This window comes from Eleutherodactylus coqui, chromosome 4, assembly GCF_035609145.1.
Source record: "Eleutherodactylus coqui strain aEleCoq1 chromosome 4, aEleCoq1.hap1, whole genome shotgun sequence".
Lineage (NCBI taxonomy): Eukaryota > Metazoa > Chordata > Amphibia > Anura > Eleutherodactylidae > Eleutherodactylus > Eleutherodactylus coqui.
In genome coordinates, this window is record NC_089840.1 from 60,489,584 (window position 1) to 60,610,494 (window position 120,911).

At 44.7% G+C, this 120,911-nt stretch overlaps 1 protein-coding gene and 1 long non-coding RNA gene across 2 annotated transcripts in view; both read right to left on the minus strand.

Annotated features, from left to right (window-relative positions):
* Positions 1-168, minus strand: part of LOC136625405 (uncharacterized) — a 2,807-nt gene extending 2,639 nt beyond the window's left edge. Inside the window, exon 1 of the long non-coding RNA XR_010792546.1 lies at positions 114-168. This is a non-coding gene — a long non-coding RNA (uncharacterized lncRNA). The remainder of the gene's footprint in view (positions 1-113) is intronic.
* Positions 169-42,357: 42,189 nt separating this feature from the next.
* On the minus strand, positions 42,358-114,048 carry FLOT2 (flotillin 2). The gene is made up of 11 exons (XM_066599562.1): positions 113,885-114,048; positions 82,592-82,673; positions 67,120-67,210; positions 56,574-56,697; positions 54,851-54,969; positions 53,634-53,747; positions 53,416-53,535; positions 51,240-51,454; positions 50,617-50,800; positions 48,367-48,516; positions 42,358-43,135 (listed from the first exon to the last, which is right to left on the minus strand). The coding sequence occupies exons 1-11, from the start codon at positions 113,931-113,933 to the stop codon at positions 43,097-43,099; spliced, it is 1,287 nt and encodes a 428-aa protein (XP_066455659.1). The 5' UTR covers positions 113,934-114,048; the 3' UTR covers positions 42,358-43,096.
* Between the last annotated feature and the right edge of the window lie 6,863 nt (positions 114,049-120,911).

A 120,911-nucleotide genomic window follows, 5' to 3' on the forward strand; every position in this document is an offset into this window, starting at 1 on the left:
CTACAGCTATATGTCATGCAGTACTGACTATACAGTAGATATAAAATAACAGACTGTGGCCCATATAATATACAATGTATCACACTTCCCCCTGGTTGTTACTATTATCTTACCTCAACAGGTTGCAGCCACGGTGTGGGGTTCATCATCTTGCATCAACCAGTGAAGGGACAGAACTACTGGTGCCTGGGCCACACATTTATAAAGACCTAAACTCATTAGCATATTAACTAGCGCTGCTTCGTTAGAACCTCCCCTTCTAGCAGTGTCAGCATTAAGTGATAAGAAATGTGCATACAGCAGGAGTCGGGGCTAGTATGTGGTGATATAGCTGTTTTTGAGTGTGATAAGGGAAGGGTATCTTAAAAACATTTATTAAGGTTCATCATATATAGCCGTGTGGCATGTGCCAGCTTTAGGGCTCATTCACACGAGTGTAGATACGCTACATACTACCTGCGCAATATGCTGTAAATAGAACCCATTGATTTCAATGGGTTTATTCACTTGAGTGTATTATGCACCGTAGAAACCCATTGAAGTCAATGGGCACAAATACGCAGTGTGATTTATTTTTTTTGCGCACTTTTTTTAACGCGTGTAAATACATTGCATACTTACGTGAGTTAAAACCCCGCCGATAGGCAAAAAACCCGCAAGGCAATAGCATATTTCACCACTTGAATACTCTGTGTATTCATGAACCGAAATACACATACTCCCATGTGAATGCACCCTAAAGCCGGCATCACCTGAGCATGCGCGTATTTGTGCTTGCATGAGTGTCGCGGTTTTCACTAAATTATGCTTGTTTTGCTCATGCATCGGCGGTTTTTACTGTACTTTTTCCATGCGCAAGGGCATGTTAATTTGCACTCAGAAAAAAAAATGTACCGACTGAAATAGCGAGTGAGTTCCAGATGTGTTCTTTTTCCTGTGCAATTACGCAGTGTTTTACGCATCTCCGAGTGTATTTTGCACGCATTTGTGCATCCCCATTGACTTCTATGGGGACTCTTGGCGCACAAAAGCGCAGGAAAATAGAGCGTGCTGCGTTTTAGTTTTGCATGGCCGAAATGTGCAGGAAAATACGTACATGTGACACAGGCCCTAGGCCGCTTTCACAAGGCTGAGAAAGTTGTGCGGGATTTGTGCGTTTCGAGATGCAATAAGAACCCCACTCTTTGGGGGAAAAAAACCATCTTTTTTATTTTAAATTTTTATAAATATTTTTCATTACAGTTCAACAAAAATAAATAAATAATACAGAAAAAAACATCTTGGGAAAATACAATGATACTCTTCAAAAGCTTTTCATTTGCAGACATAACTTGCATTGTCCCTTTTGGAAAGTACAATATTATATTAAAAATATTGAACTCTTGTACTAATTCCGTATTATGGTTTACTCGTCACTTTCAATCCCCCCATGAACCACACACTTTTTTGAATGGGGTCATACATATGAGCAATTTGATATTTTTTTTCCCTGCTGCACAGGAAAAAATTGTGGCATATCCTATCTTTGGGCGTTCTCTCGCATTGCCTATTGTTTTCAATGGGGCCAGCACAGCATTGCACGGCGTGCGAGGTGCACGTGTAAGTGAGTGCAATGCAAGGTTCCCCATTGAAAACAATCGGAAGGACTCTGCGATCCTCTTTGGCAATTAAAAGTGACAGCGGAGGAACGCTACTACCCTGAAGTGATGCAAGGCACTTTTAACACAAAACCGCCTCCTTTCCGCGGGCATATTGCACATTGGTGAGCGCGCTATCGGGCCCAGTTTCCAAGTCTGATACCGCACTCGCCCACGTGAAATTAGCCTAAGGCCTCCTGTCCACGGGAGATATTCCATTGCAATATCTGCTGCGATAATCCGCACATGGGTAACGCAATGAACGCTTTCCATAGGATAACTATGGAAAGTGCAGTCTGATGTACGCGAGCGTAAAATCGCCACAATTTTCCGCTTGCGCATAAAAATCGTGGTGTGCCGTGATTAACCTATCATTAATGATAGGTTCATCGCGGAAAATCGCAATGACTTTAATGTTATCTGGTGAGGGAAATCCGCTGCAGGAAAACGCTATGCCCATGGACAGCCGGCCTAAGTCATAGACCTGAAATTGCGTGCTCCTATATATATTGTTAAACACGGTATTACAAGACGGGTTTGTTTGGACTTTCACTAACCTTTTTGTAAACTACACAATTTTTTGTGACACATTCCCACCGGTTCTGCACACATGCGGACTGCATATTAATCCACTGCACAGTTTTGGATGTGTCTGTTTGCTGGGCATCCCATTACAGATGAGCAGTTCTCTCTGGCAATCTGCTTGGCATGACCTTCAGTCCCAACAATTCATGTAGATGTTACTTTGACATGTCCACCTACCAAAACTTTTTCGGACTCTCTTCATGGTTACGGTAATCTTTAATGTGTTTGGCATCTCTCAGTGAGATAAAGCCGTCTGCCACACTGAAAAAACATTGTTCACAACTGTTTTTAAGGGGTTCTCCTGTAATTGACTGCACAGGCAACTTCATAAGCATAAACTTGCAAACATAAATACTGCAGCCGGGACCCACCATCGCACTGATCTAACCACCCCTATGGCGTGATACATTGAGCAAGGGATTGGACCCAATGACTTTGCAGGTCTCTTCTAATTCTATGGTCACACAAGAACCTCTGTCGTTTCCTCCCCGTGATGATGGGCCGACATAGTCTCACGTGATAAAGACCTGCGTCTTCCCCCATATTTGCCGGGTCGTCAACCTTCATGTCACTGCATAGGGTAGAGATTGACAGCTCATTGTGTCATGTGATCACTGATGATCCAGTAGTAATGGGGTTGGGGGTGCGGGAGAAGTACAAGTGAGCTCTGCTCCTGCAAGGTGGTGGTGTACTTGTTTAATCTGAAAAGTGTCGTCCCCTTGAGATTGTGGCCATAGTGCCTGTGCAACCCTGATTGTCAGCCTGCTGGATGGAACGCAATCAGCATTAGACAGACACTCAAGGGAGAAGGGGGAAACGGTATGAATTACAGCTGCCATCTCTTCTTCTACAACGTCTTTCTGCTGCCGCTACACGCCTGATCCCGTTTTCTGAATGGGATGGAGAGACAGAAATGTTTGTGGGAGAAAATGGCAGCGTTGTGGGAGTAAGGAAGAGGATTTGGGGGCTCTAGGTCTGTCAGCGCATACTAAAAGACTATGTCCTGCCTCTATCCTAAATGTTCGGCGGTTGCATCGAAGGCACAATGGGCAGTTGTAAGTGCTCTAAAAAAAGGGATATCAGAGTTGCAGCATGCATGGGGATGTTGATACACATCATCCAAGTGGTATGCAAGAATTATTTTATTTTTTTAGCTCCCCGGATAACCCTTTTAAATAGAAATGACAAAGTGTTTGATGTGTTGATTGGTCCCGATGTTCCCCAGATTTCAGTCCGATCGAGCATCTGTGGGATGTGCTGGAAAAAAACAACTGGGATCCCTGGAGGCCCAAACTCACAATTCACAGAACTTAAAGGATCTGCTGCTAACTTCTTGGTTCCGGATACCGCTGGACACCCTCAGAGGTCTTGTGGAGTCCATGACTTGACTAGTCAGAGCTGCTTTGGTGGCACACAATATTAAATTTAATGCTATGGTTGATCGATTTATATACATATAGATACTAACGAATGGATATTCACTTGCACAATATATGCTTGCATCTGTTTGGAAAGAAAAAAAATAAACTTCCATCACATGAGTGCCATCTGTATCTCTTAAACAAAAATGCATACGTCATTAAAAAAAATGTACTTTGGGCTAGGACACATTAATAGGAGCGTGTTATGGACAAGTGTCCCTTCTGACTATGGGACTACTGATCAAACTCACAGCATGATAAGGATCCATGAGCCTGTGAGTTCAGGTCAACAGACCCATGTTCTGGCCAGATTCTCATCTGTAATACACTTGTGTGAATGCAGATTTAGGCCTGGTCAAAAAGCAAAGCCATAGTCGTATGCGAAATCCATGGGTGATGGATCTAAAGGGCTTCTGGCAGGACTTCCCGTTGACTTTGGTTTCCATCAACATTTTCAGAAATTGTGCCATAAAAAGTGTTGGAGCCATTGAACAGAACATCTAAGGCAAATGTGAACCTGGCCTAATAAATGTTGTACTCTCCAGTGTCTACCAACCCAGATTGCGGGGCCAACAGCTCTATACACATGGCTCTCTGGACCGCCCTGTATTATAGGTGCTATATGAAGAAATATTATTTAATGCCATAAAGATACCTACACACTTTGATCTTTGGGAAAGTCTTTTCTGATGACACAGGCCTGGATCTGATCCCATCATTTGCTCTAAATATACAACGCCTTCATACAGCAGTAATAAGGTTATGTGCACAAAGCCTAAGACTGGTGTGTAATCCTAGTACAGAGGGCATCTAGACCCCAGATGCACAACTCTTTCTGTTTTTTCTTTTATTTCAAGCTGAGGGCTACGCTGCCATACTGAACCATTGCCAAGGGCTCCAATAAAACGTGAGGCAATATTACCATTGGAGACATTATGGCATATCAAAGGTATAGCTCTATTCACATTTGTGTTAGTGGCTCCATTCAGAGCCTACAGCGCAGATCCACCATGAAATGCTGGACAAAAAAGTTATGCATGGAGAACATGTGCAGGAACCAAACGATCCCATTGTAGTTAATGGGGTCCATTTGGCACAGTTTGGTTCCGTTATGAGACAGATCCGTTCGTCCGGGGGATTCCGGTTTCCTGCTCCCATAGCGGAAAATTGAATCACTAGCACAGATGTGAATTTAGTCTAAGCAGCACCAGACAGACAAGCATTGGTGGCCACACAGAATGTATTCGCGGCTGCATGTAGCCACTAGTTAGCAGGATGTGCACCCCTGATCTACACCAAGTCTGTGAATATGGAAGACCTACGAAACTACTGCTATAATACAGAAAGAATTTAAATGAAATATGTCAGTATTAGGGTGCCTTTCCACTAGCGTTTTTTTTAACGCTGGGATATTGCTGCATTTTTTTCACGCGATTGTCAATGGGACTTTCTAATGTTAAAAACGCATTGCACGAAAATTGCAAGTTTGTGCTGTGCGATTTTTGTAATAGTAATAATTCTTTGTTTGATGCCACATTGGTGGAGAATACCTCCCTACAAGGCTGTATTGATCACTAGACCCTGAAGGTCCCATGCCTAGCGCGGTCCACTAAGGGGGGCAGCAGCTGCTACCAAAAAAAACTTATACCCTCTCTTTCTTATTTTTAATAGCCCTCTCCTCAAGCTTTTTGTTGAACTCCCTGCTAAGAGCAGCATCTTTTCCAAGGGGTGTTTGATGGCAGTTGGCACTAATTACCGACTCCTGTTCTGAAGGAGGTCTGCACAGTCATGCAAACCCTGTGGTTTTCTTGGTCTGGGGAGATGCTCTATGTCAGGCTGTCACTGGCAATTGGTTAGAAATGAGTGAGCATGACAATTACACACATATATAAATTGGACTTGTTTGGTTGCATATTCAGACTAAGGGCCCTATAACACGGGCTGATAAATCATTTCGATTCCTGCATCCAGAGGGAATCTGAACGATTATAGTTCAGTGTAAAGGCACACCCCAACTGAACGACAAACAAGGATGTATGCGCTTCTTGTCTGCTGTTCAGTTGCTGCAGGCAAACAACTGAACAACGGATCGGCCAGTGTAAACAGTAACTCACTTATGAGTGACTGCCTGCTTACTATGAATGGAGACAGGCAGGCCGGAGTGATCCCCACCCTACTCCACCTCCATTCACTAGTGATACTCGTTCCTGTGTAAAAGCACAAAAACGATTATCGCTAGGCCGCCTTGTTGGGTATCTTTGCCCAACAGGTTAACCCGTATAGAAAGGCCCTTAGTGTCTAGGGTAGGCTGAGCAGTAAATACAGCCCTGCCTCCATGATATAACATTGGATAGACTATGGTATGGTTCCATTTCTTAAGAAATCTGTAAAAAAAAAAAATCTGAGTACCCCCATATAAAAATCAGATGCACAGGCAATATAATAAAGACAATACAGCCATGTGCATGAGCCTAAAACTGAGGTCACTTTTTCAAAAAATCACACAAAGTTTGTGCGGCATGTCCTATCTTTGGGCATTCCCTCGGAACGCATCGCCTATTATTTTCAATGGGACAGAAAATCGTGTCACACGGCATTCAATGCAAGGTTCCCATTGAGAATTGTAACCTTACTGAAATGAGGGTGCATCTGCTGGTACATCGCATGAGCGCATGTGTAGGAAGCCCCACTCAGATGAAAGAACCAATGTAGCCTGTGAAGTTATAAATATTTGCATCATTTGCAGGTATCGGGGAGGTTTTATACACTGTCTTCCTGGCGTCTACAGTCTTCCAGGTCTGATGTAAGTCCTACAGAAGTGGCAGTTGCTTCATTGTGACGAGTGACACTTGTCTATCTTGGGATAGTGCGGCCTATGATCACATACGCTGGGTGGGTCCGCTCATCACACCTACTCAGCAGCATTAGATTAGAGGATCTTGCTGATGTTTCTGAGACTTATCAGTTTTCACCAGCGTGATGCTACTTTGAACACTCCTTACCAGGCGGTACGAACATGTTGTGGCCCCTGAGATAACGGATGGAGCGGCTACAGAACACATCATGGGGACAAAAATACGTATTTTTAGACAGAGCATAAGTGCCATGTTATATATACTTTATTTATGTGTATATATTGTATACATATGTGTAAAGAAGCAGCACAAAACTGAAAAACATGGAGGGAGCTCGCCTTAAGGCTGGGTTCACATGTATTGTAATTGCCGCGGAATTTCCGTGCAGACTTTCTGCACAGAAATTCCGCCTGCGGCTTTTTTTATCCTGGGATAAAGCAGCAAAGTGGACGAGATTCAGGAAAAATCTTATCCACACGCTGCGGCCGATCTGTTGCGGCCAAGCCGCACTGAAATTGACATGCGCGTCTTTGAATTCCACGCAGCATTCTTTCCACATTTCCGTGGCGGCCTCTCTATAGGGAGAGATGGCCACAGCGGAATGCAGGCGGCGAAGCCGCTCTAAAATCCATGGCGAAAGACAGTAGGTTTTGAAACTGCATTTCTCCCACGGAAATCTCGCAGCATTTCCGTGCGGTCATTCCGCAAGATTTCCGTGGGATTTCGGTCCTTTGCGACCCCAGCCTTAGGGTCGCCAAGGATCGTGAACAACTAAACGGCTAACAACAACAATATTGTATATATGTACATGTGTGTATGTATGTATGTGTGTGTATATATATACACTACCGTTCAAAAGTTTGGGGTCACATTGAAATGTCCTTATTTTTGAAGGAAAAGCACTGTACTTTTCAATGAAGATAACTTTAAACTAGTCCTAACTTTAAACAAATGCACTCTATACATTGCTAATGTGGTAAATGACTATTCTAGCTGCAAATGCCTGTTTTTTTGTGCAAAATCTACAAAGGTGAATAGAGGCCCATTTCCAGCAACTATCACTCCAGTGTTCTAATGGTACAATGTGTTTGCTCATTGGCTCAGAAGGCTAATTGATGATTAGAAAACCCTTGTGCAATCATGTTCACACATCTGAAAACAGTCTAGCTCGTTACAGAAGCTACAAAACTGACCTTCCTGTGAGCAGATTGAGTTTCTGGAGCATCACATTTGTGGGGTCAATTAAACGCTGAAAATGGCCAGAAAAAGAGAACTTTCATCTGAAACTCGACAGTCTATTCTTGTTCTTAGAAATGAAGGCTATTCCATGCGAGAAATTGCTAAGAAATTGAAGATTTCCTACAACGGTGTGTACTACTCCCTTCAGAGGACAGCACAAACAGGCTCTAACCAGAGTAGAAAAAGAAGTGGGAGGCCGCGTTGCACAACTAAGCAAGAAGATAAGCACATTAGAGTCTCTAGTTTGAGAAACAGACGCCTCACAGGTACCCAACTGGCATCTTCATTAAATAGTACCCGCAAAACACCAGTGTCAACATCTACAGTGAAGAGGCGGCTGCGGGATTTTGGGCTTCAGGGCAGAGTGGCAAAGAAAAAGCCATATCTGACACTGGCCAATAAAAGAAAAAGATTAAGATGGGCAAAAGAACACAGACATTGGACAGAGGAAGACTGGAAAAAAGTGTTGTGGACGGATGAATCCAAGTTTGAGGTGTTTGGATCACAAAGAAGAATGTTTGTGAGACGCAGAACAAATGAAAAGATGCTGGAAGAATGCCTGACGCCATCTGTTAAGCATGGTGGAGGTAATGTCATGGTCTGGGGTTGCTTTGGTGCTGGTAAGGTGGGAGATTTGTACAGGGTAAAAGGGATTCTGAATAAGGAAGGCTATCACTCCATTTTGCAACGCCATGCCATACCCAGTGGACAGCGCTTGCTTGGAACCAATTTCATCCTACAACAGGACAATGACCCTAAACACACCTCCAAATTGTGCAAGAACTATTTGCAGCAGAAGCAGGCAGCTGGTATTCTACCGGTAATGGAGTGGCCAGCGCAATCACCAGATCTGAACCCCATTGAGCTGTTGTGGGAGCAGCTTGACCGTATGGTACGCCAGAAGTGCCCATCCAACCAATCCAACTTGTGGGAGATGCTTCTAGAAGCGTGGGGTGCAATTTCTGCGCACTCCCCATTGACTTTTATGGGGACCCATGGTGCACAAATATGCAGAAAAACAGAACGTTTTATTTTTTGCGCAACTGAAATGTGCCCAAAATATGGAAATGTGAATGAAGCTGTTGAAATCAATGGGTCCTATTCTCTGCGTATTGCACCTGCAAATATTCCCATGTGCAGTTTGGCTTATTGTCTTAAAGTACCTTTACATTGGACAACTATCGGGCACATAAGCGCCTGACAGTTGTCCCACCAACTATCACTCCTGCGCCTTCACACATGAGCGATAGTCGTACAGTGAATGGAGGTGGAGCGAGACTGAGATCTCTTCCGGCCATCCGCCTCCATTCACAGTGAACAGGCAGTCATTCATAGATGAGCCGCTGCCTGTTTACACTGAGCGATAGTTTCTTGCTTTTTAGGTGAGTGAAAAACCCCTTTCTGATAAGTGAATGATTCCTCGCTCAGTGTGCTGTCGTGTTCATGGGCCGACTAATAACAGAAATTGCTATTTCCAGCAATTATTTGGGAGAAAGGTACTACTAGAGAAAATGTTCAAAACAACTGCTGGCAGCGGCTAGCATTTCTGGGGTCCTCTTTCACAGGCTGCTTGGATTTGTCTCTCCAGTTTGCCAACATCATGAGGTGCTTCTGGGTATCCATTGTAGATTGCTGTCTTAAGCAAGGGTGTACATACCATAAACGTCCATGTGACGTCTATGGGGCTCTTAGAGAGAGGGGCCCCAGCTCTGATTGCACCATGTCTTTTGGTACTGAGTAGAGAGAACATATGCAGGACCTTCCTCCAAAAAGGAACTACATTGGCAAACAAGGACATGGCAAAATCCTGTCCTGGGTGGCAAAATTGGACATTCTATTGGGGGGGCTCATTAACTCTATGAACGCCACTGTCCTTTACGTGACCAGACAGGAAGAAATCCAGAAGGGTCAAGTCTGGAGAACATGGTGGCCAAGGATCATGGCTGTGGCTTCAATCCGAGCTGTGAGCTACTGACACACATCTGCTGGGGAATGAAGTGTTTTTCTGCCCATTGATCAGCATCATAATCTCCTGTAGAGGAGATGCAATATTCAAAACAACTTTGCAGATAGTCTTAGCCCTTCAATGCTCACAATTGGTCATCAATATCAGAACAGTGGGGATCTTTTGCTCAGGATTCCCACCAATCAGCTGATTGAAAAGGCCGCAGCACTCAGTACTGCGGCCTCTTCTTATGTCTATTCTATTCATTGACTTTGAATCTAATGATATTCTGTTTATTGGTCTCTAGACCGCCGGCCCCCGAATCTTTAGAGACAAGCGGGGAGATACTCGGCTAAGGCACTACTCGCTCAAGTAATGTGCCTTAGCGAGTATACTCGCTCATCTCTATTGGTCACGTGATCTAATAGTGTTTCAAGCTCGACAGGTGTTTCCCATTGATTTTAATGGGAAACATCACATTGAACTCGCATGCATATCGCATGGTATGTGAGTTCCTTGCGATGTCTTTAAGGTCCCATTGAAAACAATGGCAATGCGTTCCGAGGAATCCGAAAAAATAGGACACGCAACATTCTTTTACACTCATGTATTATTGCATTCAAAAGAACGGAGTTCATATTCACGTGAGTTTTGCGCTCGTGTGCATGTAGCCTTATGCGACAAAAATCCCAGCGTACACTTAGCTTTAGGGCTTATTCAGATGAGGGTAGGCGCAACTCCGCTCGCCGGAACGGAGTTGCGCCTGAACGAGAGAAATCCCTTCCCCTTTGCCAGCTTTTTAAAATCGGCACCAGAGCACACGATCTTTCCCATACGTGCTATTCCCTATGTGCAGGAAACATAGCGCAGGTCCTATCTTTTCTCAGTGGCGCTGCTGAGATATGGTCATATCTTCCATACCAAATAATAATAAACTTTATTTGTATAGCGCCAACATATTCTGCAGCGCTTACATAGAGAGGGGGAATACAGAAAGACAAAAGTACAAACATTACAGAACCACGGTTACATAGTAATCAATTGATGGAAACAATAGGGGTGAGGGTCCTGCTCCAACGAGCTTACATACTACGAATAGTGGGCTGATACAGAAGATAAAGGGGCTGGAGATGTGCACGGTATGGCGAGGTGGAGAGTGAGCGATGTTATACACATAGACAATGGTCAGACATTTAGCCGTGTGACGGCAGAATCGGTATGACTGCAGGAGCGGTTTATGATGGCTAGCAGGGATTGCAGTCAGTAGGTCAGGGAGCATGTTATCAGGTGGCGTACAGAGGGGTTTGTTTAGGGAATGCGGTATGCCTCGCTGAAGAGGTGCGTTTTTAGAGCACGCCTGAAGTTCTCCGAGTCCTGGATTGCTCGGGTAGCCTTTGGTAGTGCGTTCCAGAGGATCGGTGCTGCTCTGGAGACGTCTTGGAGGCGGGAATGAGAAGTTCGAATTAACGGGGCGCTCAGTTTGGTTTCGTTAGCAGAGCGGAGAGCCCGGGCTGGTTGATGGATTGAGATGAGGGAGGCGATATAGGGGGGCGCTGCGCTGTGGAGGGCTTTGTGGATGAAGGTAGCGAGTTTAAATTGAATTCTGTATTTAACGGGCAGCCAGTGCAGTGACTGGCACAGGGCAGAGGCGTCCGAGTAGCGGCTGGACAGGAAGATGAGCCTGGCTGCCGCATTCAGGACGGATTGGAGAGGGTAGACTCTGGTGCAGGGGAGGCCGATCAGCAGCGAATTGCAATAATCGAGCCGGGAGTGGATGAGGGCAACAGTGAGCGTTTTTAACGTGTCCACGGTGAGAAAAGAGCGGATTCTTGCGATGTTCTTGAGGTGCAGCTGACATGTTCAGGGAAGAGATTGGATGTAGGGGGTAAAAGAGAGATCAGAATCAAATATGACCCCAAGGCAGCGGGCATGTTGTCTAGGTAGCACCACACACTGAGATGGAGATGTCAGGATGAGGTCGGTTAGTGGAGGGTGGAAATACCAGTAAGTCAGTTTTAGAGAGGTTTAGTTTTAGGTAGAGAGAGAACATGGTGTTAGAGACAGCAGACAGACAGTTGGTGATGTTTTGGAGGAAAGGTGCAGAGATGTCACTGGAAGAGGTGTATAGCTGGGTGTCGTTAGCACACAGGTGGTATTGGAGGCCAAATCTCCAATAGATAGAGAAAAGGAGGGGGCCGAGGACCGAGCCCTGGGGGACCCCAACAGCAAGGGGAAGAGGAGGGGAGGTAGAGCCAGCAAAGGAGACACTGAAAGAGCGGTCAGATAGGTAGGAGGAGAACCAGGAGAGGGCAGTGTCCTTTAGGCCAATGGAGCGTAGCATACTGAGGAGGAGCTTGTGGTCAACAGTGTCAAATGCTGCGGAGAGGTCGAGGAGGATCAGTAGGGAGTAATCGCCCCTCGATTTGGCTGTCAGTAGGTCATTGGATACCCTTGTAAGGGCAGTTTCTGTTGAGTGTTGAGGTCGAAAGCCAGACTGTAGGGGGTCTAGGAGAGAGTGCTCTGATAGGTAGCTTACAAGGCGGGAGTAAACCAGGCGTTCTAGTAGTTTGGAGATGAAGGGGAGGTTTGAGATGGGTCGGTAGTTGGCAGCATCAGTTGCGTCCAGAGTCGGCTTCTTTAGCAGTGGGGATATGATGGCGTGTTTGAAAGAAGAGGGAAAGATGCCAGAGGTCAGAGAGAGGTTGAATATAGTGGTGAGATGGGAGATGACCACTGGGGAGAAGGAACGGAGGAGGTGAGAGGGGAGGGGGTGGCTAGCGCAGGTGGTGGGGTGAGCAGAGAAGAGCAATTTGGAGACTTCTTCCTCTGTCGCTGGTCTGAGTACAGACAGTGAGCAGGAGCTAAATGCAGTGCTGACCAGACTAGGGTCAGGGCTAGTCTGGGATTGGGAAGTTATTTCCTGACGGATGTCATCAATTTTCTTTTTGAAGTAAGCAGCCAGCTCTTCGGCACTGAGATCCGTCACCGGGGGCTGCAGTTTAGGGCTGAGAAGGGAGTGAAAAGTATCAAAGAGCCGTTTAGGGTTGTGCGATAGTGAGGAGACTAGAGAGGTGAAATAGACTTGTTTGGCATGGTGGAGGGCGAGGTTGTAGGTTCTGAGCATGAATTTGTAGTGGAGGAAGTCTGCGGACGTTTGCAATTTCCTCCACAGCTGTTCCGCACTTCTAGAGCACCGCCGGATGAAGCGCGTTTGAGGCGTGAGCCAGGGTTGCCGCGTTCTACATCGGATGGCTCGGGTCCTGGGGGGCGCCGCTTCATCCAGGGCATGTTTGAGAGCGGTGTTGTAGTGAGCAGCAGCCAGGTTGGGGCAGGCGAGGAGAGAGATGGGGGACAGAGAGGACTGTAGGGATTCAGCAAAGTTCTGGGTGTGAATGGCCTTCCTGTAGGTACTGTAGGTAGGTGGGTCTGGAGAGATGTTAGGGAGCGTGACTGAGAAAAAGAGGAGGTTATGATCCGAGAGCGGGAGAGGGGAGTTAGTAAAGTTGGCAGCAGAGCAGAGCCGGAGGAAGACCAGATCAAGAGTATTGCCATCCCTGTGAGTGGGAGAGGCTGTGAGTTGAGAGAGACCAAGGGAGGAGGTGAGCGAAAGAAGCTGAGAGGCAGATGGGGAGTTGGGGTCATTAGTGGGGATGTTAAAATCACCTAAGATGAGGATTGGAATTTTACAGGATAGGAAGTGGGGGAGCCAGGCGGCAAAGTGGTCCAAAAACAGGCGAGCAGCACCTGGGGGGCGATCGATAACTGCTACTCGCATGGACAGCGGGCGGAAAAGTCGTAGCATATGTACCTCAAATCTCCCAGAGAAGCACCGCATGGTCTTTAGGTCTTCTTGTGTCTACCAGAAGGTTTCCACAAGGAGAACCTGTACCCCTCCCGTGTAAGACTGATGACACAAAGACAATCTTGGCTTTATTTTACAAAGTCTTCAAGATCTTTTTCAGAGACAAACCTCAGAATTATGACCTGAGCATAATGATGTCATTGTTTTGTTCCTTCATGTGTTCCAATATCCCTCATTTGGGGTGAGGGGGCTGATAGACACATTAGATAAATAAATTAGTTAATTGAATAAATTAATAAAAGTACCACAATACTGATCCCTCATCTGTAAAGATAAGGCACAAAGTCCTATAAAAATATAACCCAAGATGTACATAATGGGTTTGGAAATACAGATAGGAGTGAAGAAATGCTGGAGATCAGCTAAACTTCTCCAGAAGCCAACTTGCCTTTTTATTTTTTCTTTAAATGACTTCTAAAACTGTAATAGACATTCCAGAATGTAGTCTCCTTAAGGCAATCCCTGCCCATATGCCCTACCAGGATATATGGATGTGGCGTATAAGGCGACGGGGCGTATAAGACGACCCCCCAACTTTCACCTTATACGCCGGTATTACAGTGGAGAAAAAAAAAATCAGTACTCACCTCCCCCGGCGGTCTGTCGCGCTCCGGCAGGATGTCGCTCGCTCCTCATCTCCGGCGCAGCATTGCTTTCTGAATGCGGGGCTTGAAATCCCTGCATCCAGAAAGCTAATACACACGCCGTCAGCCAGTTACATCCATTCAATGACATCATTGAATGGCTGTGATTGGCTAAAACACACGTGGCTTCAGCCAATCACACTATTCAATGACATAATTGAATGGGTGTGATTGCTAACACACGTGCGCCTTCAGCCAATCACAGCCATTCAATGATGTCATTGAATAGTGTGATTGGCTGAAGCCACATGTGTTTTAGCCAATCACAGCCATTCAATGCTGTCATTGAATGGCTGTAACTGGCTGACGGCGTGTGTATTAGCTTTCTGGAAGCGGGGATTTCAAGCCCCGCATTCAGAAAGCAATGCTGCGCCGGGGACGAGGAGCGAGCGACATCCTGCCGGAGCGCGACAGAACGCCGGGGGAGGTGAGTAATGATTTTTTTTTTACACTTTTTTTTTTTGTATTACCGGCGCATAAGACGACCCCCGACTGCAGAGCAGATTTTTCGAGGTTCAAAAGTCGTCTTATACGCCGGTATATACGGTAATTGAAGGGGGAGAAAACTCAAGCTGTTCTTGTTTAGTTGGACATTCGTTCATTTCCCCCTGCAGGAAAAAAAAAGCCTGGCTGATCGCAATTCATGCTAGCAACTGTTTCGCTCCTGTCAAACCAACCTGATCAGCTTCTACGAAGAGGTAAGTTCTAGACTGGTCAGGGGAGAGTCACTGGATCTTGTGTATCTGGACTTTTCCAAAGTGTTTGATCCTGTGCCGCATAAATGGTTGGTATATAAGATGGGAATACTTGTACTGGGGGAGAAGATGTATAAGTGGGTAAGTAACAGATCAGTGATAGAAAGCAGAGGGGAGTTATAAATGGTACATACTCTGATTGGTCCACTATTACTAGTGGGGTATTACAGGGGGTAGCACTGTGTCCTATTCTTTATAATATATTTATTAATGACCTGGTAGAAGGATTGCCCAGTAAAATAGCAATATTTGTAGATAACACAAAACTATGTAAAGTAACACGAGAGGACAGAATGCAGTTACAAGAGATCTGGATAAGTTGGGGGCAGAAAAGTGGCAAATGAGGTTTAACACTGATAAATGTAAGGTACTGCACATGGGCAGGGAAATACATGTCCCCATTGCACACTAAATGGGAAACCACTGGGGAATACTAACAGGGAAAAGGACTTGGGGATTTTAGTTAACTGTAAGCGTAACTGGAGCAACCAGTGTCAGGCAGCTGCTGCCAAGGCAAATAGGATCATGGAGTGCATCAAAAGAAGTCACTGGTCAGAGCACACATGGAATATTGTGGACAGTTTTGGGTACTAGTGCTTAAGAAGGACATATCAGAGCTTGAGCGGGTACTAAGGCGGGCAACTAAAATAATGAAAGGAATGGGCGGACTACAATACCCAGAGAGGGCATCAAAATTGGGGTCATTGAGTTTAGAGAAAAGACATCTGAGGGATGACCTAGTAACTATGTATAAATCTATCAGGTGACAATACAGAGATCTCTCCCCTCATCTATCTATATCCACTCTTTGGTGATAAAACCACAATGCTGGCTGCGGCACTCACACGGGTCGGATGAGAGTTGTCACTCAGAGCTCCACTCCAACTCGCTGTCCCACCCGCATCTAAGCAGCAGGGCCAGATAATGCCCACAGCCCTCACTGACCTCTTCCATGGGCCTCTGCAGTCTGCTGAATGGCAACTGCATTCACTGACGCAGCAGCCACTGCGCAGGCCTTTTACACGGGCCACTTTAAATCATCCACTGCGGTTGCAGCTGCAGCAGGAATTTGCATTGACCCTCTTGCTTGGTCCATGGCGTTTGGGGTCTCCTGGCTTGGCACACTGGAGGGTCAACTCTTCATGTGGTCACACATGCAGCTGACTACTCCCTCTTAACTGCGCCACATGACTTTGCTCTCAAATAGTGCCCGTCTCAGTGGTATATCAAGGCCCCTCCTGCCAGTCTATGTGACTGCTGTTAGTGACGTGTCACCAGGAGAAGCAGACACCTCTCTTACTACTGGGACAGATCTTCATGGTGGCGACGTACTGGTCACATCACTGCCTGCATCATGAACGGAGGTGACTGTCCTCCAAGATGCTGGAGTGGTCGCATCACAGCCGGCGAAGGGTGTTCATCCTCCTTCATCACTCACAGGAATTGGAGCTTCAGTGCAGGGTTGTGAATGGCTTGGTCTGAGTGGCTTGGTCTTTTTATTATTCAATGGAGAAATGAGAGTGCTCCTCCACCACCTGAAATATTCCCATCCTGTGACCCCATTGTGGTTGCGGAGATGGTGAAATATTATGGTCTTATCATGCAAGGTATAGATGTAGCAGAACTAAATTTGTCCCTCTCACTTTTGTGCCTCACGATAACGTTGCGAGTTACTTTTAAGTCAGTGGATTTACCTACAGTGATGTGAAAAACCACAAAGTGATAACACTGCACAGTGCCAAATACAAACTCACCTCTCCTGCATCTGTAAAGCAGCATTAAAGCAACCCTCCGGTCTTGACGAAACAAAGATGGTCCTCTGCTTCTCTGGCTACCTGCTGCACACTGCACTAGTATGCATCATTAGTCTAAGACCCTACACCTACTTGAGTTGACCAGTGTTGACCGTATGAGTAGTGCCGGCCAGTCAGATCAGCATGTAGTGTCTTAGACCACCAATACATACTATACCCAGTGGGCATCAGGTAGTCAAAAAAGTGATGCGGCCATCTTTGTTTCTCCAAGACCGGAGGGTCACTTTAAACTGTATTTAGCAGTACACAAAGTTCTGTAGTTTGGGTGTGTTTGAGCTCACATCTGTGAGGGAAGGCAAACTGTGATAAGGGACAGGCCTTTATATCACTGTGATCCGGACTGGAGACGTGCTTATCAGTCTCCAGATGACGGGACCAGAGCTGCAAAACACATGATACAGCAGATGGGATTATTCGAGGCCAATGTCAGTTGTACAGTAAAAGTACATCATATGATCCCTCTATAGTAGGGGAGTCAATCTCATGGCCTGTGGGTCGAATAGCATTTCTCTTCTTCCACCTTTGCACGGTACGACTGCTCCTTGAGTCACGGACAGAGGTTATGGTAGACTCTATGGTCTCTGTTCGTCACTCAAGGACTAGTTGTACCGTGCAAAGCTGGAAGAAGAGAAATGCTATTTGGTTGAGTTTGACTCGTGTGCTCTATAGTGAGAGCACATCAAAAAACAATATTGACTACATAGATTTTTTTCCTAATTATTTCTAGTACCCCATTCCAAAATTACCATCATTGTACACAATCCCAGACCGTGTGCATAAAATCTAGACCATTTATGTTGGAGAGTCTAAGTTTATGTAATACCAATGTTAAACAACTTTAACCCCTTCCCGCTCCAGGACGTACATTTATGTCCTGGAGCGTTGGAGTATGTATGCAGAGAGGTCGTGCGGGTGCCAGCTGTTTACTACAGCTGACACCTGTGGGCAATAGCCGCGATTGTCCGTTCGTGGCTATTAACCCTTTAAATGCCGCTGTCAATTCTGACAGCGGCATTTAAAGCCCCCCCCGGTGAGATCGGGGGAGCCGTGCAAGTGTCATGGCTGCCAGGGGCCTTCTGAAAAGCCCCAGGGCTGCCTTGAGAGACTGCCTATCAAGTCATCCCCGTGGGGTGGCTTGATAGGCTGCCTGTCAGAAGGCAGTATGACGTAATGCTATAGCATTACGTCATACTACAGGAGTGATCCAAGTATCGCATACTGTAGTCCCCCAGGGGGACTTCAAAGTAAAGTGAAAAAAAGAGCAATAAAGTTTTTTTGCCATATCTATAATTAAAAAGTCTAAGTAATAAAATAAAAATATGTATTTGGTATCGCCGCGTCCATAAAAGTCTGATCTATCAAAGTAGCACATTATTTACCCCGCATGGTGAACGTCGTCCGAAAAAAAAAAAAAAGAACACCAAGAATGCACTTTCAGTCACCCGGTCTTCTAGAAAAAACCGCAATAAAAAGCGAGTAAAAAGTCATGCATATTCCGAATTAGTACTAACGGAAACTACAGGGCATCTTGCAAAAAATGAGCCATCGCTAAACTACGTCAACGGAAAAATAAAAAGGTCATTGCGCACACAAGATGACCGCAGAAAATAATTGAAAAAAATTAAATGTCTTTGAAAAAAAAGAAAAATAGTAGTATAGTAAAAAAAAAAAACTATACAAGTTTGGTATCGTAGCAATCATACTGACCCATAGAATAAAGTTATCATGTTGTTTTTGTTGCAGTTTATGCGCCGTTGAAACAAGATGCACCGAAAGATGGCGGAATGTCGTTTTTTTTTTCCATTTTACTCCACTTAGAATTTTTAAAAAGTTTTCCAGTACATTATATGGTATATTAAATAGCACCATTAAAAACTACAACATGTCCCGCAAAAAACAAGCCCTCATACAGCGACCTCGATTGATAAATAAAGTAGTTATGATTTTTTTAAGGGGGGGAGGAAACAACGAAAATAGGGGAAAAAAAGGGGGCGGGTCATGAAGGGGTTAATAGAGTACGATAGACTCCATGCACTAAATACAATGCGATATTCGTTGACTTTCACAGATTCATCATTGGAATCATACACAACTCTGCGGCCCATTTACCTTTACCAATATAGCCTAAATCTTTTTCCCATTTATCTTTGGGTATTGCTGTAAGTAGTAAGAAAGCATCAGTCTATGTAAATGGGATATTACACCCCTCGTAGCACCAGAATACCCAAGAAAATTCACCCAAGGGTGCTGGACTATACAGAACTTGTATATTGGGTATTGTTAATGGGCTTGACGGGCACACTCCTTTGGAAATTCAGAGAGCATTGAATTAGGCGCGGAAGTTGCTTACTGCCCGTTGGATGTATCCCCCCCCCCTCCCCCCCCTCAGCCAGTAGGAGATTATGTTTCAAAAATAATAGAGGTTATATTTTTGGAATGGGGGATATATAAAAACAGAGGCGGTTTGACTAAATTTGAGGACGACGGTCTGATATGCATAATGAACAGTTCGCATCGAGGGCAGGTTGCAATGAGGTATTGTAGAAAAGCTGATAGAATTTAGGGCCCCTTCACAAAATTTGTGCGCACAAAACTCAGAGAATAGAACCCCATTGAAATGGGTTCGTTCTCACTTCACTTTTTTGCACGTGCAGGAAAAACACAGCATGCTCTACTTTCGTGTGCATTTGCGCACTAAAGGTGCCCCCAGAAGTCTATAAGAGGTGCACAATTGCGGGCCTGTTCTGTTCCCAAGTGAACTGGCCCTGTGAGTGCAAAAAGTTCAGTAATATGAGCCAAAACACACGCAAAAATGCATTGTTCATGGGGCAAATGACTGGGGCTTAGGGGAGCAATTTTGCACATATGCTCGTGTGTAGGTGTCCTCAGAGAGGGCGATGGAGAGAAGGTGGAGAAGAGTAAGGCTGGGCTCGCCAAAGTGGATAGGAATTGTGTATTCCGTAAGTGAAAGAAAAATCGCAGAATGCTCTATTTTACCACGGAATCCGCGCGGACGGCCTCCATTGATGTCCATGGAGGCATCCAACCCGCAGCCCATCCACAATTAAGATTGCATATGGGCTGCAGGTACCCACATTATCGCTAAGCAACAGCTTCAGAAGTACAAACAAACAAAAAGAAAACCTGTACTGTGCATGACCGCCTGCGAGCCTCCGCGGTCATCAGCACTACAGTTAAGATGGGGTCATTGGCCGGGCTCACAGCTGGAATCCCCTACGGGCCTCCTAAATGTGGAATCCGATCAATGAGCCTGACCTTAGGTGTGTTTTTGTTTTTTGGTATTTTTTAATTTTAACTTTTTGGGGGGGGGGGGGGGCGAAAGGGGGGAATATAATTTGCTTATAATTTATAATTATGATTAATTGCATTGTTGTTCCATGCGTACTTGCCGAGTGCTGACAATCCTCATACAATCCTCGCCCATCTTGGCGAGTATGCAAGCGTAATACTCGCCAGGATAGTGCATGCCATGATATGTTTTGCATGCGTATTTCACGTAGTGTGTGAGAGGCACAATAAAAGTCAATGTGAGATCGATACTGCAGTAGCATACGCTCGTGCGAGAGAGCCCTTAGGACCCATGTCCACAGCCGTGACAGAATATCGCTAGCAATATTCCGGCGCGGGGGAGCAGGGGGGAGAGCTGACAGATAGGCTCACTGCAGAGAATCGCGGCAAATCGCGGTCATGCTGCAATTTGAATCCCGTGAGCGGAGAATCGCTATGATTCTCCGCTGGCGGACGTCGGGGCTGCGGTTTCCATAGTAAGTCTATGGAAAGCGTTCACAGCGTTACCCGCAGCCGGATTATTGCCACGGATAACACAATGAACTATCGCCCGTGGACAGGCAGCCTTTGGCTAACTTCACACAATCAAGTGCGATATAAGGGTGAGAAACTCGCCCGATGTTGCGCTCCCCAGAGTGCGTTTTTTTCCCCCCTCGGATGCGGGGCGTTTTTGTGTGAAAAAGGCCTTGCATCACTTCAGGGAAGTAGTGATCCTCTGTCCTGGCTGACAGCCACGCCGGAGGATCGGCAAGTGTTTCTTATTTCAATGTACCTCAATCCCAGTTTCATACAGGCGAGCGCAATGTCCCTGTGGGGAGGGAGCGATCCTTAGGGGCGGCAAGTGTTTCCCATTGTTTGCAATGGGAAACCTTGCATCGTGCTGCACTCACGTACACCTCACACACCGTGTGATGCGGCAAAAAATGTAAAAAATATAAATCGCTCATGCATATGGTTCCATTCTGCCATGTAAGGTTTTCCATTTATGAGGCATAATGTAATCCAATTGCCGTTGTATTGTATTTTTGGGAAATATGCCTATACAATTAAACCTGTAGGTTTTCCATTAGCCTTGCTTAATAAGGCTGCCTGTCCACGGGCGCTAGTCATAGCATGATCCGTAGCGATTATAGATGAGCGAGCATACTCGCTAAAGGCAATGCTCGAGCGAGCATTGCCTTTAGCGAGTATCTCCCCCGCTCGAGACTGCAGGTTCATGTGCCAGCAGCGGGCACGGAGCTGCGGGGGAGAGCGGGGCGGAACGGAGGGGAGATCTCTCTCTCCCTCTCTCCCCCCCGCTCCCTCCAGCTGACAGCCGCTACTCACCGCTCCCCCGCGCCTGCACCCGAACCTGCAGTCTCGAGCGGGGGAGATACTCGCTAAAGGCAATGCTTTTAGCGAGTATACTCGCTCATCTCTAGTAGCAATAAATTGCCCATGGATCACGCTATGAAAAGCTTTCCATAGGCTAACTATGGAGAGCACTGCCCAACGTCCACGAACGGAGAATGATAGCGATTCACCGCTCGCGTGATTAAAATCGCAGCATGCTGCAATTCTCCGCAGTGAGCTTATCAATTAGATAGGCTCATCGCTGAGACCTTGTAGTCCTCCCCCTTCCTCCCCCGCAGCGGAATAGCGCTAGCGTATTCTGTCCCAGCCGTGGACAGGCAGCCTTAAAAGAACGAAAGTGATTGCACAACTATTTTGCAATCACTGTTGCACACTGTGCGCTGACTGAACACTATAAGGGTAGGTTTATGTAACATATAGGGTATGCTTCCACATGGCGTAAACACTGTGGATCATCCACCAGTAAGTTGTAATTAATGAACTGTGTTTTTACAAGTCATTGGTTGGACAAAATAAAAGAATCAAAATCATAAAACAAAAATACATATTTTGTATAGCTGCGTCTGTAAAAGTCCGATCTATTGAAGTAGTGCATTATTTACCCCGCACAGTGAACGTCGTCTGAAAAAAAAATTAAGAACGCCAGAAATGCGCCTTTTTGGTCATTCTGTCTTCAAGAAAAAATGCAATAAAAAGTGATCAAAATGTCGTATGCATTCCAAAATGGTACAATCGCAAACTACAGGACGTTCCACAAGAAATGAGCCCCCACACAACTATGTGGACAAAAATGCGCAGAAGATGGCAGCAGAAAATAATTTTAAAAAATGAAATGTCTTTTGAAAGAAAATAAAAGTAGTACAGCAAAAAAAACTACATAAGTTTGGTATCGTAGTAATCATACTGACCCATAGAATAAAGTTATCATGTCATTTTTGTTGCAGTTTGTGGGCCGTAGAAACAAGACGCACCGAAAGATGGTGGAATGACGTTTTTTTTTCCATTTTACTCCACTTAGAACTTTTGAAAAGTAATGCATATTCATTTCCTGCAGATCCGAGCTCGCCCATACTCCTCGTTGGACTGCAGTGTCAGAGTGAGCTTTGTCTTCAGAGCTTGCACATGCACAGTTTGAGTTCTGAAGCAGTGTCCTATGTACATATTGTCCCCCCCACCTCCTTCAACTATTCTTCTGCCATGTATCTGTCTTTTGGTAGCCTCTGACTCCCCTTTCAGTAAGGCTGTCTTTTTCTTGCTCCCTTGAAGCAGTGGGCCTGGCCCGAAGCTAGGCAGCCCACAGCCCTGCTCGCCACATTATGGTGCCCACTGTGTATTCCCGTACTATAGCACTTCTTGCCACTCAGTGGTGCTATCAGATTAAGCTTCCTGTCAGCACCACTTACTCACATAATCTGGTGGTTGCAGCTCGATTCTTCATCTGTGTCTCCATCACAGTCGCAGATCTGAGGACACAGAGAAGTTGGGCTCGGATGCTGTCGGGTTATGTGACTGAGGGATGCAGCGATGGCAGGGAGTTTGAATTCCTCTCACCACCGTTTCACAAAGTAATAAACAGAATGTGAGGGCTATACTACCCATGCAACACCCCTGAGCACTTGACTACTGTGTAGAGCTGGGAGGGATAAGTGTTGGCTTGTCACGGCGGCACTTACCAGGCTCTGGTCCCTGAGGAATATCACATAGCCAAGGCCAAAGAGGGACTGCAGGCCACCTTCGACACCCCCTGCATAGGGAATGCCAATAAACGGGTTGATGGGGGTAGCAGTAGTTATCACTCGTGGCACCACCCTTCCCACACACCGGTATGCTATGCGGCAAAGAAATAACACAGAGACTTGTGTATAGTATCTTGGGTCCCTAGGAACGGTTAGGGCCCGGTATAACTTTACTTGAAGAAATTAACTTTCACAAACAGATATTCAAGGCAATACAGCTACAATTCTCTTAAGTGAAAACAGACTAGAGCTCAGAGGTCGGAGAGGATACACAGGATGAAACTGGTCCTACAGTCCACGTTATCTGTATGGCACCACTCTTTGGACTGGGAGCACTCCAGGGGAGGAAGGGGGGTAGGGGTCACTCCACAGACACTCCAGTAGACAATTATTTACATGAAGGCTTAAACAATAACACCCCACACAGCAGGCGCATGGGTGTGTCTCAGTAGCGTACCTCTGTGCAGTGATCCTGACTCTGGACAGCCGCACAGGAAAAGCCTGTAGTGTGAATTGGTACCTGTACGGCGGTTTCCTCTATACAGAATTATTGGGAATGGTTCTCTCTCTAGGATCTTAGGACTCAATCCATTCCAGACTCCAATCACTACGGGATATCTCTTCTCTTACTCCATCTTCACCTACATAGAAGCTAAAAATGCTTCCATGAGGCTCTGTGTTAGCACTTTCTCAATAGAGAAGATGGAAGACAGACCCTTTTTCCCGCTCTCAGGCACCCACATTTATACCTTCTGACTCACCACATGACATGACAAACTGATACATTTACATGCATGCAATGATTTTATTAGAGTCAACCTCTCAAGCACCGCAGCTGTGCAACACACACTGGATATGACAAGACAAGCTTTGCACAGTGCATCTACACAGGACAAACATGTATGCCATTTATGGGGCAGACCAGGATGGTGTTTTGAGCCACTACACCCAGAGAGGTTATCAAAATTGGGATTATTTAGTTTAGATAAAAGACTGCTGAGGGGTGAACTAATACTTATGTATAAATATATTATGGGACAATACAGTGATCTTTCCCAGGATCTGTTTATGCCCAGGACTGTGACAAGCGCCCTCTACATCTAGAGGAAAGAAGGTTTCTACACCGACATAGAAGGGGGTTCTTTACTGTAAGAGCAGTGAGACTATGGAACTCTCTGCCTGAGGACGTGGTGATGACAAACTCACTAAAAGAGTTCAAGAGGGGCCTGGATGCCTTTCCTAAGCATTACAATACTATGTTATAATCATTAATAACTTCAGAAGGGTTAGTGATCCAGGGATTATTCTGATTGCCAGATTGGAGTCAGGAAGGAATTTTTTTCCCCTTCAATGGGAAAAATTGGCTTCTACCTCATTGGAGTTTTTTTTGCCTTCCTCTGGATCAACATTGGGGAAGGGTTAATAGGCTAAACTTGATGAACATCCAGTGTCTTTTTTTGGCTTTACATACTATGTTACATAGCCTGACAGCATCAGAGCCCAACTCCTACTTTGTATCTTGAGAGCTCAGACCGCACTGGATGCACAGATGAGGAGTCGCGCTGCGATGCCACAAGGATATATGAGTGAGCAGCAGTGACAGGAGATGCAGAAGCGCTATAGTATGAGGAGGTTGGGGACATAGCAGACACCATCACCTGTTGATCCATCTATGAAAGCGCGGACGCAGTGAAAGGAGCGTATAACTCCGATGGAGAGCGCAGCCATGCGTGCGCCAGATTTATAGCGTTCCTGCTGGTGATGGATTTAGCAGGGCAGCTGTCTTGAAGGGAGATGAATGGGGATATTTGGCTTACATTAGCATACCGCAGACTACTTATAACAGACTGATAATAGAGGACTACTTATGAGCGAACGTCACGGAGGCACAATGGGGTGCAGACTAAGTAGACACATACAGAACACCAATTCTTAGGGCTGTTTTAGATGGAACGAATCTAGTTTAAAAAAGCGTTGGATCATGCAAATTGGAATGAATCGTTCTGTTTAAATAGTGCCAACGATTGAATGAAGAATAAGAATTCATTCATTTCTTGTTCACCGTTCATTTTATGTAGGCATAAAAATAATGCTTTGCTGGTACAGTGAATTTGAATGAACTATCTGCAAACACAATTACAAAAGAATGCAAATGATTTATGTGCCAGTAGAAACAGGATTCACGAGCGAGCGAACTCTGGCATCATTTGCTCATTCACTTAGGAAAACAATTTATCGCTGCATGTAAAAAGAGCCTTATGTTCTATTTAGGCCGGCTTCACACAGCCGTCACGGCGCCCCCCCCAGAGACCCCAATACTTACCTCAGGATCTGGCGTCCTACGTCCCGTATGATGCTTCGGTGCGCATGCGCAATAGAGCGCGTGACGTGCCGGCCGCGTCATATGACACGCCAACAGCGTCACATGACGCGCCGGCTGCGTCATATGACGCGGCTGGCAGTAGGCGGAGAAGCGGTTTCATGCTATCTTCCGCTGTGCTACAGCGGAAGATAGTGTGACGGACGGCTTCCATTGACTGCAATGGAAGCCGTCCGCGCGTACACCCGCGGCAAATAGAGCATGCCACGGGTGAGGACGGGTGATTTTATGGTGCGGAATTCCGCGGTGGAATTCCCCACCGTAAGCATTGTGCTATTAGGTTCAATAGAACCTAATAGCTGCGGGCAACGCAGCGAATACGCGGAAATCCGTCCGTGGGAAGGAGCCCTTAGACTGGATGACAGTTGGCTAAAAGACTACATGAGCGCTGGTGTCATCGCTAGATTGTTAGCGCTCATGCAGAGCGTTTAGACAGGTAGAGCTCAGTGCTTCATATTCTATAAGCATTTACACCCAGTGAGAAGTCAGCGGGCCAGAAATGATTTTCATACTGGTTGAAAGTAACCAGCCAGCAAACTATAAACAAATATTGCATAAGGCATAATGGTTGTGCATTTAGACGCGACTATTATCGCACAAGTCCGTTCATTTGAACACATTTTGCACAATAATTGTCCTGTGTAAACGGACCTTTATTCACAGTCATTGGCTCTTTTGGTTACTTATCGCACCTACTTACCTTTTTGTAAAAACAATCAAAAATGTAGGTGACAGAGTCTCTTTAAGCAGTTATCCTGATGAGCCGTTACAAAATGACAAAGGTTGTCTTAATTAACCAGGATTTGTGTTCATGTCTTAGGAGAAAATGTCACTAACACTGACTGCCACCTACTGGTGCTTTGTATGTATTTTTAAAGTAAACTTCCCACAACTAACTTAGACCAAGTTAGAAGGAACCTGTCATCAAATATAAGCACCATAAACTAAGTTATGGTGCTTGCAGTTTAGGTGATGTGGAGTCTACTGACTTCAACAGGGGACACTGCAGGATGGAGGGACCGGGTAAGTATGAGACAGCTCCCTGGACTCCACGTCACCTAAACTATAAGCACCATAACTTAAGGCCCATTTATATACAAACGATTGAAAATTTTAGCGATCTTTTTGCATAAGGTCTTAATGGCCATTAACACTTTATCATCTTCGTTTGCATGTAAAAGGGCCTCCAGGAACGGTTTGCAGAGCCCAGCCTGTGCTTAATCACACACCCAGCTGTGCACACAGCTGCATTGTACTGATTGCGGCTGCCTGCGAGTTACAATGTAATCTTCCGGCTCCCATGGCGAGCACAGCATGCGGTCTATTGAGAGACACTTTAGCTCTCTGTGGCTAAACAATGGATTTTAAGTTCACCTTAAAATCATCATTAAAGGGGTTGTTCCGCGCCGAAACGGTTTTTTTTTTTTTCAATAGCCCCCCCACCGTTCGGCGCGAGACAAACCCGATGCAGGGGTTAAAAAAGAAAACCGGATAGTGCTTACCTGAATCCCCGCGCTCTGGTGACTTCTTACTTACCTGGTGAAGATGGCCGCCGGGATCTTCACCCTCGGTGGACCGCAGGTCTTCTGTGCGGTCCATTGCCGATTCCAGCCTCCTGATTGGCTGGAATCGGCATGTGACGGGGCGGAGCTACGAGCGGCCCCATTCAGAAAAGAAGAAGACCGGACTGCGCAAGCGCGTCTAATCGGGCGATTAGACGCTGAAAATTAGACGGCACCATGGAGACGAGGACGCTAGCAACGGAACAGGTAAGTGAATAACTTCTGTATGGCTCATAATTAATGCACAATGTACATTACAAAGTGCATTATTATGGCCATACAGAAGTGTATAGACCCACTTGCTTTCGCGGGACAACCCCTTTAAGATGGAAAGTGCACGATGTCGCCGTTTACATGTATGATTATCGCTCATTTTTAGTTGCTTGAATTAATTTTGAACAATAATCATTATGTGTAAATGGCCTTTAGTTTATGGTGCTTATACTTGATGACAGGTTCCCTTTATAACCGGCCTTTTCCAGTTCTAGGTCAATGAAACGTAATCTGTATTTAAAGGGCCACTCCAGTGAACTTTTTTTTCATTCATTATGTAGCTAGATCCCCAATATATATAAGTGAGCTAGTATTACCTTGGTTAGTTAATTCTTTCTACCTGAAAACTTCTTCCCTGGTAGGTCACATGATCTCATTGTAGAGATGGGTCATTGAGGAATGAGCCAGCTCCTTTACATGAATGACAGGAGGGGGAAATTAATTTTTTTTTAAATGGCTTGAATATTAAGTTGAGTGGTTGTTCAGGCTGTTCTGTCCTATAATCTGACTGTAGAGATAACAGGAGAACAAGGAGCAGACAGGCATCCATGCCCATTCTCTTCATAGGAGAGTGTATGAGCCATAACATTACGGGAAAGGGGAGGGGCTGCTATTTTGCCCATCTCTCAAATGTATGAGAGTTGGGCAGATCAACCTGTAATGAAGAGCCATTCAGGAGATGAAAGAGCTGGCCCTTTTTGGTGAGCTGAGCCACATGATCTGGCATGACTTCCCATCACCTTCTCATTGTGACTGCCTGGGAATTACTTGTCTCTCAGTTCTCTCCAGGAGTCACTCATCAGAACTTCCTCTATAATAAAACTGCATGGCTCTTACCACACAGGCTCTTAACAGGGGGAGGGGGGGAATATGTGATTTTTTTCTGACGACATTCACCAAGCGGGTCATACAATGCATTATTTTGATATATTGGACTTTTATGGATGCAGCAATGCCATTTTTTTTATTTAGATTTTTTATTATAAATACAGGGAAAGGTTTTACAAAAAAAATTACCTTTTATTTTTTAAATAAATAAAACTTTTTAAAACTGATTTTTTTACATTTCCTTTTACTCCCCATAGGACTAAATGGTTTAATCATTCCAGTAGTATGATGTAACACAACAGTATTACATTATAGCACAATCAAATAGGCAATCTATCGAGCCGCCACCATAGGTAATCTGCAATGGCTTTCAGAAGGCCCTGGCTGCTATGGCAATCACACAGAAAACAGTGATCTCATTGCGGGGGGCCGTCTGAGACCCTTGACCATCAATCATGGCATGTAAATGCCGCTGTCAGAATTGAAGGCAGCATTAAAGGGTAAGAAACAGCCGCCACCCACATCGTATGGAGCAGAATCAAACCCTGATCCCCCTCCATACAAACCCCAAACATCCATGACATAACCGTACATCATGGAGCTTTAAGGGTTAAATAAAGTTTTACGACTTTATACCTTAGGTTTCAATTTGTCACAATTATCAAGTTATTTGTTAATTGTAAATGAATGAGAACACTTGTTTATTTTCAGAGTCAGCAACTTTGTACATAACTAGTCCTGCTCTCAGGCGAGATGTGAATTGCATCAATCTAAGGGATGCTCTGTAAGCTAAATCCATCTACAGCGGCTGTACTAGTCTGACTGCTCATTTGCTAAAAATGTTTCATGCTGCAGTGTAACTCCCCAAGCATTATCCAGATTAGGGATCCCGAACCTTCTCTGCTCCAAGTGCCACATTGTCACATTGAAAAAACATTAATATGCATAGCCTCGTAGCCCTATAACAGTGCCGTGTGCTGTCCATGAGTTAACATGGGCAGCACACAGAACTGCAATCATCACATAAGCAGCTAGAGGCAGTACCATCTCTGTCTGCAGGGAAGAAAAGGTCATTACGTTCTGTAGTTTATATTGATCTAATACTACAGACTATAATTATAGAATATGCAGTAACTGTGATGATCGTGTCGGTGCCTCGCTCTGAAGAGCATGTGTGGTAACTAATTCCTATGCGATGATATTACATAGACTGACTGTAAAACAGACTATTTTGAGAACTTACTATATAAGTAATTCTCACGTGGTCAGAATAAGATCACATGACCGCCTGAGGAGAAGGACTCCAGGAGTTTAAAAGAAAGGAATAACTAACAGCGGTAATATTATCCAACTTGTATATAATGAATGAAACCCACCTTCACCCCTACAGTGGCCCCTTCACTAAAACGAAAGTAAGAGAACTCAAAAGTGTCCTACATTGCACCCAAACCCCTCTGTCTTAAGTTCTGTAAATGTCCCCTTCTTGGAACTAATTGCCATAAATATGACAAGATGAATCACGTGACATAGATCCACTGCACCAGACTGGTTTGGATTAGGATTAAATCCAGAGGTAGCACTTGAGGAACACCGGGGTTACCCTTTAACTCCACCAATCCGGCTGTGTTGCGGGGACCCCAGGCAGTTACTCTGGAAGTGATCCCAGTAATGTGGTAGCTGATGTTACTATAGACCAAGGTGTGGTACCGGAGTGTAATATAGGAGCATAGTCATACAGTCCAGGTAACGGCCGGTAACACAACTTCAGACCAAGGAACGAGCTAGAGGTTGTATAATACAAAACAGGTTCAGCACAGTAAAGCAGACCAGAAGTCAGGGCAGGCACCAGCATAGACCATATAATAAGCTGGGGTCAGAAGCAGAGACTGGTATGTAGTCAGGAACCAGAGAATCAAGACAAACTAAAGTAGCACCTTAAGCGAGTCGTGCTGGCCCTTTAAGAGAGTGGCTAGGTGTGTGCACACCTTCCAGGCTACTGTTGGTGTTTGAGCAGATGCTGGCACCAAGTGTCTATGAAAGGCGAAAACAGTATGTGGGATGTGGCCACAAGGAGGGGGTAAGTCATTGGCTGCAAACAGTTGCAAGTAGAGTCTACAACAAAATGTCAACTATTATTAGTGTCAAAGTAACCCAAGCAGCCATATTCCACAATTGAGTAGAAAGGCTTCCAAAAATAAAGGGAAGCAGCATAACAGCCAAGAGGAGACCAAGTCCCTACATACAGTGCCTACGGAAAGTCTTCCACTATGTTTTACAATTTGTAATGTTGTGGCCTCTCTGGTCTGATGAAACCAAGATTGAACTTTTTGGCCTCAATTCCAAAGGCCCTTTTACATGCAACAATTATCGCTCAAAATTTGTTCAAACGGCCAAAAATGAGCAATAATTGTTATATGTAAATACAGGCATCGTGCACCTATCACTTGAACAATGATTTTAAGATGAACTTAAAATGCATCGTTCAGGCACTGAGAGATAAAGGAAACACATTTATCTCTCAATAAACCACATGATGTTCTCCCTAAGGAATGTTTACACTAGCCGGGAAAGAACCAAGTAATCTTTTGGCAGCCGCAAGCAGAACAATGCAGCTGTTTGCACAGCTGTGCATGTGTTTAAACACAGAATAGGCTCTGCAAAAAGCTCCTGGAGGCCCTCTTACATGCAAATGAAGATGATACAGTGTTAATGGCCATTAACACTTTATGCAAATAGATCGCTAAATCTTTCAAATCATTTAAAAGATTATCTTTGCATGTAAAAGGGCCTTAAAGGCCCATTTACGCGGAAAGATGATCGCTCAAAATTCGTTCAAAAGATAACTTGGACAGTTTTGAGCGATCATTTTGCATAAACTACTAAGCAGCTACGTAGTAGCTTATTAACTTGTAAATGAAGCCTTTTGCTGAATGCAGATAACAGCTGGAGGTCTGTTATCTGCATTCAGCTCCATTGTTCTCAAGCAGGATAGCAGCTGAAAGACTATCAGCGCTATCCCGCGGAAAACGCAGCGTGCATGATTTTCAACCCGGCTTGAAGTCAGCGATAAACGAATATTGCACGAAAAGTGCATGATGGGCGTGCATTTAGACACAAGGATCATTGCTCAAAAGATGGCTTCTGAGCGAATTTTAAGCAATAATCGTTGTGTCTAAAAACAGGCTTAAAGTGTTATGTCTGGAGGAATCCAGGCACTGCTCATCACCTGCCCAATACCATCCCTACAGTGAAGCCTAGCGATGGCAGCATCGTGCTGCGAGAGTGTGACTGGGACAGGCAGACTGGTCAGGGTTGACTGGCAAGGGACCTCAGAATAGGCAGAAGGTTTACCGTCCAACTAAACAATGACCCTAAGTGCACAGCAAGACAACACATGTGTGGTTTGGGAACAACTCTGTGAATGTCCTTGAGTGGCCCAGCCAGAGCCTTGACTTGACTTGACTTGAACCCCATTGAACATTTCTTGAGAGACCTGAAAATGGCTGATCACAGGATGCCAGGTTGGATGGTGACCATCTGAGTATCTTCAGAGAAGAATGTAAGAAAATCCCCACATGCAGGTGTGCAAACCTTGTGGCATCATATCCAAGAAGACTGGAGGCTATAATCACTGCCAAAAGGTCCCTTAACTAAGTATTGAGTACAGGGTGAATACTTTTGTCAATGCAAAAGGTTAGGTTTACATTTTTTTAAAATTTACAAAAAGATTAAAAAATTCTGTTTTCACCTTTTCATGGGGTACTGAGTGCAGAATGATGGGGGAAAGGCTTGAATTTTTTAAAGCCTTTAAGGACCATGCACGGTAAATATATGGGGCTTACTCCTGGCCTTTATTCCCAGCCAATAACAGAAGTATGGCTCAGGATTAAAGCAGGTCCTGTTCTCGGCTGTCAGACACAGCTGAGGACCCGATGAAGACTGTATAAGTGATTTTTAACCACTTATCATTTCCATGCTACATGGTGCTCAACAAGCGCTATGTACCAAAGAGTGAAAGTGGAAGACTTATTACTTCCACTACGCAACCTGACGATCACGTCATGCCAGGTGCCCCCTGTTATAGCAGAGCTGTAGAGTCCTAGCAGACCCTGATCAGCTCTGTTAGTGACTATTGTCAGTACAGTGGAATGTTTTCCCTGTAACTGGGGTAACCTATGGATGCACCAGCTACAGTGGAAGAGTATGCAATTTAAAGGGAAAAAAAACAAAAAACACAATTTAAATGACCCCCAGAGGGCTTCTATGATGTCATAGGGGCATAGCCGGCAAAAAAAAAAAAGTTACAAAAATAAGTAAGAAAAGAAAATCTAAAATTACAGAATAAAGTAAAAAATATATACATGAAAAAAAGAAAACGACCCGCCGCCGACGCCAACCAAAACAGTCGCCATATGAGCCATGTAATCCGAAACTGTCCATATATCAAAAATGTCCGAAACAAAATGAAGAACCCATGCCCATACTTCAATTTTAACGTAAATATACAAATTTAAAAAAATAAAGTATAAAACAACCTTTACGTTTTACCCCAAATAAAAAACCGAAAGAAGAAAAAAAAAGAATGGAAAAATTGATTTAAAATGTCACGGAAAAAAAAAACAAAAAACGCAGCCAAAACAATTCTGATAGCTTGAAATTAGAAAAAAAAATTAGCCAGTAAAACTAACACATGGGTAAAATCCCTAAAAACACTTGTGCGAATTTAACCTCTTAAAGACCAATGGCCACAACATAGCAAAACGGAAAAAAAAAAAAAAGGGCAAAGGTCTGAAGACTTTCCAGACCCATTGGAATATGTTCTACATGTTGTACACATAGCTGTCCACGAACATGTCTGCGATATACACACACACACACACACACACACACACACTCTGATGAGCCATAACATTACTATTGTGTAGCTCCCTCTTGTGTTGACTTGACCTGTCAGGTCATGGACTCAAGACCTCTCTAGCCGGTCTGTGGCATCTGGCACCAAGACATTAGAAGCAGATCCTTTAAACAGAATTGCTTCATCAGGGTCCTCATATTCCCTCTGCTAAAAAAACAAAAAAACAAAAAAAACAACCCTTGACCCGACCAATGCTGACAACTACCGAACCATCTAAAACCTCCCCTGCATCTCCAAATGACTAGAACACGTGGTCTATTCCCGCCTCACACGCTTTCTCTCTGACAACACTCTCCTCAAGGCCCTTCTGTCTGGTTTCTGACCCATACACCCCACCGAAACCGCCATCACAAATGTATCAAATGGCCTGACATCGGCAAAGTCGAGAGGCGACTACTCCTTACTAATCCTACTTGACCTCTCCGCTGCATTTGACGCTGTTGACCACAATCTCCTCCTCAGTATGCTTCGCTCAATCGGCCTAAAGGACCCCGCTCTTTCCTGATTCTCCTCTTACCTTTCTGTTGGCTCTTTCAGCGTCTCTTTCACTGGCTCTATCTCCTCTCCACTTTCTCTGGCGGAGTCCCCCAGGGCTCGGTTCTTGGTCCCCTTCTCTTCTCTATCTACACAGCCCCAATTGGACAAATCATCTGCAAATTCGGCCTCCAATACCATCTCTATGCGGACGACACCCAGTTATACACCTCTTACAATGACATCTCTGAACCATTCCTCCAAAATATCACTGACTATCTGTCTGCTGTCCAATACTGTGTCCTCCCTTTTTCTCAAGCTTAACCATTCTAAAGCTGGCCTTCTCGTCTTACCACCACCCAGCCGACCTCCCCCAACATCTCCACATCAGTAGCTGGCACCATAACCCCCAGATAGCACGCCCGCTGACTTGAGGAGTGGGGGTGGGGGGGAGGGGGTGGGAGGGGTGTCACAATGGACTCGGACCTCTCCTTCAACCCCCATATCCAATCCCTGGTCCAAACATGTTACATGCACCTCAGAAATATTGCTAAAATCCTTCTGTTCCTCACCACGGACACGCTAAAGACACTCATCACTCTCATCCACTCCCGACTCGACAACTGCAACTCGCTGTTCATTAGCCTTCCCTGCACCAGACTCTCCCCTCTCTAATTCATATTAAACACTGCAGCTAGGCTCATTTTCCTATTTAGCCGTTTCTCAGATGCCTCTGCACTATGCCAATCCCTGCATTGGCTACCATCTGCTGCAGTACTAAATTTAAACTCTTCACCCTCACCCACAAAGTTCTCCGTGGCATCGCGCCACAATACATCGCTTCCCTCCTATCCGTACATCACCCAGCCCACATACTCCGACTAAACACCCCTCTAATACGAACCTCACATGCTTGTCTCCAAGACTTTACCAGAGCAGCACCCATCCTCTGGAACGCTCTACCCCAAAGCATCCAGATGCGCCTTAAAAACACACTTCTTCATTGAGGCATACAGTACCAAATCTCCTTACCCAGTCTTCCCACCCCTCCCTATGGCTCCACACACCTTCCACCCTGCCTATCGTACACAGCCTCTACCCCTGCACCTCCTTACCAACCCTGTTTGCCTCCTAATAACCGATTTCCAGATGTAATTCCCATATTGCCAGTGTTCCCCCATGCCTCATCTCCTCCCCCTCCTTGTAACTCCTGTATCACCCCCACCCCATTTGTTTCAAACAGATTGTATATCGCATGTAAAGGTTGTATTGTCTGTGTTCTCCCATGCATGAAAGCGCTGCAGAATAAGTTGGCGCTATACATATAATTATTATATTCATGAGCTTCATGCTCATCCTGCCCTTCTCCAGATGACAGACAGCTTTCTTTATATACTGTGCATAGGGAGAATGCTGCCAATCAGCAGTGGGTGGAGCCACAGCTTATGAATATCGAGGACTACATAGTGTGTACCCAATGGAGGGGACGACATCCTTGGTGCATGCTACAAAAGGTAAAACTACTAAAATCAAGAAGAACCAAAAATAGTAAGCAAACCATCAACGGAATCAGAAAGACCATCACGAAGCTCTTGCCAGAATCCATTTAAGCTGTCAAGTGGAGCCTTTATGAACTGGTCTCATTTTTCCAGCACTTCCCACAGTTGCTCAATTGGATCGAAATCTGGGGAATTTGGAGACAAATCTACACCATGATCTGTTACGTTCCTGAACAGTTTCTGTAGTGTGGTAGGGGGCATCATCCAGCTGAAAGAAGTCACTGACATTGGTAATACCGATTCTATAAAAGGTGCACTTGGTTTACAGATGAGCCTCGTGTGGTGCAGAGTGTAAGCTCTCGAAGGTTGCAAGTTCGATTCCCACATGCGTCAGGTAGCCGGCTCAAGGTTGACTCAGCCTTCCATCCTTCCGAGGTCGGTAAAATGAGAACCCAGCTTGGTGGGGGGTAATTAAGTAATAATTACCTGAAAGCGCTGCGTAATAAGTTGGCGCAATACAAATATCAAGATTGATTGATTGTAGATAGGCAGTGTCAATGTTACATGCACATGAATGACAGAATTCAGTTCTCTCTTGCAGACAATTGCCCACAGCATCACATTGTCTCCACCAGTTTACTCTTCCCCCCCCCCCCCATAATAGATCCTGGTGTTATTGTTTCTCCCGGTAAGTGATGCACAGGCACTTGGCTGTTCACAGGATGTAAAAGAAAACATGCTTCATCAAATCAGGCCGCCCACTTCCATTGCTCCATGGTTCAGTTGTGATGCTCAAGTGCTCATTGCAGGTGACCCGTCTGTAGCTACACAGCCCCATATGCAGTAAGCAGTGAAGCCCTGTGTTCTGTCTACTTTCCATCATACAATAACAGTAGCACAGTGCACATGACCACAAAGTCGAACAGACTTGCAATCTTAATCAAGATACTAACGACCACCGGTCTGTGAGTTACATGTGATCAGTCACCGAGGCCATGAGCTCCATAATAATGACATCATCACAGGTGCTAAAACATGCAGAGCCTGACAACAGCCACATGCTCACAGGACCAGTGATGTCAGTCATGTGATCAGTCACGTGTGTGACGTGCAAGTAGCAGAGCTGTGAGACGTGAGTGTAGCAAAGCTGTGTGTGATGTGCTATTGCGCCACCAGAAACACTGGTACTGGTGTCTTCCTAGGGCTCACTACCCTGGTCAAACAACAACCAATTACAGATTGCAGACTTTGCTGAAAAAGAATCTGCACTGTAGTAGCTCTTCTGTGATACTGGACCATACAGACTAGTCTTCACTCCACGTGCACATCAATAAAACTTGGGTGCCCATAACCCTGGTACCGGTTCACTAGTTGTGCTTTGTTGGACCATGTTTGGTAGGTACTAACTAGAGATGAGCGAACCTACTCGTTTCGAGTAATTACTCGATCGAGCACCACGATTTTCGAGTACTTCCGTACTCGGGTGAAAAGATTCGGGGGGTGCCGGTGTGGCGGAGCGGGGGGTAGCAGCGGGGAACAGGGGGGAGCCCTCTCTCTCTCCCCCTCTCCTCCCCACTGCAAACCCCCACTCACCCACGGCGCCCCCCGAATCTTTTCGCCCGAGTACGGAAGTACTCGAAAATCGCGGCGCTCGGGCGAAAAAGGGGCGTGGTGAGTACGCTCGCTCATCTCTAGTACTAACCACTACATACTGGGAACACCCCTAAAGGCCTGCTGGTTTGGAGATGCTCTTGCCCAGTGGTCTAGCCATCACAATTTGGCCCTCGTCAATGTCACACATATCCTTACACTTACCCATTCGTCCTGCTTGCAGCACTTGAACTGTAAGAAACTGTTCGTTTGCTGCATATCTTCTTCCTTGACATGTGCCAATGGTATCAACATAACCAGTTATTCATTTTACCTGTCAGTTGGTATTCAGTCCCATATATATTATATACACACACACACACACACAAATAATAACTGACCTGGACATAAAATGGACGTTCAGTAGCATAGGATTTTATTATATAGATATGAAAACACTTGCAAACTCACAGAAACAATATCAAGATCCATATGATGTATGCTGCACATACATTACACATGCAGATAATAATGTGGATAACTTAACAGTCATTAGATATCCGCTTTCTTATTATACAAAGGGATCACATATTTCTGACAGGTCAAGACCCTATCCCTGAGGTCTCTGGACAAATCTAGACACTTCCTCCTCCTCTCACGCTTCCAGCCTGGATAATGTCCATGTAGCATCTCTCTTTATGTATAACGTAATATGATGGGGCTTTACAGTTTTGCAGGGCAGCTCGTTACATTGGTATACATTTATGAAAACTAGGTCATTGGGATAAAATTGGAATGATGGTGATCACAGCAGCCAATGAAATGTGAGCTTTTATCTGTCCACCCACAAGAAAGAGAGTCTAATTGGTTGATAAACTTTTTCCTGTACAAAGTTTAATAAATGTCACTCTACTAGACCACAAATGGTCGGAATTATACTCCGATTATAGTTTACGGCATTTGCTATTTACACTAAAATATATCGATCGAGAACTGGACCAGAACATAATATGCTGAAATGGTGTTAAGGCACAGCAGAACGCTCATGAAATGCAGGAAAGACATTTTTATGGGTAAACTACAGATTGCTTCGTTTAGATGAATTAAAGAGTACTATGTGTCGAAATGGGTATTCTCTGGGATGAGCCAATGTTCCTGAGAATAGTCTACCAAAAACCTTGCGGTATCTCCTTCTAGACGGGACGGGCTGCACTATTAATACTACATAGTCCACAAAACAACTCGTTTCCAAGGCTGTGCAGGCAACAGGTTTGTTAAAGCGTTACTCTACACTTGAAAAGGTCAGGGGTTTAGGACACCGAGATATGGAGGGTTGGTTGTTAACTCACACTTGAGATCTGATGCCCAAAGGAAATTGGCTTTCCATAGCAAGAAAAATCGCAGGTTGTTTCCACTAATTTCCCCCCAAAACTATCAAAAAAACTAAGAAACACATCAAGTAGTCACCCTGCTTCCTTATATCTCCCCCTCATACTGGAGACAAAAACATTGTAGAGTAGCAGAATTAAAGTGGTATTCTGGGCATTTACTATTGATGACCTATCATGAGGATAGGATGAAAATTTATTGGCAGGGGTCCACTGCTCAAGATCCCCGCCGATCAGCTGATCCTCCAGCCGGTTGTCGGCGTCGGAAGTGTAATGGATGGCATTGATCCCACTGATTTCAATGGAAGTGAAGCCCATCTATCCCCATAACACTATAGGATGTAAGTTTGCGTTCTAGTTGGGGGGCACTTAAAGCAACAGGACGTAAAAAACTTACGTCCTGTAGATGGTGCTGGGAGTTGGCTGTGACTGACAGCTGGTCTCCAGCTGCAACAGCAGGGATCGATGAGAACATCGATCCCCGCTCTTAACGCTTAAATGCCGCGATCAATGTACACTGCTGCATGTAAAGGATGGACAGAAGGAACACGCTCCCTCTGTGACGTCACTGTAATCGTTAAGAGCCAGTGTGTTATCATGGCAGCTAGACACTGATGTCTGTGCCTGCCATGGTCTATGATAACTATTGGGAGTGATAAGGCACTGCAGTACAGAAGTACTGCAATGTATCATCATAGCAATCAGAACTTTTAATAAATAGTACAAGTCGCTTTGAGTCCTTAAGAGGTTATTACACTTCCAGCCCCAACTACCAATGTGGATGTCTGGCCCCACTTCACTGACAGCAGGTCAGAGGATCAGCTGATAGGTGGGGGAGCCTGAGTGGTGAACCCCTGCTGATCAACTACTAATGACCTATGCTGCTTTAAAGGGGGTGTTAATAATTTTTTTTTTTTTAAACCAAGGTAGTTAATACTTACTGATTCACCACAGCTCCCATTGTGGCGCTTGCTGAGTTACCCACTTGTCTCTACTAACTGCTGCCTCACAAAACAGAGATCACTGGCTATAGTAGGTCACCATTGCAGCCAGTGATTGGTTGCAGTGTCATATCTGTGTTGAGCGGGAGCAGAAACTACACCAGTTGGGCAAATGTTAGAGCAACCCAAGGATCAGGTAGGTATTACTACGGTCATTAAATTTTGTATAAGCGGCAAAATAAAGCCATGAATTTGAAGCATTTTTCATAGTGGGTTTTTTCTTTTGGCTTTTCTTCCCTGTATATTACATTTGCAACATGCATTTTTCCTGGCATTCTGTAACTGCAATACATAGAACCCTATCAGAAAATGCCAGAAAATAAAAAAATAAATGCCATACTCAAGAGTGCGCTAGATTTTCAAAAAAGCGGCAAAAAGCAAAACAAAAAAAACACTTTGTATCACACAAATGATGTAATACTTCTAGCCATGTGACCCATCAGAAAATAAAATGTATCCACTTTTTGATAAATGTAGGGATTCTTCTAGAATTCTAAGTGAACGATTTTGATTTCCACAAGGATCAATTCTAAATAAGAGTTATTGGAGTGGTTACACATACGATATCCAACATAAGATAAATAGATTCTGATATAGGAAATATATATATTTTCTTCTTCATGTATATAAACGTAATAAAACCATATGAACGTCAATGAAAATATGGAGACCTGAACAATAACTATACAATAACCACAAGCAACATGTAACAAAACAAACATGGTGACAACTGAAAATGATGTCTAGCATTTTTTGATTCTTTTTTGAAGAACTACTAAAATATTCGGGGTTATTAGTTATGGAAACTCGCTGCCGTTTCGAGTCTGATAATTATTTCCAGCGCTAAGCAGGGAAATTGCTTCCTCCCCCCCCCTCCTTCCCTCCGTGAGTCTATCTCATCATGGTGGTGTCTGGTGTTCAGGTGCAGTTCCATTCACTTGGCTGGGTTGTAGAAGTAGACATAGCTTAAAGACATAGCCTTAATTCTAAACAACCCCTTTAAAAGACTCGGTTCTTACTTTATGCAAACCCTTTGTTTTTAGCATTTCAACCATCTATGTCACTATTACCATAACTGGTGAAAGGACCCTTACCAACCAATCACCGGTCCTCAGCGGAGTTATGATGTGCAATCAAGGCTGTTGACCAAGTTGATGAAAGTGTGATTCAATACAATACGGTTCGTGTGACCATTATGGCACCACCTCCCTTTGCTCCAATTAAACGACCATGGAGGTCGCGGTGCAGTGGTTGACCCCTTCTAGGTGGGCACTCATGAATACAGTCCGTTAAGATACTGTACATGTTTGCCACTTCTGCTAACATACAAAAACACAACATTTAACAATAAAAACCTAAAAATGAACTAAAATGTGATTAAACCACTCACTGTCCCTTTAAAAGGGAAAGGTATGTGACTTTGGTGTCCTTAGTATTTACAAGAGACCTAATGAGAAGGTCCCACCTCTAATGGTGCATTGTGACCCGATTCTACCTACATCATTACCGATGCGGTAGGCAATGGCAGTCTTCATCTAATGCGGAGATACGGATCAGGAGAACCTGATCTCAGTGCTAAGGACTGGTTCTCTTAAAGCGGTCCTTAGCAGATAGAATGAGAACTTTTTTTTTTTTTTAAAGCCAAACAGACTATAGCGCTGCTTACATGCTGATGAGACATTTCTAGTGTCAGTGGAAATGGTCATAGCATTTCTATGCCATAGTATTTTTGGTTTGTACACAAAGAGCGTTGCAGGCACAGCTCTCGAGCTTCAGGTTTAGCATATATGTTACAGCATTGATAGATTGAACACACCAGGGGTTAAAATATCACAGTTTTAACAAAAGAATTCACATATTTCCCAGATCAGCTAGTGCACAGAATATAGTATACAAAGAGGCGTGCAACAAGACGGACGTGAAATGGTGGGATCTAGAGATCAAAAGCATTAAAGAGGACCTGTCAAAGAATTTACTACTGATGACCTATCCTCAGGGTAGGCCACAAATAATTGATCGTGGGGATCGCCGCCACTTGGGATCCCTGCTGATCAGGTGATCCTCCAAGCAGCTGACAGCTGAGCTGGACATCCATATTGGGGTCGGAGCCAGAAGCGTAATATAAGATTTCAATGAGAGCGATGCTTTTATTACAATTCTGACTCCAACCCCAATGCAGACATCTGGCTGGCCTGCACTGACAGCGGCAGGAGGATCGGCTAATTGTGAGGATCACAAGTGGCAGACCCCCACCGATCATCAATGGATGACGTATCCTAAGGAAAGGTCATCAATAGTAAATTCCCAGAAAATCCCTTTATAGGTGTATTCGCATCTTGACTTTCATGGCAGATTCACAGGATAGGCTATAGAAGTCGGACCCACCTCTGACTTGAGTTATGGCCCAGCTGTATGCAGTGGCTGGCACTTGTGGAAACAGCCGAAGAGGCTGCACTACGCCATTTCCTATAGAAGGCAATGGGAGTTAGGCAAACAGCGGAGCACAAAGAGCTATGCAGTTTCTGTAACTTAAGAGCTGTAGAAACAGCATAGCACACTCCCTATAACTTCTATGGAAGTTTGGGCTACGCTGTTTCCATAACTCCCATATAAAAGTCCATGGGAGTTACGTAAACAGTGTTTTACAGTGAGCTATGCCATTTCCGCAGCTCCCAAGTTACGGAAACGGCATAGCATGTTTTTTTAACATATAACTTTTAATAACTTCTATGGGAGTTACGGAAACAGCCCAATTGTGTTCAGCTGTTTCGGTCCACTGCGGCCATGTTTGGCCCAAATTAAGAACAACCCGTTAACTAGTGTATTTATGATAAGATGTAGGTACTCTTATGAGCTCAAAAGTAATATAAAACTTTGTACATCACAAACAAAGGCAGATGAAGTTATACATCTCAGTTGTGGTTGGTGCACTGAGTCTCTTCACGAGACAGAAGAAGAAAAAAAAAGTTAATATAATTAATGGCAACTGCTGAGACTTGTGTAATAAGACCACATGGGGAACAGTAATACTCATTAAGGTATTTTCACATCTTAAGAAGTACTAGGGTGGGCAACTGCGATGACAATAGGATTATATCAACCATGTAGTAAATACCGCTCTACCACTTATAGCATCATGGTAATAATGGCCATGTACACTTGCCAGATTAGAGTAAATTAGGTGACATACAACAGGGATACGGGCGGCAGCTTTCCATTTCAGATGTGGAAATTGTGTTAAAAATGCACTGATCCTAAAAAAAAAAAAAAAAAAAAAAAAAAAAAAAAAAAATCAAAAAAAAAAATCCAACAATGGACAGATGGAATTACACTTACAAAGTCGACCCTTAGAATGGCACAAGCACGGGGACAGGGGGCGCATGCACTGTGTAAATGGATGTGAATGGACCGACGTTCCATGCATTTCTCTTAACTATGAAAACCATTACAAGACGATTGGTGTCAGCCCGTACAACTGAAAGACACTTACACACATCTGCATAGCTTCTTTTTGTGATGCTAAGAGGGTTGGAATTGAGGCCAGGCATATTCAATGTGATTACAGCGGCAGGAGCCATGGATCAGTGCTGTGTATGTGTGTGTGGCCGAAGTCCCTACCATAAAAAAAGCAGCATTTTGGCAGCAAGGACAGGATGCACCAGAGGGTGAGGAGTCTGAAGGCACAGACGGCAGCGACTCCAGCTATACCTGAACCCTGCCTAGCAAACAGATTGTATAGTAGAAACAAAGGAAAATCACCACAACACATTAAAATGATTCAGCTAAAAAAAAAATATATATATATAACCTTTTGACAAAAACAACAAGAAAAAAAACAAAAAAAAAAAAAAAACACAAAAACTAAAAAACAACTTAAAATGATATGACAACTTGTGGTTCTGGTCCTGAAACGTAAGGCACCAGATGTTTACAAATGTAACCAAAAATTGTCTTTTCTGTATAAAACAGAGTCCCGAAGAATTGAAGGCATTTGCTCAAGTGAATGAAGGGCAGGCTGCTCGCACTCTCTCCTAGCCCAAGACACCCGTGGCTTTCTGGATCAGTGGGATCTGCGGGATGGAAAAAAAAAATATATATATATAAAAAGTTGTAAGTATGGAACAATGTGATACAAATCAGATCAACGGCACATGGATTATAAAGGAGCGACACGGTCACAGTGCATGTTTATGATACGTACATCTCTGAACACGGATTGTGTGTTGTATTAAGAAAATGTGTCCCAAAAGTCTTTGACTGAGGTGTCCTACACTGGCCTAAGGCCTCATGTCCACGGGCAAAAGAAGAATTAAAATCCGCAGCGGATTTTAACTCTTCTCCTGCCCGCGGATCCGCACCCCATAGGGATGCATTGACCACCCGCGGGTAGATAAATACCTGCGGATGGTCAATAAAAGTGATTTTAAAAAAATGGAGCATGAAAAAATCTGGACCACGCTTTATTTTCATGCGGGTCTCCCACGGGCTTTTATTGAAGCCTATGGAAGCCGTCCGGATCCGCGGGAGACAAAAAAAAAAAAAAAAAAAAAAAAAGGATTTTACTCACCCGCTCCGGTTCTTCCCTTCGCCGCGGCACCCTCTTCTCTCCGTCGCGGCCGGATCTTTTTTCTTCGGGCCGGCGCATGCGCGGGGCACGTCACCGACGTGCCCTGCGCATCCGCCGGGCCGAAGAAAGAAGATCCGGCCGCGACGCAGAGCAGATGACGCCGCGGCGAAAAGAAGATCCGGAGCGGGCGAGAGGTAAGTTTATTCTTATTTATTCTCATTTTCAGCGCTCATGTCCGCGGGGCAGGAGGGACCCACTCCGGATTCGCCATGGAGAATCCGGAGCGGGCCTGATTTTCCCCGTGGACATGAGGCCTAAGAGTACACTGGCGTTTCTGTGGCAAATGTATGACGAGGCTCAATCCTCTGCTTTCCGGGATTAATGTCTTGATGATCTATCTTCAGGATAGGTCATCGATAGTTGATCGGTGGTTGTTAAAGGGGTTGTCTCGCGGCAGCAAGTGGGGTTATACACTTCTGTATGGCCATATTAATGCACATCGTGCATTAAATATGAGCCATACAGAAGTTATACACTTACCTGCTCCGTTGCTGGCGTCCTCGTCTCCATGGTGCCGTCTAACGCTGTCTTCTCCTTCCATTTAGACGCGCTTGCGCTGTGTGGTCTTCTGCTGTGTTCAATGGAGCCACTCCGGCGTGCTCGCATGCGCAGAAGACCTCGGCGGCGTGAGCACGCCGGAGCGGCTCCATTGAACACAGCAGAAGACCGCACAGCGCAAGCGCGTATAAATGGAAGGAGAAGACAGCGTTAGACGGCACCATGGAGACGAGGACGCCAGCAACGGAGCAGGTAAGTGTATAACTTCTGTATGGCTCATATTTAATGCACGATGTATATTACAAAGTGCATTAATATGGCCATACGGAAGTGTATAACCCCACTTGCTCCCGCGAGACAACCCCTTTAAGCGCTCACGAGCCTTGCTGATCAGCTGACTGAAGTGACCGCAGAGCTTGGGTGAGCACTGCTGTCGCAGACTGCTTGTCGCTAGAGATGAGTGAGCATACTCAGTAAGGCGATTTACTCGAGAGAGCATTGCCTTTTTCGAGTAACTGCTGGCTTGTCCCTGAAGATTCGGGGGAGCCGCGGGGAGCAGCACGGGGTTGGGGTTGGGGGGGGGGGGGGGGAGAGAGAGAGAGAGAGAGAGATCTGTCTCCCTCCCGATCCCCTCCACAACACCCCGCTCACCCCCCCGAATATTCAGGGACGAGCCAGCAGTTACTCGAAAAAGGCGATGCTCTCTCGACTAAATCACCTTACTGAGTATGCTCGCTCATCTCTAGTGACAAGCAGCCTGCAGCCACCCCTCCCCTGACACACACACTTTTTCCCAAAGAAATTTTGGGAAAAAAAGGCCTAATATAAAAGAACAAGAAGCTGCAATTGTGCAATTTGGATGCGTGCTCTCACTCCCCCCTCGGACGAGTAGGCAGATACTCGAGAAGAGCGATGCTCCTTTGAGTATCTGCCTTAACCGAGCGTACTTGCTCATGTCTACATATAAGATATAATGAATATGCCCCAACCTAATCCTTATTCAGGTGAGAAGACAAGTGAGAGAGCAGATAAGAAATGGAAACTGCTTTTAAAGTGAACGCCTAGGTCTGTTTTACGGTCAAAATTCTGTACCGATTAATTTCCTTATACATCTTTACAGCAGTACAACGGCAGTAGAGCTGCCTTCAGTCCGTGAGGAAGCATGGCCGCTGTCTTGAGGTCATTCTTTCTGTGGCTCCCTATATTAAATGACTTGCACAATCCTGTAATCTGCACCTCAAAAACACCCAAGAATCAGTCTTTTTCTCACTGAGGTAACAAAAAGTCTTATTGCTGCCATGACCCATTCTGAACTTGAATACTGAAATCGCTCTTTCCCTTACTGAACTCTTCCCCTGCAATCCATCCTGAATTAGGACAGAAGGATACGCCTGGCTGCTTCACACTACACCGATGCCTCCCCCTGTTACAGTCACTGCACGCCTGTCCTCCAGCACCAGACCACCACTGATCTGATATTATGGACCTATCCTGAGAATAGGTCATTGATATCTTCATCTTGAAAAAAACCTTTACATTTTCTGGTTGGCATACGTTTCCATTCTTATATGAGAACCTCCTATAGATGTTTCTGACTAGTGATTTGCTGTTTGAAACATGGGGTCTTTACAAATTTCTGGAGAGCACTGTATCACTCTCATCCATAAAACTCTCCACAAAGCTGCACTGCTCTATATCTCTTCCCTCTTCTCTGTCTACTGCCCTAACATTGTTCTCCTCACGATCTTAGATGAAGTTCCTCCATAATGCAAACCTCCCACTCCAGTCTCCAGATCTTATCCTAAGCTGCACTAGTTCTCTAAAATGCGCTACCCTAATCAGATTAATCACTAATACCCACCGTATTAAGCATGCCCTAAAAATCACATCTCTTTAGGCAAGTCTATGATATCCTCTAATCGAACTCTTCTTCATTTACCTCCATTGCACATCATCCTCAGAACCCAATCCCTTCTTCTATTGGTATCCTCCGTACTACCTAGACTTCATATTGGTAAATACACTGGCAGGGCCCTCACTTGTAAAGTTACTTTATTACTCTGTAATATCTGATTTTGTCTGTTCATGTACTGCAGAATATATTGGCGCTATATAAAGAGGATGATTATTTTTAGTGGCAATTGCAGACATGTGTATCTTGTAATTAGGGGTTCTGTACCATAAAAATGGAGCTCGTCATGTTATGAAGACATATTAAAGGCAATCTTTCCCCATGTTTTTGCAGCCCTCACTGAGAGGATCATAAGGTAGTGTCTGTCATACCGATTACAGTGATGTATCTGCTATGTGTAGCTTTGGAGAAAATGACATTTTACTAGTAGCATCTAGACCCAGACCTAGTCCTGGGTATTCATGAGCTGCAGGCTATCTACACCCACCCCGTCCTCCAGCCAATGATCCCTAGCTCTCTCTCTATGCATAGTAATAGGCAGACAGCAGTCAATGGCTGGAGTGCAGGATGAGGGTAGATGGACTGCAGCTCATGAATGTACAGGACTATTTCAAGTAGTCCTCTATGCATGTGCTGCTACTGATAAAATGCAAGTTTCTCCAAAATGACTGCATAGATCCTCACAGCAGACGTATCACTGTAGTCAATGTGATGGTCACTACCTTGTGCTGCCATCAGAGAGGGGCTTAAAAAGATGGTGACAGTCTCTTTAAGAAATAAACCAGCACAAAGTTTTGGACCCATCTACATATCAAGATACTGTTCATGGATGGATATTTACCATAGGGAAACAGAAAATCAGAACATTCATGTCAATTAAATACTGCATGACTAGTAGAGGTTCAGTTCTGTTAAAAAGGCCACAAAGCCAAAGCAATATGTACTGTGGCATGCAAGGTAAGGGGCAGAGCTGCATGCACTTAGAAGATCCCACCACTGGAAACCCAGTAATATCACACACTTTATGCAGCGACAAAATCTAGAGTCCAATCAATACCAAAATGAGTTTAGATTATAGAACCATTGAATGCAATTCACTTTAGTATGTGACATGAAAAACCTTGTATGTAGCATGACTTTCACTAGGTTTCCAAGACTCATTGACTGGTGGTGGTTTGCAAAATGTCTTTAATCACTTGTGAAGAGCTAAGGCCCTTTTACACACAATGATGATTGTTCAAAAGCCATCTTTTGAGTGATAATCGTTGTGCGTAAATGTGTGCCCAACGTGCACTTACCATGCGCTTTTCGTCCATCGCTGACTTCAGATCAGTGAAAATCCATCAGAACTGATAAAAAGGGACCCCACACTGAGTTCCACCAGGGCAGAGCTGATAACATTCTTTCAGCAGCTGTCCCGCTGGAGAACAATAGTGATGTATTTAGAGAACAGACCACCCGCTGTTCTCTAAATACATGCAAATGAAGCTACATAGCTACTAATGGGCTGATTAGCCCATTAGCAGTGAATGCAAAATGATCGCTCAAACTGTCAGTTTCTGACGAACTTTGGGCGATCATCTGTGTGTGTAAATGGACCTCAACTCTGAGGCCTATTCCCATTTGAAAGTGCTGCGGAATAAGTTGGCGCTATACAAATAAAGATTATTATTTGTGTCAGGGCTCCGGGTGATTTCCGTTATTAGACTCTGTCCTGAATAATCAAAATCCAGAAGCTGAACGATACTGAAAGGACCCCGCCCGCTGACTATAATGGGGGTCTGTCCGGCGCCAGGCATGTCGACCAGAATTTTACCAAACAATGCAACGCTGCACGATTTTGTCTGAGATTTTCTACTAATATCAGCGAACGCCATGTAAATAGAGATGAGCGAGCGCACTCGCTAAGGCAAACTACTCGAGCGAGTAGTGCCTTATGAGAGTACCTGCCCGCTCGTCTCAAAAGAGTCGGGTGCCGGCGGGGGAGAGCGGTGAGTTGTGGGAGTGAGCAGGGGGGGGGCGGGGGGGGGGGGGGGGAGAGTGAGAGAGAGTTCTCCCCCCCCCCGTTCCTCCCGACTCTCCCCCGCCACTCCCCACCGGCACCCAAATCTTTTGAGACGAGCGGGCAGGTACTCGCATAAGGCACTACTCGCTCAAGTAGTTTGCCTTAGCGAGTACACTCTCATCTCTACATGTAAATGACTGCATTGTTCGCACAATACATTATTTTGTGATATTTTCTTATTAGACTGCAGCACACTCACCTTTGTCAGATCTACTCCAGTGAGAGCTTGAACCGAAGCAGGAACTTCAGCCAACAGGCGATTCATTTCATTAGTTATTTTACTGTTCTCTCCGCTGAGAATGACAATTTCATCCACTTTGGCCAATGGAGCAGAAACTTTGGCAGCAATCTGTGGAGAGTGAGGACACAGGTTAAGAGAGTAATTATCATCAACAGCACAAAATAAGGCATGGCCAGAAGGAATGACTAGAATTCCAGAAACTAGTGGTGAAAAAAAGTGAGGGGTGCAAGAACTGGGCTTCCATGTATATTCTTGCACTAAGAGGTTCAGCTTTGTTCAGAGCTGGCCAACTCTAAGATGTTGCTTCTGATCTGATGGAGCAATAAGAGGGACACAGCGCTCAGAGTCCAGGTGTCTTTTAGTGATCCCATTATGTTCTCACTCCCACTGATGAATGCTTCCGAGACCTCCATAGGTTTCTCAAAACACAGCTTCACACTTTTACCTCTTCCCGCCCCATGACATACTGTATATACCCGGGTATAATCCGAGTTTTTCAGTACATTTTTTTGTGCTGAAAAATCAGTGAAGGGTTAAAAAAAAAAACCCCTCCATGTTCACCTCCCAGCCGGCATCTGTGTCCCCTTTGGTAGTGCGGCAAGCTGTTGGAATCTTCCCCGCTGCCCCCTCTGCACAGCTCTGTCATTCCCCACCGTCAGAGCTGCGATAGGCTGTGAATGATCGAGCGCCGGCTGTGATTGGCCAGCGCTCGATCCAATCACAGCGCTTCCTTCCACAGCACTGACGGGGGATTTGAAAGCCGAGCAGGGAGATGACAGCGGGGTGAATTCTAAAGCAGCAGCTTTCAAATCCCCCGTCATCAGCGCTGTAAATGATCGAGCGCCGCTGCTTTAGAATTCTCCCCGCTGTCATCTCCCTGCTCAACTTTAAAATCCCCCGCTGTCAGCACTGTGAGTGATCAAGCGCCGCTGCTTTAGAATTCTCCCCGCTCTGCTTTCAAATCCCCCACCATCAGCGCTGTGATCGAGTGCCGCTGCTTTAGAATTCTCCCCACTGTCATCTCCCTGCTCAACTTTAAAATCCCCCGCTGTCAGCACTGTGAGTGATCAAGCGCCGCTGCTTTAGAATTCTCCGTGCTCGGCTTTTAAATCCCCCGCCGTCAGCACTGTGAATGATCGAGCGCCGCTGCTTTAGAATTCTCCCCGCTGTCATCTCCCTGCTCGGCTTTCAAATCCCCTGCAGTCAGCGCTGTGATTGGATCGAGCGTCGGCCAATCACAGCCGGCACTCGATCATTCACAGCCTATCACAGTGCTGATGGCGGGGAATGACAGAGCTGAGCAGAGACGACAGCGGGAAGGATTCTAGCAGCTTGTCGCACCGCCGCCGGGGACACAGACGCAGGCTGGGAGGGGAGTATGGAGTTTTTTTTTTTACCCAGCATATACTCGAGTATAGCTTGGCTTATACTTGAATTAATAAGTTTTACCAGTTTTTTGTGGTAAAACTTATTGACTCGGCTTATACTCAAGTATATATGGTACATGTACATGCTACGTGGGAAGGGGGTTCATGCAAACTGCTGTATTTTCACAACATATGGAAGTGGCACAATTTCAGGAGCTGAGTCGACGCCATTCACAGTGGAAGCTAGCTAGCTATGACTGACAGCTGGCGTCCAGTTGCAATGTGGGGATCGGTAATTACACTGATCCCAACCATTAACCCCTAATGTGCACTATCAATGTTGATCACGGTATGTACAGAAATTTACGGTATGTACAGAAATCACAGAGTGAGGAAGTTCCCTCTGAAGTCATCGACCCTCCACCATCAAATCATGGAGGGCCGATGGGCTGACATGGCAACTGGAGGCCTAACATTGGCCTACAGGTCTGTGATAGCGATTATCGTTAAAGAATATAGATAATACACTTCAGTACAGAAGTACTGCATTGTATTATCTAAGTGATCATAACATTGCAGGTTCAAGTCCCTTATAGAGACATAAAAAAAAAAAAAAAATGTAGAATAAATTCATGTAAAACGAAAAACCCCTTTGGCACACATTTCCCTTTTTTTAAAAATAAAAATATATAAATTGAACACACTTTTTATGCTTCATACAAATGCTATAGAATATTATATATTATATATATATATATATATATATATATATATATATACGGAAAAGGAGCACATATAATTTTATCCACCGACTGGAGTACCCCTTTAAGTGACTGCTTACCTCCGGCAGACACTCCAGCACAAGCGCCATTTTAGCTGCCTCTCCATAATGCTGGTAGGCACCCGCTTTCAGCTTCATCCTTTCCGCTTCAGCTTTTCCAATAGCTTCGATAACAGATGCTTCAGCTTCTCCAACTTTACGGATTTTCTCAGCCTCTGCTTGAGCAATTAACACTTGCTTCACCCTACAGAAATCAAACATAAGGAAGTGCCAGGCTGATCCTAACCAGCAGAGTCTTTGCATGGCATGCTAAAACAGACAGAAAGTCACATTTAATAAAGACAAATACTTTTCAGATAAAAGCTGGCTGATCATTGGAGGTCGGGCTCCAGTAGTGCCCGGGCATCAGCTGGAAAGCCGTGACTGTTGAAGAATAAATGTTGTATCATATGCTGGCCAATCAAATGACCGGATGTCCATGTAACGTATGGATTTGCTTGGTCAGCCAGGGTGGAGAACTGCCAGCATAAGATTCATACGCTACAATAGGGAATATAGGAAGAGTTGTAGTGATGAGACGACCTTTTTAAGTGCTTCTCTGGGGACTATAAATGTGTTTCTGTTTGCTATAATGTTAGGAATACACAGAAAGCCAATACTGTAGATGCAAAGTATACACTCACTTCTCTCCTTCAGCGATCTGCTGCATCCTGTAGGCCTCGGCTTCTGCTGGTCTCCTCACTGTAGCAATCAGCTCCTTGTCTGTACGCACAATTTCCTTCTCCTCGATATCAATCTGTTTCTTCCGTTGCACGACTTCAATCTCAATTTCTTCCTGACGAATCTTCTGCTGTTCTTTAGCTGCCTGCAACTCGTAGGCCAACTGAGCTTCTGCTTTCTACAGAGCAAGGAGATGAAGGCGCAGGTTACAGCACAGACTATAGGGGCGTAACTATAGGGGATGCTAATGCACCCGGGCCCAGGAGCTTTAGGGGGCCCATAAGGCCTCTCCTCTCCATATAGGGAGCCCAGTACTATGAATAAAGCATCATACGTGTAGAATACATATGTATATTATATAACACACACGTATGTATATAGTACCCATGATTTATATACCAATATTGACTCAATAATCAATTATTTCTTTCTTTCCACAATTCAGTTACCCCCTTTAATCAGGAATTATGTACACAATCTGGCAGGAGAATCCAACCATAAGGTTATCCATAAGCTATACAAATTTTTAAACATAGATACAAAAAAGTGTTAAAACTAGTGGAAGTGCTTACCCACCCTCAGCCCAAGCGTCCCAACACTGCAGCCCTGCAGTCTTGGGGAGGGGGGTGGGGGTGGGGTTGGTTAAGTGGTTTCCGCAGCTAAACAAAGACCATAAGGCGCTGTGGCCAAGTACCACTACTGTTTTCACACATTCAGATCCAGTTAAAAAAAAAAAAAAAATCTGTATAACATCCGGACAACCCCTTTACGGACTGGCGTATTTAGGGCCTAAAAGACTGAATTTTTAAAACATTTTTTCCTATCTTCATTTGAGTTATAACAGCTATTTTTACCAATGAAAAAGGTGTTTTTTTCTTTCTCGGGTGTACTTGTCATTCTTGCTGGCACTACTGTAGGGTTCATATAATTTACTGGTTGAAATTTACAAGAGTAAGGCCGGCTGCACACGGCCGTGACGGGCTCCGCCGCGGAATTCCGTGGCAGAGCCCATCACGGCGCCCCCCAGAGACCTCCAAACCTGCGGATCCGGCGTCCTCGCTCCCGCAGCTTCATGTGACACGCCGGCCACGTCACATGACACGCCCACCGCGTCACCTGACGCGGTGGCGGTAGGCGGGGAAGCGGTTTCACGCTATCTTCCGCTGTGCTACAGCGGAAGATAGCGTGACAGATGGGCTTCCATTGACTGCAATGGAAGCCGTCCGCACGTACACCCGCGGCAAATAGAGCATGCCACGGGTGAGGACGGGTGAATTCACGGTGCTGAATTCCGCACCGTGAGCCCTGAGCTATCAGGTTCAATAGAACCTAATAGCTGCGGGCAACGCAGAGGATTTCCGCCGCGAATTAGGCGGCGGAAATCCATCCGTGGGAGGGAGCCCTAACAAGATGGACCTAAAATAAATATAATCCCTCTGTAATTGCATCTTTTTTTTGCATGACAAGCAATATAAAATATCTTTTGTTATCTTTACTCCATCTTCTCTTCTGCAATTAACGAGATACCACACTTAAACAGTTTTTTCCTGAATAAAAATATATATTTCTACTGAAAAAACAAAAAAAAAACCAACCCCCCCCCCCCTTAAAAAAAAAAATCAATTTTTGTGTCATTAGGCTCCGAGGCCTACAACTTAAATTGTTTTTGTTGACACCATTTTGGGTTACATAAAACTCATTGTGTCACGCCATACTGATGCGGTTTAAATAGGGTTTTATATTTTTTTCTCTACAAGTTGTTACGATTGTGGCAATACCATATTTTTAATATATACACATTTTCTACCCTTTTCTTATGATTTTTATACAATTGCTCTTTTTTTTTTATATATATATATTTTTTTTTCAATTAGGGCTTCTTTTATTAATCAAATTTTAATAATCGTAGTTTGTGGTCCCCTATTGGGACCCCAAAAAGTTATGATCATTAGATTGCTTCTATAACATGTTTTTAAAACACTTCGCATCCCAAAGTCCTATCGCCCGTCAGTGTAACACTGCCTCTGCCATGGCCTAATAAGCTTTCACCTGTAGGAACCCCTTGCCCAAACACTTTACATTTCATGGTTGCCATTGCAGGATGTAAGGGGTTACACTGCTGCTCTCCTCCTATCCCACCTTGGTGTTCACTTCCTGGCTGAAGGCCGCCTTCTGCAGCTCAAAGGCCCGTTTTGAATCTGCCATTTTAGTGTCGGAGACGTATTTGACATCCAGCATTTCTCTCTTGCACATAGCTTCCTGTTAGGCAAATGAAACAACAAATTAAATTACTCGGTGGGACCTGAAAGCTACATATAGTATTCTAAGCACTTCAAATCCTCTGGTGGATTACGTACCCTAATGCCTGCATCTCGTTCTGCTTCAGCAACGCCGATATCAGCATCTCTCTGAACAGCAGCTGTCTGAGTCTTACCCAGCGAGCTTAAATACTCGACCTTGTCGTACACATCCTGCAGGAACAAAAATATGCATTATGGAAATCACACGGAAACGTAACGCCAGTGCAAGTCAAGAGGAAGGACAACCTTGGTTTCAAAGACTCAAAATTGACAAGATTTCTGAAGGTGACAAGTCTTCTTCAGCGCCATTTATTATGATACTGAATCAAGAACAAAGCAGGCCCGATTCGATTAATCGTCATTTTACACAATTCTAACTTTCCACCAATAGTTCTACAACTACTTTTAAAAAATAAAAAAAAGTTAATCATCTATATATCTTTTTTTCCATATATTGTTATTACATCAAAAAGCAGAGAGACAAAAAAAAATGGAGAGTCTAGTTTTCGGCTAAATTGCATAGCCCTACTATGGCCCATTTAACCCTTTCCAATCCAATCTCGGGCCTGCCCCGACAGCATCATTTTCCTCCACAGCTCCGATGTCGGGACAGGCCCGACACTGCAGTGCAGGAGTGCATCTGCACCCGATCGTCAGACAGATCGGGTGCAGACACACTCCTGCACTGGTCCTCATTGAGGACCCCCGAGGAGAAGGCAGAAAGGGTTTTTAACCCTTTCTGCCTTCTCATTTACACATTACATAGCGCTATGTAATGCATAGAGATTCCGGCCGGCGATCATGTGACCGCTGGTGTTACCTGACCCCCATCGGTCACATGAACGCCGAGCCGGGAGCCTGCACCGTGGGAGGACCTGCTTACCTGACCTGTGTCTTGCGCATGCTCCTCCTGCCTCCCGGCCCGGCCATCATGTGACCCGCCAGGTGCCACCTGACCCTAGCGGTCACATGATCGCCGAGCCGGGAGGTAAAAAGGAGAATGCGGAAGACGCCGGTCAGGTAAGCAGGTCCCTCCCTGCACCCTCCTGAACTCTGTCAGTTCAGGCGGGTGCAGGGAAAAATGTATTTTTTCTCATCCATTCTCCCCAGCTCCAATTTATTTGGAGCTGGGGAGAATGGGTGAGAAAAAATAAATGGATTGGAAAGGGTTAATAGCAGTCACTTTTTGTGTCAGATAAGTTCAAGGAAGGGTAATTGATAGATTGCATTTACACATTTATAGACACAAAAATCACTTCTTCTGAAACACTTACCTTAATGGTAAAGCTTAGAATTTCAATACCCATGCGGCCAACATCAGGAGCTGCGACTTCACGAACCAGCTTTGCAAACTGATCCCTGTCCTGATAAATTTGCTCTACTGTTAGTGTACCTGAATGAGAGGTCAATTACAGGGATCAATTATGTATTTTAGGACACCTATTCGCAATCACATCACATAGAAATATCAGCACAAAAATTAGTCTACATCGTTTCCATAAGAAGTAAAGAGGTTGTCCAGTTGTGAAGTATTGCTGGTTCATCTTCAGGACCAATAGTAGGTCAATTGGGGTCTATCATATGGGAACTCTGCCGATCAACTGTTCTCTGGGCTAATGCAATCATGCACGGAACTGAAGGAAGCAGTCAGCTCCCTTCCCACTAAAGTGGCCTAGCTTGGTATTGTAGGCCAAGTTCCCACTGAAATGAATGGGAACTTTGCCTGTAATACCAAGCCGGCCATTGCAGTGGGAACGGAGCCGACTACTTCCTGCAAATATCAGCTCAGTGCACCGGCCAAGAGAACAGTTAATAGGCATGGGGTCCCTGTTGGTTGTCCCCACCGATCTATGACGGATGACCTATCCAGAGGACAGGACATCAATATTTTACAACCGAGCAGCCTCTAACTCCATTTCTTGGTTAGGTGACAGTAGTGATCCATGCAGATTCCTTTGGTTTTAGGATGCCTTAGGTGGGGTTCACGCGAAGTGGAATTGCCACTGAATTTACAGTAGCAACAAAGTGGACGAGATTTTGAAAATCTCATCCATAAACTGCGGAAATAATCCACATAAAACCTGTGTGGAAACGGACTTGTGGCGCAGAATTCAAATCTGCGGAATGTCAATTTTATCATAGTCTCCACTGGGAAATTTACCCCCTCTTTCGCGAGGAAACCCGCACCAGATGGTGCGGATTAGGAGGTAGGCTTTCCATGGCCGATTTGCAGTAGAATACCCACAGGGGATATTCCGCTGGAAATAAGCCCCAGGTGGACCCAGTCTAGTAGAGCCAGCCACATGATGCAATTTGCTGCAAATCCATATCAATTTTGCATCAGATTAGCCCCATTGAATAAGGCTAATCATCATCAGTTACCCATGTTTCAAGAGGTCGTCTGGGAATTTGGGCATTTTTTATACCGATGAGCTATCCTCATGAATGAAAGTTCCAAAAAGTCAATCGGTGGCCAAACACATTAGATAAAAGTAGGTCGATCGTTGACCAGTCGAGTGGATGACTGGTGAATGATTGTTTTGCAGACGCAACCATTTGCATTTTAGTTAATATTGGCTGTTAGCCACCCATACATGCTCAAGACATTGGCCGAAGGACAAAGTCTTCCTGGGAACATTCTTGAGAAAGATCTTTTGGGAGAACTGAAGTGCTTTTGTCCAATCAGACAAAAATTTCAAACATGGCCGACTACTTGAATTCGTTCATTTACATCAACTTTGGTCTAATGCTTTTGGGGACCCAATAGCAATTTGGGTCCATCCACGCAGGGTGATGCATGAGGTAGCTGCATCACTAGGACAGCAAAATAATCATATGTGAATACATGCTTTTCTACGGCCCTGTGTCACAGGGTTCCTTATTTCTTGCAGTGTAACACCCGGCTGCCGCATGTAAAGATTGTCAAAAACGGACCATAGATGTAAAATGCATAAATAATTATTTGGATCATTTAACCAGTTGCAACAAATCATTTACCAAGAATAGATCGCAAATGGCCTTCCAGGGTTTGTAGTACAACATTCTTAATATCACGGACATTTTTTCCAAGAAACTGCTCACAAGCCACAGCTAAAAGTGCATTCTCAGTCATGATTTTCACCTAAAATAAAGAAAAAGAATTATATATACGGTACACAAGCAAAAAAAAACAAAAAAAAAAACGAAAACACAACAAAAAAACCATATCAAGTAAAGAAAGTAGCATTGACATATAACCCTCTCTGAAGCATCATGTGGGCCAATACAAATGAATGGAATGGTGGTCATGCATGTACACTGCAACTCTAATATTAAAGGGGTAGTTCCGGACTTTAACTATTAATGACCTATCCTCTGGATAGGTCATCAATAGTTGATTGGTGGGAGCTTGCTACTCGGGATCTATGACGATCAGCTGATCATGTGGCCTACTGTCAATGCAGTGGGACTGATGTAGTCATCGGTGGTCATGTCCGGAAGTGTAATAGGCAGCTTCACTCCCATTGAAAATCAATGGGAGCAATGCCTGCTATTACACTTCCGGCTCTGAGCTTATTACACTTCAAGCCCTGACCACTCATCACTACATCTGGCCTACTGCACTCATTAGCAGGGAATCCCAAGCGGCAGATCTCAATCGATCACTTATTGATTACCTATCCTGCGGACAGGTCATCTGTAGTAGAAATACCCCTTCAATTTCAATGGGACTGCCATTGTACAAGTGCTTGGCTATGCTAGCAGTCCCATTGAAATGAGTGTAGAGGTAGTGGGCATGAGTGAACACCGTTGCATTTATTTGGGGACACCGAATACTGCCACTCTCGTGATCAGTGTGGGTCCCAGCAGTCATATCCTCTATCCGCAGGATAGGGAATAAGTATCCCAGCGGTGAGGGCAAATCAATTTGGTGAGACAACCCCTCTAAATGTTTAGGCTATGTACCAAATTGTGGGTTTTTTTTTCTTTACAGAGACATGCTAAAAATGTGTACATAACCTTACATGCAAGAGTACAGAAAGACGAAAACCATATGCAAAGCATCCAAACAAGGAATAAATGTATAATACACAATATATCGTTAATGTATAGACAGATATCTATAGGTGCACACAAACTAGAGTAATCACGGGACATGTAATTCAGGATATTAACGACAACGAATACATTAGACAACAATCCTAGGAAAAAAGACAGTTACGCTTAAAATTTACTAACGGACACTTTATATGGATTGTAGCAGACATCTGTACTCCATGCAGAGTAGAACAAAGAATCATCATTGATCAAATCATCACTTTCACATCATAGTAAGGCTTCATGCACATGAATAGGTTACTTACATTTTTAACTGACATCACTAATGGGCTTTAAACCGGCACATACAGCTTTTTAAGGCGGTGGCTTGGCTGACTGACAGCCAGGCTCCTGCTCCAACTGCCAGAATGGGGAAACCTCAGATCTTGGCAGTTTAATCTCTTATATGCCATAAATCAACAGCAACCGCAGCATATAAACAGATGACAGAGGGAAGGGGCTCCTTCTGTCACCTATCGGCACACCGCAGTTAGATTGCAAGGTACCAACAGGCTCCCGAGGTAACTGGAAGCCCGACAAAAGGCCTCTATGTCTACCATGTAACTCAGCCTATTAAATCCGATCTCCGGCAGAGCTTAACAGGCTGCTGCCATAAACTTAGTAGAATGCACTACGTAAGAAACAGTGTACTATCCTAGCGATCGAACGATCGCATCTTCCAAGTCCCTTTGAAGGACTGAAAAAGGGGAAGAAAAAAAAAGGAATAAGACTCAGCGGTAATCCGGTTTTCTGGAAGTCTCCACGACAGTGCCACCTGAGACTGGTTTTCCTGTCCTATCAGAAGGCGGCAGAGGTTTAACCCCTTAAGGACATGGCCTATTTTGGCGTTGAGGACCAAACGATTTTTGGTAGATTTTCATCTCCATTTTTCAAAAGCCATAACTTTTATTTTTCTGTCGACGGGCCGTATAAGGGCTTGTTTTTTGTGTGGCGAACTGTAGTTTTTTTATTGGTGACATTTTTTTAGTACATAGATTATATTGTAAAACTTTTATTATTATTTTTTTTTTAGGATTGCAGGGAGAGAAAACGCATCAATTCTGCCATATATATTTTTTAAAGCGGTAATTATGCAGCATAAATCACACACTACATTTTTTCTGCAGGCCGCTACGGTTACGATACCAAAATGCTTATATTTTAGTTTTTTCCACTTTTCTGCAATAAAAAAAAAAACAACTTTTGTTTTAAAATTTTTTTTTTCTAAAATCGCTGCATTCAAAGTCCTATAACTTTTATTTTTCTGTGGACAGAACTCTGTGAGGGCTTATTTTTTTGCGAGACGAGCTGTAGGTTTTATTGGCACCATTTTGGGGTACATAAGTTTGTTTTTTTTTTAAATCACTTTTATTGCGTTTTTTGGGAGGAAAAAAAATGCTAAAAACTAGCATTTTGCCTCAGTTTTTTTTAGCGTTTTTTAAAACGCTTTTTACCGTGCAGGATAAAAAGCGTGTTTAATTTATTGTATGCGTCGTTACGGCCACAACGATACCAAATATGTGGGATTTTTTTATGCCAATACAATAAAAAGCATTAAAAAAAGGGGGTTTTAACTTTTTTTTTTTCCCTTTCACATTTTTTTTTTTCTTTCACATTTCTATTTTTTGTACGTTATTTTGACCTTTTTTTTTTTTAACACCATTTTTCTCCCTCTGGGGGACTTACACTGTAGCACCGTGGATCGCTATGATAAGGCTTTGCAGGACTTCTCTCTTATTACAGCGATAACAGGCAATGGCAATACAGGACGCCGGTATCTGGTGTCCTGTTGCCATGGTAACCAGCCGGGCTCTCTTGCAACTGAAGAATTGAATACATTTTTGTCCCGCCTCCCCTGAGCTGAAGAACTGTCCTAACATGAAGTCAGTGAAAACTATGTTCTTGGTCATTTTTTGGTATCACAAAAAGGAGGCAATTACTATATCCTGAGATCCTTGGGAAGAAGATACTAAGTTGGGCAAGAACATGGAGTCTAATTTGAATACAGCTTTATTCTCAGTGATCCTACAGAATGGCTGCTGAATTGATAAGGCCTGAAGCTCGCTTACCCTTAGTGCTCCGATTATGGCCACTAAAATAAAAGTTTTTAGTGCCAACGTCCTAATTGGGATAGAATCTAAAGGTTCAAGGAGACAAAAACTAAGGCTTTAAGTCTGTTTCACACGGGCCACAAAATCACGAGATTTTGTAGCGGCATCGCTACAATAACGCATGTATGTGAAGCTTATGGTTCACAATGGGTTCTTTCAGGCTACAAAACATCTCTAATGTAAAAGAACCCGTTGGAAGCCATGGGCTTCACATACATGCGTTTTGTAGCGATAGAGCCCGTGTAAAGAGGCCTTAAGGACCCAGGTTTAAAATTCCAGGATGTAAATAGACTCTCAATTCTAGGTTTTAATCTGCTGCTTTCAGAAACCAAGAAACCCATGTGACCTGAGAGATTTAGCATAGTAAAAAACAAAAAAACTGAACAAAATAAAAACAAAAAAAAACAAAAAAAAAACAAGAGTTCTGCTACCTGGACCATTAACATACTAGAGGAAAGACCCATGTCCAGTTCATCTTGAAGAAAGTTGAAAGTTAGAGATATATTCGGAGTCGACACCATGCTGCAAATTTTTTCTATACTCAAAATATAAAGCTCTTGCTGGTAGTATCTTTTCTACTAAACAGCAAACTTTGGGTCACCCTTTCTGACAAGTCCTTCCCTAAGAGTGTGGATTTTTCAGTATTCATGCTGAAAGAGGACGGTTTGATGCAATTTAATATGTTAATGGACCCTGGGTCAAAAAAAATTATCTGGAAAGGATGGAAGATGCACTGGATCCTGGATGCTTAATGTTTTTCACAAGGGAGAACCAGCTTCTCTTGAGCCAAAAATGGAACGGTGATAAGCAAAACGGACATCTTTCATGAAGAAATTTCAGGAGTACTCTGGGAACAAGGAATTGGAGGAAAGCGCAAGCTAGCTTGTGTCCCCAATTCTATGTCAATGCATCCACTGAAGTAGGATGATCTTCTGGACGGAGAAAAATTTGTTCACGTTTTAATGTTTTCTCGTTACGAAGAGATCAATTTGAGGGACTGCCCATTTGATTATAAAGGTCCTGAAAGACTTCTTGGGAAAGAGACAAAATGTGAATTTAAGCGCTCCTTGGTTTCGGTCATAATCAGAGCGTCATCCAAGTATGGATTTATTATAACCGATTTTTTCCTTAGCCTGACAACTAGTTCTGACATAATATTTACGAAGACATGGGGGGGCAGAAGACATCCCGAAAGTAGACATTTCAACAGAAAATGGCATATCTCTTTTCCTATATTGTAAATTAGAAGAATTGCTGAGATTCGATTGAATTGGGACATGGAAATAGAGGTCCTATAATCCTTTCCAATCCAATTTGTATCCTGGTTTTCCTAGGGGGCTTACTCTTTTTCTGCTGTTATACAACGGCGCTATATGCTAGCTAAAGCCAGTACTGCAAGAGGTGACAGGTTGGATAGGCTCCGACAGCAGAGAGGCTGGCAATATACAGTAAGAGAACCCCGACGGACGTCTTCCAACATCAGAGCTGTACAGCCTTAAATCAGAATGCCTTCAGAGGTCAGACAGTGGATTGGAAAGGGTAAAAGTCTATAGTTGCCATAAAAGGCGCCCTTTCTACTAATTTCACTGTTGAGTTTATTGTTCCATCTTCTGTACCTCACTGATGTGTTCAAAGGTTTTAGATTTCTAAATCATACAAAAACTTCCCATTGTGTTTTTTGATAAGAAGTACTTTGGTATAATGACCTTCCTTTGTTCGACTGCAGGAACTGCGATCACTGCCTCCAGCTGCAATAAATACTAAACTCCCTGTTACAATAGAGTTAGCGGAGATGGGGGGGCAAGAAGAGATTGTGACATTTTGAGGGGGTGAGAAATGAGCCCTATGTAGTATCCCCTCCTTTAGGTTTGAAATCCAAAAGTTTTCTGCAGAGCCAAGCCCACTTCTCTGAAAAAGCCTGTAACCTTGCCCCTACTGGAATGGCATCATGGTTTTGGTCTCTGATCATCTTTTTGATTGGTGTTGAAGAGAAAGTTTCTTCCTCTACCCTTTTTTGCATAATTCCAGCATCCCGTTTTGCCTTTGCCTCTACTAGCCTCTTGATTTTGCCATGAGGTACGAAAAATTGGCTTTTCTTTGGTGGTCTTTCTTCAGAAAATCTCTTTTCCTATGTCACGCTTTCGCCAAGATTTAATCGAAGTCTGGCCTAAATAGAAACTGACCATGGAAAGGCAGGGGACACAACTCATTTATTGAAGCCAAATCCCCTGAACAGGATTTAACACTTTCCAATCCAATTTTGGATTCAAGGTTTCCTAAAAGGCTTTTTTTTTTTTGCTGTTCTACAATGGTGCCATCTGCTGGCTAAAGCCAGTGTGTGTGCGCCAGAGAGACTCTAAATGTGGAGTGGCTGGCAATAGACGATAAGAATACCCTGTCGGACAAACTTTTGACATTGGAGCTGTACAGGCTTCAAATCAGAATGTAGGAAGACGTCAGACAGTGGATTGGAAAGGGTTAAGCCATAAACCCACCTAGTAGAATTAGACAAGGCCGCAATACGTACTGATAGTTTGACTGACTCGGTCATCGCATCTGCCAAGAAGCTGGTGGCCATCTTAAGAACCAGCAGTAAACCTAAAATCTGCTCATGGGAAGTTTTATTCTGACCTAGCTTGTTACCCGCGACTTCGTCAGCATGGAATTTGTATTTTTTTATCTAAGCTGTGTTTTGCGTCTTTCATTCCAAGTTTAAAGCAAAATCTGTCAGTTTGTGTCGTACAGCCTTGCTTTCATTTCTTACATAGCTGAGGTAAACTGAAAGCTGCGCTGTGATTGGTTGCTATTTGTTATAGTGCTGAGGTAAAATAAAAGCAGTGCTGTGATTGGTTGCTATGGGCAACACAAATTTTCTTAAAAATCTCAATCCATGTTAATGTGCGTTTGTTCAAGTTTTAATCCGGGGTATCCCTGCTAGTTTAATAAATGGCATTAGTGCGACAACGACGTCTACCTCACGTGTCTGCCCGTTTGGGGAGGCCTAGCTTATGATGTGCAACCCCTTTCTCTCCACTCCGCCACACTTATTGCTGCACGCATGCGATTATTGACGTCTGCCCTCAGGTGTCTGTCGTTTGCGTAGGCCTAGCTTATGATGTGCACCCCCTTCTCCTTCGCCACACTTAATAATCACATATGTGCGGCAATGACGCCTGCCCTCACATGTTTGCCAGTTTGTGTAGGCCTAGTTTAGTGTGCACCCCCTCCCTCTCCGCCGCACTTAATAAATCACATATGTGCGGCAACGACGCCTGCCCTCACAAGTCTGCCTGTTTGGGGAGGCCTAGCTTATGATGTGCACCCCTTCCCCTCCGCCCTGCTGCACGGCGCGGTGGCGGAGCCGAGGTGTGCCTGTGCATCACCAAACAAATTTGTCTTGTCACGCTCCCTAAAGAACTACATAAACTTTCGGGATAAAAAGGTAGCCCATGTCCTTCCTCAGGATGGAAGCCATCGCCCTGCCAAATGTCATCAAAACTCGCTTCAGGGTTTTAGCCGTGAACAGATATAATCGTATGGATATGTAATTCTAAATGCAAAAGTAACTAATTAACTCAGCCAGACATTAACCCTTTCTAATCCACTGTCTGACATCTTTCTACATTCTGATTGAAGCTTGTACAGCTCTATTGTCAGAAGACGTACAACAGGGTACTCTTACCGTCTATTGCCAGCCACTGTCGGAGCCTCTCTGGCGCACACACACTGGCTTTAGCCAGCAGATGGCACTGTTGTATGACATCAAAAAGAGAAACCCTGTTAGGAAACTGTGAATCCAAAACTGGATTGGAAAGGGTGTAGGCTGGGTTCACACAGGGCGGATTTGCCGCAGAAATTCCGTCCAGAACTTCGCCGCGGCAAATCCGCCTGCGAACGCCAATCCCAGGATTAGCCAGCCATGTGGCCGAGATTTCTCAGAAATCTCGGCTACACGGGACGGCGAATCAGTTGCGGCAAGGTCGGCGTTGCGGCGTGGATTCCCGGACCGCAGAATGCTCTTTTTTTTTTCCCCGTTGTGGCCGTGCTCTCCTCTATAGGAGCGCCAGCCGCAGCAGAAAAGCGTGCGGCCAAGCCGCTCAAAAACCCGCGGGTTTTGAAGCAGAGCTTTCCCGGGGGAAAATCACACGTTTTTTCGCTGCAGCCAAAACACAAGATTTCTGCCAAGATTCCGGCGTGTGAGAACCTGGCCTAAGAGTTCTAGCCACACATGTAGCCTGACACTCCTGGTTTAAGTAAGGTTGAAGGCGCCTCCCATGTCTTTTTGTAAAAGATTTTCTGCTTTTTGATCAATGGAAACTTTTAAATTGTGTAGCATCCTCAGGGGTAAGGAGGTACGTTTAGCAACTTTAGCTACTGGGGCATCTTTTAGTTTGGTCTCCAAGTCCGCACAATCCTCCTCTGAAAAGGGATAGAGAGTTGCTTAATCCCTCTTAGAAAGGAATGGAACAAGTCTGAAATGGAATGAAAGAACCTAATAAGAATAGTCTCGTGGATTGGGAAAGTATGTTTATGTTCTTCTCCCAGACCACCAAATATCTCGTCTTGGATGGTTCTAGGATTTTTTGGCTCATCCATGTGAAGAGTAGCTCTAATTGCCTTAAAGGGGTTCACTCATGAGGAAAAACACACTGAGGAGGGTGGGAAGCGAAGGGAGTCTTTAAACTTGAGTTTCTCCTGCCCTATCAGGAGGCGGCAGCAATCTCAGGTAGTGCTGTCGTGGAGACGACTGAGGAAACAGTCAAAAAAGTTTAATTCAATGGGCATCTGTCAGCTCGAACATGCTGTCCAAACTGCAAGCAACATGTTATATAGCAGGAAGAGCTGAGAACATTGATATGTAGATTTATGGAAAAAGATTCAGCAGAACTTGTATTTTATTCATTTATACGGGGCTCATTCTGAGACAAACAGTCCAATGGGCGGTCCCACCAGGGATTGACAGCCTTTCCTGCATAAACAGTCATACACAGATAGCTGTCAATCACTTATAGGACCGCCCATTGGACGGTTTATTTTTGTCAATTAACAAAATGCAAATTGAATGAACAAAAGAGAAATTTAAATCAATATTTGGCGTGACCACTCTTGGCCTTGAAATTATCAATTCTTCTAGATACACATGCACAAAGTCAGGGATTTTGTCAGATTGTAGTATTATTAACCAAATTACCAAAACAGGTGATAATGATCATTCTTTTCATATGTAGGTTGAAACACAGTCATCAACTGAAACAAACAGTTGTGTAGGAGGCTTAGAACTGGGTGAAGTACAGCCAAACTCAACTACTAGGGTGAGGTTGTGCAAGACAGTTTCCTGCCCCATGTCATACACCATGGCAAGACTGAGCACAGCAACAAGACACAAGGTAGTTATACTGCATCAGCAAGGACTCTTCCAGACAAAGCAGACTAGATTTCATGATGTGCTGTTCAAATTCTTTTGAGGCAGCAGAAAAAAAGCAGGCAATGTTGAGGACCGTAGACGGGTCACCAAACAATCGTGTAAAAGCATACAGAAACAATGACTGGACGAGAAATCACGAACCACTATTGTTCAGTACCGAATGTCTGCTGCTTACAGTGAATGGAGAGGGGTGGCAGGAGAGCGTGGAGAGAACTCTCCTTCAGCCTTCCCGCTGGCCGCGCTGTCAGCGATCCAGCAATGCTCGCTCCTGTGTAACAGCACGGGAGCAAGTATACACTGAGACGAGTGTCAGCATAGTTTGCCCGACACTTGTCCCGTGTAAAAGGGTCTTTACTTTCTTACTTCTCTTAAAAATTGGAAGATGCCCAGCAGTGCCAACAGTTCAGAACTAGCAGAAAACAGTGGGACCCAGGTACTCCCATCTACTGTTTGGAGAAGTCTGGCCAGAGGTGGTCTTCATGAATGAATTGTGGCCAAAAAGCCATACCTTTGATGTAGAAACAAGGCCTAGCTACTCAACCATGCACAAAAACATAGGAACTGGGGTATAGAAAAATGGCAGCAAGTGCTCCGGACTGGCGAACAAATATTTCAAATTTTGACTCAAAAAGTTGAAGAGCTTCACAGAGCAGAGGGGTCAGCCCTATTCTCATTTGCACAAGGAAAAACTAGAAGCAATGGGATGAAACTGAAAGGGAGGCGAGACAGATTAGATATTAGAAAAAAACTTTGTCAGTGAGGGTGATCAATGAGTGGAACAGGTTACCACGGGAGGTGGTGAGTTCTCCTTCAACTGAATTGTTCAAACAGAGGCTGGACAAATATCTGTCTGGGATGATGTAGTAAATCCTGCACTGAGCAGGGGGTCAGACCCGATGACCCTGGAGGTCCCTTCCAACTCTACCATTCTAGGATTCTATGAGCTGGGGAGCGGTACAATAATGAGTGTCTGCAGGCAACAGTGAAACATGGTGGACGTTCCTCACAATACCATCAGGAAGGTGTTGGATTGGCTTACAACTTTATTCTGCAGCAGGACAATTACCCCAAACATACAGCCAATATTCAGCGCCAAGAAGAACAAGGAGTCCTGGAAGTGATGATATGGCCCCCACGGAGCCTTGATCTCTCATCAAGTCTGTCTGGGATTATATGCCAAGAAATGGGATTTGTGTTTAGTTCGCAGAGAAGTTTGAAACAGCCTCCTTGCAGAGTTTCTTCAAAAAAACTGTGTGCAAGTGTACCTAGAAGAATTGAGGCCATTTTAAAGGCAAAGGGCGGTCACAGCACATACTGATCGGATTTAGATTTCTGCTCTGTAGAGTTACTTAGCATTTCGACAACATAATCAACAAAAATAAGTTATCATTAACACTTCTACTTTTGAAAGCACTCTCACTTTGCAGCATTTTTTCTACACCGGCCTGAAACAAATGTACAACCCAGCTCCATTAATGGACATTATTAGGAGACTGAAAGTGGTTTATTATATAGAAGCCATAAAAACAACCCAATGTGAACATTTAAAAAGCAAAAATGTTAAACATTTAAAAGCCAAAAAACAATGCAAATCTGTAGAAGATGCATGTGGATGACAAGTAATACTGTGTTTTTGGCCAAGAACAGTTCTTAAATTATTTCTCATGACTATATAAATTGGCTATAAAAGGGGTCCAGCCCAATATGCAGCAGTAGTAGTACTACAGTGTAATTTTTTCTTATGCACATACATGGTCCAGTCAATGATAGTACACCATTTGTCATTATTTTTAGAATTCCATATGCACTACAAATGTTCTTGGAGGATCTGTAAAACAAAAACCTGATGTGCCAACTTGTCATGGCATCGGTTGATATCCATTCCTGGGGGACATGCATTTCCAAAATGACGTGCGGTGAGTTACAGTACCTGGGCCACACCAGTGACAGTTAAAGCTACACCCTCGGCCGTCTCTACGTCCTCACACCTGGGCTGCAACGTCATTATCTCTAGGGAAATCCTGTCAAGAAAGGTAAAACATTTGCATATTTTCCAGTTTGCCAACATCAACTTTACACTTCCTAGAGCTCTCCTCCCCTCCTTCTAGTCCATAGTCACAATGTGCGCAATGCTCAGCTCAGACCGAAACACTTGTTCATTTCGGAAAATTAAAATACACCAGCACCAAACTAAAAGTAACTGGACGGGTAAGACTAGTTTTGTGGATTTAGCCAGGAAATGAATTTCAATTGCCTTCAGATAGATGCCTCAGATAAAAGTAGATGGAATAGAGACGGCGGTAACGTTAGTAGAACCTACACTTACATTAAGAGGACTATGGCCGTTTCATAATGGAGGAGCAGAAGAGCCGAGACCCTTTGTCCCCATCTGTTCGCCTTGCAGCGGGCACTAAGCAGATTGAGCGCGTATACCGCTCCTGATCAGAGGGGATCAGATCAGAACCCAAGGGGCACAAAGTCCCGCTGAACAATTCTGAACCTTTGGTTTAGCGATTGTTAGGGGTCTCAGTACTCAGACCCTCAGTGATCAAAACTTCTGCCATGTCAAGTTTTATTATGTAACAAGTAGCCTTTAAATTGCTTAAAAATTGGTTTGTCCTATCTCAGCACGTTTTTTTTTGCCTATCCACAGGCTAGAGGATAATGTGTTGATCAGTAGAGGTCCAACTGCTGGGACCCTCGCTGAGTCCTACATTTTGGAGAAGAGGAGTGTTGAACAGAGTGCTAAGGCAGCACAATGCAGTCCTAAGCTCTCGCTCACGACCTGAAGGTTGCGAGTTCAATCCACGCAAGGTTCAGGTAGCCAGCTCAAAGTTGACTCAGCCTTCCAAGGTCAGTAAAAGGAATACCCAGCTTGTTGAGGGGATGGGGGTGTAATATATAAATTACTTGAAAGCTCTGTGGAATAAGTTGGCGCTCTACAAATAAGATTTATTTTATCTATTTTTTGTACCCAGCACATCTCGAAGTTCTGCCAGATGTGGCCGTGCAGGCACATCTCCCTTTCATTCACTTCAATGGGACCACTGGAGATAGCTGAGCGGTTGAACTCTGCCATCTCCATCGGTCCATTGAAGTGAATTGTGCATGGCCACAGCTTTCAAAACGTTGGGATGCACGGTGGGTGAAATATAGGGATCGGTGGGCATTCCAGTGTCAGACCCCTGCCAATCAGCAAGTTATCCCCTATCCTGTGCATAGCAAAGAACTTTCTAGGATGGGACAACCCCTTTAAGGATGTTATAATTAGCCATGTCATATAACCTGTTCAGAAAATGCGAAGTAACGGCAGATGGCGAGTATGAAATCCTGGGGACAGACCAGTCCCAATAATCGTTAGCGAACCTCTTTTCTGGATATTAACAATTATTACTCCTATAGATTAATAATGTGATCTGTTCTGATCAATAAAGGTCAGGGATAGACTAGCATGTGTATGGTCAATTTTATTGCCAACAGGCAGAACTGTGGTATAAAAGGTGGAAGATGTTCTTCCTGTTCAATTTCTGCATTTAAAGGTTGCAAGGCAAAAGTGTATGATACAAAAAGTAACTAGTTGCTGGCTGTACTCATTTGGTCCACAAAGTATCTCTTTCAACCTCCATAGTCATTCACCCTTGTCTTGGCTGAGTGGGCATGCTTATTTTGATGAGGGGAGAAAGGATGTAGCAAATGAGGATTGGGCATATTGAAATATAAATCGACTCGATCCATCGATAATACTCCACGCCATTGACCTAATGTGTATGGTCACCTTAAAGTGGATTCACAGATTTTATCCTCATGTTCCTTAGAGATACCAAATTCTGTGCTGGTTCATTTTTTAATACATCTTTGTAGGAGCTGGCAGTTAAAAGATAACATGTCTACAGCCGCCACTAAAGGGAACTTATTGCCCCCCCCCCCATCTACAACTTGGGGGATAACTTGCTGATTGGTGGGGGTCTTAGCGGAGAGCCCGGAGTGTTCTGTAATGAATGCAGTGATGGCTGTGCATTTCAATAAGTCACGAAAATTTCCGAATAAGAGTGCTGGGCAGCCTCCAGTGCAGTCATTGAAAGGAATGAAGCAGCAATGTACATGTGCATCTTCCACTACATTATGTGTGGAGCTTTAGGACACCCATTCTCAAGATTGGTGGGGGTCCCAGCAGTCAGACCCTTATCGTCCGTAAGGTTTTCCTGTATTCTGTGGATAGGGCATAGCTTTATATCTTGGCACACCAACCACCACCTATTAAGGACCAAGCACCATAAATTTACGATGCTTGATCCTGGGCTTTAATAAAAAAAAAAAGCTTGTGATTTGTATAGCGCCAACTTATTCTGCAGCGCTTTCAGGTAAATGTTATTTATTATCCCTCACCAAGCTGGGTACTCATTTTACCGACCTCAGAAGTATGGAAGGCTGAGACAATCTTGAGCCGGCTACTTGATCCAGTGGGGATTGAACTTGCAACCTTCAGGTTGTGAGCGAGAGCTTAGGACCGAATTTCTACTGCCTTAACACTGTGCCACACGAGGTCAATAAATCCCCATCCAATGGTAAAGAATGTAGTACAGGATTAAAGCTCCTGCAACGTAGCAGGAGCAGCTTGGTTCCTCAGCTGCTAGTCACAGCCAAGGACCCGTAGGAAAAGGCAGAAGTGTTTTTTAACAGCTTCTGCCTTCTCTCTTGCAGACTACATAGCGCTGAATGAGCACTATGTAGTGAATAGAGAAAGTGGAAATGTCACTTCAGCTATTCAAACTGGCGATCACGTGACTGCAGGTGCCCCCCTGCCAAGGTAGAGCTGCAGGGTCATAGCAGACCCAGATCAGCTCTGCCAGTGACTACTGGCACTACAGGGGAATATTTTCCTCTGTAACTGGGGCTCCTATGGATTTAGCTTTTTATCCCAAATAAAACAAAATAATAAATAGTTAAAAAATAGTCCTGTAGGTCACGGGAAAGCAAAAAATAAACAAACAAAAGAAAGAAAAATGCTGCAAAAATAATTTTGGTAGTTGAGGAAAAAAATAAATAAAATATAGGGCCAGAAAAAGCACCACGGCGGTAAAATCCCTAAAAAGTGTCTGATCTTTTGGGGTTTAAGGGCCTTCTGCATACCGTATTACTTAGGGTGCCTACCCACTAGCGTTTTTTTTCCCGATTTTGCGCGATCGCGATTTTAACATTACAAGTCCCATAGACCCCTGCAGAGAAAAAAATGCTGCGAATTTCGCAGGGAAAAAAAACGCTAGTGGGTAGGCACCCTTACAGGTGTTTTCCAAACTTTTTTATAAAGTGCTTACAATGGCTGTATTGGTGATGAGGCACCACCACGGAGGCCACCAGCCCATGACTGGCACAAGCAGTAGCAAGTGATCTCAACACTTCATTGCTGCAGCAGGGAGGTAAAAGGCCATCAGGGAAGCGATGGCACAGGAGCGGCATAAGACTGCTAATGTAATGTGATGACTACCATTGGTTATTTCACACCATTGTAGGCGCTTTTTAAAGACCGTAATAGGGTTGGACAATCCCTTTCATAAGTGCTATATATATTTGTGTGCAGCATGTTTATCTGTTAACACAATATAGATAGGGGCTCATTCACATGAGCGTATGCATACAAGGCTGCGAGTATCTCAGTGTTGTATTCATTGCAGCCCATGCTTGCAGACATTGTATACGGGCTGCGATTGGCACTGCGTATGATATGTGGAGAAATGGAGCATGCAGAGATTGATTTCTCCTCGCAGTTCTACCATGACACAGATGTGAATGGAAGCATGAAAGTCAATAGACTTTCATTGCCTCCATTCTCCGAGTGTTCGCACGGGAAATATGCGTGCGTAATACGCGGTGACAATACGCCCGTGTGAATGAACCCTGAGGAGGTGGATATTTTAAAAAATGAATCAGCACAGAATTATGACCATGTTCAGAGATAAAGTGTTTTTCAAGATTGGACATTAATTGTAAAGCTGGGTTCATACTGGGTGGCGATTGTGTGATTGACAAGCAGTCTGAGGCTGGATTCACACGAACGTATATCAGCTCGGTTTTCACGCCGAGCCGATATACGGTGTCCTCATCTGCAGGGGGGGGGGGGATGGAAGAGCCAGGAGCAGGAACTGAGCTCCCGCCCCCTCTCTGCCTCCTCTCCGCCCCTCTGCACTATTTGCAATGAAAGGGGACGGGACGTGGGTGGGGCTAAGTTTTGATAATTAGCCCCGCCCTGCCTCTCCTCATTGCAAATAGTGCAGAGGGGCGGAGAGCACTGCTCCTGGCTCTTCCAGCCCCCCCCCCCCCTGCAGAGAGAGACGTCGTATATCGGCTTGGCGTGAAAACCCAGCCGATATACGGTCGTCTGAATAAGCCCTAATAATGCAGTGATATTTCCAGCATTGCAAATAAAAAATGACAAAATCTTCCAGCAATTAAAGAGGTGCAATCCCTTGGCTACTAAACTAACTATCAGTCCAGTTGCATGCAAATGTATAATTGCTTAGAGCCCTACCATGCTGGTGAAAGGAGGGCTGTAAAGTTCTCCAATAGGATTTTTAAAATTTAAAAAAGTTTTTTTGATTTTTGGCATCTTTATAGTGTTTAATAAATGTTCATTTACTGCTAGAGCTTCACATTACGTCCAAAAGGTGACTGCTGATTGGACATAAAAAGGGGGGAAAGTGAACACGGGAAGCAAAGTTGAAAGCTTACACCCTGGGAGGAAGAGTATGGTATTAGGGGTTAGTGCAGAGTCCTCTTGTCGCCGTTTCTGCTTATAATAAAAGAGATGAAGGAGCAGAATTAGGAAGCTGGAAGTTTATTACCTGTGCAACCCCTGTTACGTACAGAGGAACCCCCTCCGATGTCTCAATATTCTCGCAGCGACATAGGATGGTCATAACCTCCAATGACAGTCTGAGCAGCATTAAAAATGAGGGCAGGAGGACAGCAAATACACAGAGCAGTTACCAGAGAGCAACACACAAACCAGTTACACCAAAGGAAAAAAAATAAGAAAAATCGGGCTGCAGTGTTAGTCTGCTGCCCAACGAGCAGCCATGCAAGGTGTCTGACATTAGCTGCAAAAAGTGTGTTATCACAGGCACTAGTCACACGCCATTCTCAGCTACTTCCGGCACCCAGAGGTTGCTAGTGGTGTCACACAAATGTTAGAAATGTAGATCTTCTGCACCGTACAAGTACAGATTTAGAGGGGCTCAATACTTTGTGCTCTAAAGAGATCGGCTTCAGTTAATGCGGTAAGTTTACTGGCAGTCCCATGTAAAACGGCCGATCATAATGCTAGATCGAAAGGGAGTTTTGCAAAATTATCAATAGTTGACTATGCTTTACTTGCATTCATTTTTTCTTTGCTTCAATCAACGGCTTCTTTCTCAGCTTTTGGTCTGTTTAGAAGGTTTTCGATATATGGTTGGATATAGGAGGGTTGCTCAAAGAAATGCCTAGTCAGGGGCAAAATTGCAGGAGGGTAGGTGTGTGGAGCAGCTTGTTCCAGCACTAAAATAACCCAAGGGAACCAATTTAAGAGGAATTGGCATAATAATAGAATTATTCATTCGTGACAATTAAAAAGAATAATTAAAAAAAAAATGTATGAATGAATGCAATTAGTGATCCGTTTGCCCCGTTCCTTAGCGCCATGTTCCCCAGACTCAACCCCTCTGGATTTCTTGCTATAGGATCCTCTTAAGGCAAGCGGTCTACGATGGATGCCTTGTGATGATGGCGCACTAGAGGCAAATACGAGCAGCCTGTGAACCGGCGATCCCAGAAATGCCATGTGCTGGCCATTCAGCCACATGTAACTGGGTACGTCTATAGCCGCTGACGGCGGTTGTTTTGATCACTTTCTGTAAAGATGCCTTTACACAGGCCCCTTTATTGCCCAAATAGTCACTCGAAACAGTAATTTTTGGCGATAGTTATAATGGGTAAACAGCTACTGAGAATGAAATCATTCAGTAGTTGCTACTTTGTTTCAGCTCACTGAAATGAAGCAACTAGCAAACAGCTTCTTGCTCAGTGTAAACAGGAGTCGTTCAGTCTTTCAACAACTGCCTGTTCGATGTGAATGGAGGTGGGCGGACAACAGAAACAGATCTCCGGCGCGCCCCATGTCCATTCACTAAACGACTATTGCTCCAGTGTGGAAGAGCAGGAGCAATAGTCATTGAGGAGACTATTGGGCGCTTATGCACCCAACAGTTGCCCCATAAAAAGTAACCTTAAGATAAAAGTTCACTTTTTTGTTTCAAGTCCTGCATTTGTCTTTAAAAGTCAGAAATCGTTTGTTATGCCAAGGTGTACATTCTCTTTGGTTATTGTAGCACTGAAACAAGCTGCCCCACACATATCCTCATGCAATGCTGGACAGCTCACTTCTGCCCCTGGATAGGCATTTCTGTGGACACCCGTATACTGTATGTAGTGTAGCTCAGGAGATGCCAATCCTCATTAAGTTAATGGAGACTTCTTCTCAAGGCAATGGTCCATGGGAAAAAGCATGCAAATTAGGTTATGACATCCTAACTAGGCAGGCTCCTCCAAAACGAAGCATGACCAGTTGATAAATAGCCCCAATTGCCACTAGGTGGGGTACTAGTTCCCACTGAGGAGATCCACAAGTGTATGTGAAGGTTCTCTGCAGGTACTTTGGGAAGCAAACAGCAAATAATGGAAAGGAACAAAGTAAAGAAAGCAGTAAATCACAGATAGGATATCACTTCCTTCTTTCACTGCTGCATTAACCCATTAAATGCCAAGGCACACTTGCTGAGTAATATAAGCCTAAACGGCAGGATGATGGCGCCTGGGAGTAGGCAACAATATTCCGTAGAATAGCTAATCCACTTATAAAAGGATCTTTTACAGGCCTGGCCCACATTAATGATCCCAGTCTACAGATACACTGCCACACTGTCTGTTAGATGATCCTTGTATTGCTGCTCTCTTTTACAGCGCTAATCACGTGGGCTTACCAATAATAGTCACGGCCTTACATCTTCAGAAATATTAGTCAACTATATGACTGGCAAAAAGAGGAGACTGTTGTATGAAGGATACTAAAAGAAACGTGTCCAGACCAAATTTCCATTTGCACAGATTCTCATGGACCCAACAAGACATGTAGCAGTATACACTATATAGGACAGGACTACTAATACAGTTAGCAGTCCATGGCAGTTTAGATAATGTCTAGGATCACTATATTACACCCACGCACTGTGTGCACATGCGTCTAGGTCGGTACGTGCGTCATCTGCGGCCTCAGTATTTGCCAAGTATCTGCTTGCGCAGGATTCAACTTGAGCCAGCCCAGTGGGAATTTGAGTCCCTATTACCCAGCGTGAGATACTGGGCACGTGCGTAGTATTACATGCAGTATCATTTGGGATTTCATTGTATGTCACCATCACGTGGGCTAATGAAATTCACTATTCAAAAGGGGTCTTTATAATACTTCCTCAGGAACTTATGCAACAGGGGGACCCGTGCCTTAATCATTACGGGTATGCAATAACTGTTTATACCATGACTTGCTTCATATGTTTAGCGATATATGTTTGGTTTTTTTGCTCTATCCCCTTTTGGATTGGTCTTTGTATGTCTAGATCATCTATACTAGGTATTTGTACACACTGCTTCAGGCTTGTCTTCCTGCGATTTTTTTTTTGTGTCAATATAGTTTTTTTTTTAGATAGGGGGTTTATGACATGGAAAATGGTTGCCTACTGCTAGCTCTGAAGAATCATGCACTTGATAACGAGGATTTTCACAGCACCGTATGATCAGATCGAGGTCAGGATGTGTGGAGGAAACCAGAATCTGACAGTTGTTCCCTTTCCACTAAACAGAAGTGATTACGCTATAAATGCCATATAAACCGCGAACGCAGTTATGTTTTATTCACGGACTAACCGTGGGACAAGCCTGCATTTGTACTTTGTTTCAAAGAGTGGAAAATTACTTTAGCCTTTCAGAATTTTACACGTTACAATGGACACATGGGTAATAACAGATCCTGCACTATGGTCTATAAACCAAGAACAGATAGAAGCAGGTTAATGTTTAGGGAACGGATCATAAAGAGAAGGAAAATAGGAAGTTGCTGCTTGGAAATACACAAGTTTGCTGCTGGTGAACTCAATAACAATGAGTCTTAGGCCGTCTGCACACAGGCAGGTCAGACCCCGCATATGGGATTCCCGCAGCGAAGTTCGACCCGATGCCTGGCCGCTGACCCAAGCTTACCTCTCCGCTGTCTTCTCCTTTGCACAAGCGCAGTACAGAGGACGCCGCTATAGTAATGACGCGGCTCCTGTGACCATTCTGCAACGATGATTTCAGAATGGCCGTGGAACGGACGGCTTCCATTGACTTCAAAGGAAGCAGGCCATGCATAGCCTGCACAAAATTGCACTCAATTTCCGCTCGTGGGCAGGAAATTGCGTTTTCTTACAGCATGCTATGGCCTGGATCTGCTGCAGAATCTTAGAGATCCTGCACACTGGCGGATTTGATTTGTGGAATCCGGGGCCGGCGGCTGCCTCTGGATTCCACAGCAAATACTGCCTATAGCCTCCAATGGAGAACCGCTGCTTCCTGCATACGAGCGGAGATTAACTGCAATTTCCGCTCGCGACAGGAAAAAAAATAAAAATTAAAAACCGCAGCATGCTCCATTTCTGTACAGTTTACGTCTGGACGGCTTAAATTATAGTCAATGGAAGCTGTCCGTCCCGCGGCCCTTTCACAATCATCATTGCGGAAAGGTCGCAGGATCCGCGTCATCGCCTAGTGACGGTACGGCATAATCTGTACTGCGCATACTCGCCGGCACTTCCATAGTTCAGATAAAGGAGAATCCGGACTGGTAAGCAAGGTCCCCGGCCAGGGACACAGGGTCGAATCCCACATGCCGAATCCGACCCGGTTGTATGCAGGAGGCCTTAGGCTGGGCTCACACGGCCGTAAGCGGAATATGCTTCCAGAGGCCTGCAGCGGATTCCAGCTGTGAGCCGGACCATGACCCTGTGTATGACTGCGGTCACATAGGCAATGTAAATGCGTATGGGCTGTGGGTATATCCGCGACCATAGAGAACAATGGGCTCTATGTCGCGGATATTCGCGGTAAAATAGAACATGCTTTGTTTTATTTCTCATGAGCAGATTACACAATTCAGACCTTCTAATATGATCGGAACTGTGTAATTCAATGCATTTAATTAATTTGTGTATTACTGCGGATCATACGCTCGCAAATCCACAATTCAAATTTGGTTGTGCGAAACCGGCCTTCGGGATCTTTCACACGAGCCTTTTTCTGTAGCGCACCGTGCGTGCGAGCACACAGAAAGTATGCAATGACATGCGTACTTACTGCGTGCCGACAATCCACATACACTAAATTGGAGTGTATGCGCACACACAATACAAGCCAAGATAGCGCACGCTGAGATCTTTTTTGCACACGCACTTCGAGTGCTGTGTGTAAGAGGCACAATTGAAAGGGAATGTGAGATCGGTACTACGTAATGCGAGACCGCTTACTCTCATGTGAGAGAGTCCTCAAGATCCAGGATCTTGGACAGTTACATATATCCCAACTAATTAGCACTGCCGTTCTTCCATCAATAATGGGTTAGCTAGCTGAAGGCACCATCACCCATTGACACCATCAGTTTTTTTTTTGTTTTTTTTTTTAAAGGGGCAGGTACACAGGATGTAATATTACACATCAGTGCCTGCCTAGCCAATCCTGCAAGAAGAGAGCCAGGACAATATATACTAGAGTTTTTATAAGGTATGAGGTCCAGAATGACTGGACAGTCTCTAGGAACCTACAGTCCATCTGAGGCTTCCATCCAATTAAGTACAAGGAATTTCAACAATAGATAATTAATGCTGGCAATTACTGTTTGGTCAACCAAGTATGTTAGGGGGCATGCTGGAGTCTGTGACAGATGAATGATTTGAGCCATGCCTGATCGCCTTAAAAAGGGTTGTCCGAGATCTATAACTATTGGGTCAAATGCAGTAAATGTGCTAACAAAAGTTATACTCACCAGGTTGAACCCTTGCTGCTCTAAAGTGCCGCCACTCCGGTCCTCCTCGCCAGGCTTTGTTTAGATAGCTGCAGCACTGTTGCGCCTGTATACCCCTGGGAACTCTGCAGCCAATCAATGGCCTCATCAATCTAGTGCCATATACCTCTGAGGCCAGCGATTGGCTGCAACGGTCATGTCACCACTACAGTCGTGTAAACAGAGCCCAGAGGGGAGGATCGGAGTGGCGGCACTAGAGTGGCAGGGGATAAAACCTGTGAGTTTAGCCTGTTTTGTTAAAAATTTAGCACATTTCTTGCATATACCTCAACTATTTTTAATCTCCGACATCCCCTTTAAAGCTTGCACTTTAGAGGGAAGTAGTAAAAAGCATGCTATGATATTTGCTGTAGTCATTTCATTTGCTGGTATAAAATGCTTTGCTCCATCAAGATGGCCATTGTTTTGCAAGAATGTATACTTCTCCTTAGTAGAGTCGTAGTCAGACGTTTTGAGGTGGACACAAATTTTGGTTTTTACAAAGTTTGCTGCTTCAGTGTTTTTAGATCTTTCAGTCAGATGTTTCTATGCTATACTGAAGTACAATTCTACAGAAGTTTTTAAACTTTTGACAACTACTTCAAGTTTAGGCAAAAACTTAATATTTACAGTGTTGACCCTTATGCTTTAAGACTTGTGCAATTCGCTCCGGCATGCTGGATATGCTGACTAATGGCAGCCTATTCTTGCCCAAATCAGTGCTTGGGGTTTATGACAAAATTTTGTGTTTTTGTTTGTGCAAAATCCTTTGTTTTTGAGGGTTGACCACAAGTTAGCAGTGGGATTGAGATCTAGGAAGTTTCCGGGCCACAGACCCAAAATTTCAAATGTTTTGCTCACCGAACCACTTTTCTTTTACTTTACTTTTGCCTTGTGACATAGTGCTGGAAAAAATATCAAATTGCTCCTGGATGGTTGGGAGAAGTTGTCTTTTGAGGATGTTTAGAGAGAGCCATCTTTATTCACGTCAGCTTTCTTAGTTAAAATTGTGGGTGACCACCCCCCTTGGATGAAAAGTAATCCCCCCACCGCCTCCTCCACACACATAAAGGTCTCAGGATGCTTTACTGTTGGCCTGACACAGGACTCATAGTAGCGCTCAATTTTTCTTCTGGAGACAACCGTTCTTCCAGATGTCCCAAACAGTCTGAAGAGGGCTTCATCAGAGGAGAAAACCCCCCAAAACTTTACCCCCTGTCCTTTGCAGTCCAATCCCTGTACTTCCTGCAGAATGTTCGTCTGTTCTTGAAGAGAAGTGGTTCTTTGCTGCCCCTCTTGACACCAGGCCAACCTCCAAAAACCTTTGCCTCACTGGGCATGCAGATGGCACCGACACCTGACTGCTGTCATTCCAGAGCAAGTTCTGCACTGGTGTTGAATCCTCTTTAGGAGATACCCCTTGCACTTACAGGACTTTCTTGGGCACCCTGAAGCTTTCTTCACAGCAATTGAACCCATCTCCTTGAAGTTCTTGATCATCCAATAAATGGCTGATTTACTGGCAATCGTACAAGCAGCAATGGCCTTTTGATACAAAGCAGTGATGATCGTATGCATTTTCTTGCAAGTAACCATGGTTAACAGAAGATGACAACGATTTCAAGCACCATCCCCCTTTTAAAAGCAACCAGTCTGCTCTTACAAGGATACGTTCATGCCTGGTTTTTTTTTAAAGCGGCTTTCAGTTGTGATTGAAACCCGCAACAACAAAAGAAGAAAAAAAAACACCACGTGTGAATGCAGCCTAATTCAAATCAGCATTACAGAATGACATCAGCTGCCTTGCCCTTGTTAACGCTTTCTCCTGAGCGGACGAGAAGATTACTGAAATGATGTTAGCGGTTCATTTTGTTGCAGGGCTGAAATTCAGTGGAAATTGGGTTTTGTAATTAAGTTAAAGGGGTTGTCTTGTTGTAAAACTCTTGATGGCCTATCCCCTGGATAAGTAATCAATAGTAGATTGGTAGACGTCCTTTGCCTGGGACCCCCGGTTGATCATCTGTTATTGCATAAGCAAACCAGCCTGACAGATTTCTGCAGGAAGCAGACAGCTCTGTTCTTATGGTAGTGGCCAGACTTGGTATTGCAGGCAAAGTACCCATTTATTTCAATGGGAGCTCGGCCAGTAATACCAAGCCTGGCCACTACAGTAAGAACAGATCTGTCTGCTTCCTGTAGAATTCAGTGCAGCATACAAGTGTGTCGGCCCAGCCAAAAACTGATCAGCAGTGGGCTCAGGAAACGGACCCCCAATCACCGACTGTTAGCCCAAGGATTGGATAACAGAAGTTTGCAACCAGACAACATTTATAATTCTCATAAGGGAAGAATGACTTGCAATTTACTGCAATTCATCTAAATCACTCTTCATAACGATCTAGAGTTAATGCAAATTGCCACTCTAAAAACCCAAGCCGCAGACTTTGTGAAAAGCAAAATTTGTGTCAGTCTCAAGATTTGTGGCCATGTCTGTACATGTTATGTTTGCACCGAAACATTGTTAATGACCCTGGCATTGAGGAAGTAGAGAGGGGAAGTTCTCTGTAAGACATTACCTAATTTAGTGGGAATATATATGACAGCAAGTTTACATGTGCATCTTTACTAAACCCTACATCAGTGATATCAGTGGCTTTTAGTAGAACTGACACTCAATGTATATTTGGTCCATCTAGAAAGTGTTTGTGGTAGGAGACCGTGATTTGAGGGTTGTGACACAACTGAGCAGAATAAGAGTTCACACAGATCATAACTACAGGACGGAAGCTAGACTATCAGGCATCAGAGGGAAGCGAAAAAGGAAGCCACGACATGCAGGATGTGAAATTGGAATCGTAAATGTGACATAAAGGCTTAAAAAGAAACTGGCCAGCAGATTTATTCCACTATAACAATGAACAACATGAAATACAACAGGCTCCCTCATTAGAAAGACGGGCTGCTCCACAGAACACAGTTTAAAAAAGAAAAAAAAAAAAGTTGGGTACAGGGAGAAATGTCCGCTGGACTGCTTGACAGGCTTCTCCCTATACAAAAATAAGAGCCAGCCAATGAGGCAGAGCCAGGTAAGAAGAAGCCAGAGGGAGCTGACCATTGCACACTCTTCCTTGTACTCTTCCTCTACTTCAACACACCTCATCTCTGTAAAAGAGGGAGGCTGTTGGTATTTCATGCTGTCCGTTATTAGGATAGGATGAATCTGCTGACAGCTTCTCTTAAAATTACAATACCCCTTTAAATTTATTAGAAATAATCAAAAGTCATTATGACTTGATATTCAAAAGGCATCCACTAAATGAGTGGATACCAGCAGTGCGTATGAAAACCGGAAGTAATTACAAACTTTGGCATCACAGGGCTACTGAATAATAAATCTTTTCAGGCAAAGCCTGCCAGTTCCTAAAGAGGAATTTGCCAAATGATCTTCTGATAAGTCACAGATACAGGTCAGAAGAGAAGACTGAAGAAATCTTTGAAGCACACTGCCATTGACTTGAATGGCCCTTTGATAAAGAATATTTTGTCTGACTCTCCGAGCAACGCCGCGGAGGTCCGAGATCAGTCAGCCAGTACTGATATTTCACTGCGTATCTAGAGCATGGAAGATCAGTTGGACTGGATCTCTGGTTTAACAGAAAACATGGTCACTGTTGTCTCAGCCTTTGCTCATAATTTGAAGAAAAAAAAAAAATTAATAAATGACAGCATTAGGCTTTAACGTATAATACAGTATAAAGAGTGTATAGAACAGAGCATGCAGCGCCTTTTACGTGAACGCACATATAAAGGTGTAATAACCGTTTTGAAAAGTTTGGAATATATTGCAGACCGAGGTTCATTTCGTAAGTGTTCATGTCAAAGAGATTGAATCAATAGGGCAGACTTTTTAGGTGGGCATTTGTAAGAACACTCAATAAAAGTAAACTAGGAAGTGCACTTTCAACTAAATACCTCCCCAAAAGGGTGAGAGGACATGCTATAATAGGAGGCGGTCACATATGCTTACAGCAACAATGAAATCAGAGGATTATTACATTATTTCAGTGCTCCAAGTATAAGAAATCTAGGTTTGAGTTTAAAAAAAAAATGGACATGCTACTAAAATTCTCTAAATGATAAAAAGTTAGTACATATCCACAAATTACTGAAGATATTGGCTCTCTCATACTTAACAATCAAGGTTGCCAATAATGTTGACCGTTACTGTATATCTCAGCATTTGCAAGGCTGGGGTTACATAACGTTTGGCATTCCGTTTTCCTGCTTAGGTACAAATATCTTGATTATAGTTTATTCTCCACTTCTAGTTTTGGCTTACAAATACTAGTGCAAAATAATGAACCAAAACCATTCTGCCAAAATGGCTTTAGTGTGTATTCTAAAATTGCGTATTTTGGCACAGAAGAGAACAGTAGTGAGATATCTTACTATTGCCCAAATTTAAAGTCTGGTCCTAGTGAGAGAAGTTAATTTCTCGCAACATACCGTGTTTCCCCGAAAGTAAGCCCTACCCTGGTTTTCAAGGGAGGCTTGAAATATAAGCCCTCCCATGAAAATAAGCCATAGCTAAAGTACATGAAAAAAAAACAAAAAAACCCAAACATCAATACTCACCTGGCCCGCGGCGTCTGAATCCCTCACGATGGTCCCTGGTGCTGCGGCAAGCTGCCGTGTCCTCTGCGCCGAGATATCCCTTTCTTTCTGGTGATGGAGGTATGAATATCCTGCCTCCAGCAAAGCGAGCACTGTGATTGGAGCGAGCGCCAGCCAATCAAGAGCCGGCGCCCGATCATTCACAGCCATTCAGTGAATGACATTACTGAATGTCTGTGATTGGTTCATCGAGAGCCGCCTCTGATTGGCTGGCGCTCAATTCAATCACAGTGCTCGCTTTGCTGGAAGCGGGGTATTCAAAGCCCCGTCACCAGAAAGAAAGGGATATCTCAGCATGGAAGACATTGCGGACTTCCACATCGTTGCCGGAGACCAGCAGTGCAAGGCAGCAGGATACCGCGGACCAAGTGAGTATAATCCCCACCTCCCCCTTCCCCTCCCCCCAAAAAAGACAATGAGCCTCTTTTTGGGCAAAAATTGAATACAAGTCAATGTCTTATTTTCAGAGAAGCACGGTACTTCCTTGATATTAAGTGTATGAAATCTTACACCTTTATAGACTTACAGATGACCACTATACAAATTGGGGTGGCATGCAAGAGTAGACTATTCATTCCTACATGTAGACTAAAATTAGGTCGCTCACCTTTTGGTGTCGGAAATACACCACCAGGCCCAGGCCCATCCTCCAAACACGTACTGTTTAGAATCTGAGCCACAGCATCCACCTGCAGAAAAAGTACATCAGAATAAGAATTTGCACCAAGATCTGCAATGGATTTTTATGAGTAATCGCCAGTTTGCCTTGCCTTTTATATAGTAGGATATTAAAGCTGTGCAAGGTACGTTTTAAGTATACATGCACGCACGCGGGATTCAATGCATCATGACACATGACTAATAAAAACTCCAATAAATCAGTAATAAACACACAAACCACACAATTTGGATTACAAAAGGCAGCGGTATTTATTTAAAGGCTAACTTTTAATTAGTATTCAATAAATATAAAGTAATGAATCAGTAAGAGACTTCGTTACACAGACTCAGGTCTGCCAAGTCCAAAACTTAACTATATTATTGAAACAATGTCCACCCACTTCAACCAAGACCGCGACTGCAGCCAACTTTGGAGAGGTAGGGTGGGAAGACATCTTCAAACAACATCTAGATGCCGCGGTCCTGCTTCTCCTCTTCTTATGGACTCCAGATCTTCCCGCCAGTCACTGGACAGCCAATTTAGTGCCGTCACCAAGCCACCTGATTCTCCTGGCTGATGTTCTGGAAGGTGCTCAAGGATTCAGCTGAGCCTGAAAGGACCACTCAGCGTAGGGGAAGGAGGGGGTTACACAAGCACCCTCTTACCAAAGGGAAAAAAAAAAACATATTAAAGGGGTTGTCTCGCAGCAGCAAGTGGGGTTATACACTTCTGTATGGCTATATTAATGCACTTTGTAATGTACATCGTGCATTAAATATGAGCCATACAGAAGTTATTCACTTACCTGCTCCGTTGCTAGCGTCCTCGTCTCCATGGCTCAGTCTAATTTCGCTGGCTTCTTGCTTTTTTAGACGCGCTTGCGCTGTGCGGTCTTCTGCCTGGTGAATGGGGTCGCTCATGCCGGAGAGCTGGTCACCGCGTCGTCATCGTAGCTCCGCCCCGTCACGTGTGCCGATTCCAGCCAATCAGGAGGCTGGAATCGGCAATGGAACGTACAGAGCCCATGGTGCACAATGGGAGAAGACCCGCGGTGCACCATGGGAGAAAACCGCAGTGCATCCCTGGGAAAGGACCAGCGGCCATCTTTGGGAGAAGATTTTTTTAAACTCCTTATTTCGTCGGATCGGTGAGTAGCAAGCGGTTTAAAAACCGCTTTAATTTGCTATTTTATGCCGGAGGGGTGACAGGGGGAATGGGGTAAAGTAAAATTTTGATGCTTGCCGCGAGACAACCCCTTTAACTATTTAATGCTCACATTCCATGTGGCCTCTGTTTTAAAATATCCCATTGGCCCTGCATGGGATTCTGTGTGTCATGACACATGAATAATAAAATAACCAAAAATCAGTAATAAAACACACAAACCACACACACAATTTAGATTATAAAAAGCCACGGTATTTCTTAAAAGGGTTATATTTTATATTAGTATTCAATAAATATATGAGTAACTCAGTAACCTATAAAACATGGCCAGACTCAGGTCTGCCAAGTCCAAAACTGAATTAATCTATTGAAACAATGTCCACCTGAGTGGAGCGGACGACACACCAGCCATGATATGACCCCCCACCCCTCTTCAACACCGCAGCCTTCCCAATTATAGTTTCAAGATTGACATTAAATGTATCTAATGCCATTTCTGATAAATGGACACGGTCCCTTATGTAAAAGGCAAGCAAAAATCCATGTGATTCACAGTGATGAAAACTAAAGCTGCCACAGGACAGCAAACATTTTTTAATTGCCCTCTTCAATCGTTCCCTAATCTGCTCAATGAAATAGTCAAGAAAGGACCAAACCAGACGGGGAAAATTTCAGGGAAAAAGTACAACTTGTGGAATAATTGCCTTAAGATTTGCGAAGTCTCTTCATTCCTGAAATGAGATTTAAAGTATTAACCTCGCCAATCTCATTCCATTCAGCGTGAAAAATAAAATATCAGGGTCCGGCCAAATCCCCCTTTTAATCTCAGCTTAACTGCTGCATTTTAAACCTTGAACATTGCCCCCCAAAAAGTAACTCACCAATGCAAAGTGTACCGGAAAAAGCCAATTAAAAAAAAAAAAAAACCGCACAAAGAAAGAACAACATTTTCTACCCTAAAAAGCAATAGGAGTCAAGACCGATACTAATTATCCTAATAAATGAAACCGGAGACAAACGATCAGGTCCAGACACCTTACATTTATAGCTTTAATACAAGAATTAGACAAATATTATGCCATTCCTGAAAAATTGAAATTCCAGCTAAAAGTTTGATAACCTAGCTGTACAACCGACCCGAACGAAAAAGAGAACATGAAAAAGGACAGAGATGCATTCACATGAGTATAATACCAATACACTTCTCAGAACAAAAGTCCCAGGCTGACTGATACTCTTGCCATGTCTTGGGGCTGGCTGAACGAGCCAGTGGTTGATACATTGGTCCCATATCAGACCCCATAGATGTCTTGTACACTCCAAGCCCACCATGTCTGCATCCGGTGCCGCTTCCCTAAAACCTTTGCATTCGAAAACAAGACAGGCACCCACGCATTGCTGTGTCCATACATATGCCTCGCTCTCAACAAAATATTCACAAGTAAAACACAAAAAGCACAAGATGATGCAATAATTTTACAACCGGATCAGATTTTGATGACCATTAATGGCAAAAAACAGTTTTGTTAGTATTTAGCAGAATGCCCTTATTGGAAAAATACTGACTCCAAAAAGGACCCCACCACTACCAGAGGAAATGACTCGAGTAACACTAAACTCTTAGTCACGCTGTTTTTGACCCAGGAAACATGCCATGGCTCAGCCGGCCAATGCCCACCCTAGAAAACCCCATATCCATGTGTACCCGATGCATCAGCAAATAAACCCAATTCTGAGGCTTCAACAAAATCAGCTTGCCAAATTACATGACCGTTAAAAATCGGAAAAAAAAATTGAAAACAAATTGCTAAATCCTCCTACAAGGTACGAGACAAACACACATGTGAAGGAGGGGATTTAAGGCCCTTCGTGGCACTAAACGATCTTCAAGAAAAAAATGCGACCAATCTGAATCACCCTTGTGGCAAAGATCAAATCGCCATAAGAGATTGTAGTTCCTTTAGCGTAATCCTTTTATAACGCAGTGCCGCACTCAAGATTACGTAGTCTCTGCAATCTGTCTTGTGGTAAAAGAAATTCCATAGTAATGCCTAAAATTCCAAACAAGCAAATGGGAAAACTGTTTTTTTCCTGTACCCGATAGATACAAAAAAATTCTGCAATTTTACAGAAACCAACAACGGACGTTTTACACTCAGCAGTATCTGGACAACCAACCAACAAAAGAAACAAAAAACACACCAAAATAGTGCATGATGCCAACTGATCGAAATGTGTCACAACTAGAGATGAGCGAGCGTACTCGGAAAAGCACTACTCGCTCGAGTAATTTGCTTTATCCGAGTATCGCTGTGCTCGTCCCTGAAGATTTGGGTGCCGGCACGGAGCGGGGAGCTGCAGGGGAGAGCGGGGAGGAACGGAGGTAAGATCTTTCTCTCCCTCTCTCCCGCCCGCTCTCCCCTGCTCCCCGCTGCGACTCACCTGTCAGCTGCAGCGGCACCCGAATCTTCAGGGACGAGCACAGCGATACTCGGATAAAGCAAATTACTCGAGCGAGTAGTGCTTTTCCGAGTACGCTCGCTCATCTCTAGTCACAACCTACTCTGGAAAGGACAAAAAGGTCTGAAAGTAAAAACAGGATTAAGAAAATCCCACAGGGAGGCACATAAAAAGGAACATTTCCCTTCAAACTGGAAACCCTAGTGGAGCTAGTCACTAAATTTGGCAAAAGGAGGACCATCGAAAGGGGCAGCAGCACGGCCCTCAGCCATTTTGCTTTCAATTTTAGTTGTAACAGAGTCATGATGTATGTCATGACTTAATTTATAACCCCTGACCAACCCGAACCTGTAAACTCTAATAGATAGGCTCACTGTGGAGAATTGCAGCATGCTGAGATTTGAATCCCGCAAGCGGAGAATCGCTAAGATTCTCCGCCCATGGACGGCGGGCTGAGCTTTCCATAGTTAGCCTATGGAAAGGGTTTACTGCGTTACCCGCGTCCAGATTATCGCTGCGGGTAACACAATGACAACTCGCCCGTGGACAGGCAGCCTAAATCCGAACTAATTATCCGGGCCTTCAGATGGTCTGGATAGACTTCTAGTCAAGGAAGCATTTTTGGAAGCCTCACTGGTGTCAATGGTTTTGGGTGAAAATTTCTAACCAAAGGAATGGACGTTAAGCTGAGCATCTCTTTTAAAAACACCACAACATGGTATGTGTCCCACCACAAAGGAGCATTCGTGGCGGTATCTACAATCCTGTAACCACTTACATTTGCCCTTGTTGAAGGCAAAGCAGGTGCCTTTACGAAAGCCAGGCCAAGTACTGCCAGAAGACTGATTTAGAATTAGATGGCAAGCTTTAAGGAAGCATTGTTCAAAGCTGCAATATCTAGTTCAGTATTACCAGGTACAGGGCAAAAAAAATTAAAAATAGAGTTGTCAGCGGACAGAGACTCTGAACGCCGGGGATCTCACCTTCTTTGGGATCTTCATCAGGCCCTTGCTGCCGCAACACTTTGGTCCTTTATCCCTCTGATGCTGATTGGAGCGGCACCCTCCTGTGGTCCGCTTTGCTTCTTGTGGGCAGTGGTGGTGGGGAGTAGCGCCTCCCTTCTCTTCTGGCTCCCTTTCCATCATGTCTGATGCAGAGGTCATCTACTTCTGGTTCGTTGACCTCCGCAACTACCCCGTGCTTTCCAGGGTCAACTCTGGTACATTCCTGCAGCTTCTTCAGCGTGGATGATCAGCTGTCTGAGGTGGTCCTCCATCGCAGTGTGGGACGTCCAGTATTCAATCAACATCTGGATGTCGGGGTCCTGCTTCTCCTCTTACAGGCTCCACATCTTCCCGCCAGCCACTGGACAGCGAATCCAGCACCATCACCAAGCCTTCTGATTCTCCAGATAGGAGGTTCTGGAAAGTGCTCAAGGATTACTCAGCTGACCCTTATTCACAGGATAGGAGATACGTTCTTGGCAGTTGCACAAGCACCCTCTTAATAGAAGGAAAAACCAACCATATTAACCATTTAATGCCCGGATCCCATGTGGCCTCTGCTCCTAAATGTCACAATGGCCTTACAACAGCGATAGTTGTTAAAGGGCTTCTGTCAACAAAAAAAAAATAATTTTTTTAATATATATCAATACTTACTTATTCCTTCCAAATAGTCTTACCACATCTTCTCCCGATCTTCTCCTGGCTCCTGCAGTTCCCAGAGTCACCTCACCTCCAGCCAGCAGGATCCTCTTCCCGTTATGGACTCTCGGCATTCTCCTTCCTGCAGGTCAGTGTACCTTATGTCACTAATGACTGGGTACACTGAGCTGCAGAAAGGAGACTGCCATGAATAGACGTAAAGTCACAGGAAGAAGAGGATCTGGACGGCTGGAGGTGATGTGACCCAGGAGAAGATCAGGGAGGGGAAGATGCGGTAAGCAGGCTGATTGGGGAGGAATAGGTACTGGTAAGTTGATTTTTTTCCAAATGACAGAACCTCTTTAAGTGAATGAAAGCAGAGAGCGCTGTTGATCTTTCGGCCACCGTCCTCCATTTACTATGAATAGGCAGTTGTTCAAAGATGAACTGCCTGTTTACATTGCACAAGAACTCGCTCTCTAGTCGTTTTGTTTCAATGAGCGGAAACCAAGGAACTGGCGATGACTGAACAATTACTCACAGAGTATCCATTGGGTCCCGTGCTTACACAAGACCTCCATCATTAAAAGTGAGCCAACAGATGTCCCATGTAAAGCTATGCTAAGGGCTTGTTCACACGGGCGTACTTGTGCCATATATAACACGTGCATTTTTTCGCGCATAATGCGGAATAAATAGAACCCATTGCTTTCAATGGGTTCGTTCATAAGGGCCGCTTTTTTCCACACGATGGAAAAAAAAAAAAAAAAGAACTATTCGACACGTCCTATGATGGTGCATACCGTGTTTCCCTGAAAATAAGACAGTGTCTTGTATTAATTTTTGTTCAAAAAGGTTTACCTTTTTTACATGTATAGCTGCCTGGACACTATTTAAATTGACTTTAACTAACTGTTAGCAGGGCTTAATTTTGGAGTAGGGCTTATATTTCAAGCATCCTCAAAAATTCTGGAAAATCATGCTGTGTCTTACTTTCAGGGTATGTCTTATTTTCAGGGAAACAGGGTATTATACACCGTAGAAGCCTGTTGAAAGCAATGTATGTGTGTAAATACGCTTGAAACCTGGTATTCGTTGCGTATTTACGCACAAAGTCACCGTGAGTTCGTATGTTCTGTGTGCGCAAATACACTGTTTGTACAAAGAAAAAAAAACAAAAAAAAAAACCACCGGAGTGGGTAAGATGTGTGGTCGTAAGCGTATTTCGGTCGCATAAATCCGCCGCGTATTTACGTGGACGAAATGCACCTACGCCCATATGAATGAGCCCTTACTATTGGCTGTATCGTTCTCCGCTAACAGATCAACGAAGGCGCTATTACTGGACAGCAGGAGTGATCCGTGACCAATTCTGCGGGGAGAGATGGTGCCAGATGTGAGCGGTCATCACAGTCAGTCAACTATATTCCAGTAACAGTCCAGCTTTCAGTTACTCCTACAATGAATAGTTGTAAGCACTGTAAAGGAAGTGTATGCATTATGTATTACAGAGCATTGGGCCGTGCCGCACGCACCAAATTACGCTTGTGTGAGCCCAGCCCAATACGCATAAATTATGTATTACAGAGTACTTGCTTCATGCTGCCAATCTCCAAGCACTATCATGGCGTGTACGCGCCAAAACAGAATATGTTGCGATTTTTCTTGCACATGCAATTCGTGGGAGTGTCAACATGGTAGCGAATGAGAGATTGGTAAAGTGTATTATGCGCGCAAAACCCACGTTGTGTCTACACGCTTGTGAGCACGGCCTTAACGTTTAGGCTTTCCCTAAAAGACAAAATAATTCAAAATGCATAAAATAATATTTTTTTATAAAAAATAAAGTGAAATCTAAAAAAATATGAACCACAAAATGACTTCTTGTTTTTCAGAAACGTTTAACTGAATCACAAGAGACGCCGAATAATAATGTAAAAGCACTTTGTGCGCTGCTGATAATGGAGTTTTTCCTAAAACTAAATGGCAAATCTAATTTATGCAGCAAGAGAATGGACAAAGATGGATGAGAGGATAAGAGCATATCCCTGCGGAGCCAACAGCAGCGCAATCACTCTCCTACACAGATTCACGTAAGGGCGCACGAGATGGTTTAGAAAAATGGCTAATCTTACTTCAAGTGGATGCTTCACATATGAGGATCTCCGGACAACATGCAATAGACTGCAAACTGTGAAAGCCTTTAAAAAGGTTGTCCCCAGATTTAACCTAATTCCCATCATGTCCAACGTCTGGGGGGTACAACTACTTGGACCCCACTGATCACAAGAATGATGGTCCCAGTGTCCTTCCCCACTCCGTATGACTGGAGCACCAACCAACCTAGTGCGCTACTGCTCCATTTACCTCTATGGGACTACAGAAGAGAAGTGGAGTACGGAAGTACTTCGGCAGTTCCATAGAGTTGAACAGCGCCGCAGTGCATGCTTGACCCCTATTCCCAGGCTGTAGCGTCAGTAAGCCAAAACTTTGATTCCTTCATAAGACTAGTGTTTTTTAAGTCTTATGTTTTTGATAAATAGGGGGTTAGATGAACATATATTTACAGGACATTTCAAAGCTTTCCTAAATTCCTATCAAAAGCAAATCTGCAACAAATTTTGCATTGAAACAGGCCAGTTTCACATCTGCATTGGAACTCAGGCGAAGGTTCTATTGCAGGTCCGGCTCAAAATACCAGAAGAAAAAGTGCTGCATGCAACTCTTTCTTCCGTTTAAAAGATGAGCAGCTGAGCAGAAATGAACAGATTCCATTATAGTAAGTGGGGGGCGTTTAGTCCCGAGCTATTCGGCCACAGGAATTACTTTGTGTGCACTACCGTTGACAATGCAGGCATAGTGAAGAACATAGGTCCGTATCTCTCCTTAAGGAGAGCTCCTAGATGGTGAGTGAGGAGACTCATAAAGACATCCATACTTCTCCCTTATTTGCAGATTTCCCAGAGATGGAGCAATACCTCTGCAGCCCCACCTATTGGAAGGCAGCATTCCTGCAAGTCAATGCTAGACTCTTTAGACAAGCCTTATAACAATGACTGAGAATTGAAAACCAAGCCAGAATCCATATACAGACAATTGCGTCAGGGTTTTTGCCCCTCATCCATGTCACAGGCCTCTCACCAGCCAAGCCAGAAACCCACTGCAGAAAATGAGGAGGGGCAAAACCCCCCAAAACAGCTGTCTGTGTATGGATTCTGGCTTGGCTTTCAATTCCCAGTTATTGTTATAAAGCCTGTATAAAGAACCTAACATTGACTTGTAGGAATGTTGCAGAGGCATCGTTCCATCTTCCTTATTTGCACACTACCGCTCGATTCACACAGTAGACTGATGTACGAGTATAACTTGTGATAAAGAGGATGTGATATATTGGCCATTAAAGATTTAGGATGCAGTCTTTTCGTTAGACTCGCAGTTTGGCTGGAGCTTTACCGATACAATACAAGCACACAAACGTGCCTGTACTACGCTGAGGGGAAATTGGGCAATAAAAGAAGCCGGGAGCCCACAGCGAAATCCAACCCTGCCCGCGGCAGAGGACCCCGCTTACCTGTCCGGGTCTTCTCTTTTCTATATAGTACTTTCCCCCCCCCCCAAACTCCCGCTTTCCCGTTGAATCCTCGGATCAGACGACTTACATTTACTTCAATGGAAGCCTCCATGCGGGAACCGCAGCAAAATGGAGCATGCTGAGATTTTTTTTTTTTTTATACGTGAGCGGAAGCCACAGTTGGTTTCCGCTCGTGGACATGAAGGATCATTTTACCACAGCATGCTGTGGAGGCTTATTGCTGCAGAATTCGGAGCGGAATCGGACATTGGGCCTTAAAGAGAACAAAACCGAAAGGTGGTGATGAAAAATGTCTTGGGCTGATAAGAGGCAATTTTAATTTGTAGCTTTCTTGGATAGTCTTTAAGACACCTTCATTGGATGTAATTAGAGATGAGAGAGCGTACTTGCTAAGGCAAACTACTCGAGCGAGTAGTGCCTTATGTGAGTACCTGCCGCTCGTCTCAAAAGATTCGGGTGCCGGCGGGGGGCGGGGAGCGGCAGGGGGAGAGCGGTGAGTTGCAGGAGTAAGCAGCGGTGGAGAGAGAGACCCCCCCCCGTTCCTCCCCGCTCTCCCCAGCTTAATCAGTATTCATCCAAGTATCCTGCCATATTTTTTTTCACGTGTGTGTGGAAATCGCAGCATATTCTATTTACGCAGTGAATTCACAGTTTCGGTCCATCCAAACGCTGTGTATTTCACAGACTGAAAAAGCATACGCCGTGTGAATGAGCCTTAAAGGGGTTGTCTCGCGGCAGCAAGTGGGGTTATACACTTCTGTATGGCCATATTAATGCACTTTGTAATATACATCGTGCATTAAATATGAGCCATACAGAAGTTATTCACTTACCTGCTCCGTTGCTAGCGTCCTTGTCTCCATGGATCCGTCTAAAATCGCCGGCAGCTTGCTTTTTTAGACGCGCTTGCGCAGTCCTTTCTTCTGGTCTGAGCACGAGCCGCTTCAGCGTGCTCGCTGCTACAGCTCTTCTGCGCATGCGCAGACGAGCTGTAACTTCTCGGGAGCGCGCTGGAGCGGCCATTCTGTACCATCCTCTGTTAGAGGAAGGTGCAGAGCCGCCCAGCTGTCCCGCCGTCCTGGTAAGTGATGGGCCGGGGGGGCTGTCGCTGCGATGGGGGGGGGGGGGGGGGGGGGCTGTCGCTGCGATGGGGGGGGGGGCTGCCGCTGCGATGGGGGGGGGGGGGCTGCCTGGCGGTGGGTGACTGGTAGGCCGTGTTTACTCCAGGGGTCCGGTCGGCGGCTGCGTGGCGTCTGGTTGTCAGGGAGACACAGCTGGTAGCGTCTCAGGAGCGCGCACGTCGGGCTACAGCAAGCGACGGGAAAAGAGCTGGTGGCCATCTTGGGAAAATTTTTATAAGTTGCTGAAACACTGGAACTGTAAGTAGAAACCAGCTAGAAAAGTCATTTACAGGGGGGGCTTAGTAATGTATGCTTAATTAGGGGGACTGGGCAAAAAAAAAAAACCACTCCTGCCTCGAGACATCTCCTTTAATTGTAACTACTCCTTAACAAGGCTATAGAGGTCAATGCACTATGATGCTGTCTCTCCCCTTCCACCTCTTTAGCACTGAGCTTCCTACCTTGGAAAGTGGCTAGGGTGCCCAGAGAGGGCTGTTCCGCTACCCAATTTGCTGAACAGAGCGGTGTGAAGGTGCACCGGAGCTCAGAATTCAAGATGGCACCCAACCCACTTCCTGTGCTGGCACCACCCCCTATGCCCGATGTTGTCTGTGTCCTTCGGGGAAAGCGAAGAGCCGATCCTTTTACATCCAGACTTGTTACAGGCCACAAAATAAGGTTGCAGGTCGGATTTGGCCATGGGTCTTGGGTTTGACAAGTGCTCTAGGGGGTAGTCACTCTGTACTCCGGCTGTGCAGTACATAATATAATCATATCTTTTGGGGGTACAGTACTTTGGAGTTAGCGTTACTTGAATAAATTGAGTAACCCCGCCATACATCACGTTACATAAAACACTTACAAGTCGTTACAGCATTCAGTCGGTATTTTCACGTATGACAACACATCCAGATATAACCAGAACAAGACAACTGCATTCATAAAGTCATGTACACTGTTTCTCCACCCATAAATGACACAATCGCGATCAGTTATGAGGAATGTACTCTCACATTTTCCAACATATGACCTTGCTGTCAGTTTATTTGCGGGAAGTACATTACACAAGTGCAACGTAGGTCAACACTTTCACAATCGTGCAACAGTCATGTCCATGCCAAAGTTTAACCATAGGAACAAAGTCTGAAACTTCTATAAAAACTGATTAGTGTAGAGAATCTATTCCATGCCGTTACATCAGACATTAATTTAGGCTCCTTCACATTTGCACAAAGAATGCGGCGCTTTTGCCAAAACAGCCCTGTGTCTAAATCCACCCTTAAGGTATGTTCACACATCAAAATCTGCACCTCTGGTGTGGATACGCAACCGATGTTAGCTTGAAACGCCGCTCTTCTTACCTAGGAATACCATGTGCTGCCAGTCCCAAAAGCCCATCATCAACCGGCACTGCCGCTAGTCAGGTGATGCAAAAGTGGCATCACCTGACGGGTGGCGCACTGTGACATTGCGCACTAGGCTTTTGGGAATGGCAAAACTCGGATAAAATAGGCTATGCGGTACTCCCCCATTAAAAGGGTTGTACCACAATTGACTTTTCTAAGTCTGATTGGTGGTGTTCTCACCACAGAGACCCCAATTGATCCCAAAAAGAGCCTCTCTGCAGGCTCAATGCCCACCCCCTTCACCCCCCATTGGGGGAGGGGGGGGGGGGGGAGATTGAATAGAGCGGCCTATTCATTCTCAACAGAAGTGCAGGAGATAGCCAAACACCATTTCCACCAGCCATTAATGGAATGGCGCGGGGCAGCTGCTCGGGTTCTGGAAGTTCATGTAGCAGTCACATGCCATTCAGAATTGGCTGCAGTTGAATGATAAATGGCACATGACCCTCCAGGAGCTTCGGGGGAACTGGACCGGCTGCACTGAATGGACAGAGGGACAGGACATTTATAATGAGCGAATACTGCATGGTTTCTTATTTTATCCCCTTGTTTGCCATTTGACACTATAAGAGTCTTGGAAAACCACTTTTAAAGCTAATGGCCCGAATAGTAACATCTGCTGACATAGTGGCTAGCTAGCAGATCGTTAAGCCTCATTAACATGGTATTAGAAGTGTCAGATTCCCGTTGAATTTTTCCTACGTGGATCTGACATTTTAATCCATTGTAGAAATCTGAACCTGAGCCTCGGCGTTCTGCCACAGATTTTATGTGGATTTAGCTCCGGTCAATTGTGCAAATCTGCACACGGCCGCTACATACGGCTTCCCAGCTAAAGCCACATCAAGAATTGACAAGTCAATTCTTTTCAACCACGACATGGATGTGGAAATCTGTGCATGGAAAGATCCTTGATGCATGAACTTCAACATTCAATAGGATGCCAATTTGCAGATTTTGCAGCAGATTTGGGCACATTAGTCATGCCAGAATCCACAGTGAAATTATGTGGTGTGAACACGGCCTTATCCTACGTCCATGATAGTTTCCCAGCTTCAGCCAATAGCTACAAGGTAGGAATGGATGTCAGAAAAGGAGTCAACAACTTCTTTACAGCCATTAAGGGTGCCTGTCTACGGGCGTGATTTCACCGGCGGTAAGCCGCCGGCGAATCACACCGGCCGACGCTTTCCGTAGCATTGCTAGGGAAAAGGCCGGCCCCCTGTCCACGAGCGGAGAGTCAGTGCGATTCTTCGCTCGCGGTGGGCAATTCGCAGCATGCTGCGAATTGCCCCGATTCTCGGCTGCCAGCCTATCTATCAGATAGGGCTGACCGGCGGAGAATCGGCGGCGGCTTCTGCTCCCGGGCAGCAGAGATCTGCCGCGGGACTTCACAGCACCCGTGGACAGGAGGCCTAAATCACTGCAAATAAAAGAAAAAAAAAACCAAATGTTGGAACATCTGGATCACGGGGAACAACAGCTGACCTGTTCCCCCCCATGCACATGACAGCATCCATGAGAGAATGAACTAGAATCTCACTAGGGAAGGGGTGGTGGGGTTGAGAGACTTCTGGATTTAAAAGTAGGTTGCAATCTACAGGCTTCTGTGATAAACCTCATAATCCAGGGGTGTTCAGAGAGTTTAGTGCAAAAGGGCACTTAAGGCCAAAACCTGGACTTTTAGTGTACCAGGTTTAATTTCTTTTTTTTTTAACCCTTCTTAGAGGAAATTCAAGATTTCTGGAATGACCTGTCCCGATGATAGATCTACAGGAGTCTTACTAAAGTTGAAAAAAGTTTTTGGCACAATATATTTTAGATGTAACTTACTGCCTACTGGCTAATCGAGTATATACACTATATCAGTGGATCTCAAAGTGGGCATTATTGCTCCTGGGGAACATTTTTTACTTCTCATGGGGGCAGCGGAACGAAAAGGGGCATTCTGTGTTTGCTTTGTTGATTTTTTTTCGTCTAGTAACTACATTTTTCTAAAAGTTAGTAGTGATACCTCGTTTTTGTTTTCGGAGAGATTTGACAAAAATCGGTGAAATCCGAAACCGACGCAAACCAAGGCAATTATTTCCATGTGAGTCACTTGCATGTAATGGGAGTTGTGTGCAGCCTGCGCACCTCTATCATGTAATGTATCACTTTTATAACTCCATTACTCCGTTACAGATCAATCACACTTTATAACACTGGATAACCTTACAGCACAACCTAACCCGCTGTATTCCATGATGCCGCAGATTGTCTGGAACAGCTTCAAACTTTCACTTGTGTGCGTCTGGAAGTTGTAGTCTTAGTGGACGCCAAGTGTCTTTTCAGAACACGGATATAAAAACTACAACTCCCGGAGACCCACACAGTTGGAAGCTCCAGCCAATCAGCAACATTTTGGAATACAGGGGGTTAGGTGGTTGTTCTTTAGGTAATCCAGTGTGATTGATCTGTAGCGGAGTCATGGAGTTATAAAAGTCATACATCATTATATGATGAGCAACATAAGCAGTGCATTCTTGAAGCATGCTTTATAAAAATGGCTGAGAAGAAGAAATGCAGTCAATATTCAAATGAATACTTCAAATACGGATTCATTCTTTCTCCTACAAACGGACTGCTTCCCTCGTGCCTCGTTTGTGAAAAGGCTTTTTTGAATAAAGCCTTCGAGACTGAGTGATCAACTTTCAAAAAAATGCATTCAGACAAAGTGGGTAAGCCCATTTAATTTTTCCAAGGTTTAAAGTCAAAGTTTGAGAACCGCAGCACTGTAGGCAAGCTATTTGGAAAATCTGCTCTTAATGCTGACAAAGTCTTCCTTGCTTCCTATAAAGTAGACGAGTCAACGGTTAGAGACAATGAAGGATTGCTGCTAGCCTATGTTCGTTTCATTAATCGTAATGAAGAGATAGTGGAGGAACTGTTTACCAGAAATGTAACCACCGACACGAAAGGCTCCTCTATATACAAAAGAGTGGAGGAATTTTTCCAAGAAAAAAACCCATCCCTTTAACAAATGCATTTGCTTGGTCAACCAACAGAGCTGCATCCATGATTGGTCGATATTGCGGATTTATAGCCCATTTAAGATCTGCTATGCCTGGCATAATGGCAGTCCACTGTGTGATCCATCGGCAGCACCTTGTTGCTAAACATTTATGCGAGAGAATACATGATTCTCTGCGCTACGTAATTAATGCTGCTAACAAGATAAAAGCTCACTCTTTGAAAGAACGTTTTTTCCGTTAGCTCTGTCAAGACCATGACAAGAATTAGAAAGTCTACTCCTACACACCGAAGTGAGGTGGCTGTCAAGAGGAAAGTGCTTAAGACGATTCTACAAACTTTTTGACATAGCAGTCGAGTTTCTTCGGCCGACTTGAGACTGCAGTTGACGAAGATAGAACCAGATATCGCGAAATTGGCGTCCCCTCATCAGGCCCAAGGCAGCCATTAATGACACAGATTGTGGCAACTATTATTCTTATTAGTTGAATTTCATTGTTCTTGCATTTTAATTAGTCTTCTGATCATTAAGGTGTAGCTTGCATTTTCTTTATACGTTTCTATCGAATGATAATTAAAGATGGTAATATTCCTTGTTTCCCCCAAAAAATTATCTTCTGCAATAAAACCTATTTATTATTGTATCCACAATTAACCTGTTTTTAAATATTTAGCACCAACATTTTAGCAGCAAAAATTTAGCTGACTTAGGCTGAGTTCACACAGGGCGGATTCTCGGTGGAAATCTCGCGGTTTGGCCGCAGCGAAAAAACGCGAGATTTCCGCCAGGAGAACCGCCACTTCAAAGTCGCCGCGGAGAAGAGCGTGTCCGTAGCGCAAAAAAAGAAAAATGGACATGCTGCGGTTGGCAAATCCGCGCCGCAGCGGATTTGCCGTCCCGTGTGGACGAGATTTCTGAGAAGTCTCGTCCACATGGCTGGCTAATTCCGTGATCAGCGGCCGCATGCGGATTTGCCGCGGCGAAATTCCGCACGGAATTTCCGCAGCAAATCCGCCCCGTGTGAACCCAGCCTTAGGCTACCTGTCCACGGGCGTTTTTGAATTGCGTCCCCCGCATGAGTCAGATAGGCTGACTGGAGAGATCCATCTGCAGGCTCCTGCTCTGGGCGGCGGCTCCCACGGCTGAGATCCGCCGCGAGATACTGCAACGCCCGTGGACAGGCAGCCTAAAATACTTCTTTGGTAATTTTTAGAGACATGTTTTCACAATTAATGCTAATCTGTTAAACACTAGCAAACTTTCCCAAAAAAGTATTCAGTATTTTAATCTGTACTTTTAACTTTGTAAACAAGGTAAACTTGACTGGGTTTAAACTAGTAAGGCTTGGGGGGTGCTGGCCACCATCCCAATACCTAAAGGGGGCGTTGGGCTAAAAAAGGTTGAGAGCCACTGTACTACATCCTCCGAGAGACCTTTATTCTTTAATATGTGCTTCTCAAATTCCAAGTTGTTAAATGGAGAGACCCCACTTTTGAATGAAGTAGAGGGCCCAGGTGAAGGAAGCCTTCTTTTTGCAGAAGGACCCAAGTATCAGTCAGACATTTTCTTGAGCCATGAGAACCATACTCTGCAAGACCAAGAAGGGGCTATCAAAATTATTCAAGCTCTGTCCATCCTTATCCTTGGAATTATGCTGGGAAGCAGGCATGGAAGAGAAGCAATACAGATCTTACCACCCCAAGGTACAGACAGGGCAATTATCCCCATACAATGATCCTAAGGTGAAAAACATTTGGGGGAGGGGGTCATATTTTGGATATTTCTTGCTTTCCCTTGTAGCAAACAGATCTAAAATTGCCCCCCTAGCTTAGGCTCCACTCCCCCCTGACAGACTGTCTGTTCAAGACATCTGCCTGGACACTGTTCGCTCCCTTTAGATGAACTACAATTCTCTGCCAATTTTAAAATGTGTACTGTCCAATTTATTAAGGCGAGAGACTTGGTCCCTCCTTGTCGGTTGATAAAGGCAACTACTGTGACATTGTTGGTCATAATCTTTACACGTTTCCCCTTATAAATGACGTTGACTAATAGTGCGTTTAGATGGAATGATTATCTTTTACAAAATCATTCAAATAAACGAAAGTGAATGATAATTGTTCAATTTAAACGTGAGCCAATGACGGAACGGCAAACGAGAAACATGAGGTTCTCTTTCAGTTTCAGCCGGCATAAAAATTGGCAGTGGCTCGTTCACTTGTTGGGCAGCTTAAACATTGATCGTTCAATGCGTCACATAGGAATGTGAAACACTGAATTATAAGTTAGCGAGAACTTAATGATTCTCAATGAGAATTGTGCAGTCTAAACAGGCTGCCTGAGCGCAAAAGAGCTGGGTCACCAGCTCATTAGCTCGGGCAAACAAGAATCGCAAGATTCTTGTTCTCCCTAAAAGGGCCATAAGATAGGGTGAGAAGGATGGTTAAGGATGGTTAAAGGGGTTGTCCCGCGCTGAAACGGTTTTTTTTTTTTTTCAACCCCCCCCCCCCCCCCGTTCTGCGCGAGACAACCCCGATGCAGGGGTTAAAAAAGAACACCAGAGAGCGCTTACCTGAATCCCCGCGCTCCGGTGACTTCTTACTTACCTGATGAAGATGGCCGCGGGGATCTTCTCACTCGGTGGACCGCAGGGCTTCTGTGCGGTCCATTGCCGATTCCAGCCTCCTGATTGGCTGGAATCGGCACGTGACGGGGCGGAGCTACACGGAGCCCCATTCAGAAAAGAAGAAGACCCGGACTGCGCAAGCGCGTCTAATTTGGCCATTAGACGGCGAAAATTAGTCGGCTCCATGCAAACGAGGACGCTAGCAACGGAGCAGGTAAGTGAAAAACTTCTTATAACTTCTGTATGGCTCATAATTAATGCACAATGTACATTACAAAGTGCATTAATATGGCCATACAGAAGTGTATAGACCCACTTGCTGCCGCGGGACAACCCCTTTAACTCCCTTGCATTCTGAGAGTCCAGGGATATGGAGGGATTCCAAAGCCCCTGCAGAAGAAAGGCTCATGAATGAGCTCCCCAACCTCTGGGAGTTGCATCTGTGATAATGACTGGAGAATTGTCTTTATCCCATAAGATTCTCTTTGTCAGATGAGTCGGGGAGGTCCACCATAGAAGAGAATCCTTTACCTGGGGGGATAGCGGAAACTGGGAATTCAGAGAATCTACCGTCCCATCCCAAAGTGCCAGAATGTCCATCAGCAGGGTACTTGAATGAAACTGGACCAATTTTACTGTTGGAATACAGGAGGTAATTATCTCCAGTATAGACAGAGCCTCCCTTAGTAAAATCCAAGTAAAGAACCTTATTCTCTACAATTCTCTGAATGTTCTGATGAGGAAAAAAGCTGGTCTGAAGCCTCAAATCTAGAATTAGTAGAAAAATACACCAGAAGTCTTGTAGTAGACACTATTTTTCAAAAAGTCTATCTGACACTGTAGTAGTTTATCTGTAGAGGGTCTAAAAGCCCAGATGGTACAAAATGTCTGTTTAGATATCTGGGCTTTTAGACCCTCTACTGTGTTATCTACAAGGAGTATTGGCCCATTTAGACACAAAGATTATCACTCAAAAGCCATCTTTTGAGCGATAATCGTTGTGTCTAAATGTGCGGCCATTGTGGACCATTCGTTCATCGCTGATTTTTAGCTTGCTAGAAATCAGCGATGAGCCTTATCAGCGCTGCGTGCCAAGTTCTCAACGGGATACCAGCTAATAGCATTATTTCAGCTGGTATTCCACATGGAGCTCTCAGCGAAAGCTCCGAGAACAAAGCAGCTCATGCTGTTCTCGGCGCTATCAGCTCAGCGGGATACCAGCTGAGAACTCCGAGAACAAAGCAGCTGTTTACAGAAGACAGTGCTCTCCCTGTCTTCTGCAAACAGCAGGAGCCTTTATTTACACATTAATAAGCTCTTAAAGGGGTTGTCCCGCGCCGAAACGTTTTTTTTTTTTTTTTTTTTTTAACCCCCCCCCCCCCCGTTTGGCGCGAGACAACCCCGATGCAGGGGTTAAAAAAAAACAAACGGAGAGTGCTTACCTGAATCCCGGCGGTCCGGCGTCTTCATACTTACCTGCTGAAGATGGCCGCCGGGGTCTGCTCCCTCCGTGGACCGCAGCTCTTCTGTGCGGTCCATTGCCGATTCCAGCCTCCTGATTGGCTGGAATCGGCACGTGACGGGGCGGAGCTACACGGAGCCGGCATTCTGCACGAGCGGCTCCATTGAAGAGAGCAGAAGACCCGGACTGCGCAAGCGCGGCTAATTTGGCCATCGGAGGGTGAAAATTAGTCGGCTCCATGGGAACGAGGACGCCAGCAACGGAGCAGGTAAGTATAAAACTTTTTAGAACTTCTGTATGGCTCATAATTAATGCACAATGTACATTACAAAGTGCATTAATATGGCCATACAGAAGTGTATAGACCCACTTGCTGCCGCGGGACAACCCCTTTAAGTAGCCAATTAGCTACTTACGAGCTTATGCAAACTGATCGCTCAAAACTGTCACTCAAACTGTCATATGAGCGAGCATCGTGTAAATGCACAACCTTAGGTCATCAAGATAAGGTATTATAATCAGATATTCCTCCCAAATGTGTGCCACAACTTCAGCCATCAATTTTGTAAAAAATATTGGAGCCTGGGATATTCCAAATGGCAAAGCTCTGTATTGGAGATGCAGAACTGTGTCTTTCGTCTAAATTGCTACCCTTACAATTTTTGTGAGGATGGGCGAATTGAGGCATGACAGTAGGTGCGCTTTATATCTACAGAAGCCATGAAGTAATCTTTGAAAAGGTAATGCACTGTGGACTGAATTGTTTCCAGTTGTGATAAGTCAGATGTCTATTCAGATCCTTTAGATTTGTAAGGGTGTGAAATGACCTATCTGGCCTTCTTACCAGAAATTGTGTTGAGTAAAAGCTCTGACCTTTTTCTGACTCTGGGACCGGAACTAGAACATTTTTTTTCTATTAAAGAAAAAAAATCTTTCGGTAACACCTTTTGTCTTACTACGTCCGAGCTGAAGTTGGCGAGGAGGAGAGCAAAATTCCAGACAATATCCTTCTATTATATTCTTGATCCAGGTGCTGGCTGAAAGAAAGAAAAAAAAGAAAGACGCCCTTCTACCTGGAGTCATTGCTGATTTTTCTTCAAGTCCTTTTACACACAAGGAGTGTCAGGCAAACGGTGCCCGACACTCGTCCCCGTGTATACTCGCTCCCGTGCTGTTACACAGGAGCAAGTATCGCTGGATCGCTCACAGTGCGGCCGGCAGGGAGGCGGGGTGGCTCGAGGAGAGTTCTCTCCCCTGCCCCTCTCCATTCACTGTAAGCAGCGGCCGTTCAATACTGAACTATGTGTTGTTCAGTTTTCAAGCATGCTGAAACTGAACGGCTCCCGTCCAGGGATTCAGTTTCTGCATGCTTTTACATGGGACAATTTTCATCCCAAATCTCGCGGAAGCGCAGGATCCGGAACAACCAGAACTAGAATCGTCCCGTGTAAAAGGGCCTTACTCAGACTGTTTAAAGAGTAATCCTTTGCTCTCGTTATCAGATTTCCAATTTTTTGTTATTCTCTTTTCTACACCTAGAGGTCCGAGTCGCTCGAAATTACCTCTGCTGCCTAGGAAAGCTAACCACTGGGAAACCTTTTCTAAAAGGTCATCCAAGGCTGGACCAAAAAGGAACTCCCCTTGACACAAAGTTTTCCTTTTGAGGCTACGACCCCATTCCAGGGTTTCAACCATAATGCCCTACGCACCTACCATTAGATAGAGCCACAACTCTTGCCAATCATCTAAAAACATCTGCCACACAACCTACAACGTTATGCCACTCGCACACAATGCTGTACATTAATTTCAATGGGGCTTCACAGACTAGCTTTCGAGCGTTGGGTTTCTAAAGCCGCGATTTTTCGATCGCCGTCTGCTCTCTTTTTGTGCGTGTAAGTGCTTATTAATGCACCTCATCACACATTACAATGATGGAGTGCGTTAAAAACATGTTTTAAGGTGTTCGAAAACGCAGCTCAAAGTCGCGGTAAGACACCGCATTTTACACGTGGCGTTTTACTGATGGTCTGTGAGAGTTGCCTTAGTAATAGTAGGAACAGAATCAAGGAGATGGTCTTTAGGAACTTTATTCTAAATATTAGTTTCTAATTGGTTCAGCCAAACCTTTAACCCTTTGCAATCCACTGTCTGACGTCTAAAGACATTCTGATTGAAGGCTGTACAGCTCCGATGTCGGAAGACGTCCGGCAGGGTATTCTTACTGTAGATTACTGGCCGCTCTGTTGTCAGGGTCCTCTCCAGCGTGTCCCATACCGCAGTGCTTGCTCTAGCCAGCAGGTGGCGCCATTGTATAGTGGCAGAATGAGAAAGCCCCCTAGGAAACCCTTAATCTAAAATTGGATTGCAAAGGGTTAAAAGCCCTAGCCACAGAGGTGGCAGCTATACATGGCTTAAAGCAAAAAGTTGAAACCTCCCAAATTTCATTAAAAAAAAAAGCTTCAGCCTTTATATCCACAGGATCCTTTCAAAAAATCCCAAATCCTCAATGGTAATGCTGCTTTCTCTGCCATTTTAGCTACCGGCGCATCTACTTCGGGAGCCCTACCCCATGACGCCGTTTCTTCTTCAGGAAACGGGTACTTTCTTTTAACTACTCCAGGAATGGAAAACCTACCTGGTCTCTTCCCTTCCCTATTAATTAAAGATTTAATATTAGCCTGCACAGGGAATACCTTATTTTTTCCTAGGCATGAGACTATTAAACATTTGCTCCATTATAGATATTGCCTCTCTAGAATCATAAATATTCATGGTAGATCTGACCGCTTTTAGCAAAAGGTCAGTGTCATCTGTCTGAAAGAGCGATTTATGTACTACATCAGATGAAGACACTGAAAGATACATGAATATTCACCGGATTCGTCAGCATCCGATTCACTAGGTTCCGTGGCAGACAAGCGTGACGATTTGGGTTTAGAAGAGGAGGGAAAGGAGGTTTTTAAATTTCTTTATAAAATTCTTTAACTTCTGATCTAACCAAGTCTTTTATGGTCTGAAAAAAGGCAAATTTTATATAGGAACTTCTACCATGCACCGGCCCAATATCTTTCCCATATAAGGTCACATGACCACATAGGAAGAAGAGACAGCAGAAGGACTCCCCACTCCCATGCGACATCCTAGAAGCCATTACCCATGACGTGAGAATGAAGCGGGCGGTTTAAAAAGGCAAAATTCAAGGGCACCACCAAGGACCCCCTTACATCTGCAAGGGAGAGGATCCAGGGGACTGAATGTACCAGGCCCGAGAAACTGAGATATAGTTTCAACCCGTGTGGAAGAGGGGGTGCCCAAACTCTTCCAGCTGCTCCTAATGGAGACGTACGTAGATGGGTAACATCTTAAGCACATAAGTGAGGGGGGAGGGGAGAAGAGATGCCTTGCAGTATCATAAGAGATCCACTGGAGGTTCTGGAAGGAATCTACCCTGTTCCGTCAACAGGAAACAGGAACTGAGAAGACAAGGGGTGTTCCCACCTTTAAAGAGATCCAGGAGGTCTTGTTTCCTGTTCGGTGAGCTTTCTCATGGGTGTACAGCAAACCCCATTTAATGACTTATATTTAGTAGACAAGAGTGATAGAATTAGGACCCATTTACACGCAAAGATAATCTTTCAAACGACTGAAAGATTTTGCGATCTATTTGCATAAAATGTTAATGGCCATTAACACTTTATCATCCTTATTTGCATGTAAAAGAGCCTCCAGGAGCTGTGTTGCTGAACAATGGATTTTAAGTTAACTTTAAAATCATCGCGCAAACGAAAAGTGCACGATGCCCGCGTTTACATGTAACGATTATCGCTCCTTTTCGATCGTTTGAACAAATTTTGAGTGATAATCGTTACGTGTAAATGGGCCTTTAATAGTTCTGCGAATTATCCAGGGCATTTGTGGAAATCTACATACATGGACCGCAATTAAGGCCCTGTCATAATTTGAGTGCTACAAAGAACCAACACGGAGCTGAATTCTTGACATTCAACATTTGTGTGCTTTCAATTTCAGTACAAAAATCCCTAAAACAAATCCGACATAAGCAAATAACTGAAAATATACGGACTTTCAGCCGTGGGAATAATTTAAAAAGTGCAGAAAAACTGAGTAACACGCAAACACAAAAAACGAAGAGTATCATAATCCACAAAAGCTGGACAAGGAAGTCTTGAAGGAAGCTATTAATACCCCTTTGTGTTGCCCGTAATATTTGCAGATGGCACGTGATACAGGCATTCTTGAATTAGTTGGCTCAGGAACTCGCTGCGCACCCTGCAAATATACACATGGTTGAGTGTTGCAAAAGCTACACATTACCGGTTCTGCTAGGTACATAGTAGCTGTGTATACATATATACAAGATCACATGGAAGACACAAAAGGAACAATAGTAGGTTTGCATGTGGGTGCAGGAAGATTCCTAATGCAGCTTTTAGACAAACAAGAACTTCACGATTCTTGCTTACCCAAGTGAATGGAGATGTCATTACCAGCGCGTTCGCGCAGCCAGTTTAGATTGCAGCGTATTGTTAAGAATTGAGCAGTTCTCATTCAGTGTGTCAGATTCCTATGTGTGATTGTTCTCAGTAAGAGAAACCAAGTAATCTTGTAGATATGATAGCTTTCAATGGCTAACAAAAATACATGATGGTATAGCAAGTTTTGGATCATCTATGGACCCTTCCTCAGGCTTAATCGTTTAGCCTAAGGAGGGGTCCATAGAAGACCCGAAAGCTAGCTGTAACATCATGTATTTTTGTTAGCTATTAAAGGGTATCATATCTACAGGATTAGGCCGCCTGCAGACGGGCAGGTCGGATCCAGCGGTGAGAATTCTCGCCGCGGTACCCAACCCAAGCGCCTGCAGGAACCAGCGCGTACTCACCCGCGCCCGCGGCCCCGGCTGTTTGATGTGCCGGCTTGCCGGGCAGCGTGCGCATGCGCAGACCGAAGCTGGGGGCGGGTGAGTGACGTTTCGCAGAGCCCCGCACAGAAATAGAATATGCCGCGGTTTGTTTGCCGCACGAGATTTCGTGCGGCTAAACCGCGGCCGTCTGCATAGGATTGCGTTTAACGGCAAAATCCCGCCGCGGAATTTCCGCTCGTGTGCAGGCGCCCTTACTTGGTTTCTCTTCCGTCTAAACGCAGCAGAAGGGCTGGTTCACGCGGCCGTTTTTGCCCAGTGTATTACGCGTGTATTCAGAAAAGTGTATTTTTAATGAGACTTTAAAAATAAAGAAAAATTTTTAAAAAGCGTATCTCAGGCATACTATCATGCACAGTAACCAGTTTAGGGTTTTTTTTGCCTAGATTTGTATATGGGCCTGCGTATTTATGTGCCCATAGAGAAAAATGGTTTCTCCTGAGCGTATATCTGTGGCAAAAAAAAACAAACAAAAAAAACCATGCTGTAGTTTTGCGTATGATGCAGTTCCAACGCACTAAAGTAATTGGAACTGTGTGATGCAATGTAATCGATTGCCTGTCAGTGTTCGTGTATCACGCAGGAGTACAGTGGCCGCCTAATCCACGGTAATCAGATTCATACCAAAAACAGGGACACAATGCAGCGGATTCTGACTGTTTTTAGAAGCGGAATTCACACGGAAAATTCCACGGCGAAGTCGCCCTCTAAACATTCTCTTAACCCCTCATTTGAAGAGGCGGCATCCACGTGCAAAACCCCCGCGGCAGATTTTAAGTCCACACTGAAAGCCAATTTTGCAAAGGGTTTCGGCCAGATTTCCTCCACAGTAATGTGTGGATTTCCCTCGTGGACAGCCCCGTGTGAGCGCACCCCTGGGGCAAATGCACACGCTGCAGGCTGGATGCAGAATCAGTTCTGCATGTCTGAATATGGTTGTTTCGTCGGGAAGCACATGGATATCTGCAAGATATATGATGAACAGGTGCAGAAATGTCTATCCGAATCCACGGCTCGCAAACATCCTCTTTGAACTACTTATCTGCGTGACCCAGTTTTGCTGCGGTCCCAACCTCACCTATGCAAGGGAAAAAACTACAGCGCATTACTTCCTGCTTTGTGGGAAATTCCATTCTGTAACCTCAGATAAACCGGCGGATCAGAGGTAATATGCCCCCCCCCCGCACCCGGGTAGTGAAATTCAAATTCAATTCTCAAGTCTCTTAAAGCTCTTTGGCACTAGCGGAGTAACATATTTTGGACAGGAGCCCAAAAAAAAAAAAGTTTCTGTTACTTGAAAAACACATGCTGCATCAAAACTGGCAAAGTTGAAGCTGCATGTCCTGTAGATGTGGTCCCTCCTCTGAAACAAAGAGATGAAGACAATAGGATGGTGATAGTGGATACACAACGCTGGAGTTTGGCATCACGAGTAAGGTGCTATTCACGCTAGTGGCATAGCTTCCATCCTCTAGAGGGCGTACATGTGCGTCCACCAGTGGTGGAGTTTTATGGAGCGGGCCCTGGAGCCGTGCCAGCTACATACATGGTAGGTGAGAGCTAACACAAACCCATAACAGTCACAATCAGCGTTCACACCAATTGGAACTATTAACCCTTTAAAAGCTCCATCTGGAGTCCGGGGGCGGCCAGAAAGGGCTCCCCCTGTAATGAGATTGTGAAGTGCTGTTTGGCTGCCGTGGCATCCTAGGGCCTTCTGAAGGTCCCCATGGCAGCTATGTATTTCTGCCCATTAATATGGTCCTATCTTAATGTAATGCCAGCAGAAATACCATTTACTGCAGTATATGATACATGCGATTGCAAGATCAAGACCCCATAGGGGACACAGAGTAAATCCTGACATTTTTGCTGCAGTGTGTACACCATATAATACCTCCAAAAAAGATTTTTCATTTTACTCCACGTAGAAATTGTATTAACCCTTTCCAATCCACTGTCTGACGTCTGAAGACATTATGATTTAAGGCTGTATAGCTCCGATGTTGGAAGACGTCCATCGGGGTTCTCTTACTGTATATTGCTAGACTCTCTGCTGTTGGAGCCTATCCAACGTGTCACCTCATGCAGTACTGGCTTTAGCCAGCAGATAGCGCCGTTGTATAACGGCAGAAAAAGGGTAAGCCCCCTAGGAAAACTAGGATACAAATTGGAGTGGAAAGGGTTAAAAGGTTTCTCGTATAATATATGGTACATTAAATAGGACCGCTGGAAAATACAACTCGTCCGAGAAAAAAAAAACAGATAGCTATGTTAAACATAAAAATAAGAGTTATGAATTTTTTTATTTTTTTTTTTTAAGTGGGGGGAAAATCCAAAAGTAAAAAAAAACAAAAAAAAAAAAACACAACAAACAAACACATCCTTGAAGGAGTTTTCCAGGGAAATACTATTGATGACCTATCATCATGATCAGTCATCAATAGTTGATCAACTGTGCGGGTGCATGCTGTCAGCGTCACAAATGCAGAGAGGTCGGAGTGGAAGCCTCTGTTCCGACCTCTATGTTATTGTGGCGCTGACAGCATGTGCCTGCACAGATGATTGGTCGGGTCCCAAGCGGCAGAACCTGGCTGATCAACTATTGATGGCATGTCATCAATAGTATTTCCCTAGAAAACCCCTTTAAGGCTGGCTGCACACGGACGGATTTGAATTACAGAATACGGAGCGGGCGTCTGCCTCTGGATTCCGCAGCAAATACCGCCAATAGCATGCTATGGCAAAACGCTTTTTCCTTTACACGAGTGGAAATCAATTGCGATTCTCCGCTCACAGGATGTTCTATTTTGGTGCGGTTTTCGTTGATGTTAATGGAAGCTGTCCGACCTGCGGCCCTTCCACAATGACATTGCGATAAGGTCGTGGATTCCGCGTCATCGTCTGGCGACGACGTGGGAAAAGTTGGAATTTAAATACACACACAAAAAAAACCACTGTACTGCGCATGTCTGATGGCTCGCCGTGCGGACCATCCACAGTACAGCTGGCCAAGAAGAAAGCCGGTACGTATGGATGCTGGCTGGGCACAGGGGCGGATTCTGCTAACGCCTCCCGCATGCGGAATCCGACCCGCTTGCGTGCAGCCGGCCTAATGCTGAATTTCAGAGAGAAGCGAGACGAGATAAGGAGCGTTACTGGAATGAGCAGTCTGCGAAACTAGAAGATGGGAGCGAGGTCACACCCGTGGGCTCTCCACCCATGTGAAACCGGTACCATTTGCAACCCACAAAGCAACAACTGTCAAAGATCAAAACAGCAAAGTACTACATAGTGAAGAACAAATTAAACAAAGATGGCAAGAACACACAAAGCTCTATGCAGGCAATGGACCAAGTCAATCAAGAAGTTCCAACGGAGCAAGAACCAGATCTTCTGACGGAGGAGGTAACCTGGGTTATGAAAAAACTTCCGAACTGGAAAGCCCCAGGCATTGTCTGCATACCACAACCCAGCGCCAGTTCCAATGTTAACAATGCTTTGTCAACAGATATCGAAGACCGAATCATGGCCCAGAAACTGGACACGATTAGCCCGTGTTCCACTTCCAAAAAAAGGTGATACGCAAGAATGCTGCAACTATCGGACCATCGCACTCATATTGCATGCAAGCAAAACCCTGCTCAAGAATATTCAAAAACGCATGAACTCATTTGTTGAGAAGGAGCTCCCTGATGTCCAAGCCGGATTTCGTACAGGGTGTGGAACCAGATATCAAACTGCAAACCTGCAGTGGATCACGGAGAAGACGTGAGAATATGAGAAGGCCGTGTGCATGAGCTTCATAGACTACAGCAAAGCGTTCAAATGCATAAAACACAACAAGCTGTGGAAACATATGAAGCAAGTAGGCATCCCGGAGCATCTGGAAGAATGGATGCGATCACTTTATGAGAACTAAGAGCAACTTTCGGGAACACCAACTGGTTGGAAATTGAGAAAGGCATCTGAGAAGGCTGCAGGCAATCACCGACCCCGTTCAATCTGTACGCCGAAACAATTATGAGATGATGCAACCTGGACCAATCAGTAATTGGTGTGAAAAAATCAACAGGAGAAACATTAACAAACTTTGATATGCCAATGATACAACATTGCTTGTAGAAGTGAAAAGGATGACATTAAGTAATTGGACAGTCCATGTAACCAAAAAAAAAAAAAAACGACAATGAGGAAATTAAAGCAGTTAAAAATGTTGTTTTCCTCAGATCCAATATGGACAGCAAAAGAGAATCAGAAGCAGAAATCAAATGAAGACCTGCACTTGGCCATAGCGCGATGCAAGGAATGGCGAGGATATGGAAGAACAAAGATATTAGCATTGATCCGAACAAAGATCCGATTGATCCACTTGTGTTCCTGATCTCCATATACACATCGAAAGTTGGACACTCAGGAAGGAAGACGGAAGGAAAATTGATGCTTCCGAACTATGTTGCTGGAGAAGACTGCTGCGTCTACCACGGTCGGCAATGGTCACCAACAAGATGGTCCTAGAGCGTATCGAACGAAAAATATCGCTAGAGGGCACAATCACCAAACAGCGGCTCTCGTACTTTGGACAGATCATGCGAGCCAATCCTCTGGAAACAACACTGATGCTCGGCACAGTTAGCGGGTCACGAAGAAGACACCAAAGAACACGCTGGCCGGACGCAATCAAGGCGGATACAAACACATGGAAGAACTGAAAGAAGCAGTCAAGGATGGGAAGGTATGGAGAACGATGATCCATCAAGTGACTGCGTAGACTGGTATCTGACTGTTGGGCTAATTTCACACGGGCAAATGTGATATTGGGCCATGATCAGCTATAGAGCAAAGGAAAAAAGTACCGTATACTGGTTTTAATGGTGTGTGAGGCGAGAACGTGTAGTATAACTCACCCTGGCGCGTCCGGACCTCCTATACAGTACCGTCCGGCACACCTCAATCCTTTAATCAATGGGGTTCCAACAGGTTCATCGATTCTGGCCCGTCGGGCATCCAGTCACGTGGAGAGCGCTATTAGGGATTCCGGAATATCGGATAACATGTAGAAAAGTATATAATGGTCAGACCTGAGACACCCCTGCGAAGTAAGTCCCTCATTCTTATTTCCCCTTTGATTGGTTTATTCCCTGGAGCGCTGGGGCCTTTTCTATGGTCCGATATTGGGCCATGTAACTCGGCCAGATGTCACGCTCACCAATGTGTGATGTCCCCGTCTGACATCACTTCAGGGTTGCAAACACCGCAGCGGAGGATCACGGAGTGTTTCTCATTGTTTGCAATCGGAAAACTCGTATCGCATCGCGCTCCCCTTGCACAATGCTTTGCCAGTCCCATGAAAACAATGGGTGATGCAAGGCGAGGGAACGCCCAAAGATAGAACATGCCGCGATTTGTCAAAAGAATGGGATTCAAATTAGCGCAAGATTCGTGTGTCTGGGATCGGTCACATGAGCGAAAGTGCGCAGCTTATTATGTGCGCAATTCTTGTGCTTGTAACAGTGAATAGAACTGATTGATTTCAGTGGGGTCGCTCACATAAGCGTATTATTTATATGATGTGTAATTGCGTGGAAAAAAAAATGCAGCATGACCCATCGGTATTCGTGTATCTTGACGCCACAAGTACAGGTGGAGCCAAGATACAAGGAGTTTCACAGGGGGTTGATGCCCCGTTACTGATTGGCTGTCCTGCATTGTCCCCGTCCTCACAGGTCCTATAGCCAGCACCGTCCGCCGTGGAGGAAGGTGGGAAGCGGCACTCGGTACTTATGAGCGGTGGTGGTCATCGGATGAGGCCGTGGAGGAAGGGGAGAGCGCTCGGACTGCACTCTGCAGCACGACGGACCGCTGACCGTCGGCCTGCGGAACTTCAGAAAGCTGTGTTGTGGGCCACAGCGCTGAACACTCGTGACTTCAGTCGCACGGTACAGTGAGCGCTCCTCGGCATCAGGGGCGGCATGTCTACTGAGTTTTGCAGCTCCTGTCCTCCCGCGGCTCCCCTACACTCACAGCGTGCAAGGGTGGAGAAAGGGTCGCCAGGGACACTCACAGCGGCCGGTTTCAAGGCAGCGGAGCTCACAGCCGGCCCATCAGCAAAAGCGTAAAGGCAGTGGTGAGAACAAGCGGGCCACCAGCAAAATGTGTAACGGTGAAAAAGGGGCGGCAGGGACAGTGAAAGCGTGGCTGCTGAGAGGCCTGCTACAGTCAGCGCTGGGAAAAAAACAAGGACCTGTAAGGCCAAGAAAGGGGACAATCGCTTGCAGTGAATCATGAACAGGGGGCGTCAACCCCCTGTCCAACACCTAGTATCTTGGCTCCACCAGTACTTCCGGTGGCGTCAAGATACACTAATACCTGACCTATCTTGGTGCATCATATGCACCACAGTAGGCCATTGAAGTGAATGGACGGGGCAAATACCTGCGTGTTCGATGCATTTTGGCGCACCATTTCAAGGAGCCCGTCTGCGTTCTTTTTTGCACAAACAAATACGCAGCGCATTTGCATAACCAAAATGCACCTACGCCTCTGTGAACAACCGGAGCAAGCCATTTACGAGTGCTGGCGATTTAAAGCAAACTGCCCAGCTGAGCTTGCCAGTCCAGAAGCAACCAACTGTAAATTGCGCTCATGTGATGGCGTCCTATTTTTATCATTTTACAAGATTCCCTCCGGCTCACAAAAAGGTGTTGTCCCGGAAAAGGAATCGATCTGCTAATTACCCCCCCCCCCCCCCCAAATCTTAAGACACAGTCCGTAAACCGCTTGCTATTGCAGTTCACACCCATTAAACTACCCCAGACGGCGTACGGACGAGCGCAGCAGCCCCTTTTCAGATACGAAAAACTGATGACAAATTCCCTTGCCCTCAGAAAGGGGTGCGGTTAGACAATCTTATCAGCGACGTATTTATCAAAGCCCCTTTTCATGTTCTACACTATTTTGGAATTGATTAAATCCAAAATTTGCGATTTTAAAGGAGGGCAGACGATTAAGTTACCAGAGCCGACCCGTTTACGCAAAAGCTGCTGAGTGACAAATCTGCCCCACTCCAGCCGTAATCAGCGCCAAACATTACTGACATAAGAACGAAGGAGATCGCAATCAATATCTACACTCTCCCAAGGCTTTAATAAGAGGGAGCAGCGGCATTACCGACGCCGCTTATCAGCGCCATTCACACTCATTCTAGACTAGATCATCATCCCTGCACTTCTGGCAAGCCCACCCCGGTCGATGGAGGGTTAATCTGCGGCTCCGCTGGGAATTCCACTCATCACTCTGCAAGGAATCGCTGCCACTCCCTGCAGATCTGCTATACGGGCTCCTACATACACCGCTATACGGGGAGCAGCACCACATCCTATAGGTGCCAAGTCTTCATCTACGCCATTATATAACATTTATAGGTCGCCCGCCGCAACAGATGGCGTACCGTTATACCTATAGCACTGCGTTGTGTCCGTATATATTATATAGGATGACTGTTCTGTTGCATTGCACCACATCAGCTTCTGTTTACATACAACGCATGGTTACACAACAGCTTTTACTCTCTGGTGTCTGCTGTTTTATTTACAGCGGGGGATTTTTTTTTTTTTTTCATTGGAATGTTGCGGATAAATGTTAGTAAATAGCAACAATTCCATCAATGCAAAAACGAGCAGCAGCTGCAGCACCGCTGATCCGGACACTGCAGCAGCCAGCAGAATCATCACTAGCACATTATAAATAGCTCCATCTCCAGTGCGGGGGCCTCCAGCCCAGCCCCAGGCCGTGCACTCACCCGACACCACCAGCGCCTCGTTGGGCCCCACCGTGTGACAGTTCCCCATGGCTGCAGCGGCTCAGCTCGTCCCCAAATACAAACAAGTCGTCCCTTTAGTATTTTCCTTCCCCGCAGACAACAAGACGCGTACGACACCCGAGGGGCGGAGCCTGCTAGGACGGTGCGCACGGCCCCTCCCACGAACAAGGGGGTGGGGTCTTAGGCAATGAAGTCCAAGCTCGTGGTTAGTGAGCGGGGATTCTTGTGGGAAGAGACCGCAGCCGTCCAATCAGGGCAAGGAAGGGGTCACGTGCTCGGTGGATAACGGCTCTGCTCGCCTCATGAGGGGCGGCGCAGTGCCGGGAATAGTAAAGGGGCCGGTAGCGCTGGCGTCAGGGTTCACTCAGGGTCTCGACGCTGCTCGTTCGTGTTTACAGAGCAGATGGCGCCGTTATAACTCACGGGAGATACAAACCTCGTCGGTTGTGTGAGGAGCGGAGGGCTATAAATAGAAGCAGCGAGGGAGGCGCCTCACAAAAGGGCGGGAATTATGGAGGAGAAGGGGGGGGGCAGGAATTGGGATTACCTAAAGGGGGAAAAGGACTTGTAATTTGTATAGTGCCAATGTATACCCCAGCACTGTCAGGTAATTTATTTATTACCCCCCAGCAAGCTGGGTACTCCTTTTACAGATTTCGGAAGGATGGAGGGCGTCGGGGTATGTATGAAGAGAGGTTGCGTGGCAACCTCTCTTCATACAGTGCGGGCGTCAGCTGTTTATAACAGCTGACACCCGCGGGCAATAGTCGCGCACGGCCGATCGCGGCTATTAACCATTTAAATGCCGCTGTCAATTCTGCGGTGAGATCAGGGGAGCCGTGCAGGTGTCATGGCAGCCGGGGCCCAGGGCTGCCTTAACAGACTGCCTATCAAGCCATCCCCGTGGGGTGGCTTGATAGACTGCCTGTCAAAAAGCAGTATGACGTCATGCTACAGCATGACGTCATACTGCAGGAGCGATCAAAGCATCGCATGTTGTAGTCCCCCAGGGGGACTTCAAAGTAATGTAAAAAAAAAAAAATCAATAAAGTTTTTATTAATTGAAAAAAAAAAAAGTAAAAGTTTAAATCACCCCCCTTTTACCATATCTATTATCAAAAAAAATCTAAATAAATTTAAAATATGTATTTGGTATCGTCGCGTCCGTAAAAGTCCAAACTATCAAAGTAGTGCATTATTTTTCCCGCACGGTGAACGCCGTCCGAAAAAAAAAAAAAAATAACGCCAGAAATGCACTTTTTTAGTTACCCTGTCTCCCAGAAAAAACGCAATAGAAAGCGAAAAAGTCGTATGTATTCCAAATTGGTACTATCAGAAACTACAGGACATCCCGCAAAAAATGAGCCCTTGCTGCACTACGTCGACGGAAAAATAGAAAGGTTATTGCGCACAAAATGACCGCAGAAAATAATTGAAAAAAATTAAATGACTTTGAAAAAAAAGAGGAGTATAGTAAAATAAAACCCATACAAGTTTGGTATCGTAGTAATCGTACCGACCCATAGAATAAAGTTTTTGTTTGCCGTTTGTGCGCCGTAGAAACAAGATGCACTAAAAAAAGGTGAAATGTCGTTTTTTTTCATTTTACTCCACTTAGAATTTTTTAAAAGTCTTCCAGTACATTATATGGTACTTTAAATAGCACCATTGAAAAATACAACTCGTCCCGCAAAAAACAAGCCCTCATACAGCGATGTCGATGGATAAATAAAGGAGTTACGATTTTTTTAAAGGGGGGAGAAAAAAACGAAAATGGAAAAAGAAAAAGGGCCGCGTCATTAAGGGGTTAAACGGGCTGCTCGAGCGCGAACGAGGTGGTGATGACATCACCAGCACGTTCCGTCGGGCAGATAAGAGACCCCTGTAAAAGGGTCCCTAGGGTGCTTTTACACGCAGCGATTATCGTTCAAAAAAATCGTTGGAGCGTTTACATTTGAACGATAATCGTTCCGTGGCCAAAGATAGAATGAGAATTAATTCGCTTCTTGTTCATTTTGCACAGGCTTAAAAATCGGCGTTCTCGGATCTGCAGAATGTCAATTATAGGATTTTTGGAGTGGAATCCGCGGAATGAGGAAGTGAATTCCGCACTAAAACTCACTTTAAGCCATGGTTCACACAGGGCGGATTTGCCGCGGAATTTCGCTGCTGCACATCCGCCTGCGGCCGCTAATCCTGGGTTTGGCCAGCCATGTGGACGAGATTTGTCAAAAATCTCATCCACACGGGGCGGCGAATCTGTTGCTGCAAAGCTGGCGCTGCGGCACAAATTCCCGGGATGCAGCATGTCCATTCTGTTTTTCTGCTGCGGCCGCACTCTCCTCTATGGTAGAACCATCCGCAATAGAAAAGCATGCGACAAAGCCACTCCAAAACCCGTGGCTAAGTGCCGTGGGTTTTGAAGCTGCACTTTCCCGGTGAAAAAATCCACGTTTTTTTCTCTGTGACAAAACCGCTAATTTTCCGCCAAGAATACGACCCACGTGACCCCAGCCCTAGCAGTGCCTTTTTGATGCACATGTGCGGCAGAATGTCCATTGCAGACATTCTGAAGCAAGTCCGCCTGTCTGCACATAGAAAGGGGTCCTGTCCACGGATGGATTTGCATTTCGGAGTATGGTGCGGGATTCCGCCTCTGAACTCCGCAGCAAATCCAGCCCTATAGCATGTAATGTGAAAATGCTATTTCCTGCCCACGAGCGGAAATCGACTGCGATTTTCCGCTCACGGAGAAGAAATTACAGCATGTCACAATTTTGTGCGGGCTACGCACTGACAGCTACGCACTGACAGCTACGCACTGACTGCTTCCATTGAAGTCAGTGAAAGGCGTCTGTCTCGCTGCCATCCTGCAATCATCATTGCAGAATGGTCGCAAGAGCCGCATCATTGCCATAGTGATGGTGCGGCGTCCTCTGTACTGTGCATGCATGCCGACACGCAGGCCGGCTCATCCGCAGCACAGAGAAGAGATACCGGACAGATAGCTAGGGTCACTGACCGGGCATGAGGTCAAGTTCCACTGCGGGAATCCCGCATGCGGGGTCTAACCCGCCCGTAGATAGGAGCCCTAAAGCAGTGTTTTCCCACCTTTTCAGTTTTGTGGCACCCCTGGAAAAAGGTTTTATCTTGAGGCACTCCTAACACAAAGGGGTGTGGCTTATCACATGATTTTCCACTGTGGAAACTCTGCAGTATTTCCGCTACGTGTAAACATATCCTAAGGCCTTATTCACATGACTGTATATATGCAGCTATTTAGTCGCATCAAAAAATTGTGACAATCTGAAGCATTAGATTCCAAAGTATTCATTTAGATGAATGACTTTTTTTGGCGCATAAAAACTTGCACCGGGAAAAATAGCACATCGGCGACCGGCGGTCTTGTCCTATCATTTGTCGAGGTACGTAAGAAGCTCCCATAGACTTCTATGGAAGCAGAAAAATACGGGAGGGGAAGGGAGTTTAGCTGCAACGCTGGGAAAAGAAGACAGCGAGCCTTATATAAGCATTAGTAGTCGTTCAGAGGATTTCTGCCAATCAAGGGATTTTTTTTTTAGCGGCTAAAGATCAGCACTCGATCACAGCATTTCTTCATTAATGCGATTTTACGCCGCGGACAGCAAAATGCGTATGGTCATGTGAAAGAGCCCAAAGGCTAGTTCCACACTGGTCTGATTTGCTACAGAATGTCCGAAGCGGAAAGTCTGCCTCAAAACCCACACCATTTGTGTATTTTTTGCAGAATTCATCCCCTCATTGAGAAGAGGTGAATTCCCCAGAGGGGAATTGATAAAATTGACCTGGAATGAATGGTTGAGTCCTGCCCATGATTGGCTGAGCGTTGTGACCAATCACAGTCAGCACTCAGCTGTCATTCAACAACGGCTGGGCGCTGCCTCTGATTGGTTACAGCACTCAGACAATCAGAAGCAGCGCTTTCTGGAGGCGGGGTTTTTCAATCCCCAGCCACCAGAAGACGACTGCCAGCGCCGGATGGCTCTTCTAGGAGAGTTAATTATTTTTTTAACCTTTTTTTTTTTACAGATTTTCGGGGTATGGCTTATATTTCAAGCCCCCCTCCCCTTCCCCAAAAATCATTGCTCCTAGGCCCAGTGGTGTTCAACATTTTTATAAATGATCTGGAGGAGAGAATTGATGGGAAACTGATCAAATTTGCTGATGACACAAAGCTAGGAGGGATAGCTAACACTAGGGAAGAGAGAGAGAGTATTCAAATAGATCTAGAAAAGCTTGTACAGTGGGCAGCGACTAACAGAATGGTATTTAACAAGGAGAAATGCAAAGTCCTACATCTGGGCAAGAAAAATGAAAAAAAGCACATACACAATGGGAGGAATTGGGCTAAGCTGCACATGTGAAAAAGACTTGGGTATACTAATAGATCATAGACTGAACATGAGTCAACAATGTGATGCAGGAGCCAAAAAGGCAAACACAATTCTGGGATGTATTAAGAGAAGCATAGAGTCTGAATCATGTGAGGTAATTATCCCCCTCTACTCTTCCTTAGTTAGACCTCATATGGAATACTGTGTCCAGTTCTGGGCACCCCAATTTAAAAAAGACATAGACAAACTGGAGCAAGTTCAGAGAAGAGTTACCAAGATGGTGAGCGGTCTGCAAATCATGTCCTATGAGGAACAGTTAAAGGATCTGGGAACATTTAGCTTGCAAAAAAGGCTGAGAGGAGACTTAATAGCTGTCTACAAATATCTGAAGGGCTGTCACAGTGCAGAGGGATCAGCTCTATTCTCATTTGCACAAAGAAAGACTATAAGCAATGGGATGAAAATGAAAGGGAGGAGACACAAATTAAATGTTAGAAAAAACTTTCTGACAGTGAGGGTGATCAATGAGTGGAACTGGTTACCACAGGAGGTGGTGAGTTCTCCTTCAATGAAAGTGTTTAAACAAAGGCTGGACAGACATCTGTCTGGGATGATTTAGTGATCCTGCACTGAGCAGGGGGTTGGACCCGATGACCCTGGAGGTCCCTTCCAACTCTACCATTCTATGATATCGCAAGTGGGTTTGAGCCCTCATAGTCCGCTGCATACAATATGCATATTAGATGCGTATTTGCTGCATACTATGTATTTTAGTAACATAGTATGTAAGGCTGAAAAAAGACATGTCTATCCAGTTCAGCATATTACTCCCAAATGTTGATCCAGAGGAAGGCAAAAAAAAACAAAACAAAACAATAAGTTAGAAGCCAATTTTCCCCATTTATGGCAAAAAAAAAATCCTCGACTCCAAGCTGGCAATTGGAATAATCCCTGGATCAACAACTCTTTTTGCACATACAAAAATATGCGTGTTATATGCAGGCATTGGAGTAGTCCTTTAAATTTAGAATCAGCAATAAAGCTACTGGGATCTCGTGTCCAAATTAGTTAGCAATGATCGTTGCAGAAATAACTGTGTATGAAGTTGCTATTGTCTGCTTTCTGAGGAGCTAGCTTAGTGTTAACTTTATTAACAGCGCAAAGTAGAACAAAAGAATGTGTAGAGGTCCAATCACAGGGGACAGCACCCTAAGGCCACTTTCACACAGCCGAGAAAATCACGAGATTTGTTCATTTTGAGACTCGCAAATGTGAACCCCATTCTTTTGAATTGATTCATACACATGAGCGATTTTTTTTTTTATTTTTTTTTTTTAATTTCCTGCATCACGGCATGTCCAATCTTTTCACGTTCCTCAGAACGCATTGTCCATTGATTTCAAAGGGGGCTTTAATGCCTCACATAGCTCTCGCATGCTGTTCAATGTGCATGTAGTTGGAACGTTTCCCGGATCATAAACTCCGCTGTGTGCTCGGTGGTAGGAATCTTTTCAATAGGGATGAAGTGAGCCATCTTTATAGGTCAGTCAACTACAACTAGAATGGTAGTCCTTCCCTTTCAAGGGGTAAGATCCACTATAAGGTCCATAGATATAGATCCCCATTGTCTGGAAGAGGCTGTAGCAAACCCAGAAGGCGAGCTTGTGGTGTCTTGTTCCAAGCACATACTTCACAAGAGGTGATATACTTCTTCATATCCCTCCTGCAGTCGGGCCACCAGAAGGAACAAAGTAAAACTTCTAAAGTCTTTGTCACTCCCAAGGTAACCGGCAAGCTTGGAATCATAGACTTTGAGTCGATTAGCCTCAGGAACCTATAGTTGGTATTCTCGCCTCCAAAGCCCATCTGTAAAAAAAAAAAAAAAAAGCTTCACACCCTTAGGACGACTCAAGAATTTTTTTTTTTTCGTATCCTCCCTTAAGCTTTGTTAGAAGATCCTCAGAATGCAGAATACCGTATATACCGGCGTATAAGGCGACGGGGCGTATAAGACGACCCCCCAACTTTCACCTTATACGCCGGTAATACAGTGGAGAAGAAAAAAATCAGTACTCACCTCCCCCAGCGTTCTGTCGCGCTCCGGCAGGCTGTCGCTCCCTCCTGGTCCCGGCAGAGCATTGCTTTCTGAATGCGGGGCTTGAAATCCCCACCTCCAGAAAGCTAATACACACGCCGTCAGCCAGTTACAGCCATTCAATGGCATCATTGAATGGCTGTGATTGGCTAAAACACACGTGGCTTCAGCCAATCACACTATTCAATGACATCATTGAATGGGTGTGATTGCTAACACACGTGCGCCTTCAGCCAATCACAGTCATTCAATGATGCCATTGAATGGCTGTAACTGGCTGACGGCGTGTGTATTAGCTTTCTGGAGGCAGGGATTTCAAGCCCCGCATTCAGAAAGCAATGCTCTGCCGGAGACCAGGAGGGAGCGACAGCCTGCCGGAGCGCGACAGAACGCCGGGGGAGGTGAGTACTGATTTTTTTTTTTTTACACTTTTTTTTTTGTATTACCGGCGTATAAGACGACCCCCGACTTCAGAGCAGATTTTTCAGGGTTCAAAAGTCGTCTTATACGCCGGTATATACGGTACCTCAAAAATTTT

Excerpts from the sequence above, each read along its gene's own strand:
- FLOT2 (XM_066599562.1), bottom strand. The coding sequence starts at position 113,933 with ATGGGGAACTGTCACACGGTGGGGCCCAACGAGGCGCTGGTGGTGTCG. Across the intron at positions 82,674-113,884 it reads CGAGGCGCTGGTGGTGTCGG|GTGGATGCTGTGGCTCAGAT; the intron begins GTGAGTGCACGG and ends CTTTTTCTGCAG. Across the intron at positions 54,970-56,573 it reads CCATTTGCGATCTATTCTTG|GTACACTAACAGTAGAGCAA; the intron begins GTAAATGATTTG and ends CCTCTCATTCAG.